Source organism: Condylostylus longicornis, unplaced genomic scaffold, assembly GCF_029603195.1.
Source record: "Condylostylus longicornis isolate FDR11 unplaced genomic scaffold, ASM2960319v2 ptg000004l, whole genome shotgun sequence".
NCBI lineage: Eukaryota > Metazoa > Arthropoda > Insecta > Diptera > Dolichopodidae > Condylostylus > Condylostylus longicornis.
The window spans coordinates 24,576,489-24,720,667 of NW_026577973.1; the positions used below are offsets into that span (position 1 = coordinate 24,576,489).

The 144,179-nt window shown below is 29.1% G+C and overlaps 5 protein-coding genes across 18 annotated transcripts; 2 read left to right on the forward strand and 3 right to left on the reverse strand.

Annotated features, from left to right (window-relative positions):
• The first annotated feature begins 4,611 nt into the window (after positions 1-4,611).
• LOC129611613 (serine/threonine-protein kinase 32A) lies at positions 4,612-103,112 on the forward strand. Of its 11 annotated transcripts, none has more exons than XM_055524829.1 (11): positions 4,612-4,995; positions 8,853-9,118; positions 62,466-62,821; positions 62,891-62,946; positions 64,801-64,966; positions 66,255-66,325; positions 66,416-66,504; positions 67,532-67,569; positions 69,240-69,365; positions 100,368-100,549; positions 100,620-103,112. In XM_055524829.1, the coding sequence occupies exons 3-11, from the start codon at positions 62,767-62,769 to the stop codon at positions 101,310-101,312; spliced, it is 1,476 nt and encodes a 491-aa protein (XP_055380804.1). In that variant the 5' UTR covers positions 4,612-4,995; positions 8,853-9,118; positions 62,466-62,766; the 3' UTR covers positions 101,313-103,112. The 11 variants fall into 11 exon arrangements, with proteins under 11 accessions (XP_055380804.1, XP_055380873.1, XP_055380812.1 ...); XM_055524898.1 differs by having other exon boundaries at positions 100,371-100,549; XM_055524837.1 differs by having other exon boundaries at positions 8,886-9,118.
• Positions 103,113-111,706: 8,594 nt separating this feature from the next.
• LOC129608069 (methenyltetrahydrofolate synthase domain-containing protein) lies at positions 111,707-115,736 on the reverse strand. Its single transcript, XM_055519389.1, has 9 exons — positions 115,460-115,736; positions 114,500-114,673; positions 113,814-114,017; positions 113,566-113,741; positions 112,888-113,078; positions 112,663-112,810; positions 112,524-112,604; positions 112,232-112,448; positions 111,707-112,172 (listed from the first exon to the last, which is right to left on the reverse strand). Exons 1-9 carry the CDS (start codon positions 115,491-115,493, stop codon positions 111,958-111,960), a joined length of 1,440 nt encoding a protein of 479 aa, XP_055375364.1. The 5' UTR covers positions 115,494-115,736; the 3' UTR covers positions 111,707-111,957.
• Positions 115,737-128,787: 13,051 nt separating this feature from the next.
• On the forward strand, positions 128,788-130,362 carry LOC129609680 (BTB/POZ domain-containing protein KCTD9). Its single transcript, XM_055521778.1, has 5 exons — positions 128,788-129,165; positions 129,222-129,613; positions 129,679-129,757; positions 129,812-130,022; positions 130,083-130,362. The coding sequence occupies exons 1-5, from the start codon at positions 129,063-129,065 to the stop codon at positions 130,237-130,239; spliced, it is 942 nt and encodes a 313-aa protein (XP_055377753.1). The 5' UTR covers positions 128,788-129,062; the 3' UTR covers positions 130,240-130,362.
• Positions 130,363-130,581: 219 nt separating this feature from the next.
• On the reverse strand, positions 130,582-132,396 carry LOC129609663 (Golgi to ER traffic protein 4 homolog). 4 transcript variants are annotated; one of them, XM_055521766.1, is made up of 5 exons: positions 132,273-132,396; positions 132,005-132,141; positions 131,704-131,900; positions 131,467-131,622; positions 130,582-131,401 (listed from the first exon to the last, which is right to left on the reverse strand). In XM_055521766.1, exons 3-5 carry the CDS (start codon positions 131,890-131,892, stop codon positions 130,733-130,735), a joined length of 1,014 nt encoding a protein of 337 aa, XP_055377741.1. In that variant the 5' UTR covers positions 131,893-131,900; positions 132,005-132,141; positions 132,273-132,396; the 3' UTR covers positions 130,582-130,732. The 4 variants fall into 4 exon arrangements, with proteins under 4 accessions (XP_055377741.1, XP_055377723.1, XP_055377732.1 ...); XM_055521748.1 differs by having other exon boundaries at positions 131,704-131,937; XM_055521739.1 differs by having other exon boundaries at positions 130,583-131,401; positions 131,704-131,903.
• Positions 132,397-141,577: 9,181 nt separating this feature from the next.
• LOC129607689 (craniofacial development protein 2-like) lies at positions 141,578-142,382 on the reverse strand. Its single transcript, XM_055518850.1, has 2 exons — positions 141,685-142,382; positions 141,578-141,602 (listed from the first exon to the last, which is right to left on the reverse strand). The coding sequence occupies exons 1-2, from the start codon at positions 142,380-142,382 to the stop codon at positions 141,578-141,580; spliced, it is 723 nt and encodes a 240-aa protein (XP_055374825.1).
• Positions 142,383-144,179: the final 1,797 nt, after the last annotated feature.

Sequence of the window (144,179 nt, forward strand, 5' to 3'; positions counted from 1 at the left end):
ATAAAATTTCATAAAAATCGGTTCAGTAGAACTTGAGATACACGCGTGCACACACAGACCGACAGACCGACAGGTTGCTAAAAATAGTTTATTTACACTTCCCTACTATGGAGAAGTGCATTCCCACCGAAAACTCGATATGCAAAATTTGTTGCCATCACATAACCTACCTATTGTTTACACAATACGGTCGGTAAAAATGTTTTCTTTTTCTTTTCGCACTTATTCGATTATTGTAGAATATAGTTTTTATAAAAATTATGATTAATCACAGAAGAGAACTGTTGAATATATTTTAAGTCAATATTAAATCAATATGCATTTTATCAAATTTTGACTTATAGTTCAAGTTGTAAACTATTTAACTATAATCCAAAATAAACTATAGTCCAATTAAGTGCTATAAAACAAAAAATCTGATGTGGTCAGCACATAACCGACCGCAATGTGTATTGTCTAGTTAAGTGAGAGTGTTACAGAATATTATAAAAATGTCTGTTAAATACTTCTTTCCAATTTTTAGGACATTAGTAAGCTTATAGTTAATATACTTAGAAAAATGTAAATTGGGCTTTTAGTAGAGTTTCGCTTTGTGCTACCCGAATTCGCTGTTCCAAATGCTCGCCAGTTAGTTTCGATAACAACCAAAACTCAAATATCAAATTTCAAGAAATTCCATCAATTCGTTTCGTAGATATGATGAAAAATGTAAAATCGGCCCGCAGATCAGTTTTCGAGCCCTGATCTTTCCAAAAAATTTACATGTTCATTGTTTCAATACGAAGAATTTGAATATTAAATTTCAATGAAATCAGTCGATTATTTCTCTTTATATACGCAAAAATGTATATTTGGCCCGTAGTAAACGTCCAGTTGCTGAAGCCTGATTTCTTTCAAAAGTTAGGAATTTTTATTACGGGCCAAATATACATTTTTGCGTATATAAAGAGAAATAATCAACCGATTTCATTGAAATTTATTATTTAAATTTTTCGTATTAAAACAATGAACATATAAAGTTTTTGGAAAGATCAGTGCTCGAAAACTGATTTGCGGGCCGATTTTACATTTTTCACCATATCTACGGAACGGATTAACGGATTTTCTTGAAATTTGATATTTGCGTTCTGGTTGTTCCCGAAACTAACTGGCAAGCCTTTCAGGGATTTTGGGTAGCACAAAACGAAACTCTACTAAGAGCCAAATTCACATATTTCTAGGTATGTTAACTAAAAGCTTACTAATGTGATGAAAATTGGAAAAAAGTATTTAACAGGCATTTTTATAATATTCTGTAACACTTTCACTTAACTAGACAACACACGCGGCGGTCGGTTATGTGCTGACCACATCAGATTTTTTACCGACCGTATTGTGTAAACAATAGGTAGGTTATGTGATGGCAACAAATTTTGCATATCGAGTTTTCGGTGGGAACGTACTTCTCCATAGTAGGGAAGTGTAAATAAACTATTTTTAGCAACCTGTCGGTCTGTCGGTCTGTCGGTCTGTCTGTCTGTCGGTCTGTGTGTGCACGCGTGTATCTCATGTTCGGCTGAACCGATTTTGATGAAATTTTATATGTAAGTTTGTTTCCGCCATGGCATGGATCGATCAACTTTTGGTATATATCAGGCCTCGGGAACTGCACTTTTTAGCGGGCCTGTTTTACATTTTTGAACATTTTGAAGAAAATATTCAACCGATTTACTTGAAATTTTATATATAAGCTCAGCTCGACCGTTTGCAAAAATTCGTATGTTTTGGAAGAAATCAGGCATCGGCAACTAGACGTTTACTACGGGCCAAATATACATTTTTGTGTATATAAAGAGAAATAATCAAACGATTTCATTGAAATTTAATATATAAATTCCTCGTATGAAAACTATGAACATATAAATTTTTTGGAAAGATCAGGACTCGAAAACTGATTTGCGGGCCGATTTTACATTTTTCACCATTTTGAAGAAAATATTCAACCGATTTACTTGAAATTTCATATATGAGCTTTGTTTGACCGTCCGTGAAAATTCCTAGCTTTTGGAACAAATCAGGCATCGGCAACTGGACGTTTACTACGGGCCAAATATACATTTTTGTGTATATAAAGAGAAATAATCAACCGATTTCATTGAAATTTAATATTTGAATTCCTTGTATTAAAACAATGAACATGTAAATTTTTTGGAAAGATCAGGGCTCGAAAACTGAACTGCGGGCCGATTTTACATTTTTCACCATATCTACGGAACGAATTGATGGAGTTTCTTGAAATTTGATATTTGAGTTCTGGTTGTTACCGAAACTAACTGGCGAGCATTTCAGGGAATTCGGGTGGCACAAAGAGAAACTCTACTAAGAGCCAAATTTACATTTTTCTAGGTATGTTAACTATAAGCTTACTAATGTCCTAAAAATTGGAAAGAAGTATTTAACAGACATTTTTATAATATTCTGTAACACTTTCACTTAACTAGACAATACACATTGCGGTCGGTTATGTGCTGACCACATCAGATTTTTTTGATTTGTTATCGTGCGATCGGACGGACGGATATGTCTAAATCAACATATCAAAGTTATAGAAGCATGAAGAATTACTTTTAAACCTTTATTTTACCTTTGGTTGACTTTGGAAATTTAATGAATTTAGGAAACGTAGGCTTTAAAAGCATTTTTCTATTTCTTTAAAATAGTTTTTTGTTATTAAACAAGCGAAAACACTTTAATTAAGAAGCATTACTTATTACTTCAAATTTGTAACTTATTTTTACAAAACCAGGAAACTTAAAACAAATTCCTAACTTCAACTCATTGATACAAACACATGTAACAGGTTAATCAATACTGAGTAAACTTATTCTTTCCAATTTATTCATTCATTTTATTACATACATGTGCAATAACCTAAAAATAAAGTTGTTTTAAAGCAATGGTTTGTCATGTAGCACTTTTCCTTTCAAGAATTGGAAATACTTCTTTTAAATACAATTAATGTACCTACTACAATTATAATAATTGCTTTAAATCATTTACGAAAATATTTCAAGAATTACATACATCTAGGATGAACAATTAATACAGTCTTTGAAATAAAGCAAAAAAAAAAATTTAAGAGCCGTTAACATAATGCTGAATTTTAAGCGCTAAATTCAATTCTTCAATTATAGAAATTTAAAAAGCTGGCAATTTCGGAAAGATACCAAAAATTTAAATTATTTCAGATTTCTACAACCTGAGATCTAGAAAAAAAACGACATAAAAAATTCGGAAAAAGCGGATTTTAGGTTACGGTAAATTTTAACGGCCATTTCGTTTTTTTTTTTTAATTCAAATATGGTATGTCGCTGTAGAAGAAGCCGGCCACTATATTTCTTCAATAAATAATTAAAAAATTAATTTTTAGGGTTTTGCGGGGTATAACTTTTAGAGAGGCGGGATAGTTAAAAATTTTCTTCTAAGAAACTAAGTTTCTACTAAAGATCTATATACCTATGAAAATGGAATTTATAAGATTTTGGCAATTTCATTACAGGAAATAGTCATAAAATTGGTAAAAATTTTTTTCACAACAATAAGTTTCTAGTAAAGATTTGCTGATAATAGCAAATTGAAATTATATTTCAACTTTATATCGAAAATTTTGTAAACAAACACACAAATAGAAGAAAAAATGCAACCTACTTACATAAAAATTTTAAAAGATTTTTATAGTTTGGTAATCCCCAGAGGTCAAAAGAGCCGTTAAAAAATTCATACAATTTTTGCTTAAACTTGAACTTTTATCTTATAAGTTTTCAAAGAAATGTTCAGACCATTTAAGTTGGATATTATTTTCTTAGACATACGGTAATAGCTCTATATACCTATAATAACTAAAATGTATTATATATTCTAAACAAACCATTTTATTTGGTATAACTACTACCACATCCTTATATAATTAAGTAACAGTATAAAAACTTTACTGAACTTGTATGACAGCACTAATTTTTTTTTTAAATAAAAATTCACTCAAAATATCTTTTTCTTTAATACGTCACAGATATTTTTCAAATTTCCTCGAATTCAATTAAGTAAGTTTTTATAAATGAAATTGTAAATTAAAAATCAAAATTTTATTATCAAATTACTATTATCTTGAATTATAATGAATTTTGCAGATACATATGAAAATTCTTAAAAATATTATTAAAGTGAGTACATACTATAAAAATTTAAATATTATTAAAGTGAGTAAAATTTTACATTCGTATACAGTTTAAATCCTCATACGTATTTCAAACTTAAAATACGAAAATCCTTTTAATATTAAAAAATTTCTTTCCTTTTGCACTCAAATTTATATTTTCGAAAAAGTTTACTCAAAAAAAAAAAATCAAAACTCACATCATACAACGCAGAGGGAGAGAGAAAGAAAGAAAGAGACTGTGTTATTTTTTCTCTTTAATTTATAAAAATTGGAAAATCTACAACCTAAAAACTCTCCTTTGCTTATATCAGTAAATAAAAAACTAATTCTCTTTTAGGCAAGCAACACAATATTCTATTTAATATAAAATCTTACCACATCATTCATTAACAGTCAGTCTTTGCAAATATTTCTGATAATGATGTAATTCGGAAGTAAAATTCGTTTGCCGGCATAACAATGATTTTTAAATTAAATACATTTGCATTGTTTATATTCATACATAGGACCTTTAAATAGTTCTACGTTAATAGCATGAATTCATATAAATATGTAACTAGGTAATTAATATACGTACATAGGTACGTAATGTGTATAAAATTTATATGTGTAAAGATATTTATAAAATTAAAAAAGCTGTTATAAAAAAACAATACTCATGAGGTTAATATAGTACATTAAAAAAATAAAAAAAAATTGAAACAACATCAACACAAAAAGGAAACGAAATTTTAAAGGATATTAAACGTAGACAAAATAAAATAGAATTTCAGTTTAGTTTCTTGAAGTTATTTACCTATGTATGTATATAAATTTTGTTAATATACGTTGTTAGTATATATGTATATGGATACGTACATATGTTTATGTATATTTAATTTTTTTTTACTCTTCATTTTAGTTTAAGATATATAATGATATACAGTGTATTTTATATTATTCGTTACCTATTTACAAAATTTTGTGGTTTGGTTAATGCCTCTTCTGTAAAATAATTAAAGATAATAACTTTCCTTTAGTTACATATGCGATAAAAATAATGTAAAAAAATAAGAATAATTTATATAAAATTTTATTTTATTTTTAGTGAAATTAAAAAATAAACAAATTTTTTTAATAATCACGCGATTTATATTTATCATAACGGTTAAATTACATGGGATTAATTATTGCGATACAGGATTAATCGATAAAATAAAAAATATTGTAATGTTTTTACTTAAATTGCACGCTTATAGGGCACTTAAACGCAATGTCGTAATGCTGATTCGTCAAACAAATAATCAAGTTTTAAATTACTACTTAAAATTTAAATACTTATTTTCTGATCATATTTTTTTTTGGGAAAACAGAATTTTTATTATTGCTTGATATTAAAATTGCCGACACCAAAAAATAAATTCATTGGTTTCCGACTTGTTTTTTGCTGTTTGTGTTACATGCATATATACATGTATGTACATTTTTATATCTTATATGGCGCCAAAGATTGAAGTATACAACAGTAATGAGTTTTTCTTTTTTCGATATTATTATGAAAAGCTTCTTAGTATTATAAACAACATGATAATTGTGCATGTACATGAAATGTGTAATGATTCATAAAACATTTTTCCTTTTGAACCATCCCTTAATATCAATATTGTTCCTCAATACAAATAAAAATATACTACATATTTATAAAAAAGTCTGCCATATAAATATTCCATTTATATCATTGTACAAATTAATAATAATAATTTCTATAAAATGCAAAAGGAAAACGAAATTACTGAAATGAAATAAATATGTGAAGGATATTACTTATAATCGGAAAAGCAATCATGCATGTTAGCATTGAATATGGATTTGCATGCATATTTGAAATTTTTTTAGTAAGACGAAAATCGGATATATACTGCATCTTAAATGATAGGAAATTGAAATTATTTTCATGAATTTTTTATTAAAATATTTGTAAACATATAGAAATAGTATAAATTTAAAAACTATTAATGTTATCCTTGTAATATTTAACAAAATATGTGCTTCTTTCAAATATGTTTGATCGGTTTCTCCGGTACATATATAATATATGAAAAATTTATCTTAATTTTCTATTTATTATAACAACTTTTTCTTATTATTTAACAATCAAGAGCCTAACAAAATCAATATTTACATATGTCTTCAAGCATTGTTCTCGGTAGCCCGTGTAAGGACATTGTATTTGAGACGAAAATTTCTGCAACATTCTTCACAGAATTTTTCGAATACGTTGTTTATGCAAATGTCTTATCTTTCTTAAAGTATCCGCCCATTTTTATGCTGAAATCAGTAATTCCGTGATTTGAATCATGTAATTATAAGAAATAGGTAATTTTTGCTGACCACATTGTGTATAATAAGGTACACACAATGTGGTCAGCAAAATATAATAAGGATAAGTGATACAATAAAGATAAGTGATGGCAACAAATTTTGCAAATTGAGTTTTGGTTAGGAACGCACTTCTCCGTGCTATGTGTGCCCGCCTGTATCTTAAGTTCGGCTCAACCAATTTTCATGAAATTTTTATGTGTTTGTTTTGACTATGTCACGGATTGATGAACTTTTGAGATATATCAAGCCTCGGGAACTAGACTTTTTAACGAGCCTGTTTTTGATCATTTTGAAGAAAATATTGTACAGATTTACTTGAAATTTCATATAATACAAGCTTCATTCGACCGTACGCGAAACCTCCTAACTTTTGGAAGAAATCAGATTTTAGCAACTGGACATTTACTACGGACCAAATATACATTTTTACGTATATACAGAAAAATAATCAACCAATTTCATTGAAATTTAATACTTAAATTTGGGGTGTTTTAAAACAATGAACATGTATATTTTTTGGAATGATCAGAGCTCGGAAACCGAGCTAGGAGCCGAATTTACATTTTTTATCATATCTATGGAACGAATTTATGGAATTTCTTGAAATTTGATATTTGAGTTCTGGTTGTTACCGAAACTTATTGGCGAGCATTTCAGGAAATTCGAAAATTTTTCGAATTCGGGTAGCACAAAGCGAAACTCTACTAAGAACCAAATTTACATTTTTCTAGATATGTTAACTAAAATGATACCAACGCCCTCGAAATTGGAAAGAAGTATTTAACAGGCATTTTTATAATATAACACTTTCACTTAACTAGACAAAATACATTGCGGTCGTACTGCAATGTATATTGTTGCCATAATTTTCTGTTTTAGGTAAACAGTAATTTTTTTAAATTTATAGCCGCTTCTTTTCCGAAACAATTGAGTGTGTAGTCAAACATTATTTTTTCGCTTTTAGTCAATGTCTGGTCTAAAGACTATTTTCCCGAAATTACTTTCTCCCGGTCCTGAATATCAGTATATCGAAGGATTTTTCTCTGTTCAACTTATTTTCTAAACACTTCAAAGATTTTTGAAATAATTAGATAATTTTTTTGAAAAACTATTTTTTCTTGAAGATTAAAATAATCCCTTATTTCTAAATTCGTGAATTTTTTTTCGAATTCCAATTTTTTCAAATTATCTTTGATGTTGAATATAAGTACCTATTATTAAACGATTGATATTAAAAAAAAAGGTTTTTCTTGAAATCGAAAAAAAAATTAAAGATAAAAATTAATTTCTAAAATATGCTGTATAATATAAAAAAAGTTAATTCCTTGATACAAGAAAGTAGAAGAAAATATTATAATTCCGGATATACACGCGAAATCCAATTTACTACTTACTAAAATTAAAAATATGTATGTCTTTTTTTTTTTTAACAATTACATTCTCCACATTTCTTTGTAAAATATAATTACCTTAATTTCTTAAATATTTCTAAAATATTTTTGAAATTGAAACTTTTATATGAAGTTGAATTTTCAAACCCCAATCATTGGAAAATTATTTTAATTACATATACAAACATAAATAATTATTCTACCTTCATAAGTTTTTATTCCAATATTGTATAAATTATTTTTATTTAATTATCAAAAGTTCAAAACTATAAATAAAATCTAAATTATAATAAATTAAAACTTTCATTAAATGATTTCGTAATTTGTTTATTAGAATTGGAATAAAGTTTCAAGAATTTTAAAACTTTCAATCAAAATTTAATAAGGTTTTTTTTTAGGTGTATGCAAAGAACACTTCCTTTTATTCGGAATGAAATACTTTTCATTTTTGCGTATAGCGCAGAATTTTATCAAAGCTAATTTTCTTTTCCTTTTTTTAATAAGGTTATTATTGCAAGTAATACAAAGAAATAATCAAATCTTCCCTATTCAGACTAGGGAGAATAACATGTTATACTGTTCGATTAATATATCATAGAAAATTGGTTTGACACTGGTTGACATTTTGTTTATGTATTTAAAAATTGTAAAAAAATATTTTGGTATTTTGTGTTCATATCTCTTTAAAATATTTTTGGATTTAAATTTGCTAAAAATTATTATGGGTTTAAATTTTTTGAAGTGTCCTTAAAATTTCCTTTGATTTAAAGAAAAACCCCCAAAAATAATTCTTTCACAATAGGAAAACTTGTTTCGAAAAACAGATTATTCTGGAAAATTTTGACAAATTTTCTCCATATAAAAGTTGTAGTTAAACACTATGCGTAACATGTTATTTTTTTTAGTGTGAATAGCGTATAATATAATATATTATCTAGAGGTGTATAGTCTTCGTATATAAATTTGAACTATGTATTAAAAAGAGGCAGAAAATTTACTTAAAAAAAAAGAGAAAGTGAAATTTTGTTCTAGTAAAAGAATTTAAAGCATTAAAAGTTCTGTGCAGAATATTATATTGAATATCTAGAATATTTTATAAATGTGAAGGATTGTGCAAAACTAAATGTTATTTGGAATTTCAACGCAAGAAGGAATATGATTAACTCAAAGGGTAAGTTCTATTCTTCATTGTTAATAAAAATATGTTGAAATTTTTCCAAAAATTTTTTCTTTTTTTGTTCTCTTTCTAATATTTGTTTTATTAATACAATGTAAATTCATATTGAAATCTCAAATATAATTAAGGAAAAATTTAAAAAAAATGCAATTCATACATAGTGAACATTAATAAAACAGATATTTTCTAAAAAATAAATATGGACTCAATCAATATTAACCTTACATAAAACTGTGTGAGTTTTCACAGACAGTAAATGTTAATAATTATAAAGTTTTTTATTCGGAATTTGCAAAAATATAATTATGTCATATACTATATTTCATTTAATTTTTCTTGATCAGTTTTTTTAATTATATTATAAAACAAACTGTGTTTATCAATAACAGAGCTCTTCACGGGATGAAAAAATAAACAATATCAATGACACAAATATGAAGCTCTTTGTCCCTTCATTTTCAAAACTATTTCCATAAGCTGGTTTTACGTCTTTATCTACTACTACTACTGATGACTTACATGTTTTCATTGATTAACATTATTCACAAAATTCTACAAGTACGATACCTATTTTGCAAATTACTATAATTCCGTTTTGAAACTCTATTGTGACGAGTATTTCTAGTATGCTTTTCTTTTTCGATGTGACCCACAAAAATTTATTGCTCGGTAGTCACTTTTTAATTTTTTTTTTAATTTGAAATGTTTCAATTTTAACCAACTAAGAACTATTAAACTACTAATTCCAAAAAAAATACAATTCTGAAAATTTTTTGACATAAAATTTGAAAATTCAGCATTAATTTGTAATATCGAACTCATTTCAGCCAAAAATGGATTTAGTGAATTTCCATATAGCGACGACAATATAATGTCATCAACCTTTCTCTGTGTTCCTCAAGTCCAAGCATCGAATCCAAAGATTCTAATATATAAATTAGGTTCAACTAACTAACCAAAAAGCCACTAAAAACTTTTTAAATCTTTTTTGTATATTTTTTTTGAATATATGTACAAAAAAAATAAATAACTAATTCTAATTAATATACATCCAAAAATACAAATTTCACTTTTAGAAGAAGATCATATTGCTGGAATCTGAAAATTTTACATCATCCCATCCCTTCAATAAACCCAGATATTAATTTTGCATGAATTAAATTCAGCCGAGCCTTATACAGGAGTAGACAAATCCACATTGTGGATTACGCCACTCTGCTTTTGAGCCCCTCATATATACTCGTATATAGCTACTTCTCAGGTGCCAAAAAGTACGGATACTTCTAGAAGGGCTAAAGACGTGGAAAAAAGGCACAAGGTTTTGCGTCTAGGGTTTTGGCTCTAGGGTCCCAGAAAAAGCAATAATTCCACCCACCCTTCCCCTTTACCTTCTCCCAAGATGCTTTGAGACCCCTTTTTACAAAATGGTACTACATCCTGTAGGAGTAAATTTTTTTTTAATTTTGGTGGTATAAATATTGTATGTAAATTCAAATTTGGAAGTGTGAGTTATAACAAAAAGTGAACACTTTCTTAAGAAAATTGTAAAGATTTAATAAAATCTACATTGTTTTACAACAAGTATGTACGTACGCATTTATTTATGTATTCTTTTTGCGATCAGCTGGAAAATGTTTTAATAAGCAAAACATAAGTGTACATTAAATTGCTTGACAATATATTTTTAGAACAAAATTTTATAAGAAAATGTTGTTCTATTGCATTAAACTCTTTACAAATAGGGTATTTTCAAAAAAATATTTAGAACAGAAACTCGCTGATATTGATTTGAAAGGTTAAAGCTTTTTTTAGTTTCATTTTAAAACAAATCTGATGTGGTCAGCACATAACCGACCGCAATGTGTTTTGTCTAGTTAAGTGAAAGTGTTACAGCACATAACCGACCGCAATGTGTTTTGTCTAGTTAAGTAAAAATATCACAGAATATTATAAAAATGTCTGTTAAATACTTCTTTCCAATTTTAAGGGCATTAGTAAGCTTATAATTAACACACCTAGAAAAATGTTAATTTGGTTCTTAGTAGAGTTTCGCTTTGTGCTACCCGAATTCAAAAAATTTTCGAATTTCCTGAAATGCTCGCCAATAAGTTTCGGTAACAACCAGAACTTAAATATCAAATTTCAAGAAATTCCATCAATTCCTTCCGTAGATATGGTAAAAAATATAAAATCAGCCCTTAGATTAGTTTCCGAGCCCTGATCTTTCCAAAAAATTTATATGTTCATTGTTTTAATACGAAGAATTTCAATACGCAAAAGCGTATTACGCAAAAATGTCTTTATATACGCAAAAATGTATATTTGGCCACTTGGTAGTAAACGTCCACTTGATGACGCCTGATTTCTTCCAAAAGTTAGGAGGTTTCGCGGACGGTCGAGCGAAGCTTATATATGAAAATTCAAGTAAATCTGTTGAATATTTTCATAATAATCAATAATGTAAAACAGGCCCGTTAAAAAGTGCAGTTCCCGAGGCCTGATAAATCCCAAAAGTTGATCAATCCGTGCGAAATAAACTTACATATAAAATTTCATCAAAATCGGTTCAGCCGAACTTGAGATACATGAAATACAAGCACAAACAGACCGGCAGAACGACAGGTTGCTAAAAATAGTTTACTTACACTTCCCTACTATGGAGAAGTGCATTCCCACCGAAAACTCGATATGCAAAATTTGTTGCCAACACATAACCTACCTATTGTATACACAATACGGTCGGTAAAAATAAAATTATCAACAAAAAAAAAGTTCATCCGGCAAATCGCATTTTCCAGTGTTCAAACCGGGGACTTTTTGCATAGAAATCGGATACCCTATATAGTATTAGTATAAAGTTTTAGTGTCAAATCATTATAAATTTACGCGTTTTATTCGCATGTATTATAAAATCCAAATAGTCCATGGATTTTAATAATTGATCGCTTAAAGTGCTCATTGGCAAAGGTATTTTACATTTTTATGAGACATAACTTTAAGCGGGGTTCTAAAATAAATTACTTAAAAGATATTAGATCTCAAAGGAACTGATTATTTGTTTAATTATGTACTTTTTAGCACTTTACCAAAAAATTTTTGAAAAAAAGTGCTTATTAGTTTCACTCTGTCCGTCCCGTCCGTCCGTCTGTCTGTGTCTGTTTACAAAAGTTCTACACCCTTGAAGATAGAAAGCTGAAATTTTACATGTACATAGATCTTTACTAGAAACTTATTTCCGTAGAACAAAAGTTTTACCTATCTCTCCCCCTTTAGAAGTTATACCCCCCCAAAACCCTAAAAATGGCCATTTTTAACTATTTGTTGCAATGAAACCATAAGCATTTTTCAAATTTTTCAAACGCAAAAAGGCAGTGGGTTGCTTCCCCTAGCGCGGTATACTATAGTTAAACTTTAGAAAAACAAAATGGCCGTTCAAATTTACCGTTACCTGAAGTTCTTTTTTTCCAAATTTTTGATTTCGTTTTTCTTCTAAACCCTAGCCTGTAGAAGCTTGAAATTTTAGGGGCTTTTAGACATTAACAAATAGTTCATTTCGTTAGAAGAAAATTTTTTTCCATCTCCACCCGCTCTCAACTTATCGCCTCTTGAAATTTCTAAAATTTGAATTTTTGACACCTTATATATCTGAAACCGCAAGCTTTTTCAAATTTCTATAAACACAAAAACCTAACGGTAAAATCCATGACATTAAAAAATATAATTATTTTTCTTAACTCACACAATTAACCCTTAAAATCGAGCATTATGTTAACCCCACTTTATATTAATTATTGCTTTATTTGAAGGACTGCATAAATCGTTCATCCTAAATATATACAATCCTAGAAATAATTTTGTATATGAATGAAAATAGTTTTAATAGTGTGGTAAGTATACAAAGACTGTATTTAAAAGCAGTATTTTCACTTGTTGAAGGGAAAAGTGCTACAATACAAACCATTGGTTTGACCCAATTTTATTTGTAATTATTTTTAAGAACTTTTCTTATTTTAAGTTTTATCTTATTATTTATTTTAAAAAAAGCATATCTATATGTACATTACGGATGTGTTTTTGAAGAAAAAAAGTAAACTTAAAATATCTCATCCACAGAATGGAACACAATTTCAAACCTACAGACATAATACTTGTAAGGCTTGTAATGCAAGCAAACACGACTAGTTTTTAATATAATAAGAACACGTTATAATTTTTAAAAATATAATGTCAAAAATCTATACATACATACATGTTCTATAAAAATAAGGTGAAACATTTAATATTTACGTTATACGTTATACGCAAAAATTACATTCTATAAAATATTGTTCAGACGTCACGTGTAAAAGGCCAAAAAATGTAGCTATAGGAATATCGTCTCTTCTTGTCTTTAATTTTGTTAAATCTAAGACTTACAAGTTTCTAAAATGATAAACATATCAGACCAGACAGCGAAAGGTAGAGTAATAAAATTTCATATAAAATTTATCCTTTAATCGTATATTTTTTTTTTTTTTTTTTTTTTTTTGTCTTTCCCGAGAGGAAGGGTGAAAAATCTCGAAAGACACTGCCAGACGAAAAAGCAGTAGTGTGGAACTTTAATCCACTAAAAAACACCCTCCTCAAAATACTCAAAATAAACTATAAAACTAGTCGAAAACGATTAACCATTAATTTTGCTCTAAAATTTTTGATTATTTACAAGCTTTTGATCTGGCACAATAGCGTACTAAGTACTCATTGTTCCAGATAAAAAACTCTAAACTAACTCGAGAGGTCTCGTACGTTTAAGTCTCCTAACAAAGTTTTGATTGTCAACCAATCGAGCCGCCTCGATATTGACATGATTGGATAAACGCATTTTATGATTGGCTGCTTGCTTTTTAATTTCGTCTGTTACACTTAGGATCGTGAGATCCCTGTGTATATCGGCATTACGGACATACCAAGGGGCGTTTACAATGTCCCGTAATACCCCATTTTGAAATCTTTGTATAGATTGGATATGAGTCTGCGCAGCGCAGCCCCATAACTGAATACCGTAAGCCCAGACAGGCTTAAATATTTGATTATATATCAAAACTTTGTTGTATATTGTCAATTTGGAACGCCTCCCCAAAAGAAAACTTTCTGTATTCCTCCTCTAGTTGATATCTCTTTTTCTTTATGTGCTCCTTCCATCTGAGCTTCGCGTCCAACGTCATTCCCAAATACTTCGCTGTGTTTGCGGACGGAATCAAGACGCCATTTATTCGAACCGAAAATGAATTGTCAATTTTCCTATTAGTGAAATTTACGTGTACTGATTTCACCTCGTTAAGTTTTATATTCCACTTTCTAGTCCATTTTGAGATCTCATCACTGGCCCTTTGCAATTTTTGTGTAGATTCATTTTCATTTCGTCCTATTGCGACAACTGCTGCATCGTCAGCAAATGTAGCTTTTCCTTCCGATTCAGGAATATCACACGTGTATAGCAAGTATAGTATCGGGCCCAATATACTCCTCTGTGGTACCCCCGACCTGATATCCCTAAGCGAAGAGTACTCCTCTTCCTGTTTAACTCAAAATACCCTATTAGTCAGGTAAGATTCGAGCAGGTCAACATACTGCCTTGGTAGTAATCGGTAGGAAGTTTTTTTATTAATCCACAATGCCAAACCTTATCGAAGGCGTGGGCTACGTCCAAAAATATGATAGAACATATTGTTTTTTCTTCCAGTGAATTTTCTATTAGGTCAGTTATTCTATGAATCCGATCTATGGTTGAGTGGTTGCGGCGAAAACCGAATTGATGATTCGGGATTAACCTTTTACTTTCAATTATAGGCTGGAGTCTTCTCAATAAAAGTTTCTCTAGCAGTTTTGAAATCATAGGCAACAATGAGATTGGTCTATAAGAACTCGCCTTGTCTATAGGTTTGCCAGGTTTGTGCAGCATGATTATCTCTGCAACTTTCCAAATTTCAGGCACGTCATTGAACCTTATACACGCATTTATTAGGCGCATAAGCATCGTTATACCCCTTTTGGGTAATTCTTTCAAAATATCGGCCGTTATTAGGTCAAATCCTGGGGCCTTTTTAGGTTTAAGAGTCCTGATTTCTTCTATGACCTCTCTTTCCTTGACAATCGAATAGACACGCTATCCCCAACAAAAGCAGATTCCTCATTTTCATACACACTCCGGCTGTCATGCGGGCCTAATATATCGGCCAAATGATCCGCAAACGCATTTGCCTTGTCCTTGTCAATTTTTGCCCACGTTCCATCTTTGTTTTTAATAGGAGCGAGATGTTTGATAGGTTGCTTCATTTTCTTTGTTGCCCTCCACAGTGAGTAATTGGTTTTCTCACACGCCGTCAAATTTTGAACATAATCAGCAACCGAATCCTCTTTGTATTTTCTAATACAGCGTCTTAGTTGCTGCGATTCATGATTATATCTGGTTTTATCAACAGGATCACGCGTTTGCTGCCACCTTTTTCTCGCCCGCCTGCTTCGTTTTACTTTTGCTAGTATATGTGGGGGATAGTTAATGCCCCCCCTCCTAATAACGTTAATTTTGGAACTACTCCAAGCCGCATTTTGAATAATTTTAGTAAAGTTTTCGGCCTCCTCATCTATGTGCTGGGTCGTTCTTATTCTTTTCCTTAGATCTATTTGACGTTCAATCTCTAAGCGAAATCTTGACCAATCTGTAGTTCCATTTGTCAGCGCAGGTTTCGCTCTTTTCATAACTATATTTTCCTTAAGTACAAGAATAACCACCGAATGATCGGAGTCAAGATCGTAGTCATCATGTTATCATGTGCTTGGCGTTTAAGTCACCCCCCAATATAAATCTATCGCCCAGGTCTGTCAGAACGCATTGAAACATTTCTGCCGTAATTTTAAATCTAGAGTGACAATATAATGCAGCCACTCTAAATTTCTGCTTAGTCGAAGTGATCTGAACCGCTGTCATTTGCATTCCCTCGGTTTGCATCTGGTGCAGATCGCAATGCACCACATTTTCCTTTATTATTATCGTCTTTCCGCCCTTCGCTATATTTCCAGGATGGTTCGAGTTGTAAATTCTATAACCTGGAAACCGAATCCTGCTTCTTAAGGTCATATGTGTTTCAGTTACGACGTCTATATTCTGTGTATGCAGAAAAACTTCAAGCATGTCCTTTTTGTTTGCAATACCATTGCAATTCCATGTTGCTATTTTAAAATTACCTCGTGCCATCATTTACCAGGTCTTTTGGTATTCGATTTTTTCCCTTCGCTTTCTAAAATACTCAATCTCTGAGAGATTTTGTCCATCATATCTAGCATGTTCTGCATCATATTTAGCATTTTATACAAAACATTCACTATTGGCCCTTGTTTTATTGCTCGTGCCACCGTCATCAGTTTTCGTTTGGAGAACGTCCCTGTATGTTACATCTTTTGAGACTATTCATAAATTTTTTTCATCTCTTCTTCATTTGAGAATATTAGCATAAACAGCGGTAGAGGCACCATAATGTTTTTCCCATTTTCTTTCATTTTTTTAATTTTATTGGTTATATCTAAGATCTTGTAACCCATAGAGCTTAGGTCTTCCTTTATATCTTCCGGTTTACAACTGGGGTGAAGACCTCTTACCATGACTTTTATTGGCCTGGCCTGCTTGTTTTCATAGGTATGCCATTCTAGTCCAGATCCATTCATGGCTCTGGTAAGATTCCTATAGTCCATTTCGGAATTTACAATAAGCTTAAATTGATTGTTGTTCATCATTTTAACCTTATAATTTATGTCCTTATTTTTTAATGTTGACTCTATTTTATTATAGTCAACCACATTACTTATGACTACTGGAGGCGGCCTAGAGTTTTTCGTGACATTGCCTCGACTTTTAGAATCAGGAACATCCGCTTTCTCAGCGTTGGTTGTCACCTGAACCACTTCCGGAGACGATTCCGCTTTTCTTTTTTTACTGGACCTCTTTTGTTTTAGGATCCAATCCGTTTCTCTGGCGAGTTCCTCCTCATCTGTTGAGTAGGCGTCTAAGACTGACTTCACCTGCTTTGCTCGTGGTGCAGCCTCTTTTTCTTTATGACATTAGACTTATTGTTTGTAATTTGCGTATGCTTCTCTTTCTTTAGTTTCTCATTTTCAGCCCTCAGTTGAAGCCACACAGAGCTGTTTCAGTTGGCTAATCCTTTTGTGTATGTCAGCATTCTGATCATCACTTTCTTTGTCTTGAGCTTTACTCATGTTTATCACTTATTGGTCTGTGGAGCTTGAATGTTCGGTAGTCCACCTTCTCTATTTCCATTCTTTTCTAAAATCCGCACATCAGATGTAGGTGGTGAACGCCGGTGGCTCTCCCCAGAATCCGTAGAGCCGACCTCCGAAGAGGGTGGATTCTCCAACGTAGTTGAATTACCACCTGGGGTACTAAATCCTTTTGTTTTATCCATTGCAAAAATGATTAAATTCTGCATTTTATAACTACTGCCAGGATTCAAAAACTGCCGTCCCTCAGGGATCAGACGCAGACCAGGGAGCCGCCTATTCTCGCTTACTCCCGCTCTCGTCAGCCTTACTAAGTAAGTTGCCCAGGAGACACCCGGCAGATAACTATGTAACCTACCTTCTAGGAGGTGAGAGTCGGATTTGTTGGCAGAGCTGATGTTTTCAGAGGGAATTTCCTAGCATTTTCAGCCTCACATGTTAGGAAAATGCGAGACTGACTAGGGCCCATGCCAACTTTTGTCCCCCTAATAATCGTATATAATACTTATTTATATCGGACATGGTTCACTAAATATAAATAATATAACTCTAGTTAATTTCTTTTAATATTTATTTGAATACTTTCCATTTTATAATGAAGATGAAATAATAAACAGTATTTTTTAAATTTCAAGTCATAAATGTATATTTAACCATTATTGTATACGGAAAATATGAACTACTTTTATAATTAAAAATTAATAAGAATAATTCATCATCAAGGTAATAAGTTTGAATATTCTTCAAAAAGCATCAAGGTAATAAGTTTAAATATTCCATATAAGTTATATATCCTCAAAGTCCTAAAAGTTGTTTTTGACAACTATTGTAACGAAATTGCAAATATTTTGAAATTTTAATTTTCGGCTCTTTATTTTTACGAAACTATTTTCTTTATCAAGTTTCTGTAAAAGCCAAAAAACTATAACTTTAAATATAATCTCATCCATCAAAGCACGTTTTCATATACGTAGTTATTTATTTTAACTCACTTAATGAGTCGCCGAATTCGCCTATTACGAGTACGTTAAAGTTTTTCATAAATTTTGTTCCCATTCGAAAAATATGCAATGATTAACTTTGATATAAGTATTATCAAAATATTTTAAGAATATTATTTCTCCTTTTTTAAACAAAAGAAAAATGTGGCGCCTTACTAGCCCTTATTGAGTCGAATTTATTTTGTCTCGGTTTGTACTTATATTCTGGCAGTATATAGTAAATAATCTCTTAGTTATATGAAACCCTCTTTTTTTTTGCTCATTATTATCGTAATTTTATATACAACAATTATTTTATCCATTATTTGATCAGCCAATTTACTGTAAATCAATAATTTTTGGGTTTTTACGCATACATATTACATGCAAATCTATATCATTATTGTCTGCATGAAAAAAACTTATCAATTTCAAAAATAATAATTTTACACATTCTTCATTTATTTTGACATTGATTTATTCAGTTTTAATTGAAGTTCCTCCAAAGTTCTTAACAAATTTTTCATTCATATTCATACATATATGTAACGTATGCATATGTTTCGGTAATTATATTTTTATGTAGGCAGTCATCTACCCAATTTTATAATATATAAAATTGGGTACAGTATATAACAAACTTTACACACATTTGTATTAGAGTTATTAAATTATGAATTAATTTGTAAATTATAATTACATAATCATGTAAACTCAGAATGAACATGATTACATTCCTAATAAATTCATACTGAAGCACTTTTCAAAACAAAATTCTGTTGCTTTCTTTCAAGTTAGAAACGATTTTCTATAGTATTATATTGTTCTTTTCACGTCGTATTAGTATGACATCGCAATTGCGTAGTTTTAGGATAAACAGAAATTGATAGAATTATACGTTTAGATAAAATATTTAGTTTTGTGGACAAACGCACGGGCGTACGATATTGATTAAAAATTTAGGATACTTTTAAAATAATTTTCTTTAAGAATATCAATATTTGTTACATTAGGAATATCAGAATGAATATACAAAATTAATTAAATAGAGATCATCTTCCATATCACAAACCTGTCTAAGACGCGATCTCTTAACACTAACTCTAAATTCATTGACTCAAGTCAGTTTTTGTATAAATACCTATTATATTAATACCTTTATAATATCTTAAAAATAAAAAATTTATTAAATTAAAAATCAAATTCACACTGATTAGAAATTAGACTTTTAGACACATTACATATTCCCTCGAAAAAATTTATGAATTGTATGTGTAAGTATCTTTACAAAATAGTTAGTGGCTTATAATATATGTACTTATAATTTGATTTCGTTATCTTAAACTACATAATATACTCTTTTAGACATTGTAGACAAATCAAGTGAATATTTAAACAAGTTAGCAAAAAAAATTTTACATCTAATCTGTCTCCTCTTATCACAATAAAGTTATGGTAATTTTGTAAATAATAATTAAAAGATGTACGGAAAATTCCATTTTTTTTTTCCAATTTTCGAAATTAGTTAATAAAACTCTTAATAGTTCATATTTGTATAGTATTTTTTATTGCATTTTTTTTAGCACTTTTGCAAAAAATTTTTGAAAAAAAGTGCTTATTAGTTTCACTCTGTCCATCCATCCGTGAACATGTTTATGAAACTTTTACACCTTTACTTTTGGTTAATGATCACCAATTGTTTACATTATAGTTAATTTGTAATTAACATAACTAACCAATTATTCCAAAAATTTTCCTGACAAAAGTTGATCAAACCAAATAACAATGTACATATGAGCGGTTCAGAAACAATAGTTTAACCATCAATTCAAAAATTTTCGTTTTTTTTATAAATGTCTATAAAAATAAGTCAAAAGTCGTATGGTATAGATAATGAATCCAAATTTCGCTTGCAATTGCCAAATTTTTTTTTGGCTAAACGAAAAATTTTGGTGTTAGATTAATGAAACTTGGCACTCATGTGTCCAATTATAGGTCACACATATTCTTAAAGTTTTTACTGTATGACTTAAACAGGTTCAAATAACTGCCATACAATCATGAAAACTAATTTTAAATTTCAAAAACAAGTCTTGAAAACATGCTCAGATTGTCAAGGTTCAGGGTATAATTCTGTCGTTTTAGGTCGATTAAACGTTTTTTTTTGTTTTTGTTTCATACAGAAATACAGAATTCAAGATATTTTGTATTCTTACACCAAACATAATTTTGGTATAGTTTTTTAAGCATTCGTGCTTTAGGAATGATTGATTTCATTTCAATCCATTTTTGTCCTTATTATTGCTTATGTTATAGAAAAAAAAAACAATCATATACTTATGTGTACTTAAATATACAAATATTTATTGAAAACTTTTTTATAAAATTGTATTCAAAATAAATATTTTCTTAGCATTGTCTATGCTTTTATTTTCCGTAAGATCCTAAAAAGTTAAATCCTTTAAGGGAATATACTTAAAATCATCACAATGTTTAAGAAAAGCATTATTTTTTTATGCTATAAATAATACATGAACCGTTAGAAATACAAGAACAATATCAAACTTTTTGTTCTATTAATGTTTAATGTTTGCATTATCATAAGTAGTTATGGTAAGCAAAGGTAATTCTAATGAGCTAATAATTTGAAATTTTACAAAACATATACATCTTTACGTATCTCAGAAGTAAAAGTTTTGTTTCTGGCACTTTTCCAAAAAAAATTTAAAAAAAGTACTTATTAGTTTCTCTTTGTGCGTATGTTTGTTTACATCCTTTAAGGTAGAAATCTGAAATGTTATAAATATATGTTTACTTGAAAATTAATTCGATAAAATTTTCGAAATAAAATTTACCTACATCTCCCCCTTCTAAAAATCCCAAAAATGTAATTTTCTGAATATTTATTTTAAGGAACAACAAAAACTTATTAAATTCTGCAAAAAATTAGAATGCTAAAGGGGTCTCTTTTACCATGGAATAGCGTAGGTGAGATATTAAAGACCGTTAAAATTGACCGTTATTTAAAATTAGTTTTTTTTCGAATTTGTAATATTATTTTTCTTCTGGACGCATGTAAAAGACAGCTTTTAGATACTAATAAATAGTTTATTTCGTTAGAAAAAATTTTTTTCCTACGTGCATTCCCTCTCAACTTATCAACTCTCGAAATTTGTAAAATTTGAATTTTCCGTTCCTTTTATTTCAAAAACTCCAAGCTTTTTAAAATTTTCATAAACTTTGGAAGCTAACAGTAAATTTCGTGACATTAAAAATAATTATGGTCTAACTTAGCTCACGAAAATAACCTTTGATTTCACTGTTATTTTAACTTTAAATTTTTTTGTCTCATCCTAAATGTAATATCTCATATAATAGTTCAAGTTATTACTACTATTGTGACTACAAATACATATACTTACACCTGTATGTATTCTTATAATTAAAAATTAAAAATTTATTTAATACCAAATAACATATAGGTAAAATTATAGAGTTTTTTGTACATGTTTTAAATCTTAATAAAAATTTATTATTTAAATTGATGAAAAAGTAAAAACAAACTCTATAAGATGAAGTTTGAATTTACCTCAAAAACAAAGTAGCCTTAAGCAATAAGCTTTTCTTTTTTGGAATACCCATACGTATATACTCGTGATTCAAACGTCTACCTTTATAAACCTACCCACAAAAATCATCTATGTAAATCCTATATACCTCTTAATTAAGCAGACCCTCTAAATTAAAATTTTTAAACCCCTTTAATTAAAAATTTTCCATCCCAAAATTAAAGTTAAATATAGTAAATTTCTACAATCTAGATTCTACGTTGTGCGATCCCTTTATATTTACAAGATTACATTGAAAGTATAGTGACATTAAGAGGAAGTACACCTGCATTATTATAAATACTTGAAATTTTTATACTATATTTTTATATCAAATCTACAAGAATTGAGAGAAAGAAAAATTTTTAAATATTGAAATTGACACAATAAATTGGCCTTTTTCTTATAACTTATTTTTATGTACAGTAACTATTATTCCCTTTAGTAGTGGAATATGATCAATTAGCCGTAATTTTTTCTAATACGAAAACAAACGCATTTGTATATTTCTCTGGGTTTTGAATTATTTAATGAAAACGCGACTAATTTTTTATTACATGAGCATTAAAACATTTATTAGGTACGCATACATACAAGTACATTAACATACTAATGATTATACAGTTAAACGACATAAAAATGTTCAGATGTTAGGAGTAACCCTAAAGTAACTCGAAAAAAATCTTTTTTCATAATTGAAGAAAATTAAAATTGCTCTATTCTTCAATATCTTCTTAAATATCTGGAATCTCCATTCATTCATTGATTCCCATTAATAATTAATTGAAGAGATACACCATTTTAACTCCACCCTAATTTATTATTACATTCACCATATGTAACAACTTTGTAAATAAATTATTTTTTGTTATAGAGAACAAAAATCATGCTACATAAACAATACGAGTAAAACGGGTCCAGCTATCTGAAGCCTTTCAAAGAACCAATAAATCAATAAAAGAAAATTGATTTTTAAATAAATTTATGTCAACTTGCTCATTTCTCTTGAACAAGTGGAAACACATTTTTTAAGACACAATTATCTTCTTAAATCATTTTCGTAGATAAACGAAACTAAAATATAATAGAAACTAAAATATTTATTTTCGTAGATAAACGAAGATAAACTAAAATTTCGACGACTAATTGACAGACTAATGTTAATGTCTTTATATCTAAATCTAACAAGTCCCAATACTCAATTTTTTTTCCGAAATATTACGAATTTTTGGCTTCGTTCCTGTTGTTTTCTTTAAATGATTGTGTCATATTTCTTATTATTTTTTTCTTTTTTTTACGTAAAAAAGAGTTTAATATTTTAAAAAATCTCAGGATATTATACACATTTTTTAAAAAGCTTCCCATTTAAATTCTATTGCACGAAAAAGAAAGAAACGTAAGAGGAAAGAAAAAATGAAAAAAAAATTTAAATTCATATTTCAGTATGGTTTCAAATGTTAATGAGGAAGGATGTATGATTTTTCACGCACATTTTGTATTTCCAAATAAGGTATGTTAAGTTGAGTAGTGTCGGCTAGCAAAAATGTTAATAAAAGTAATATAGGTTGACACATTTCAACAATTTGAATTATCTCATTTCGGTTATTTATACGTTACTTATAAAATTGTTTCAAATAATTTCAGCTAGTTTTTAAGTTATTAAAAATAAATATGTGTGTACCTACTTCCAATAAATTTTTTTTAAATAATTATTTTAAAACTATTTCAAACATGTTATATTGAGTGCTTCAAAAATTTTGTTTTGCACTTCTTTCATATTTTATTAGCAGGTAAACAAGAGCAATCTATTTATAAAATGGTGCTGCCTGTGTATGAATCTTAATAGTAAACGCAAACGGACAAAAATTTACATCAGTACCTACTACCTGTCATTTTACAATCGGAGTTTTTGAGTCATTTGCTAAGATAATATTTATTTCAAAAATAAAAAAAATATTCGAATCCGGTCATAAAAATATATTATTGTCTTTTCCAAAACCTTTTAAATATTTTTTTACTTAGGTAATATATTAAGTTTTAAAAATTTTTCTCACAAATAGAGGTAAAATTTAGAGGTGTATACAAAATTTGTATTTAAAAAATAATATTCGATTGTATTTTAAATATTATTTTCAAATTTTTTTCTTTACTACGTATTTATATCAATATTCAATAATTTTTTCCTTTGTTCACTCCTAGAAGGAGCATAGGGCTAGTGCATGATTTCTCATGCACTAGTTTCATAGCGTCATAGAGTTTAACTAGGTAGGTGACTAACCTGCCGTAGTTTTATTTATATTAATTATTTGAGGTTATTAATATTAACTGTTTATTTTTCTTAGTTTTTTTTTTTTAATATGGAATATTACGAATATTTGAAAATTACTTGTATAATATTTATTAGTATCTATATTATATTTTACAAGATTTTTCCAGTTCATGAACAGGTATACATATAATCTAATAAATAACAAAAACAAAAAAATGAAAATAGCAAAAGAGAATACTGGGGAGATGCATTACTCAATTGATTATACATACTGTAAAACAAAAACAAAAAATGAAAAGCGAAAAGCGAAAAGCGAAAGAGAATAAAAAAAGAGTAATAATATTTTTACCGACCGTATTGTGTAAACAATAGGTAGGTTATGTGATGGCAACAAATTTTGCATATCGAGTTTTCGGTGGGAACGTACTTCTCCGTAGTAGGGAAGTGTAAATAAACTATTTTTAGCAACCTGTCGGTCTGCCGGTCTGTCGGTCTGTCCGTCTGTCGGTCTGTCGGTCTGTCGGTCTGTCGCTCTGTGTGTGCACGCGTGTATCTCAAGTTCGGCTGAACCGATTTTGATGAATTTTTATATGTAAGTTTGTTTCAACCATGGCACGGATCGATCAACTTTTGGTATATATCAGGCCTCGGGAACTGCACTTTTTAGCGGGCCTGTTTTACATTTTTGAACATTTTGAAGAAAATATTCAACCGATTTACTTGAAATTTTATATAAGCTCAGCTCGATCATACGCAAAAATTCCTAACTTTTGGAAGAAATCAGGCATCAGCAACTGGGCGTTTACTACGGGCCAAATATACATTTTTGTGTATATAAAAAGAAAATAATCAACCGATTTCATTGAAATTTAATATATGAATTCCCCGTATTAAAACAATGAACATGTAAATTTTTTGGAAAGATCAGGGCTCGAGAACTGATTTGCGGGCCGATTTTACATTTTTCACCATATCCACAGAACAAATTGATGGAATTTCTTGAAATTTGATATTTGAGTTGTGGTTGTTACCGAAACTAACTGGCGAGCATTTCAGAGAATTCGGGTAGCACAAAGCGAAACTCTCCTAAGAGCCAAATTTACATTTTTCTAAGTATGTTAACTATAAGCTTACTAATGTCCTAAAAATTGGAAAGAAGTATTTAACAGACATTTTTATAAAATTCTGTAACGCTTTCATTTAACTAGACAATACACGATGCGGTCGGTTATGTGCTGACCACATCAGATTTTTTTTGTTTTTTTTGCTTTACTACCATAAACAAAAATAAAAAGCAAAAGGAAGCGAAATATTTTAAATGAGTTAAGTAAGAGTAAAATAATTTTTTGTTGTTGTATTTAACATGGAATGGAATTAAAAAAAATAAAACTAAAAATTGTGAGAGATATAAGAACACGAATAACGTTACGTTACGTACTAAGGCAATTATTCTTCGTGTGCTTGCGAAATTTCAATTGGGTAAGTAGCCAAGCCAGGTCTGTATAAAGAAAAGAAGCATTGATTTTTTATTAATTCACATTCACTTTGGTTTTAAAGTTTAACGTGAAAGGTACTATTTCCAATTGCGGATTCTTTTCTTTTTAAAAAATGGATAACAAACAAAACAAACGTAAAGAATATATGAAAGCATATCGTGCAGAAAATTCTAAAAAAATTAAAATTCAAATGCAATCTTATTATGCAGCAAATCGTGAAGCAATTCTTGAACGAAAAAGTCAAAATACAGAAGCGACTTCAACTCGGAAACTAACAGTGACACATATTACATCTTAAAATTTATTAAATTAAAAATATTTCCATTACTTTTATTTATCATTAGTATTCAAACCAATATGATATTTATGCATATACAAGTATATACCTGCATATGTATGCCATAATATGTACAAATTTTTCTAAACTTATTTTAAAATTGATTGCCACAATCCTGTTTTTACAACAGATAATACTGCTTATAAGCAAACCACAGGGGCCCCTAGTTGTATATTAAGTTATAATAATATTGAATATAATTTTTTTTTATAGTGACCTGACCGGGGTTTGAACCCGAGACCCTTCGGTTAAAGGACCGGTGCCATAACCACTGCACCAATGGTCAGATAATATTCAATAATTATCTTTCATTAATTATATTTAATTAAATATATTTATAAGAAAAAAAACTGTTCACTTAAAAATAACATATAAAACATATAACATATATTCAGTAACATATAAAACGTTGAAGGCGAAGGTTCTGCTTGTTGTTTTTCCGCTGTTTCAAAAATTTTAAAATAATTATAAATGAAAATATTAATATTTTTTTTGATTTTTCAAATATATTTTCTAAATTTTACCTGCTTAATAATAAATGTGAATTTCTTTTAATATTTCTTCTCAAAAAAAAAAACTTCGATTTTAAAAACCCATATAAAATAAGGTCGTGCTTTCAAGTTTCACTCTGATCATTGGGTTTTTATTAATTTCAACATCAATTTTGTCATTTTAATGCTCGCCTATTCCGAAAATCGCTATTGAGATACTTTTGTGCTTTTGTACAATAATTGTCAAGAAAATATTATTTTTGGGAATTTTAAGAGGAGAAAATTTTCTTCTGGAGAAATATAATTATTGCAAAAATTAATTTGTGTATTAAATTTCATATCCCTATCTCAAAGAATGCAAAAGTATTGCAAACAGACATAGGCGGGCGGATAGAATGAAACTAGTAACCAAATTTTTCTCCAATTTTATTGCAAATGTATTAAAAATACCACTAAATATAAAAAATACTCTATTGTTTCCTTCTTTGGTTTGAATTTTTGTTGATGGGTATACGATGTGATAAAATAATTTTCTATGTTGCATACTAGAAAACATAATAAAGTTGGGTCAAACCAATGGTTTGTATTGTAGCACTTTTCCCTTCAACAAGTGAAAATTCTGCTTTTAAATACAGTCTATGTATACCTATCAAACTATTAAAATTATTTTTATTCATATACAAAGCTATTTCTAGGATTGCATATATTTAGGATGATTGATTGCATACATGCAGTCTTTGAAATAAAGCAAAAATTAATATAAAGAGTGGTTAACATAATGCTCGATTTTATGGGTTAATTGTGTGAGTTAAGAAAAACAATTATAGTTTTTAATGTCATGGATTTTACCGTTAGCTTTTTGTGTTTACAGAAATTTGAAAAAGCTTACGGTTTCGGAAATATAAGGTGTGGAAAATTGAAATTTCACAAATTTCAACAGGCGATAATTTCAGAGGAGGTGGAGATGGGAAAAATTTTCTTTTAACGAAATGAACTATTTGTCAATGTCTAAAATCCGCTAAAATTTCAATCTCCTACAGGCTGGGGTCTAGAAGAAAAACGAAATCAAAAATTTGGAAAAAAAAAGACTTTAGATAACGGTAAATTTGAACGGTCATTTTGTTTTTCTAAAGTTTAACTATAGTATACCGCGCTTGAGGAAGCAAGCTGCTGCTTTTATGCATTTACAAAATTTCTAAAATGCTTATGGTTTCATTGCAACAAATAGTTAAAAATGGCCATTTTTAGGGTTTTGGGGGGGTATAACTTCTAAAGGGGGAGAGATAGGTAAAACTTTTGTTCTACGGAAATAAGTTTCTAGTAAAAATCTATGTGCATACAAAATTTCAGCTTCTATCTTCAAGGGTGTAGAAATTTTGTAAACAGACACACGGACAGACTGAAGGACGGACGGACAGAGTGAAACTAATAAGCGCTTTTTTGAAAAATTTTTTGGAAAAGAAACAGAAATTCTTCACAAGGAACAGAAATTCAAAAGTTTAAAATGAAAAGTAAAAGCAGAAATACATTAACGTATTTTATTTTTGCCACTATCGAATCGATGTATGAGCACAATCAGGTTTTTAATTTTTTGCAGAACTCATCCTTAGAAGTTAAGGTTTTTAATTGTCAGTTAATTTAAATAGAATTTGAAATATCAAACAATAACAGGTACAAGAACATTGTTAAACTTTCAGTAGTGAATTTTTGCTTGTATTCAAATTTATAACAATATAGTCTATTTCAGTTCAACAAATAGAGCATCTCCAAATTTTGCTTAAAGGAAGAACATAAGCAGAACAAAATATTTTATTCAATGAAAAAGTCTCAAAATTTCTTGAATCGAATATGAGCGGAATAAATTTCTAAAAATGTGAATTGAATAAACACATTATGTAGTTAATAAAACAAAAATTCAAAATTTGGAGTTTTTAACGAATCATACGTAACAAAACGATTAACGAATCATATGTAACAAAATTAATTTTTCGATAAAAGTATAATTTTTAAATAAAATCTGTACAACTTCAAATAAAAACCCCATTAAAAGTTAAAACCTTCTTTATAATCAAGAAACCTTGTTTAAACGCGTACGAACGTATGTTTGGGGGGGTATACTAAATTTGCCTTACCGTTTGTAACGCTAAGAAATAATGCTCTGAGATATAGACTGAAGTGTATGTTTTTGATCAGGGTCGAATTCTGAGTTGACTTAGCTTTGTATGTCCGTCCGTCCCAACGATAACTCTGAAACTAATTGAGCTAACTTCACCAAATTTTCACAAATGATTCATTATAGTAAATGCCAGAACCATATTTAAATTGGAGTACATATATGATCGGAGTACTGAAACTATGAAAGCTGTGATATTGAAATGTCACCCTTGAAAAAATATTAGTAGGGCTAATTGTGTTTGATAAATTCGTTGAAATTGTTTTGCTCCTTCTGGTAGTTGCCATAAAAGTTCAAAAGTTACTTGGCTTTATCTCAGAAACTATAAAAGCTGTAATATTGAAATTTCACACAAGCAAATACTTGGCTCTTTGCGATAGCAGCCATACCACTTTAATAGTTGTTTGGCTATGTCTTAGAAAATATTGAAAAGACAGTACTGAAATTTTGCATTAATTAATATGGTAATACGAAAGCTTAAAGTCATAGTCTATCCCATAGTCATCTGTAGTATATTTATGATAACAAATTCGTACGGGTGTCACAGAGTTGATATGGTAACTCTATTTTTTCTCGTTTTAAAATTATCTAATTATTTAATTATCCTTTAAATTGCATAATACTTAGAGTAGATTAAGCAATGAAATAATTATTAACAAAGAAGTAATTAGGTATGTAGCAGTAGTTTTTATATTCTAGAAGAACTTATTTAACAAAGTCACATTTTCAAAAAAGTAAAAAAAAAAGAAATTTTGTGTGAATAAAATTAATCATTTATTATATGTTACAACTCTCTTGGACAGGAGTTTCTGAAATTTAAATTAGTGGCAAAAGAAATCTGAAAATACTACATTCTAGTCGTTAGACATTAGGTTCTCCTTCCGTATGAGCAGTTTTTCCAATTATTTTTGATTTCATTTTGAATATTTTGCTTTGAAACATTCATATACACCTTAGGCAAACAACATTCAACGAACTCGATGAAAAAAGTTTATTGAAAATCATATTAAATAAATTATATAACAAAAACTGTTTTTGAGCTGTTTATATACTTATAAATACCAAATTTAAATAAAATTTTCATAATTCAAACATTTTCGTGCAAAATTTTCGTTTATAAATTTTATTAATTATACACAAATTCAAAACCAACCGTAAAATCAAAAAAATATCAACTTTTATTTGTTTCACTTTACATTTTTGCGCATTTATTTTTTCTCTGAATTACAAATTTCAAACGTTATCCTTTTCAAGAAAAAAAAAAAACAATTTACCTTAATATTAATTTCTACAATACTAACAATTTGGTAAAGAATTTTCAACTTAATAATTTAATTTCTTCCTCCAAATTTTTGTTTTTTTTTTGTGTTAGTTAAAGTCTGCTTATGAAAATGGATTTAAAAATTTTATCCGAAACTTAGTTTTGTTAAAATTTATATCGGTACAAAGGGGAGCGAAACAAAATGGAGCTTTTTACTCAAAACCTGAAGCTTCAAAAATTAGGTTTCTTTCAAAACGGGTTAAGCAAATGCGCCTTCGTGAAGGATATATTCACTTTGGTATAGAGGTTGTAACCACTTGAAGGGGTCGTCTCCGGTATGGACATATTTATATATATTCTTACTCAGCGTAAAACTCTGTGTTGATTTAGCCATGTCCGTCCGTTCGATCCCACGATAACTCAAAAACGAATAATGCATTCGGCACCAAACTTTTACAAGTTATTTCTCTTATGCAAACGACGGCTGCTATTGTAATTGAACCAATTCGGGCAACAAGTTCGGGTAGCTGTCGTAGGACTCAAAAAGGTTTTTTTTAAATATTTCGAAAACTAATAAACATATTAATGTCAAATTTTGCAAAGATGTTTCCAATTACACTCTACATATATTCTGAAAATTTTATTGAAATGGCTGCAATAGTTCGGATAGCTGTCATACAACTCCAAAAGAAAATTTTAATTATTTGGGGAAATAATAAAATTATATTCTATTAATACTAAAAAACCCTTGTGAGATCGTTATAAGAACAAAAGAGCGCAATTACTGGAGCAATTAATTCTTGTAATAAGAGGTAAGCTCCCATTAAAAGAGTTTTTAAAACATAAAACTCTCTTAACAAAACTAGTATTAGGGTTTGCGAAAACTCTCACAATCCACTTATAATTGTGTTTCTAGAAAGAAAAAGCAATACATTGTAGAGTAAATATATCGGTTTTACTTAGAACTTTATAAAAAATATATCTATTCCACTTTTAATAATTACTTTTTTAACAAAGATGAAACAAAATATACATATGTTTACGTATATAATATGTCTTCAATAAACATTTGTATTTACAAATTTAATCTACATAATATGCATATTATAATTATACAAGCCAAATCCGATGGCATAGAGTATTTTCGCTTACGAGTATATTCTTTATCTTCGGAAGAATAACATAGAAAAAGAAAACGAAAAAAAAAATAATCCTGAATTTTACCAACATTTTAGGTATGTATATCATATTATAAATTTTATACCGATTTGTTGCAGAACTTTTTTATTTTTGTGCTGTTTGTTTCAGCACAAAAATAAAAAAGAATTCTCAGTCTCATTAGGGTTAAAATTTAGATAAGGAAAAATGGCAATACTAAAATGGCCGTTCCTAACAACTAGACTTATGAGAATAAAATTCCCCTTATGAGGACAAGGGACTTCTAAACGAATAATGTTTACAGGTGTTTATATCATTATTCGTTTCCATTTGTAACACATAAAATGATTGCTTAAAACAGTGTATAATTTATAAACATAGTTTTTACGTCACTTTTTGCGTATTATATTTGTCATGTTCTGGCATTTGCTTTTAAAGCAATTCTTTTAAGAACAAAATTCTATAAGAGTTGACAACTTATAAAAACTACTTTAGGAGAATTAAAATTTTTTAAGGCTTGATAAAACTAGTTCTGCTATGATAGTAGCAGAATTTTTAACACTACAGGTGCTAAGCAGTGTTCCCACTCGGTAAAAACAAAATGCATCCAATTTCGAACAAAAAAGTATCCAAAATGTATCCAGCCTCTTAAAGTAGAATTATTATACTAAGTCGTCTATTTTATACAAATTAACTCATAAATAATATTAATTTGTTTTATTCAAAACTGTGAGTTTCGTTGAGTAAATTCTTTAAGAAATCAAACGCAATTTCTATTGCATTTCAAAAGTTATGGTCAGAAATTATATCTTCTCTAGCTGTTGAACTATGCGGTAAAAACATTTCACCATGTTAATTAGTCAGTAAATAACATTTTTTTGAAGATAAAGCAATTTCGCGATTTATTATTACCAGCACTTAAATTTTGTAACATTTATTTAGTGTTCGAGAAAGAAATGTATTCGAATTTCAGGAAAATGTTAAAATTTTGCCAATTTCTACGTTTTAGCAAATTTGAGTATCTTTGTATCCAAGCTGAATTTTAAAGCAAAAATGTATCCAAATGAATACAATTTTATCCAAGTGGGAACGCTGGTGCTAAGTCTTTATTGTACGAACCTTACAAGAGTTGCATAAAAACAAAAAAAAAACAAAAAAAAAATATGAGAGTATTCGAGTGTGGTATGAAATTTTTATGAGATTTTTTAGGGTATTACTAGGGCTGTCGTTTGGCTTCGATCGGAGCCATGAATTATGCATAGAATTTTTTCAATAGACGATAATATTGCAATTTTGACATTTTAATTGAAGTGTATTGTTGAAAACTTGAAAAATTTATTTAAAGCTCCCTTAGATTAGCGCATTGTAGTGCGAGAGTTGAACGGGTATTTTCTTCTGTTAATTTGATTAAAACTAAATTGGGAAACTCCTTTTACGTTGGAATGGTAAAATAAATTCCAAAGGATTATTTAAAAATATTGGTAAAACAACGGTAAGAAAATTTGAAGTATGGTAAATTGTTTTTTTATGAAATATAGGAATTGGCTCCACTTTTTTGAAAATGGCTCTCTTTTTTTGATATTTCTGCTCCCCGTCCAAAAAATGAAACGACAGCCCTGAGTATTACTCTTGGATATTGTTACTTGGGGTAGCTGCCATACAACTCCAAAAGCTAATTAAATATTTAGAAAAATAATAAAGTTGGATTTATGAAACTCGGCAGACGTCTGCCCAATTATAGGTCACATATATCCCTGAAGTTTTGGTGAAATAACTTGACAGATTCGGGTGGCTGCCATACAACTCAAAGTAGTTTTTTCAAATATTTTAAAAACTAATGAAGATATTAATATCAAAATTTGCAAAGATATGTCCAATTACACTCTATACATGTTCTGAAAATTTTAATGGAATGGCTGCACTGGCTTGAGTAATTGTATATAATTTGGTCTTACGGTTATAATTCGGTCCTTTGGATATATTTCGGTCTGTCGGATATATTGATGTCCTATCGATATAATATAATTCGATAAATTTCTATGAATATAATTCGGTCCAATAGATATAATTTGGCCCTACTGATGCACATTGGTCCTATGGATATAATTCGGTTCTTTGGGTATATTTCGGTCTGTCGGATATATTGCTGACCTATGGATATAATTCGGCCTTAGGGTTATAATTCGGTGCTATGGATATAAATCGGTCCTAGGGATATAATACGGCCTTATGTATATAATTCCGTCTCATAGATATAATTCGATCGTGGGCCGTCTTATAGACATGCAGTAAAAAATTTTATCTAAATTAGATGAGTCAGAACAGATACAAACTATTTCCGAAATCACGACAACCACACTTTGTAACTAATTTTGAAATAAATGTATTTCCTATCACTTTATTTTATGTTTGAATATAATTCAAAGCAGTTTTAGAAGTATAATGTTTTCGAATTAGTTATACTTTTCACACGTTTATGAAAATAAATTATCTGGTTAGAATAAAAAATATTTCTGAATGGGCTACAATAAATATAATATTATTAAATATGAAAATGTATCTCAAAAGTGTACACTTTATCTAATATTACCTTATAAATTAATTGTTACATATATTTTAGTATAAGAAGTGATATAAAAGTACAGGTCTTTACAATATTTATAATTACTTTTTTAAGATATTTAATATTTACTTGGTAGCTGTATTCCCTTTACATTTTTATATATTATGATGATATAACATATGTATGTATATATAAATCTATTTACTATTTATAGGAACCTGTGAAAACTATTTTATTGCTAATATTTACATATATGTACGTATTGGTATATTGCAACAAGTTTAGCATCATTCTCTTGGCACATCACAAATTTTTTTTTTTTCATTTACTATTTTTTTGAATACTGATAAACTTGTGTTCGTCGAAACATTTTTTATTCAGCTAAATTTTATTTTGAAAAAAAAAGTGCCATTTCCAAAAGAGCTATTATTATATCCTTATTGCAATATTTAAATATCAAAATTGGATTTTTTGTGAAATTGCTATGCATAACTATTTGATCCATATAATTGAAATAATTATAGCGCACTTGACTATAAGAAACCTTGAAATATGGTTATGTCATATAAAGATAAAAATTATTTCTACTTTGAATAAAATATTACGAGTTATGAAATATTTTATTTTTAAAGCAGAAATATGACCTTCGAGTTGGTTTATAGCCACTTTAGATACTTATGCGTTTTTTTGTCCGTGTTATATATATTTATATATATATATATATAATTCGGTCCTATGCTTTGGGTTACCACAATTCCAGCAGTTCTAAATATGAAGTGATCATCATATGGTGCATAAACCAACATGCATTTTTATGCTTTCATCAATTTCTTAAATATTCAATAAAGCGTTAAAATTTTATACAATTTATCTTAAAGTGCAAATGATATAATTATTAATAATACCCACTCTTACATTTTTCAAATGGTATTTTAGAGTTCGGATCAATGTTGTGTTCGGATAAGTATGTTGTGTTATTACTTCTATTCTAGCACATGCCAGATGTAGATGCTTTGTCTAGTTCGCATTCCTAAACACAAGCCATTTCATAAGCACTTCATGAGTATCTGGACTACATTCGGGCACACGACTGCCAAATTTCATCCAGTCGTGTGCTATACTTATTAGAGTAATATATTTATATTGTTTATTCAGAGCAATATATTTATATTGCTCTGAAAAACATAGGTTATGTTCGGTCAGTTTCTTACCACGTCAGATTTTGCTTAAATGTTTACCTTATTAGAAAAGAATTAGAAATTTTGAAATATTTGTAAAAATTTATAATACTTTAAAAAATTTTTCTGTTTTAAATTTAAGGTTCAATCTGATATCAGACGCTTTTTAAAGTTATCCGTCAACTAAATATACAGCAAACCGCATTTTCTGAAATGAAAGTTAAACATCAAATTGATTTTAAATTTCTTAATGTTTTTTTTGTTTTCAATTTTATCTTTTCCCGACAGTTAATTATTCTTTATTTTATAAAGAATAATAAACTGTCCTTATATTACTTAATCAGCGTGTAAAAAAATTGTTTTTTTATTGCGGCTCCATTATATTTTTTAGCAAGGTTTTATTTCTACTGTGTGATTATACATAACTATAACATAAAACGTACTGAAATAAACTACCACAAGAAAGGTCAAAAATATATAAATTGTTTTAGGGTTTGAGTAGCAGAACTTTGCATAAGCTGAGCAAAGGATCATTTAAAAGTCCTACTGTTAGTTTCAAAGTAATATACGCAAAACGAATCGTTGATATGATAATTGTGCAAGCTAAATTAAAAGCCTAGTTTTAATTACTTAAATTTATTTGGGTGCTTGCAATTTAAATTAAAAACGTTTAACAAATGAAATACTGCTTACATGTATAAATAAGTGTACTGCTTACATAAATAATCATTTGAAAGAAAAATCTACTATATTATCCCTTTAAATTTCGTTATATCAAAATTTGGAGATGTATGACTGCTCGGGAACTGGACCTTTTTCCGGGCCGATTTTATATTTTTGCGCATAAAAAGAAAAATAATGAGCCAAATCCTTAAAATTTAATATTTATATTCGGGATGTTAAAACAATGAACTTGAGTTTTTGGACAGATCAGGGCTTGGAAGCCGAAGTAGGAACCGAATTTACATTTTTTTACTATATCTACGAATTTTTTGAAATTTAATATTTGAGTTCTGGTTGGCATATGGCGAAACTCTACTAATATCCACACTTACACTTTTCTAGGTATGTCAACTAAAAGGTGAATAGCTTCCTCAAAATTGGAAAGAAGTGTTTAAAAGGCATTTTAATAATCTTCTGTAAAGCTTTCGCTGTATTGTCTTATCAATACGCATTGCGAGCGATTTTGTGCTGACCACATCAGATTTTTTATTCGTGAATCTATAATGTCTTAGTTAAATATTTGAATTTAATTTTTTCAAGTGTTTATTAACTGCGCTTATATATTAAACATCATTCATCAAAAATATTCTACATTTTGTAATGCTACAAAAGTAACATAACAAAAGTTGGGCATTTCACTTTTAAAGCAAAAGTAATAAACATAAAGCAAAATAATTATTATAATATACTGACAAATAATAATGGGTAAAAATTGTCAACAATTATTTGTTATGACAAAACGTTTCTTACATATAGTTACCAGACTAATTAGTGCATAAAATTATTCCGATAATTGTCTTGTCATACATTCCTTAGGAGTAGTTAGTTGGATCAAATTTTGAAAACAACTTGTAAAATTTTACATTTATTAAATTGTTTTCTATTAGAAGCCGTTTCTAAGTAGTCCTCAACTATGCTTAAAATAAAAATAATGGTATGTAATTATTTAATCAATTAATCAAACCAACATTTAAGTAATTTAATTTCAGTTAATACCGCAAAACAATTACATTCATAAGAACTCTAAAAGTATGATCTTACTATTGTTATTCCGGTAGACTGGGAAATTTCATCTCTTTCTTAAGGCATATTTATGCGAAAAAACACAAAAATATACAGCCAAACAAATTTTCCCTTCCAATTTTCAAAAAACTCTTTTACTTATGAGTAAATATTTATTTTATGTTGTTGAAGAGAAAAATTTGCATTATATTATAAATGTACTAGAGATTTAATATATATTGAACGGTGTACTTCCTTTGGCTTTTGGACAAAAGTCCATTTTCAAATCCATTAAAATTCATCAAATCAGTCTTATTTTCTAAGATAAAATATTGCAGTAAAAACATCACACAAAACAAATTTGACGTACGCTTTAATTACATTGTGATTAATATTATACATATCAACATTACACATATATTTTATGTGAAACAAGACCATTTGCACTAACCAGTGATGATCTATAATGAATTATAAGAACTAGGATTACCACATTTACATAATATACCATAATCAGCAGCACAACACATTAAACTGTTATTATTATCGCAATATGATATACCAAGACATCGCCTCCACGATGGGATTATACAATTGTAAAATATAATCTGTAGAGCTTTCAAGCACCTAAAAGGGTACTTTTAAGAGAAATATAAGAGAAATATAAAATGCCACAAAACCAAATTATGACAACTCTGTCTCGTCTCCGAGTTTATTTCGGGATTTTGGACACAACGACATCGATTTTCGATAGAGTCCTTCGACACAACGTAATCGATTTTTAGTAGTGTCCTCTTCCTCTACGTTATTTTTTATGTTTAATTTAAAAGAGTGTGGTTTATTTGGCAAAAATACATTTGGCAGATAAATTCGTATTTTTTGTCATCATTGGTACGTACAAATATATTTAAACATTTACGACGCTTCAATTTAAATAATTTTCTTTCATTTGTTGAGAATCTTCATATAGATTCAGAAAGTTATTTAACAAATTTTCAAATCAGCTTGGTACATTGCTGTTTCTTAGTCATTGTAACTAAATTATACCAATTTTAAAGCATTTTATATACATACATATGTTTACCATTTTGAAAAATTTTATTTAAATTTTTGTGAAACAAATTTTAAACTTTTTAAAATAAATTCGCATTCAAAAATTTCAGAAATTTCTTTTGGAAATGTTCGTATTATGACAATGCAAAATTGAAAGATAAAAATAAAGAAGAAGAGAGAATTTCATATTAAGTTAAAATATGTTAAATAAATGCTTTGCAAACGACAAATTATTCATCACTTCAAATCTTACGTAACAAGTGCATAACATATACATATGTATACATACTTAGGGAGTAAAGTGATTTATAAACATATACTTCGCAACTAATAATTTAATGTTGATAATGACTAGGGTTACCAACCGTTTTAAATTACTAGTTGCATCAATATTGTTTACAAGATCCTTCTTGAATGAATAAATTTATTTATCGTTTCACATCAAGAGCAGTCGCGCTTATACAGAGTTTAATAATAAAAGTAAGCTCATAATTAAAAAATAAATATTCAAAAAAGTTATTGAGACAACATTAGGAATAAAACTGAAAAAACAGAATTTGCAAAACTGAAACAAAATTTGCATTACAAATTTTCATTGGTTTCTTAATAAATTGGTAACCTTTATAATCAAATATAGCGCGTATGCCAATAAAACATTTTCATTATGCAATTTCTTACTTGCAAAGTGGCACATACATTCAACAGATAATTTAATTTCTTTAATATTGTAATGTATGCGTATGCAAAAAAATATTTAAATTGTTTATTATCCTTTTTAATATTCTTGATGTATATCACATTATTCCTCGTGTTCTCATCTCCATTTTGTACATTTAAACACATACATTTAAATTATTGGCACATTTTTCGGCAAAATTTTCTGAAAAAAATATGACAAATAATTGCACTCTTTCTATGGATCTGTACTTATGTACGTCTGTTTACTTTTAGACCGTTCAAGATAGAAAGATAAAATTTTGTACGGAAGTAAAACTAAAATTATTTCTGATTTCTAGGATTCTTTTTTTTTTATTTGGCGCCCCTTTTAAATTAACCGTTATCAGAAAAGATGTTTTCACGAATTTTCAGAAAAGTTTTTTTCCTATACGTATAATCGAATGTATCTTAAAGCTTAACAAAACATTAATGTTGAGGAATATCTTATTTTACTAGAACAAATTGTGTTTGAGGTTTTTCCCTCTCCGGATCATTACCCTCAAAACTTGTAAAGAAACTTCTATCTGTTCGGCACATAGGCAGTATGTAAATGCCAAAATATAATACTAACCGTTCTCTTTTATATTATGCAGTTAAGTCTTAACAAATTAATCTATAGTTTTCTATTTATACTCTTATGTCTACTTTTACTTTTTGATTTCTCCCAAATTTTTTGCGAAATTTATGCGAAATTTATGTTAATAAGATAACTCTCTTTAAAGCTGATTTTCAATACCAAAATCCCTAAAGTTTTATAAAAATAAAGTCCTTGCTTTATATTCTACAATATGTAATTTCGCATACACAATTTTTGTTTGGTATCTAATATTTTCGTAACAAATTATATTTTATAGCAAATAAGTACCAAGTAATACTATTTATATTTCTATATACATTTATATATTTAACACCTGATACATCTTTTAATATTTAAGTGAAAACGAAAATAATATGACAAAACAAAGAAAAGAATGTACAAAAATGATACTTACATATTTCCTTTTCGAATGTGTTCTCATATACAATTTGCATATGATACAATTTGTATTTGTTATGTACACAAAAGGCGTTTGTATTACATTTAACCTTTTTTCGACTTTATCAAAAAAGCGAAATGAAATTAAATGAAAAATAATCGAGGAAGGAATGTGAAAATATGGTTTGAAAACACAAGGGAAGTTAGTATGAGTTTGTTTTATCATAAGAATAAAATAACAACATTAAAGGAAATTTTAAAACATGTGTGTCTTTATATTGTTATTACGAATACAGTATAGTGTATACAAATCAAAAATGTTATCCCTTAAACAAGGCCGACTCTGATATACAGTGCATAATGTAAGCTTGCACAAATCGCTTAAAAATTAGGGCACCATTTAAAAGATTGAAGTTATTTATTGGATACACTAAATTTTTCTAATGTATTGCTTACATATATGAAAAAATCTAAAGCAAGTCAAAACGTTTCAGTCGGCATAAACCGATTGAATTATACCCTGCACCTTTCGTTGTTGTATAGCAATTACTCAAACCTGTGAAACCATTCTATAGAAATTTCACGGATATGTCTGGTTTATAACTGCACACACAACTGCCAAGTTTCATGAATCTGACTTTATTTTGCCAAATATTTAAACTTTTGGACTTGTATGGGAGCTACTCGTACCTGTAGAACAATTCAACCAAAACTTCAGAAATATATCTGACCTATAACTGGACACACAACTGCCAAGTTTCATAAATCTGACTATATTATTTTTACAAATATTAAAATTAGCTTCTGGAGTTGTATGGCAGGTACCCGAACCTCTCAAGCAATTCGACTAAAACTTCAGAAATATATTTGACCTATAATTGGACACATGACTGCCAAGTTTCATGAACCTGACTATATTATTTTTCCGAATATAAAAAATTTGCTGTTGGTCACCCGAACCGGTGTAGCTATCCCATTATAATTTTTAGAGCATGTGTAGAATATAATTGGACACATGTATACAAAATTTTATATTTATAGTTTTATTAGTTTTTCAAATATTTAAAATAAACTCTTTGAGTTGTATGGCAGCTACCCGAACCCGTTGTCCGAATTAGCCCAATAACAATAGGGCTCGTCCTTGGCACAAAAGAAAAAATTTGTGAAAGTTTGGTGTCGATTGCATTATTCGTTTTTGACTTATCGTGCAGGGTATAAAAATACGCCAAAGTCTGATAACTGATCACATTGAAACCATATACTGGAGTTCAAACTTAATTATCACAATTTTATAATTTTACTACGAAAATTAAAACTAAATTAAACCATTTTCTTTTTAAACCTTTTTTTTTTAAATTTGACGGAGAATACAGTAATTTTTAGCACTTTTCCAAAAATTTTTTTTAAAAAAGTGCTTATTAATTTCACTCTGTTCGTCCGTATGGGGACATTTTTTTTGTTTACAAAACTTCTACACCCTTGAAGAAAGAAAGCTGAAATTTAATATGTACATAGATTTTTACTAGAAACTTATTTCCGTAGAACAAAACTTTTACTTATCTCACCCCCTCTGAAAGTTATAACCCCCCAAAACCTTAAAAAAGGCCTTTTTTAACTATTTGTTGCAATGAAACCATAAGCATTTTTCAAATTTGCAAGCAGAAAGACAGTGGCTTGCTTCTCCCATTCTGGAACACTATAGTTAAATTTTAAAACAGCAAAATTTTAGCAGCTTTTAGATACTAATAAATAGTTTATTTTGTTAGAATAAAATTTTTTTTCCATCTCCACCCACTCCCAACTTATTGCCTCTTGAAATTTGTAAAATTTGAATTTTTATATTTCTCTTTATATTTCCGAAACTGCAAACTTTTTCAAATTTCTATAAAAGCAAAAAGCTAACGGTAAATTCTATGACATTAAAAAATATTATTTTTCTTAACTCACGCAATTAACCCTTCAAATCGAGCATTATATTAAGCACTGTTTAAATTAATTTTTGCTTTATTTCAAAGACAGCATAAATCGTTCATCCTAATGCAATCCTAGAAATAGTTTCGTTTATAAATGAAAATAATTTTAATAGTGTGGTAGATATACATAGCCTGTATTTAGAAGCAGTATTTTCACTAATTGTTGAAGGGAAAAGTGTTACAATACAAACCATTGGTTTAACCCAACTTTATTTTTATTTGTTGTCAGATAAAGTCTGATTTCAAACATTGTTCATATATACGGCATTCATAAGACTTAAATTAAATCTTAGATTTTATCAGTAACTATGACTTTAATCAAATTCATCTGCAGCTTGAATCTATATCGCTTACAAACTTTTTAATTTCAGAGATTTAAGAAACTGATTTTTAGTGTCAGAATCTTTTTTGTATTTTCATTTTGAATATTGAAACAAAGTTCTACTATAAATACGAAATGTAGATAACTTAAAAATACATTGGAAAACACATATCAAAACTTATTTCTTTAATCATTAGCAACAATAACAATTTACTGTAACTCTCCCTTTTAAGACAAACGTGCTTAAAATTTCTTCAACATAGACAATATTAAATTGAATTTAATTTGTAATATTAAATTATAAGATAAATTTTTTCAACAGAAAACTCAAACATAACGTTCTTCAGATTGAGAAACGTTGAAACTGATAAATGTACAAAGAGCCGAAGTTGAAAAGTTTCCAAAGAGAAAATTTCACTCAAAATATTTGCTTTCGCTCGTATTTATTCTCATTTTTTTATACCCTGCACTTCGTGAAGGGTATATTAACTTTGGTATGGAGTTTGTAACTACTTGAAGGAGTCATCTGCGGTATGGACATATATATATATTCTTGCTCAGCGTAAAATTCTGCGTCGATTTAGACATGTCCGTCCGTCCGTCCGTCCGTCCGTCCGTCCGTCCGTCCGATCGCACGATAACTCAAAAACGAATAATGCAATCGACACCAAACTTTCACAAGTTGCTTCTTTTGTGCCAAGGACGAACCCTATTGTTATTGGACCAATTCGGACAACGGGTTCGGGTAGCTGCCATACAACTCAAAGAGTTTATTTTAAATATTTCAAAAACTAATAAAGGTACAAATATAAGATTTTGTATACATGTGTCCAATTATATTCTACATATGCTCTAAAAATTTTAATGGAATAACTGCACCGGTTCGGGTGGCTGCCATACAACTCCAAAAGCAAATTTTTTATATTCGGCAAAATAATAAAGTCAGATTCATGAAACTTGGCAGTCATGTGTCCAATTATAGGTCAGATATATTTATGAAGTTTTAGTGGAATTGCTTGACAGGTTCGGGTACCTGCCATACAACTCCAGAAGCTAATTTTAAATATTTGGAAGAATAATCAAGTCAGATTCATGAAACTTGGCAGTCGTGTGTCCAATTATAGGTCAAAGATATTTCTGAAGTTTTGGTGGAATTGCTTGACAGGTTCCAGTAGCTCCCATACAAGTCCAAAAGCTTATTTTAAATATTTGGAAAAATAAAAGAGTTAGATTCATGAAACTTGGCAGTTGTGTGTCCAATTATAGATCAGATATATTTGCGAAGTTTTAGTGGAATTGCTTGACAGGTTCGGGTAGCTGCCATACAACTCAAAGAGTTTATTTTAAATTTTTCAAAAACTAATAAAGGTACAAATACAAAATTTTGTATACATGTGTCCAATTATATTCTACATATGCTCTAAAAATTTTTATGGGATAGCTGCACCGGTTCGAGTGGCTGCCATACAACTCCAAAAGCAAATTTTTTATATTCGGCAAAATAATCAAGTCAGATTCATGAAACTTGGCAGTCGTGTGTCCAATTATAGGTCAAAGATATTTCTGAAGTTTTGGTGGAATCGCTTGACAGGTTCGAGTGGCTCCCATACAAGCCCAAAAGCTTATTTTAAATATTTGGAAAAATAATAAAGTCAGATTCATGAAACTTGGCAGTTGTGTGTCCAGTTATAAATCAGACATATCCGTGAAGTTTCTATAGAATGATTTCACAGGTTTGAGTAATTGCCATACAACAACGAAAGGTGCAGGGTATAATTCAATCGGTTTATACCGACTGAAACGTTTTTACTTGTTAATTTTTTTATTTACATTGCTAAGACAGCGCGAAAAAGAAGCAAATAAATTTTTTGACTAAATGAAAAAAAAAACAATTTCAATATTGACGCATGTTGAATAAAAAAGTGTTTGTAATCTTAAAGATAATCCTGATTATTTTTAAGAAATAACTTCAAAAAGAACAAGTATTAATATTAACGAGAAACGAGAAAAAACAGAGTTGACCATGTCAATTCTATGATAACCGTACATATTTGTTATCCTAAATATACCATAGATGACTATGGGACAGACTATGACTTTAAGTTTTCGTAATACCATATTAATTAATGCAAAATTTCAGTACTGTCTTTTCAGTATTTTCTAAGATATAGCCAAACAACTATTGAAGCGGTACGGCTGCTATCGCAAAGAGCCAAGCATTTGCTTCTGTGAAATATCAATACCAAAGCTTTTATAGTTTCTGAGATAAAGCCAAGTAACTTTTGAACTTTTAGGGCAACTACCAGAAGGAGCCAAGCAATTTCAACGACTTTTATCAAACACATTAGCCCTACTAATATATTTGCTTGTGTGAAATTTCAATATCACAGCTTTCATAATTTCTGAGATATAGCCAAGTAACTTTTGAAGTTGTAGCTACCCGAACTAGTTCAGCTGTGTTCAGCTACCCGAACCAGTACTCCGATTGTATATGTACACCAATTTAAATATAGTTCTGGCATTTACTATAATGAATCATTTGTGAAAATTTGGTGAACTAAGCTCAATTAGTTTTAGAGTTATCGTTGATCTATATCTCCGAGCATTATTTCTTAGCGTTACAAACGGTAAGGCAAATTTAGTATACACTTCGAGTATATGTTCGTATACGACTATAAAAAGGCTTCCACTAAACTCCCTGTATAAAATCATTTAATTATCATATATTGCATGTGCATATTTTAATCATTTAATTATCAAAAGAAACCCAATAATCCTTTGTAAAAATTATTTGAGGTGAACACCAAATAAATTTCATGAAAAAAAGTTAAGAATAAGAAAATTATTTCTTCTTCACTTATAAATGCCTAAACTCTATATTGGTTCACTATTGTACCGCGTAATTTGCATGGAAAACCGCGTAATTTGCGATTTTTAAAATAAGATATTCATTTACATAAAGATTTTTTTCACGTAATATTGCGATTATCATGATAATAATATTAGCTATACTAATTAAATTTAAAGTATTCAAATCATATAACATTATTCACTACTTTTTTCTTATATTTCATTCTAATAATAATATGAAAGAAATTAAAACACAAATTAAGATGATAAGCTTAAAGCCTCTTAATTCAAATTATTGCTAAGTTTCACCACTGCTTCACACATTGAGATTAATTGTACCTTCGGCTATGAACAACTAATCTCAATTAAAAATTAACATTGTTTTTATATACTCATTGATTTTTTAAAATGTAGACAATGCTTGATTTCCGAAATTTAGGAATGTACAACTTCAGCTTATTAGTCTGATTTGCTTAAATAAGGAGTTAAAACGTATTATTGTATTTAAAAAGTAAAGGAGTGCGATATTACAATATTCAGTTTTTAAAATTTTGACTTCTCTTCTTTTTCTTTTGAAACTAAATCACCGAAAAGTAATCTCATTTGCAGATATACTTCTTATAAAAGAATCTCCTTAGAAATAATAAAAGTTATAATATAAACTTTTTAAATATAATTTTAACAAAATTCTTGTTTTATTTTATTTTTTATAACAACTTAAATAAGATAAGATTCAAATGCCTAAAATTGCTCCGTTTTGACAATTTCATAAGATGCTTTTTTAAAAAGTCATCCAAGTTTTAATTAAAAAAAAAGTAATATTCAATTAAAAATAAATTTCATTTCTTTCTGCAGTTTTTTTTTATCTAACAATAAAAATAACGAGAACAAATAGAGTTGACCGTGTTAACTCTGTGATACCCTTACGAATTTGTTATCCTATGTGCGAATATATGTATGTCATAGTTGATTATGGAACAGACTATGACTTCCATAATCAACTATGACTTTAAGTTGCCGTATTACCATATTAATTTATGCAGAATTTCAATACTGTGTTTTCAATATTTTTTAATATATGGCAAAACTACTGTTGAAGTTGTATGACAGCTACCAGAAGGAGGCAAGACAACGACTTTTATCAAACACATTGGCCTCACTGATATATTTGTTTGTGTAAAATTTCAATATCACAGCACTTGCAGTTTTTGATATATAGCTAAATAATTTTTGAAGTTGTATGTCAGCTGCCAGAAGGAGCAAAGAAAATTTCAACGACCTTTATCAAACACACCGGCTCTACTTTTATATTTGCTTGTGCGAAATTTCAATATCACAGCATTAATAGTTTTTGAGATATAGCAAAATAAATTATGAAGTAATTGTATGGCAGCTACTTGAACCAGTACCCCGATCATATCAAATTTAAAAAGCTAAGTTCTGGTGAATTTAGCTCAATTAGTTTTTGAATTATCGTTGAGACGGATGGACAGACAGACAAAGATAAATCGGCTCAGAATTCGATGCTGATCAAAAACATACAATTGAGTCTATATCTCAGACGTTATTTCTTAGTTACAAACGGTAAGGCAAATTTAGTATACCCTTCGAACATACGTTCGTACGGATATAAAAATAAGAAATTGGAAAGCTTCGTCTCTAAAAATTTTTAACTATCCAAATTCCAATTGTTTGACTGGTTCATTTATCTCGTACCATATTTTGAAGGCAACTACACATATAGTATTACAAAAAAATTTTGAAAAAAAATATTTTGATTATAAAACATTCCCAAAGCATTTAAGAAATTTGTAGCACTGCACTTTGAATGATTACGTTTTAATTATAATTGAGCCTTAAGACCTCACCTCTCAAGAATCCTTAGAATTTGTTTTGTATTTCTTATTTAATAGAGCGTTTTAATTTCAAAGTAAGTTTATTTTAAAACGAATACAAAACTGTTATGCGTATTGTTAAAAAAATTTAGTAGAACTTAGAAATTATAGAAATTTTAGTAAAATAAAATTATTCCACATAAAATTAAGAATTTTACCATTATTTTTTTGTTTGAATAATTTAAATACGTTTTAAAAATATTCATCAAAATTTAAATAATGCTTTCTAACCACTCTATAATTAGAAAGAAAACCTTTAAAGAAGTATTACTTAACATAAGGTGACAAATAATTTCAGGGATTACTTTTTGATCATTGCAGCCTGTTAAAAAAAAGATACCGGACTATTCCTGCATATAAATAAATGCTTGTAACTTCGGAACCATACAACAAACAGTTATCATAAGGAGCTTTTTTTACAGGCGATTGAAAAATTACATTTTTAGTATTTCGGAAAGCTATGCAAATTTAATATACCCTTCGAAAATACGGGTATAAAAACTGATACATGAAGAGCGCTCCACAAATTCTGTAGAAAGTTAGGCTAAGAAAAAATGGAAACAAGTAAAAACGTTTCAGTCGGTGTAAACCGACTGAATAATACCCTGCATTTTAAAAATCTGAGTCTAAAACTTTGTTTTTGATATATTTAGAAATAACTTTGATTGCTAAATGGTAATTACTTGAGCCTGTCAAACCACTTAATAGAAACTTCACGGATATTATGTCTGACCTCTAACTCGACACACGATTGCCGAATTTCATGAATCTAGCTTTATTATTTTTCTAAATATTTAAAATTAACTTTCAGAGTTGTATTCCAGCTCCCCGAGCCAGTGTAGGCGTTCCTTTAAAACTTCCAGAACTTATGTAATTTGACACAAAATTTAATATGACTAGTATGGCAGCTAGCGAACCGTTGTCCGAATTGGTTCAATTACAATAGCAGCCGTCATTGGCACAAAAGAAAAAATTTCCGAAAGTTTGGTGTGGATTGAATTATTAGTTTTTGAATTATCGTGCGATCCGACGGACGGACGGACTGGCAGACATGTCTAAGTCGACGCAGAATTTTTCGCTGATCAAGAATATATATATATATATGCCCATACCGGAGATGACTCCTTCAAGTCGTTAAAAACTCCATACCAAAGTTTATATACCCTTCACGAAGTGCATGGTAAAAGAAACACCTAAACACGCGAGTATGGCAAAAAATATAAAATCGGTCCCCACTTCGGTTTCCGAACCCTGATCTTTCCAAAAAAATAATGGATTCATTGTTTTAACAACTTCAAATATTAAAGTACAAGGATTGGTTGATTATTTTTCTACACGCAAAAATGCAAAATTGGCCCACAAAATTATCCAATTCGTGAGGTCTGATATATTCCACAAGCTGATCAATCCATATCACAACCAAGATAAACTTACATATGAAATTTCATCAAAATCGGTTCAATCGAACTTGAGATACATACGTGCACACACATACCGACAGACCAGCATCTCTCTAAAAGTAGTTTATTTACGCTTCCCTACTATATTCGATATCAAAAATTTGATGCCATCACATAGCTTGTACAGAATGTGGCCGGTAAACATATAAACGAAATAAGAACAAAAATCTTATTTTGTGTAAATATTAGAAGCCCCTATTTCGAATCGCACTAGTTTCAAATATTTTTGAAAACATTAAAACAAAATTAACACGTTGAGGTTCACGAATACAAAAATAAATAAATATAAAAAATACTTGCGTTGAGTTCCATTGTGTAACCCATGACCAAATCTTAAAGGCTTCGTAGAGTCCGTGCTCAGTTCTCACCTATATGAGAAACTTACTTTAAGTCCCTGTATCGCAGGTGTAATCGTACATTTCAGAGAAACTCAGTATATGTATAAGTAAAAAGCTACATAAAGCAAAATTTGAGTTTTTTTTTTCCGTGGAAATCAAATTTATCTCTGCGTTACTTAATTATTCGTAGTGTCACTCGGCCATACTTCGGGATGGGGAACATGCTGCTGGTCGGATCGACTATGTCTCTCCTATCATTTCATTTACGAAAAGATTTGGCACTTCAGTCCCGCAAACCTGGTGGGAGGAATATGGCGTGGATCCATTCAGTTCTACACTGATGGATCCAAACTAGATGACAGAATTAGAGCAAGATTTGCTGGCCTGCGAATGATCTCTGTAGGAGTTACTGTGACGAGGGGGAGGAGGAAACGGTGCCCCACCTTTTTTGCTAATGTCCGGCTTTGGCTGGAAGGAGGCGGAGATTACTTGGGTCATTTTTCATTTTGCGGACTACGGATCTGGCAAATGTAAATGCTAGAGGTCTTAGCCGGTTTCTGAAAAGCTCGGGCTGATTCTCGCGAGTATGTTCAGCAATGATTCAACGTATTTGTTATGTTTACCATTTTTGGCATTTTATAGATTTACTCACCGGTAATACATTGAGACTCAACATGTTAAAATATAAAAATATTAAACCTTAGACAAGGTAAGCAGTTAAGTCGCAAAATATAAAAAATTACATCCATATACTCATTATAGTCAACCAATGAATAATGATTTGAAATGAACATGAAATTAAATTTCAAATCAAAAAATTCAAAATTCACCTCTCTATGCATTGTTTGTTTGCTCTATTACCTGTAGAATAGGCATGAGTCACGTGTTTAGTATGAATATAGTAATGCACTACAAGAATAAATTGATATTGAAATGAAGCTAAACATACAGATGTCACAAAAAATTAGGTTCTATATAAAGTTAACATAATGAGTAACATAATATGTTATAATATCCCTTGCAAGCATCAAGTTGACATAACCAACAAGACATTATCTAGTTTAGCTAAAGTATTGCATATGACTACGAAAATGACTTTTAAATATTTCTCACAAACTTTACGCCAACTAAAAATCTTTTAGATGACAAACCTGGAAAAATGTAAATTTATCTCTTATAGATAAGTTTGAGGCTAACTTAATTTATTTCTTATAGATAAATTAAATGTGCCTAATATAGGATCACTTAATGCTAACCGAATTGCTTGAAAAGTTCGGTAGTTAGTTTTGATAGCAAACAGAAATTTCAAAAATTTGCATCAATTATTTCAATAGATATGATAACAAAACAAATTTCGACCCTGATTTGGTTTCCGAGCCCTGACATTCTCAAAAAACAAAATAATGTTAACACCCCGAATGTAAACATTAATTTTCATGGAAATAAGTTGATTATTTCTCTTAATACCCGCAAAAATGTGAACTTGGCCCGTACTATAAGTCCTGTTGCTAACAGCAGATTCCTTCTGCAAGAAAAGCAAAAGCAAAACTACAAGATTGTTATATTTTGTTTTGTAAAATTCAAGAATATTTAAAATCATCTACAATACTGTTGCTGGGCCGGAATGTGGACATAAATTTTTATAATTTGCGAATCAATCCGATTTAATTTTCGGCTTTCAACGTTAAATTAATTATTTGCGTGGGGTTATACAGGGTAATTCAGAAAGGTATACAGCAACATATACCATTGGTTAGAGGGTCGAAAATGGGTAAAACTTTTGTTCCAAACTAGGTGCGAAATCTCAAGGGTTTTCGAGATACAGGGATTTTAACGAATTTTCACGAAATTTCTAGTTTACTAACCTTTTTTGATTATAACTTCCGTTTCGAAAAAGATAGCGGCTTCAAACAGACAGTTTCTCAAAGTAAGTTGGTCTATAAGTAAGTTATCAAACCAGAGCTACGAAAAGTAAAATTTCATGAAGGTTCAAAATGAAAGTTTTTGGCTATATTTTTTGTGCAAAACTTGTAAATAAGATTTTTAAAATTTTTTAATTTAACATACAAAAATATCTTCACAACTAAGGTTTTTTAATACTACAGAAATTGAATATTTTGAAGTCAATATTTTTTTATGCATACATTCATAATTGTCTCATTTGTTTTTTACTTGAAAGCAATTGAATATTTAACGGGCATACAAATAGAGACCACATGCGGCCCCGAAACCGCAGGTTCTCATATGTCATAGTTTTTCTTTTTATGTCTGATTTGGTTCGAATTGAAATTGTGATCTTTTGACTTCCTGCATTTTTCTTCAATTTTACTTCAATTGATTTACCTTACATACCTTTAGGATGAGCATTATATGCATTCTTTGAAATAAAACAAAAAAAAAATTAAAGAGGAGTTGATATAATGTTCAAATTTAAGGGTTAGTTAAGTGAGTCAAGAAAAAAATTATAATTTTTAATGGCACGGAAATTATCGTTACCATCCTGCATTTATAGAAATTGGCAAAAACTTGGATTTTCGCAAATATAAAACAGTTCGAATTTTAGAAATTTCGGGAGACGATAATTTGAGAGGTGGTGGAGGTGGATTTATGCCATTCTCATGACATGATTTTCGTGAAGATTCCAGCTGAGTGTTTTGTCAATAGTGACTACGAGAGAGGTGTCGCTGGAAGGCTTGATACTTTGTTCAAAAAGTGAGAGAAGACCAACTCTTTTTCCGCTTCCTCATCTTGTGTAAATCATCCAAACAATAAAAGTAAAATAAAATGGCGCAATAATTTGTTTCACACATTTAACTCCAAAATTAAAAATGCATTTATTTTAATAAAATCTAAAAAATTTAATGAACAGTATAAAAGCTTGTACCAATGTACATGAAAAGCTTAGTTTTTAAGTCACAAATTTTAGAACGAAACTTTGATTTTCCTTAAATTTTTGAATACAAGTCGAAACTTTTTTTATACGCTGCTTCATTTCTCAGGCGTTTTGTGAAATAAAAAGCCAAATTTTATTCGTAAATTTAAAATTACGAATAAAATTTCGCTATGTGCAATCATTTAAGTATACATATATGTAAGTAAATAAATTTTTCAAAAAAAGTTCATTTGATATAATTTTCATATAAATCTGATCATAACTTCATAAAAAAACATACATTTAAATAAATTACCTAGTTTTTGAATTTATAAAACAAAAAATTGAAAGTTTAGTTCCAGACTTTAATTTTATAATTCAGCATAATAAGGTTACAAGAAAGTGCTTTATGATGCACAATATGCAATGCCTAATAAATTTTGTTCACAGTAATAAAATAGGTGAAACGGTTGAAGGGGGGCGCACTTTTTAGGAACCGCTTAGGGCGACGAATACATTAGGGCCGCACCTGCTTAAAACGAACTCAAAACTGGCAAAATAAAATAGTTATATCGTATTATAAACAGCACTCATATTTTTTACTTTTTATACCCGTACGAACGTATGTTCGAAGGGCATACTAAATTTGCCTTACCGTTTGTAACGCTAAGAAATAACGGTGTTAGATATAGACTCAAGTGTATGTTTTTGATCAGCGTCAAATTCTGAGTTGATTTAGCTTTGTCTGTCCGTCCGTCCGTCCGTCCGTCCGAACGATAACTCAAAAACTAATTGAGCTAAGTTCACCAAATTTTCACAAATGATTTATTGTAGTAAGTGCCAGAACCCTATTTAAATTGGACATGATCGGGGTACCGGTTCGGGTAGTTTCCATACAACTTCAAAATTTATTTGGCTATATCTCAGAAACTATAAAAGTTATGGTATTGAAATTTCACACAAACGAATATATTAGAAGGGTCAATATGCCACATAAAAGTCGTTGAAATTACTTGGCTCCTTCTGGTACCTGCCATACAACTTCAAAAATTATTTGGCTATGTTTCAGAAACTATTAAAGCTATGGTATTCAAATGTCACACAAACGAATATATTAGTAGGGTCAAGGTGTCACATAAAAGTCGTTGAAATTACTTGGCTCCTTCTGGTACCTGCCATACAACTTCAAAAATTATTTGGCTATATTTCAGAAACTATTAAAGCTATGGTATTGAAATTTCATACAAACGAATATATTAATAGGGCCAATGTGTCACATAAAAGTAGTTGAAATTACTTGGCTCCTTCTGGTACCTGCCATACAACTTCAAAAATTATTTGACTATATTTCAGAAACTATAAAAGCTGTGATATTGAGATTTCACACAAGTGAATATATTAGTAGGGCCGATGTGCTTGATAAAATTCGCTAAAATTTCTTGGCTCTTTCTGGTAGCTGCCATACAACATCAATAGTAGTTTGGCACAACCAGTATTTTGAATAACACATAGTACTGAAATTTTGCATAAATTAATATGGTAATACGGCAACTTAAAGTCATAGTCTGCCCCATAGTTAGTTATGGCACATTAGTTATTCGCACATAGGATAACAAATTCGTACGGGTATCACAGAGTTGACAAGGTCAACTCTATTTTTTTTCTCGTTTTTTATGTTTTTAATTCACCAACCGAATACGCAAGCTAAATTTCGATCGCACTCAAGATTTCAATCAAGTAAAATATGGATAGCTGCGCTGTAAAACAATACCCGATTTATGACAGATACATTCAAAGAAAATTCTGCCCGAAAGGGTGTGCCTATAAACGTGTTCGACATATCAAAAAGATGAGAAAGCAGCAACATTATCGCAAATCAATTTTCATTGTATCGATATGTAAGATGCAAAAATCGTTTTCGGAAAATTGAAAAAGGTTTCCATTGCAATCAAGTATCATGAAAAATAACAATGCACAAAAACTACAGAAAACAAAAAAAAGCAGAAAAATCTTCAATTCAAGAAAAAGCAGAAATGGTTAAGTATAGGGAAACGAAAAATTTTTGTTAAATAACTTTTTTATTAAATTTTTTTATTTTTATTTGCATTATTGTAAAATTCATTTTCTTAATTGAAAGTCATTAATTTAAAATTGTGATATTTTTATTATTACAAATAAAATATTCCGAAAATACTGTGCTATGGAATTAATAAAATATTATGATCTCATAAGTTTCTCTTCATTTTGTACAAAACTCTTTTGAAAGTTAGTAATTTGTATTTAAAATAAAAACTGTATAATGAAGTAAGTAATCAAAAACTACGCCAAAAACAATAAATATATATATATATATATATATATATATATATATATTTGATGGCTACATTTATACAATCGTCCTTAAATTGAAATAACTGGGCTTGAGCTCCCTCAAACAAAAAGAAATAAAAATGTGTCACGTTTATAGTTAATACGGGAACTTCGGAACCATACAAGATAGAGTAATCATTAGGAGCTTCTCTTAAAGCAATGATAATTATTTTGGAAATTGTTGAAACAATAAACCAAAATAATTGTGGAGTCCTTTTTGAAAAAAGTTTTTAACAAAATACTTTTTATAAGCCCTTGACTCAAATTACACTTTATAATTTCTAAGTGTATAGTGCATATAGTTATGCAAATATCGTTAATTTTTCTTAATAATTTTGTTTTATAATTTAAATAATATTTTAATTTGAATTCATGAAAGCAATAACTTTACTCATTAGCATTTCTTAATGCAGATTTGTTTGAGTTTCATAAACATAATGCTCTATTGAATTAAAAAAATAAAAAAATTACTTTGCGTCTTATGTCTCTCACATTATTTCATTCTCCTACTTTCATGTTTACCAAAATTTACTTTCATATTTACTTACTTTCATACCAAAAAAAATCTGGTGAGGTCAGCACATAACCGACCGCATAGTGTATTGTCTAGTTAAGTGAAAGTGTTACAGGATATTATGAAAATGCCTGTTCAATACTTCTTTCAAATTTTTAGCTTATAGTTAACATACCTAAGAAAATGTAAATTTGGCTCTTAGTAGAGTTTCGCTTTGTGCTACCCGAATTTACTGAAATGCTCGCCAATTAGTTTCGGTAACAACCAGAACTCAAATATCAAGTTTCAAAAAATTCCATCAATTCGTTCCGTAGTTATGGTGAAAAATGTGAAATCGGCCCGCAGATCAGTTTTCGAGCCCTGATCTTTCCAAAAACTTTATATGTTCATTTTTTTAATACGAAGAATTTAAATATTAAATTTCAATGAAGTCTGTCGATTATTTCTCTTTATATACGCAAAAATGTATATTTGGCCCGTAGTAAACGTCCAAGTGCTGACGCCTGATTTCTTCCAAAAGGTAGGAGGTTTCGCGGACGGTCGAGCTGAGTTTATATATAAAATTTCAAGTAAATCAGTTGAATATTTTCTTCAAATGTTCAAAAAAGTAAAACAGGCTCACTAAAAAGTGCAGTTCCCGAGGCCTGATATCCCAAAAGTTGATCAATCCGTGCCATGATGGAAATAAACTTACATATAAAATTTCGTCAAAATCGGTTCAGCCGAACTTGAGACACACGCGTGCACACACAGACCAACAGACCGAAAGGTTGCTAAAAATAGTTTATTTACACTTCCCTACTATGGAGAAGTGCATTCCCACTGAAAACTCAATATACATATAACCTACCTATTGTTTACACAATACGGTCGGTAAAAATTCATGACTTTCATTCATTGTTGACTTGGTACAAAATTAAATTTTTTTTTTTTCTACTAGGTGAAAAAATCTCGAAAGCGAAGAAGTACGGCTCTATCTCCCTTTTTCCTCCGACAGTGGGGGAGCGTGACTTCTACCCTAAAAAATCACCTAAATTCTGAACGGATAAAACTGGTCCTATAGACCAACTATTATCTCCGCGCTAACTTGGTTTTTCCGTGCAGGAGTTAAATGCCTTCCATAAGGAAATTAGTATTTCGTGTTAAATCGAATGGTCTTGTTCGTTTAAGTCTTTCTGTCATAATGCCATTGTCTAGCAGCCGAGCTGCTTCCATATTTACATGCTGTTCTAGACGAGCCCTATGCTTTATAGCACAACTCCTAATTTCATCCACAACCAAAGGAATTCCTAAGTCCCTGTGGATATCACTGTTACGTATATACCATGGCGCATTTACCATGCCCCGTAGAACTTTATTCTGGAAGGTTTGAATTTTGTTAATGTGAGTCTTCTTGGCACAACCCCACAGCTGAATGCCATATCGCCATATTGGTTTAATGATTTGATTATAAATTAATATCTTATTATCAATTGTCAAATTGGACTTACGACCTAGGAGCCAATAATTTTCTCTATATTTATTTTCTAATTCTATGTGTTTCTTCTTTATATGCTCTTTCCACCTTAGCTTGACATCTAAAGTCATTCCTAGGTATTTTGCTGAGTTATGGATCGCCACGTTCGTTCCATTTACGTTAATTTGTGGTGGATTCACTATTTTCCGATTGGTGAAGTTTATGTGAACCGATTTTGCTTCATTCAACTTCACCCTCCAATCTCTAGTCCACTGGCTTATTTTGTTAATTGCCTCCTGTAATTTTTTGTCAAATCGTCAATTCCAATATTGCAATATCGTCAGCAAAAGTGGCTATCGTAACATTTTCTATTTGTGGCAAATCACTCGTGTAAAGCGGTACAACGTTGGGCCCAATATACTGCCTTGAGGCACACCTGCCTTTATTTCTCTTAGCGTGGAGTATTCAGCATCTTATTTAATTCTAAATAATCTATCAGCTAAGTAAGATTTCAAAATTTCTACAAATGACGATGGTAACATTTGCCCTAACTTAAGTATAGGGCCCCTGTGCCACACCTTGTCGAATGCCTGTGCTACGTCTAGAAACATAGAAGAGCAGATTTCCTTATTTTCCAAGCTTTTTTCGATAATATTAATTATTCTATGGACCTGGTCTATTGTAGAATGGTTTCTTGTAAAACCAAATTGATGGTTCGGTATTAGGCCCCTATTTTCTATAATTAGCTTCAATCTCCTAAATAGCAGCTTTTCAAAAAGATTAGACATCATTGGTAACAGTTAAATGGGCCTGTAAGACTTTGTTTCCCTCAAGGATTTCCCGGGTTTCGGCACCATAATTACCTCCGCGACTTTCCATGCACAAGGAACATACCTTAAATCCATAGCTGCATTCATGATTTTCGTCAGATGTTCCCATGCCTCGTCTGGTAGCTCTCGCAGTACTTCCGCAGTAATAAGATCAAAACCTGGCGACTTTTTCAACTTCAGGGATCTTATCTCTTCCGTAACCTCTAATTGAGTAAGTGGAGCTATGCTGCCTGCTTCATTTGCGATAGATTCTATCAAACCCACATCTGAGATTATTCCGTTTGGCGTGAATATGTTTTCCAAGTGATCAGCAAACAATTCGGCCTTCTCTATATTGCTCCTCGCTCAACTGCCATTTGCTTTCATCAGTGGCGGAGCGTGCCTAACCGGTCTCTTTTTGCTCCTTGCCGCCTTCCATATGGAATAATTCGTTTCCCTCGTAGCTGACAAGTTCTTTATATAATTTTCGTATATTGCCGATTTAAATTCATGGATTTTTCTTTTAAGCAACTGGGAAAATCTGTTTAAAACAGTTTTATCATCAGGGTGACGCGAACGTTGCCATCTACGTCTGGCCCTTCTCTTTTCACCTACTAAATCAGTTATTTCTCGAGGGTAGCTATTTGCTATCGGTTTGTACTTTGGCATTTTCGTATTGTTCCATGCAGCTCTTTGTATGATTTTAATAAATCCTTCTAACTCCACATCTAATTGCTCTCTTGATTGTATATTAATATTTACGTCAATATTGTTTATTATTTCGTATCTAAAGCTCACCCAATCTGTAGTGCTATTTGTTAAGCTGGGCCTAAATAATGTTTTAGTTATTTTTTCACTTAGTTTTAATATGACAGCAGAGTGATCAGAGTACAAAATTAAATGAGAGTTTATTAATATTGCCAAAGAACCGTAATGTATTGGCTTCATGCCGATGAAACAATCAGAAATAGTACTGTCGCAAACAAAAATGATATTCTCTATGAAAGCCTATTACTGTGGGCTTTATAATAGGAAACAGTATTTGCATTTGTTATTGATTATTTCAAACGCAAATTGAAAAAGGGGCAGCAATATTAGCACAATGATATAGCACATATTTCGTACCATAAAAAAGCGCGAAATTTAGACCCTCAAAGAATATCAGCAAATGTTTTATTTGCCTTCTTTTCTTATATGTAATTTCTTATATCACAGGTGGAGTAAGTATGTGCAAATTTTTTAAATAAAAAAAATGTTTTACCTTTAGGGCTGTAGATATATATGTGTATGTATGAGCCCATGACTTGTGAGTTTGAGGCTTGAAACTTAAAAAATAATTTACTGATAGCATGTTTATGTAATATTTTAATTAAGTTCTTCAAAGGTTTTTAAAGATAAACGATTTAATTTGCAACTTTCAATCTACTCTTTTCATTGATTCGATTTCAACTATTTTTTTCTGTCCTATATTTTTTATTTTGCATTTTAATAAAAGAAGCATTTGTTTTAAGCCCGTAAAAATTTAATTAAATGTAGGTATTAACAATTTGCATTTAGGTAAAACATTTTATTTTGAAAAAGAAACTTTGAATCTACTCTTTTCATTGATTCGAATTCAACTATTTTTTTCTGTCCTATATTTTTTATTTTGCATTTTAATAAAAGAAGCATTTGTTTTAAGCCCGTAAAAATTTAATTAAATATAGGTATTAACAATTTGCATTTAGGTAAAACATTTTATTTTGAAAAATTAGAGAATTTGAAACAACAACCTGTCAACTTTTATACCATACACCTTAGTGAAGCATATATTTACTTTAATATGGAATTCGCAACTATTTGTAATTAAATTAGCGGGCTTCCTAAAATTTAATATCCAGTGTCTAATTAAAGCTCAAATATATTCTAGAAGTTTTGAAAGGATACAAACTTAGGAACTAATTTTAAATATTCGAAAAACTATTAAAACTAGTTTCATGGAATTTTACAGCCATGTGTCCAATTATATAGCTCAAATATATCTTAGAAGTTTTAGTGGAACATTTTGACAGTTTCAGACAGCTGATCCTCATTTTTAAAAAAACTCTTTTCAAATATTTCAAAATCTTATTAAGGTAGCTCCTTAGAATTTAAAGAAATCGCCGATTTATAGTTCATACACCTCTCGAAAATTGTGTTCATCTTGCTCATTATAGGTTTTAGTTTTATAATCACTAATTAAGTTGTCCTGATGCAAAGTATAATTAAGTCAGCTGAGGTCGACTAAAACATTTTTACTTGTTTTTGTTTTAAAATTCTAATTTGAGATTATCTATAATTTTTATTATATACATAACTGCAAATTCTTGTTTAACCCCGTGAAATCAAATGATTTAAAAAGAAATTTATTTCATTGACGTTGTCCGAAAATAATATTTTATAACGAAACAAAAAACAAAAGTGAAAAAATCAATAACGTACAATTTATAAAATACATATAATCATAGCACGATCAAATGTTACTAACCCATACCACTCCGTCCACTACATCACTTTCTTCTAGTTGAATCTACTGTTCAATTGAATATAATCTGTTTTCTGCTTTCTTATCCACTGCCTATTTTATTGAAAAACAGAATAGAAAAACAAAAGGACTACCAAAAAATATTAACCCACAACAATCGGAGCAAGAACATTTTGTTTCTGAAAAGTTTCGCATTTTAACGAAATAAATATTCGACTAAAAATTAATTTAATAATACTTTTCTGCTAACCACCTTCCCTTCCAATTTTTTTTTGTTTTTCTTCTTTCATTATTTCTACATTAATTAAAGGACCAAAAAATTGAACTCAAAATTTTTGTAATCATATATAGGCAAGAGATTTTTCTATACCCGCATAAACGTACGTTCGAAGCTATACTAAATATACCTTAGCGTTTGTAACGCTGAGATATAATGGTCTGAGATATAAACTCAAGTATATATTAAGTATTTTTTGATTAGCGACCGGCCTTCTCAACTATAACTCAAGACCTAATTTAGCTAAGTTCCCCAAATTTTGACAAATCATTTATTATAGTAAATGCCAGAACCCTATTTAAAATATGTATGATCGAGGTTCTGGTTCAGGTAGCTGCCATACAACTTTTAAAACTAATTTCGAATATTTAGAAAAATAATAAATAGGTCACATATATTCCTGAAGTTTTAATGGAATGACTTGACAGGGTTGGACAGCTGACATACAACTCCAAAAGGTAATTTAAAATATTCGGAAAAATAATAAACTCAGATTCATGAAACTTGGCAGTGATGTGTCTCATTATAGATCCCATATATTCCTAAAGTTTTCTTGGAATAACTGGACAGATTCGGGTAGCTGCCATTCAACTCCAAAAGCTAATTTAAAATATCGGAAAAAATAATAAAGTTAGGTTGGGGAAACTTGGCAGTTGTGTTTCCAATTATAGGTGAGATACATCCGTGCAATTTTTATAAAGTAGCTTGGCAGGTTCGAGTACTTGGTATACAACAATGAAAGCTAGTTCTAGATTTCAAAAACAAATTTTAAACTCAGATTCCATGGTATAATTCGGCCGTTTTATACCTACTGAAACGCTTTTACTTGTTGTTATTTTCTTTATTTCTAAAAAAACATTTTATATAATATTTTCAAAAACTTAGTAAACCCATTATTTTTAATTATTATACGAGTATCCATTGTAAAAAGATTCATTTATTATTGGAAAACTTTTTTTTAAAGCAATACACACGAACTGAAATTCGGATTACTTTAACTTTAAGATCGTATTCAATAAAGTAAAATTCAAAAAAGGTCTCATAATGTTCATAAAGTAATAATGTAACATAAAATCAAAAATTGTTTCAAACTTTACAAGCCCTTTAATAATTTCGGTTTACGAGTATTATGGAAGAAAATTTAAAATTCTGTAGGAAATTTAAATTATGAAGGAAAACTATATACGCATAAATTAAATGACTTAAATAAATACAAACAAGATTTCCAACTTTTTTCCCTGGTTTTTTTCTTAAGATTAAAAAGAATTTCAGATTGTTCAATTTATACTTTGATTTTGTTATTTTATTACTTCCAGATAAATTTTCCTATAGAAAGAAGAAAATGTTTTTCTTTATTTCTCATGTTGCATATTATTGCAATATGCAATATGAATATATTCATAATTCACATATTCATTGCATAATATTGCAATGTTAAATAAATAATAATTTGAGTAATATTTTTTATTTGAAATATGAGTGTAACTTTCTCATATTGTGTGAAGTTCCTTTTAAGCAGTTAATATTAAAAAATTCTATTAATGCCGTATATAATATCTATTAAGCCACCAAGCTCAGAGAGTAAATCAAAAATCCTTTCCAAAATTGTATGAAAAACGCAAAAAGTGTTGGAAATTATTGGTGTGAAGGAAATTGATTTATATTTTTAGCTGTATCGATTCTAATATACGCGTATATTAACTTTGGCACGGAATTTGGAACCACTTAAAGGAGTCACCTGCGGTATGGACATATATATAATTTAGCTCAGCGTAAAATTTTGTGTTGATTTAAACATGTCCGTCAGTGAAAAAAAGTAGTTCGTTCAGAACGAATCACTCAAATGAACGATATTGCGCATGACTGATTGTAACCACTTGAAGGAGTCATCTGCCTTATGGACGTGTATATATATTCTTGCTCTACTTTTCTTAAAATATTTTGTATTTTAAATCGATTATTTCGATTAACGTTTCAGGCTTTAAAAAAACTGTTTTTAAATTTATATATAAAAATTTTTCACATAAAGTAGTTCTTATGAATATTTTAGACTTCTCCCTCGAGAATCCGGGCAACTTTTCTGAAAAAGCATCCCACATTGCTTCCATCGAAGGTCCACAAAAGCTGTCCCTTCTTTTATGGATCTACATTCGACACTCACTGACAAGGTGCATCAGGGTACTTTGCTTCCCTGCAGAAAGGCTTCAACCCCAAAAAACAGAAATACGAACCCTGCTTCGCCTGCATACCTGCTTCCTTGTTTATTACCACAACGTGATCCGGTTGTCCTGCCGAAACCGATCGATAATGCTTAGGCAGTCACGCACCAACCAGAAGGAAATCTGGCAAGATTCCAGAGCCCTTACGGCTGACAAAAAGAAATGATAATTCGTCCATTTTAATCTGATACAAAGAAACAATTGCTGTCCTGCCTGGTTTTAAAGAAAACTTAATTTAAGATATGGCACGTTATGAGTTGAAAATATAGAAGTTTAGTTTAAAAAATTTTTTTTTATCTTTACACATTCATAAATAGAAAAATCGCACTAATTTTTTTAACGTCCATATGTGCTACGTTTTTAGCCACTTCGATATTTCACATACAAATAGAATTTAAATGTTCATATTGTTACATGCTACAGTATTTTGAATAACAAATTTCATTTTAATAAAAAGTATACATACATTAAATAGTAAGAATTTTCATTTAAATCTATAATTTACTATAATATGATGGGAAAAAACTAAGCATATTTAGCCTATTATTTTCAAAACTCAAAAATTCGCCGTTCAAAATAATAGCTTTACCAAATCGAAATGAAAGTTTTGCTTTCAACTAAACAAAATTATTCTTTTAATTATTAATATTTTGTTCAGTTAACCTTTTTACCAATACAGACGAAAAGTGCCATTTGATCCTGCTTAACATTTAAATTGGAATAACTTCCCACGCTACTGACCTGTACACCACAATTCATTAATTTTTTCTGTTCTTTTTAACTGCAAAATTCTTAATGTCAGCTCAAAAATTTTCAACGAGAATAAAGCCAGGAGACTGAGAAAGCTACCTTATAACTTTAACTGTTTGTAGAAAAGCGCTCTTTCGTCAATTTTCTGTTAACCTTTTGGGGGGTTATCCTACTGATAAACCTAGTATAAGAGCATATCTTATTCAGCATATCGCAACACTGTTACACTCATTATGCATACTGCTTAACTTCAAAAGAAGCTGTGATCCAAAAACCAATACGATTGTATAATAGAAAACTCAAACATAGATTTTTATACCTTATCTTAGGTTAAATTCAACAAATCTAGATCAGGAAAAGAAACCTAAATATTTTTGTCATTTATTCTGTGTATTAATTGTGAAAATAATGTTTAATAATAAATAATCCAAAAAAATAATTAATACAATTATTTTATTTTTAATTTTTTAATTTCAGGGCGATTAAAAACATTGAACGCAATATTATATGTATAAATTAGTTTCACCTTGGTAAAATGTTCAATTATTTCTTTAAGTACTTTTTATAATTTATCAAATAATTCAACTTTATTCAATTTTAATATCATAATTCAATTTTATCAATAATGTGATTGAAATAAATTGGAAAAGTTAGAACTAAAGGCAAAAAAAACACGAAGGAATTTAGATACCGAGATTCATTTATGCCGAAAGTATTACCGAGAATATAGCAGTCTATTAAAGAAGTAAGCTGGCTGACATTTTATTCCACATGCATAATGGGAGCAAATTCTTCTACTCGAACAGATCCAAATATTTTGTCAGATGATGATGGTAAGTTTTTTGACTTTTTTTCTGTTTTTTATTGAATTTCATAAAAAGTATTTTGAATTTTGTTTTTAGTGAACTTTGATCATTTTCAAATTCTAAGAGCTATTGGAAAGGGTAGTTTTGGAAAGGTAAGAAAATAAGCACCAAATAAAAACAGAAAACAAATTTTTTTAGCGGGATGTGAGTCTTTTATCTCTTGTTTTCTCTTATTTTGTTATTATGAATACCTTGTAGAAAATTCGGGTAGCTCTAGATGAACTAGAAACTTGAAGCACATTTCACTCTCCACCAAACCCTAAATAGGGCTTTCATTGTTGTAATATTTTCAGTTTGAAATAGCCGTAAAAGCTTTGTTTGGAAATAGTTAAAAAACATACATATTAGTTTAACAGCATATATATGTACATAAAAGTTTAACAAAATACATAACACGCTCAGCGCATTAGTTGCCTATCCAACATTTTTGCAAAAATGGCTTATTATGTTCAATAAAGTTGTAATGGTCTAAGGAATTGTTTAATATTTTCAAAATATTTAGTTTACTCCTCCTTTCACTCTACTTTAACATAAGTTTGTTTTTGCCTTTTCAAAATTTTCTTAAAAATTAAATATTCAACATTTCAATCACAATTTACTCAAAATGTTATTTTTCAAGTGGATCACTAATGCGGTGAGCGCCTCATATGTAGGAAATACCGGTGGAGGGGTCATGAAAATCTATTCAAATGTTACATTACCGAATTAACCTTCAAATTAACTGTCAAGCAGATTTTTCCTTATCTTTGAAGTAAATTTTCTTCTCGGATTAAAGTTCGATTCTAACAAGCTATAAATTCCGATATATGATGTTATTTTATTACAGAAATTACTTTGTACCACCTGCCCGTCCCGAATTATTAACACTAAAAAATTTGCAAAGTGCCTATTTTCGATCCCCGATATTTTCGAAGCTGTAAACTAAAGACGTAACTTTATAAGCAATCCAATTCAATTCTTATGGAAATATAACTTTAAGAAAATAATTATTTTAAAATTCATCTTTGGGTAATTAGAGGGGATTATTTTATTTAAAACTAAAATTATTAAAATTTTGGGTTTAAATAATAAAAATTTTAGATTTAAATAATATTTTATATATAAAATAATTTATTTAATTATAACAAATTGAGATGATATATCAGAATTGAATTAATATATTTTATACATAATAATATACCACTGGTATAACATTGGTGTACATATATTTTAAAATCTTTTCATTGAACAACAAAAATTTTAAATTTAACTGTTTTTTTATTAAATAAATCAATGCTTCTTCCCAAACGTCATTGAATTTCTCCATATCTACCCTTTACTACATTATCGGGGCACCAGTATATGTACTGAAAATTTTGTTCCATTGAACTAAAACAATTGTAAACATTCATTAAAACTTTGTGTTGAAAAATTTTCTGAATTTTCAAAAGAATGAAAAAGTGGTAATGAAAATTTAAATTGATGAGATCAAAACAATGCCTCTCAAGACAAGCACATAGATTATAACAGTTAATATAAATAATTATAATACTATTTATTGGAAGAAATATTGCCATTAGTTTTCTGCTTTAAAAGAAAATTGAAATAACTTTCACTTCGCAAAAAAAATAAGATTCAAAATTTACGAAATTGAAGCAAAATTTTAAAATTCATACAGATTGAAAAAATTGCATTATTTAATTCTTTAAACTCTAATGGATAAATTATATTAAAATTTTGTAAAAAACTGATTCTAAATATGTCCTTTTAGTATTAAGCATATCGTTTTACTTAATTAAGAATAGATCCACCCTTTTTATGATAAAATAGTTTGAAGAACTATAATAAAAGTAACGTACATTAATTGTGTATATAAAGTATGCAGTATAAACGATTGTTTATTTTTTTATCGCATTTTATATTTAATTATGCATATGATTTTAACTTATATTCAAAAACATTTACAGGTCTGTATTGTTCAGAAACGCGACACCGGAAGATTATTTGCAATGAAGTACGTTAGTCGTGGGGCTTGTGAAAGTCGAGGAGCCTTAGGTGGTGTACTTAAAGAAGTTGAATTACTCGCAACATTAGAACATCCATTTTTAGTTAATTTATGGTTTTCATTTCAAGGTAAGAATTATTTTTCTTGTAATTATTGTATTTATTATGTACATAAATACATGCATATGCATAAAAAATTTCTATACATATGCATTAAAAATTTCTTAATGATATAAATATTACCAAAATTCTAAACAAATGTAGAAATAAAAGTTTAGTACCAAAGAAACAGTTCAATGAATTTTAAATTTAATCAAAATTAGAATTCAAAAAAATTTAATCATTTAAATTTAATCAAAATTTTAAATTGAAGCATAAAATAAAAAAATTAAAAACTAAAAATAACTGAAATTTAATACTTTTATTTATCAGTACTTGACTGCATGGAATTTGCAATATATTTTCCTAGGAAATAAAATTTAGCTATTTTCTGCTTTATTGTTAATCCATTTTCTCTCAGAGTACCAATATTAACATAAAAATTTTGAGATTGCATTAAACTAAATCACTACAAAAATCAATTAAAAATGATTATGGGTAATAACTAAAGTAAATCTTTAAATTAACTTCCTAAAATTATTTTTAAACTTCCTCAAACTTTATTTTTGTGAATGTTTTTAAGAATTTATTCCTTTATTTTAATTTTTTAATAAAGTTTTTTTTCGAGACTGAAATATTAACAGCTTTTAGACATAAATAAATAGCTAATTCCGTTAGAAGAAATTTTTTTTTCAACCCCACATCAAGTTGCCACCTCTTAATATTTGCCAAATTTCAATTTTTGATATCTTATAATTCCGAAACTGCAAACTTTTGCAAATTTATGTAAATGCAGAAGTCTAATGAAAAATTCCATGCCATTAAAAATATAATTATTTTGCTTAACTCACACAATTAACCATTAAATGAAAGCGTTATGTTAACACCTCTTTAAACCTTTTTTTTTGTTTTATTTCAAAGATTACATACATTGCTCATACTAAATACGAGTATGTATATGCAATTTTTGAAATATAGTCGTATGTATATGAATAAAAGTAATTTTAATAATGTACATTATGTAGATTGCTTTTAAAAAGAAGTATTTTCGCTAGTTGAAGGAAAAGTGCCACATTACAAACCATTGGTTTGATTCAACTTTATTAATTCTAACGTTTATAAAAACTCTTTCTGTTTTTTTAAAAAATTCATATTTAATAATGAAACTAGCGCGACGTCAATATTTTTTTTTTAAATAAATGTCTAAATTAAGTTATGGAATAAAGCACTTAATAAAAGAAAAAAAAAAGAAAAATGTACTTGAATTTTTATTATTAATTCTTTTCTTTTCCCCCACTTTCTCTGTTTTTAATTGTAGATGAAGAAGACTTATTTATGGTTTGTGACCTTTTAACAGGCGGTGATTTAAGATATCATCTTCAACAAAGAGTAAGTATCCAGTTTCATAAATAGTTACAATATTGTATATAAAATCTAAAAAAGTAAGGAAAAATCTTCCTTTTTCTTTTTTTAAAACAGGTTGAGTTCGGTGAAGACAGTGTTGCCTTATTAATCTGTGAATTGGGATCAGCTTTGGATTATTTACAGTCACAAAGAGTTGTCCATAGGTAAATATTCATACACTTATAAGTAAAATTTAAGTACTTTATAAAAATTTATTAAAGAGAAAGTTAATAGTATTTGAATAAAGTTATTGAACAATGTCGGAGTTTTTGTGTAAACGTAATGTCGGAGTTTTTGTAGGTCTCATAATAGCCCGCCTCGCTTAAGCAATTATTCTCCACGTCTGTCTAAATCAAACCTCATTTCGAAATTTATTGAACTTCGATTAAGGAGCAAATATTAATAAAATATTAATAAAATGTTTGGCAGGTAGTCTTATGCCACTGAAATTTTAAGGTCAATAAAGCGTAATCTTATATAATAACTTTACAAAAATATTATATCACACGAAATTAAAGATTTACTGACGATTCCATTTTATGGGTACTGATTGTCACGATCCCTTTATAGAAAGCATTTATAATCAAATTACAAGCGGCGATGTACCGATCCCATTCAATTTAGAAACGTAGATATCACAACTCTACATCACACGTATTGTGAATCTCACTCCTAGAATTCTACGAATTTCAATTTAGAAACGTAGATATCACAACTCTACATCACACGTATTGTGAATCTCACTCCTAGAATTCTACGAATTTCAAGACTTTTAAGTAATTAATATTAAAAATCTCACTCGCAGAGATTACGAATCTACAATGACAAAAGACAATTTAAGTATTTCGAAATTCACAATATGAAATTCGTAATTTCTCCAATCTCAGTGCTACGAGTGAGATTTACAATAAGAGTGAATATTTCAGTTATAATTTCGATATTGTGTGTTTATTTTCTTATTAAATAAGAAAATTTCAGAAAGAAGTTTTCTGTCATTATTTGAATTTATTTTAATTATCTTTTTATAACTATTGTTAACGAGAATAATTTTCAAAAATATTTTCAAGATATTCGACTTATGTATATTGGTAAAGCTCGTATTTTGCTTAAAGTTTTTTAATTTTTTAATAAAGCAAATTAGCTATATATCAGTAAAAGTATGTATTTACTGTGTATTTTTCTATTTTCCAGAGACATCAAACCTGACAATATACTTTTAGATGACGATGGTAAGTTACCTGTTAAAATTTTAAAATTAATTAGCCATGTAATATTTTTTTTTTTAAATTCTGTAAAATGTAACTGATTGTAAATAAATATTAACTGTTAATTCTTATACTATGTTTAGTTTAAATCAAAAATAATACAGAATTATTATTATGAGAAGATGACGAATATTTTAGTTACCTTCGTCTATATCGTTCTATATATAGTACATGCAGACATGTCCACCTCTGGAATTTAGATTAAAACCAAAGCAAACTAATTTTTTTTCTACTTGATTTTCAAATATTAAAAATTATTTCAATCCTTAACTTAAAATATGAACTTTTGCATGCATAAGTTAATTTCAACCTGTTTCAAAATTTTATGCATAGCATGCTTCGCAATATAACCTACGAAATATGTTAAATGTACGAATAATAATTATAATAACAACATTATTTTCGCAAAATTTTGAACATTTTTATCAAAAACACAGATTTCTTATGAACCCCATATGCATATGTATTTGCTTGTATATACCTGTAGAACATTCTTAGAAACAAATGTATTTTAATTTATTAAGAGTAAAAAAATCAAGTAAAACATTTCGTACAGAGTACATAAGTGCGTACTGTTAAATGCATTTTTATATATCATTGTATAGATCCTTAAGAGTATAAAAAAGACTTTTGTATGGGAAAAATGTTCACAACTCAACCTCGACCAATTTTTTTATGGCAGACTCTTTTTTTTTTGGAAAATGAACTTTAATTTTTTTTTACATACATATTTCTTCTTAGAAAAAGGCAAAAAATATTTTAGCCACTGCAAACTTAAAACTAAGATACGTTCACAAAAACTAGGAGAATAGAAAAAAGGAAGTCCTTTTCAGGGCTATACAAATTTATAAAGGTAGAATAAATTAAAAAGCTCAAAGTTTTTAAAAGCATAAGCTTATATTTACATAAAATAAAAATAAAATTTAAATTTGATAAAAATAAAAATAAATTTCTTTGATAAAATCATAAAGTTTTAAATCATACTACATGCTTACTTATTTTACAAAATTGAAGGTAGAAATACAGCTACTGAAATAAATAAAAATATAATATTATATTAATATATGTTTATTACGTATCCATATGAGCATAACATATCTTACCATAGTGCTAAATTTTAAATATTGAAAGCAAAATTAGGAAAATTAATTTAAATCTCCTGTCTTTAGCCAGAAACAAATAAAATTGCTCATTTGACTAACATGAGGCGCTCAGCGCATTAGTGACCTATTCAACATTTTTGAAAAAATGAGTTATTATGTTCAATAGAGCTGCAATGGTTTAAAGAATTGTTCTATATTTTCAAAATACTTAGTTTACTCCTCCTTTCACTCTACTTTAACATAAGCATTTTCAAAATTTTCTTGAAAATTAAATATGTATTTAACATTTCAATCGCAATTTACTCGAAATGTCATTTTTGTAAGTAGGCCACCAATATGTATAATACAAAAAATGTAAACAAAATTTTAAAAAATTCATGCATAAAAATTATTTTAGAATAAATTTTCAGTTTGAGCAAAAAGTAGGAATAAAGTGTAAAGAAAATTAATTTCAACAAACTAATTTCCAACTTTTAATATTATTTGAATAATAATAAGACCCTTTTTTGCGATTTCTGTATTTAAAAACAGGTCATGCACATTTAACAGATTTTAATATCGCTACTAGATTACAAAAGGATGGATTAGCATGTAGTATGTCTGGTACAAAACCATATATGGCGCCGGAAGTATTTATGTGTGCTTTAGATGAAGTAGGTAAATATACAACTTTTTTATTTTAAATCAAAGTGCATTAATTTAAGAGCGTTGTATACAGAGTGTTTTGCGTAAGGTGACAAATAATTTCAGGAATGATTGTTTAATCAATTTCCTGTAAAAAATTGTAAATTGCAGCAGAAATTATTTGCCACCTTGTGTGAAAGACCTTGCATACGTATGGAGCAAAGGCACATATATTAATTTAATAAGCGTATCAACATTATACATATAAAACATAAATTAAGGATGTTTGCAAAAAAATTTCATAAACGTAGTTGCTTGTTTTATATAAGCACACAGCTATTTTTAGAGTGTATTTCATATCATTTTTTCTATAAGAATAATAAACAAAAATTAAAAATTTCATTACATTGCCTAGGACATTCTCTTCATTAAACATGTAGGTATGATGTTTCTCACAAATTTTGAACAAACAACTTTTATATTTTGAAAAATTTTTGTATAAAACCTTTTTTGCCGATAATATAAAATATTACATCAATAATTATACATGTATATACATATATGACATAAAGAATAAATAAAATACAAAAAAAAATTGGTCATGATTATGTACTTATAATATTGATTATTGATATTGATATTTAAACAGAAACAGCACTTCCCAGATAAATTGATTGCATAATACGTTTTTTAAGATACAAATTTTTTAAATTTTCTTTCAACAACACAAAACAAAAAAATCTGATGTCATCAGCATTTAACCGACGGCAATGTGTATTTATTAGTTAAGTGAAAATGTTACAGAATACTATAAAAATGCGTTTTAAATACTTCTTTACAATTTTTAGGGCGTAAGTAAGCTTTTATTGAACATATCTAGAAAAATGTGAATTTGGCTCTTAGCAGAGTTTCGCTTTGTGCCATCCGAATTCCCTGAAAGGCTTACCAATTACTTTTAGTAATAACCAGAACCAAATATCAAATTTCAATAAATTCCATCAAATAGTTCCATATGATAAAAAACGTAAATTCGGCCCCTAGTTTGGTTTCCGAGCCCTGATTGTTCCAAAAAATTTGTATGTTCATTGTTTCATTACTCCCAATTTAAATATTAAATTTGAAATTGATTGATTCTGACAGATCGACAGGTTGCTAAAAATAGTTTGTTTACACTTCTCTACCATGGAGAAGTGCGTTCCCACGAATGAACGACTGAAAATATTGAATAAGAATTTTGCGTAATCTCACAAAATTATATGCAACAGCCACCAACACAATAGTAAGCTATAATTTTAAATGAAGTTTGATCTCAAAAAACTAGTCATCTTGTAATTCATGAAACTTTTTGATACTACTAGTGGTATGACAGTTTCTGATACTTGGCTTTTGTTTTTCAAAATCAATTACATAGTATATTTGTTCTTTAGGCTCAATTGGACTCTTTAGGCTTAATTCATTTTATAACATAAGTTTTGTAACAAAATTTTTCTGTTTGGTTAGGTTTGATTTTGAGTTGTTACACTGAAATTTTCTTTTCTCTTTTTTTAAAGGTGTTCCCTTATCATAATTATGTCATATACATATGCATATGTAATATAATTATGTTATATATGGAATGTAAGAAATATGCACTTTTCGGATATTTTTCAAACATATTTAACAAGTTTTACTGGAAAAACTATGAGAGATAGAGGAAAATGCTATTAGTAAAAAAGAAAAAATAATAAAAATTTTCGAAAAATTTCGAGTTTTTCAAACAATAATTCTGATTTTGGCGAATTCGTTATCTCAAATTCAAATTTATTGTAAGACCGAAAATAAAGAGCAATAAATTGCCTGTAAAACAACCTCTGGCTGGCTGCTCTATATCGCATTATTCAGAAGGTATACAAACACTTACTTATATGAAGGAAAAACCTGATACCCTTTTCTTCAACATGCTGCAGCTAGAAAGCGAAGTTGGCCGCACACCCTCTCCCCCCACCCATTTTTTTTTCATATTTTTGCTGGAAATTATTTGCCACCTTATGCGAAACCCCCTGTATAATGAAAGTATTCGTAAGAGCATGTACATCAAGTAACTAATGGTTGGATTTTTTTTTCATCAATAATTGAATCCGCTTTGAAAAACATCAACCAATTCACATTAGCAAAATAAAAGCTTAACAGTTTTAAACTGTTGCATCGATGGCATAATTGTCAAATTGATGGGGTTCTAGGAAAAAAACTATAAAAAATTACTAATTAGTAAAAAAATTTTTTATTACTTTTATACTCAGGTTGCATTTAAGTGAGCGTCACCTTGTCGCCTATTATCTCATCGTCGTGAAAACGTCAATTTTTGTTTTTTAAAGTAAGAATTGTTCAAAAATACAAATAGTTCATATTTCTAATCGAAATAGTTACACAAACAAGAACTTCAAAATATTTAGATCCTTTTTAGTACATTTGAAACAAAATTAAAAAAAACATTGCAAGGAGCATATTTCCTTGAAAAAGTTTTCTATCTTTAAAGCCTCTCAAAGATCCAAAACACAAATATGTGTTTAACCATTCAAGATCTTTAGACTACACTAAGCCAAAAAAAATTTATAAAAATAGCCCGCACATCTCTTCACAATAAAAAATAATTCCCTTAAATTAATGTACATCACTTCACAAGAAAAAGTATAGAGAAGAAAATGAACTAGGACATTAATTAAATTAATATGGAATATAGGGTTACTTACATATTTATTCTTGATATGAATTCGAAAATCATATCGCGAATGAGCTTCCTAATTAATTCAGTTAAACGGTTCATTGAAACTTTTATAAATAAAGTTAGGCCAAACCAATGGTCAATAAAACAACACTTTCCCCTTAAACTAGTGAAGCTAATGTTCTTGAAATCAATTTGAATTACATTTTAATTTATCTTTAGTGATATACCAAAATATTTAGAATGATCGTATACATATTTATAGGATGAAACAAAAAGAAAATGGAAGAAGGTATTAACATAATAGTCGAATTCAAGGGCTAATTGCGTGATTTAAGATAAATAATTATATTCTTTTATGGTATGGTATGTGTCGCCTTCTTCTTCTGAAAAGAAAATAAGTTTTCTTCTTCTTCTGAAAAGAATGCGAAAATGAAAAATTAAATTAGGTATTAAAAAAAACGAAATTGTAAATTCTTCAATATACACATCTTTAATATACTACTAGCACATTAATTTTTTTGTTCAAGGCAGATCGACTAAAATTAATAATAAAATTTTTATTTTCACACCATAGTTAGTTTTTATATTGAAATAATTTATGTACTTACATTTCTTTCTAAGTTCTAAATAAACTGAAAACCTTAAACAGGTTAACCTTTAAATTCTGAGTGGCCATACCTATAAATATAGGAGTTTAAACCAAACATTAAACCAAACATTAAACCAAAAATGTTCCCATTAAAACTTAATTTATGATGTATTTATTTAGAGTTATGTACCTTCAATTTATGATGTATACGGGTTATGTACCCTCATACCTATTTTAATTCATGTAATTTCAAAAATAAAAAAGTAATAAAAAGCGTTTAAAAGTGCTAACACATTACGTCAAAAAAATACACTTAATCACGTAGAAACTGTAAAAATAGCTAAACTATATTTATATCTGCCATAAGAGTAATGTAGACAAACAGAGATTGCACAATTTTTAATGAATTGATATTCAATGACAAGAAAATATAATACATATACATATATGACATAATTATGATAAGGGAATATCTTTAAAAAAAGAGAAAACCAAATTTCCGTGTCAAACTCAAAATCAAGCATAACCAAACATTAGAATTTCGTTACAAAACTTAAGTTATAAGAAATTTAGCCAATCCATTAATGATTTGTATTGTAGCATTTTTCCCTTCAACAAGTGAAAATACTGCTTTGAAAAACAACTTATGTACCTATTTCTTGCATATTTGCAAGGATTGCATATATTTAGGATGAATTGTTTATGCAATTTTTGAAATAAAGCAAAAATTAATTTTAAAACGGGTTAACATAATGCTCGATTTTAAGGGAATTAATAAAATAATTATTCTGAATTAAGAAAAATAATTATATTTTTTAATAGCATGGAATTTACCGTTACCTTCCTGCGTTTATAGAAACTTGAAAAAGCTTGCAGTTTTGCTAATATGCAAGTAAGGTGCCAAATATTCAAATTTTATAAATTTCAAGGGGCGATAACTTGGAAGGGAGTGGAGGTGGCAGAAAATTTTTTTTCTAACGAAATGAACTATTAATTATTATCTGAAAGCTGTTAAAAGCTGAAAAATTTGGAAAAAAAGGATTTATTAAAGTTTAAATATAGTATGCCGCCATAGGAGAGTAAGCCACTGTCTTTCTGCGTTTGCAAAATTTGAAAAATGCATATGGTTCTACTACGAGTGTAGAAGTTTTGTATACAGACACACGGATAGACGGATGGACGAACAAACGGACAGAGTGAAACTAATTAACACTTTTTTCAAAATTTTTTTGGAAAAGTGCTAAAAATGAAACGAGTCCGATTGAGCCTATAAAAAGAATATACTATGTAATTCATTTGGAAAAACAAAGTATCAGAAACTGTAATGCCACTGACTTCATCTAAAATTATAGCTTACATATGTATTGGTGCATAGCTACAATTTTGTGAAATTATTTTTCACAAAATTTTTCTTTCGTTCATTCATAAAAGCTCATTTGTTTTTTTTTTTTGTATTGTTGAAAGCTAATTTCAAAAATTTTTATCTTAAAAGAAATAATATGCAATCAATTTATCTGAGAAGTACTGTTTCTGTTTCTGTTTATACATCAATATCAATAATCAATATTATGATTATACAATACATTAATGTCAATAATAATATCAAATCAATTCCGCAATGCAAGAGATGTCAGAGATTTGAACACACAAATGTTTTGCCAAAGAGAGGCTAAATGTGTAAAATGTGCTGGTAATCATATGACAGCAGAGTGCAACAAGAAGGATAATTTTCAACCCAAATGTGCGAACTGCAGTGAGGCACACCCTGCTGGCTATCGAGGTTGTTTGGTGTCAAAATAATTGCAAAAACGAAGATTAAAAAAGAATAAAACCAAGCAAAATCAAGTTAAATTTAATGAGTAAAGAGCTCCAAAAATAGCTAGAATAACGACACCTAGCAAGGTGTTAAAGGGAGTATCGTATTCACAAGCGCTTCAAAGCAAAACAGAATATAAAAAAAATACGGAACCTGAGAACAAAACCCCACAAATAAAAAGAACTGACGCAGACATTATGCAAATGATGCATAGTATGTTGATTAGAATTGACGAGATCTCTAAATGATTATTAAAAATAGAAAATAGATACAATGAGGTGTATACGAGAACACCAAAGAAATTAAGAAAAGATGTACGTAAAGTGTAAATGAGGTACGTATAGTAACTTGGAATGCTAATGGTGTTCTTAATAAGGAACAAGAATTGGAGATTTTTCTCAAAACGAGAAATCCAGATATTTGTTTGCTGTCGGAGGCTCATTTGACATATTATACGGGCCTTAAAATAAAAGGCTATGGTTGCTGTAAAGCGGTAAATCCCAGCAATCACCCAAGAGGAGGTAGTAAAATACTAATAAAAGAAAGTATAGAACATAATGAAGAATTCAAGATAGAAACAGCTGAAATTTAGCTTGTTTCGATAAAAATTTCGACAAAACCGGACTTTAGTGTTGGTGCTGTATACTGTCCACCAAATTGCAGCATTAAGAAAAATACTTTTAAAGATCTCCTGTACAAACATGGACACAAATATCTAATAGGAGGTGACTATAATGCCAAACATACAGATTGGGGTTCTAGAATCACCTCAACTAGAGGAAGAGAGCTAAGAAAAGCTATTCAAGAACTAGGTTGTTGCTATCAGTCCACAGACGCTCCTACTTATTGGCCTACTAACACTAACAAGATTCCTGAAGTTATTGACTTTTTTATAACCAAAAAAATATCGAAAAACTTTTTAAGTTTTGAAGATAATTATGCTTTTAATTCAGATCACTCTGCTGTCATATTAAAACTAAGTAAGAAAATAACTAAAACATTATTTAAACCTACTTTGACAAATAGCGCTACAGATTGGGCGAGCTTTAAATACGAAATAATAAACAATATTGACGTAAATATTCATATACAATCAAGAGAACAATTAGATCTTGAATTAGAGGAATTTATTGAAATCATACAAAGAGCTGCATGGAACAATACAAAAATGTCAAAGTACAAACCGACAGGAAATAGTTATCCTAAAGAAATAACTGATTTACGTATCAGACATAAATGGCAACGTTCGCGTCACCCTGATGATAAAACTGTTTTAAACAGACTTTCCCAGGTGTTTAAAAGAAAAATCCAAGAACTTAAATCGGCAACATACGAAAATTATATAAAGAACTTGTCAGCTCCGAAGGAAACGAATTATTTCTTATGAAAGGCGGGAGGGAGCAAAAAGAGACCGATTAAGCATGCTCCGCCACTAATGAAAGCAAATGTCAGTTGGGCGAGGAGCAATATAGAGAAAGCCGAATTGTTTGCTGATCACTTAGAAAGCATATTCACACCAAATGGAATAACACCAGATGTAAGTTTGGTAGAATCTATCGAAAATAAAGCAGGCAAAATAGCTCCACTTACTCAATCAGAAATTGCGGAAGAGATAGCATCCCTGAAGTTGACAAAATCACCAGGTTTTGATCTTATTACTGCGGAAGTACTGAGAGATCTACCAGACGAGGCATTGGAACATTTGACAAAAATCATGAATGCAGCTATTTAGGTAATTATGGTGGCCAAACCCGGGAAATCCTTAGAGGAAACAAAGTCTTATCGGCCCCTTTCACTGTTACCAATTATATCTAAGCTTTTTGGAAAGCTGCTATTAAGGAGATTAAAGCCAATAATAGAAAATAGGGGCCTCACACAGAGCCATCAATTTGGTTTTAGAAGAAACCATTCTATAATAGACCAGGTTCATAGAATAACGAATATTCTAGAAAGGACCTTGAAAAATAAGGAAATCTGCTCTTCTATATTTCTAGACGTAGCACAGGCATTCGACAAGGTATGGCACACGGGCCTTATATTTAAGTTAGGACAAATGTAACCATCGCCATTTGTAATAATTTTGGAATCTTACTTAGCTGATAGATTATTTCGAATTAAACAAGACACTGCATACTTCACGCTAAGAGAAATAAAAGCAAGTGTGCCTCAAGGCAGTACATTGGGTCCAACGTTTTACCTACTTTACACGAGTGATTTTCCACGAACAGAAAATGCTACGGTAGCCACTTTTGCTGACGATATTGCAATATTGGCAGTAGGAGCGAACATTGACGATTCGACAAAAAAAAATTACAGGAGGCCTACTGGCTTACAAATAAGCCAGGGGACTAGGGATTGGAAAATGAGGTTGAATGAAGCAAAATCGGTTCACATTAACTTCACCAATCGGAAAATAGTGAATCCACCACAAATTAACTTAAATGGAATGAACGTAGCGATCCATAACTCAGCAAAATACCTAGGAATGACTTTAGTTGTCAAGCTAAGGTGGAAAGAGTATATAAAGAAGAAACACATAGAATTAGAAAATAAATATAGAGAAAATTATTGACTCCTAGGGCGTAACTCCAGTTTGGCAATGGATAATAAGATATTAATTTATAGCCAAGTCATTAAACGAATGTGGCTATATGGCATTCAACTGTGGGGTTGTGCCAGGAAACTCACATTAAGAAAATTCAAACCTTCCAGAACAAAGTTATACGGGGTATGGTAAATGCGCCATGGTATATACGTAAAGGTGACATCCACAGGGACCTAGGGATAAACAAACAAGACCTTTCGATTTAACACGAAATACCAATTTCCTTATGGAAGGTATTTAATTCCTGTACGGAAAAAGCAAGTTAGCGCGGAGGTAACAGTTGGATTATAGGACCAGTTTTATTCGTTCAAAGTATAAGTGATTTTTTAGAGTAGGAGTCAGGCTCCTCCACTGTCGGAGCAAAAAAGGAGATAGCAGTTTGTTTGTTCAAAATTTTTGAGAAACATCATACCTACACGTTTAATGAAGAGAATGCCCTATCGAATGGAATAAAATTTTTAATTACCGACCGTATTGTGTATACAATAGGTAGGTCATGTAATGGCAACAAATTTTGCATATTAAGTTTTCGGTAAGAACGCACTTTTCCATAGTAGGGAAGTGTAAGTAAACTATTTCTGTCACCCTGTCGGTCTGTCGGTCTCTCTGTCTGTGTGTGCACGCGTGTATCACAAGTTTGGCTGAACCGATTTTTATGAAATTTTATATGTAAGTTTATTTTGACTACGGCACGGATTGATTTTGACTTTTGGGAATGTCAGGCTTCGGAAACTGCACTTTTTAGCGGGCCTATTTTACATTTTTGATCATTATGAAAATATTCAACAGATTAACTAGAATTTTCATATATAAGCTTCGCTCGATCGTCCGCGAAACCTGCTAACTTTTAGAAGAAATCAAGCGTCAGCAAGTGGACGTTTACTACGGGCCAAATATACATTTCATTGAAATTTAAAATTTAAATCCTTCGTATTAAAACAATGAACATATAAATTTTTTGGAAAGATCAGGGCTCGGAAACTGATCTAAGGGCCGAGTTTATATTTTTACCATATCTACGGAACGAATTTATGGAATTTCTTGAAATTTGATATTTGAGTTTTGGTTGTTACCGAAACTAACTGGCGAGCATCTCAGGGAATTCGGGTAGCACAAAGCGAAACCCTACTAAGAGTCCGAAGTAACAATTTTTATCTCATAAGACTCTTGTAGAGCTATATTGAGAATTGTTAACGAATATTACTCTTATAATTTTAGTCTTGCAGAACACTAAAAGACTCTAGTGAGATCTTTATAAGAACAAAAGAGCGCAATTACTAGAGTTATTAATTCTTGTAATGAGAGTTAAGCTCCCATTAAAAAAGTTTTAAAGCACATAACTCTCATACTAAAACTAGTATGAGAGTTACGAAAACTCTCCCAAGCCATTTATAATAGTGTTACTAGAAAGAGAAAGCAGTTTATTGTAGAATAAATATATTGATCTTCCTTCGAACTTTATAAAAAATGTACCTATTCCGCTTTTAATAATTATTTTTTTAACAGAAATGAAACAAAATATACATATATATGTTTCTGTATATGATATGAAGATAGTAGAATCAAAACCCATACATTTGCAGATTCATAAATTTTGAGTAAAATGGAAAAAACGTTTTGTGGGTAATTCAGCACTCATATTTCAAATTATATTATTTATACTCGTTAAAAAAATGAGCTTAAGCCTTTCTATAAAGAAATATTAAAGATAAGCAAGACATTTTGAACAAAAAACGTAATTTAAGAAAGCAAATGTGGGGTTTTGTTGCAATTATATACAAGTGTAGGGTTTTGTTGCAATTAAGTTGCAAATAATGGCTTTTGTTGCAATAATTTTGATCAGAAACAAGAGCAAAAATATTTTAAAGATCAATTTTATTCAATTTTATTTAAATTAAACAATAATATAAATTAAATTTTGGTTATGGTATATCATCATCATCATCATCATATGGTGCTACAGCCCGGGGTGGGCCTTGACCTGTTGTACAATCATCCTCCAAAGATTTCTGTCAGCTGCACAGCTTCTCCAGTTGGTAACGCCAACTTTTCTCAAGTCCTGTTCTATATTATCTTTCCATCTGAGCCTAGGTCTGCCTCTGCTGCGCGTATTCATTGGTGTAGCCCTCATTATTGATTTTGGCAGTCTTTCTTCCGGCATTCTATACACATGCCCGGCCCACTTGATTCTTTGACTTTTGACGAAGCGTACAATATCTTCACCCCTAATTAGATTAAGTAGTTCTGCGTTTGATCTCATGTAGTAGTTTCCAGTATCATCCTGCTTGGGTCCATAAATTTTTCTTAGAATTTTTCTTTCAAATATACGTAACATATTCTCATCTGCCACGGTGAGCGTCCATACCTCGCCACCATAAGTTACGACCGGCCTAATCAATGTTTTGTACATTTGAAGTTTGCAGGTTCTGGTAAGTAGTTTGGATTTAAACAATTTCTCATAAGCGTAGTAGCATTTATTTCCTGCTAATATTCTACTTTGGATGCATCTATTTGTGTCGTTCATATTATTTATTTGAGCACCCAGATACGAAAACTCGCTTACGCCTTCAAAATTATATCTCCCAATAACAATATTTTCTACGGTTCTTCTACTATTCGATCGCGATACTTTAAGATATTTTGTTTTATTTTCGTTTATTGTTAGACCAATATTTAAACAAGATTCTTCCAACTCCGTGAAGATTTCTTTTAGGTCTTGTAATCGCTTCGCCATTATAATTATATCATCTGCATATGCGCCTATTTGAGTTGATCTATATATTATATTTCCATCTCTGTACAAATGTCGAATCGCATAATGTAGTACCAAATTAAAAATAGTCGGTGAAAGAGTATCACCTTGTTTGACGCCAGCGCCAAACGTAAAAACCTCTGAAACTTCATTCTGCACCATTACTCGGGCTTTGGTTCCATCTAGTGTCATCATGACTAGTCTAATCAATTTTGATGGAATACCAAGACTCGACAGAGCCGTTATAATTGTATTCCTTTTGATACTATCAAATGCTTGTTTAAAATCTAAAAATAGCAGATGAACATCCTGGTTATATTCGTATAGTTTCTCCATACTTTGCTTCACCACAAAAATTTGATCTATAGTCGATCTGCCTTCCCTGAAACCGCATTGGTATTCATACAAAATGCCTTCTGCAAATGTTTTTAATCTTTTCGAAATGATACTAGCCAGTATCTTATATGCAGCATTCAAGAGAGTAATTCCCCTATAATTTTCACATATCGTTTTATCCCCTTTTTTCAAAATGGGTACAATAATACCGACGTTCCAGTTTTCGGGCATTATTTCCTCACTCCAAATTCTGCGTACTAGCCCATGAACAGATTCATGAAACCGACTGCCTGCGTTTTTTATCATCTCTGTTGTTATTGAATCTTCTCCGGGTGATTTGTGTGTCTTTAGAGAATCAATGGAGTTGAGCACTTCATCCATAGAAGGCTCATCGACACGTTCCTCCTGATCCCCCGCTGCCACCCATTGTGTTGTTTCTTCCCTTAATTCTGTATTCAATAACTCTTGAAAATATTGCTTCCATCTGTTAAGTATTTGCATTTTTTCAGTTAATATAATACCGTCCTTGTCTTTAACATTTATTAATTTTGGTTGGAAGCCAGCTTTTTCATGTTTTAATTTAGCATAGAATTTTCTTATGCTCTTGCTATTATGCGCTGAATTGATTTCTTCTACTCTTTTTTTTATGGCTGTACGCTTTTTTCTTTTACATATTTTGTCGGCAATTTTTCTCTTATTTTTGTAGTTTTCCTCGTTTCTTCTCGTCATTCTTTGCAGCATGATTTCCCTAGCCATATTTTTTTCTTTTATAGCATTGGCACATTCTTCGTCATACCACTCTTGATTTCTCCGCATTTGCTTCCTTCCTACCGTTTCCATTGTGCAAGTTACTAATGTTTTACTCAAATTTTCCCATTCCTGATTGATACTGTTATTGGCCTGCGCTGTTTGTTGGATGTTGTTGAACTGCTCTTCAATTTTATTTCTATATCTTGTGAGTGTGTTCTCGTCTTTTAATTTATCTGTGTCGTATTTAATTCTTTTTTGACCCCTATTCTTTCCAACGTTTGAGATCCTTTGTCTGATTTTAATTCGGATCATGTAGTGATCGCTATCACAGTTTGCAGCTCGGCAGGCCCTTACGTCTAGTATTGATGACATCCACCTTTTAGATACTAGTACATGGTCTATTTGGTTCACAGTACTGCTTCCTGGTACCTTCCATGTACCCTTATGTATATTTTTATGCGGAAAATGTGTGCTAACTATATATGTCGATGTACCCGAAGCAAGATGGCAAAGTCTTTCCCCATTTGGTGATGTTGTATCATGAAGGGAGTGTTGGCCAGCAACTTCCCTGGCAAAGACCTCCTTGCCTATCTTGGCATTGAAGTCGCCCAGTATTAAAACTGTATCATGTCCGCTTACATTGTTACATATCTCTTCCAATTTATCATAAAAATAATCTTTTTCCGTTTCGTGGGAATCTTCGGTAGGAGCATGTGCCGAAATTACAGTTATGTTATTGAATTTCCCTTTGATTCTTAAAGAGCATAATCTTTCATTTGTTGGTGTAAAGCCCAATACGCATTTTGATAATTTTTTCATAACCATAAAACCTGTACCATATTGCCCGGTTCTATTTTTACTGCAGCTATAGTAAACTATGTAGTCTTTCTTTTTTATTATTCCATTATCTTTCCATCTGATTTCCTGAAGGGCTGCTAAATCTATTTTGAATCTGTCCATCTCATCTGCAATTTCTCTCATTTTCCCAGGTTTCATCATTGTTCTGATATTCCATTGTGCAAATTTCAAATCATTAGTCCTATTTCTTTCCAAGGGTCTTGTACCGTTGTTCTCAATCCTTATCCGAGGCAATTGTAAACTTCTCGTAACAATTATTTTTTTACAAGGTGGGTTGTTAGCCCAACGCTAAACCTTCCAACCGAAGGCGCATAGATGGTGCTGGCATTTGACGTCCTCAGCACTCGCACTTATCAATTGGCAAGTCTTTTCCTGATGGAATCGACCAGTACCCGGTGGCCACCGCGAGGAGGTTTGATAAGCACTTGGTGAGCTTCATAGTTACAGCACTGGGTTTCACCAAGCTGAAACCAATCAGATGCCTACCCTAATTCACTGCACCCAGCCACCGGTTATGGTATATAAAAAAATTTAAAAAATTGTAACTTTTCTAGTTTCAAGAAATTATAAATTTGTCCTGAATTTGTTTTATAAGAAAGAAAGTTAAGTACAACTAATTTATTTTAAATGTCGGTATAGCTTTATTTGGTTAAGTATAGCAGAATTATAAATGAGTAAGTTTTCTGTTGTAAACTGAGCTTAATACGTAGTTTATTTTAAAGCATAATCTTTGAACAACTTTTGAAAGTACTATACCGTTACATGAAAAATATAATTTTGTAAGTGTTTTTAAGTCTACAGGCTTTGGGAACTGGATCATTGAGTAATTAGTAATTTTAGAGAATTCAGCAGAAAGCTGATAAGAGCTTCAAGGAAAATGTTCAATAAAAAATTTGAAACCGTACATGGTACTCTATTTCATATTTTAGGTACTTTTATAAAATATTTAGGTATTTTTCGTAAAAAAATCAAAATACTTCGAAAACTGAACTCGGCCGATTTTACGAGTTACTCGTACATTTTTTCACATCTAAGAAACTAATTTAACGCAAATAGAATGTAAATTGAACAATGTTCATTCTGATTCCATTTTGATTCAAGATTTAGTTAAGATTTTACGGTTAGTAAAAGGGCTTCAAAAATATTAAACGCATTTTTATACCAATCGTTTTTTTCATGCTAAAATTCTAAAATAATCTAAATTTCATAATAGAGAAGGATCATTTGCAAAATCAATCGGTAAAGCAGCGTTATTTGAATTGCTGAATAAAATTAGAATTTTTTCCTTGAGTTTGCCTTAGCTGTCTTTCTATATCTTTTTTTATCAGATAAGCCCTTTAAAATTAAGCATTTAGTTTTCAATTTCATAATTATTATGAGTTAATTTTAATGCTGCAAAATTCATACCATTACCAAAAACTATCGAACATTTCTTAATTATCAAAAATTTTACGTTTAATCACAATCAATCAATTAATCACAAATTCGAAGGCTTTTCAAAATATTAATTTATCTTGCAGACCTTGCAAATAATTGCTAAATTTTCTGACTGCTAATAATTGCTTAATTATTATATAACATTTAAAACATTTGAACTTATAACATTTGAAAGTTATTTTATTAATTTCCTAAAGCCACAACATGTATATAGAATAAATTAGATACTCTCAAAAGTCTTACCGATCTTTGGAATGTGTCAATTAACAACATGTTTCATGACAAAAATATATTATGTCAAGTTTTAAATTTACAAATAATGTATTTTGAAACAACATTTTACGGCTACTAATACTACAATCCAAGTAAACATGGGATTTTGTTACAAAAATTTTTTGTATTGCAAATAAAGGGTTTTGATACATTTAATTACATTCATGATTTTGACTACTACGACTTTTTAATTGGTTTTTTTTTAGTGAAAAAGCAAAGTTTAGCAACATGTTTATGATAGCAAACTGTGTATTTTCACAAGAAAAATAAAACCTTATCATTAGTTTAATTTTTTAAAATTTTGAAAATATATGGGTTTTGATTCTACTATCATCATATGTAAACAATAATATTTGTATTCAAAAATTTAATATTATAAAATTATAAATATGGAAAATTAAAATAATTTTTTTGCTTTGATTATAAATCAAAAAGTTGCTGTCATTAAAATTTTATTGATAAAAGTTGATATTGTACTTCGAAGAAAAGCAACGCCAACAATATTAAATATAATTAAAATTTAAAAAATTTTTTAACCCAATAATATCTTATTCCTTTTTTTTTGCATAAATTTTAAAATTTAAGAATTGTCAAGTTTATCTTAATGGAAATTTCTTCATGCAACTTATTGATTCCGCAACTATGATGTTGTATTAGTAAAATTCATAATATAATTGTCAAGTCTTTATTATAAGAACCTTATGAGAGTTGCATAAAAACAAAAAAAAGAAAAAAAATTATGAGAGTATTCGAGTGTGGTATGAGAGTTTAATCAGATTTTTGGTAAATTTTTTAGAGTATTACTCTTGGAAATTGTTACTTGTGGTCAAATTTACATTTTTCTAGGTATGTTAACTGAAAGCTTACTAATGCCCTAAAAATTTTAAAGAAGTATTTTTTTTTTTTTTACCGAGAGGAAGGGTAAAAAATCTCGAAAGACACTGCCAGACAAAAAGCAGTAGTGTGAAACTTTAATCCACTAAAAAACACCCTCCTCAAAATAAACTATAAAACTAGTCGAAAACGACTAACCATTAATTTTGCTCTAACCTTTTTGATTATTTACAAGCTTTTGATCTGGCACAATAGCGTACTAAGTACTCATTGTTCCAGATAAAAAACTCTAAACTAACTCGAGAGGTCTCGTACGTTTAAGTCTCCTAACAAAGTTTTGATTGTCAACCAATCGAGCCGCCTCGATATTGACATGATTGGATAAACGCATTTTATGATTGGCTGCTTGCTTTTTAATTTCGTCTGTGACACTTAGGATCGTGAAATCCCTGTGTATATCGGCATTACGGACATACCAAGGGGCGTTTACAATGTCCCGTAATACTCTATTTTGAAATCTTTGTATTGATTGGATATGAGTCTGCGCAGCGCAGCCCCATAACTGAATACCGTAAGCCCAGACAGGCTTAAATATTTGATTATATATCAAAACTTTGTTGAATATTGTCAATTTGGAACGCCTCCCCAAAAGCCATTCAAACTTTCTGTATTCCTCCTCTAGTTGAGATCCTTTTTCTTTATGTGCTCCTTCCATCTGAGCTTCGCGTCCAACGTCATTCCCAAATACTTCGCTGTGTTTGCGAACTGAATCAAGACGCCATTTATTCGAACCGAAAATGAATTGTCAATTTTCCTATTAGTGAAATTTACGTGTACTGATTTCACCTCGTTAAGTTTTATATTCCACTTTCTAGTCCATTTTGAGATCTCATCACTGGCCCTTTGCAATTTTTGTGTAGATTTATTTTCATTTCGTCCTATTGCGATAACTGCTGTATCGTCAGCAAATGTAGCTGTTATCACTCCTTCCGAATCAGGAATATCACACGTGTATAGCAAGTATAGTATCGGGCCCAATATACTCCCCTGTGGTACCCCCGACCTGATATCCCTAAGCGAAGAGTACTCCTCTTCCTGTTTAACTCGAAATACCCTATTAGTCAGGTAAGATTCGAGAAGGTCAACATACTGCCTTGGTAGTAATCGCTCAAGTTTTTTTATTAATCCACAATGCAAAACCTCATCGAAGGCCTGGGCTACGTCCAAAAATATGATAGAACATATTGTTTTTTCTTCCAGTGAATTTTCTATTAGGCCAGTTATTCTATGAATCTAATCTATGGTTGAGTGGTTGCGGCGAAAACCAAATTGATGATTCGGGATTAACCTTTTACTTTCAATTATAGGCTGAAGTCTTCTCAATAAAAGTTTCTCTGGCAGTTTTGAAATCATAGGCAACAATGAGATTGGTCTATAAGAACTCGCCTTGTCTATAGGTTTGCCAGGTTTGTGCAGCATGATTATCTCTGCAACTTTCCAAATTTCAGGCACGTAATTGAACCTTATACACGCATTTATTAGGTAATTCTTTCAAAATATCGGCCCTTATTAGGTCAAATCCTGGGGCCTTTTTAGGTTTAAGAGTCCTGATTTCTTCTATGACCTCTCTTTCCTTGACAATTGGAATAGTCACGCTATCCCCAACAAAAGTATATTCCTCATTATCATCCACGCCCTGGCTGTCATGCGGCCAGAATATATTGGCCAAATGATCCGCAAACGCATTTGCCTTGTCCTTGTCAGTTTTTGCCAACGTTCCATCCTTGTTTTTGATAGGAGCGAGATGTTTGATAGGTTGCCTCATTTACTTTGTTGCCCTCCACAGTGAGTAATTGGTTTTCTCACACGCTGTCAAATTTTGAACATAATTAGCAACCGAATCCTCTTTGTGTTTTCTAATACAGCGTCTTAGTTGCTGCGATTCACGATTATATCTGGTTTTATAAGTAGGATCACGCGTTTGCTGCCACCTCTTTCTTGCCCGCCTGCTTCGGCTTACTTTTGCTAGTATATGTGGGGGATAGGTAATGCCCCCCCTTCTAATAGCACTAATTTTGGAACTACTCCAAGCCGCATTTTGAATAATTTTAGTAAAGTTTTCGGCCTCCTCATCTATGTGCTGGGTTGCTCTTATTCTTTTCCTTAGATCTATTTGTCGTTCAATCTCTAAGCGAAATCTTGACCAATCTGTAGTTCCATTTGTCAGCGCAGATTTCGCTCTTTTCGTAACTATATTTTCCTTAAGTTCAAGAATAACCACCGAGTAATCGGAGTCAAGATCATAATTATCATGTACCTTGATGAAATTTTTCGCAATCCGTTTTGTTACGAAGAAATCTATTAAATCTGGACACTTATTAACATCGGTTGGCCAATACGTTGGCTTCGCAGTAGAGTGAAAAAGGCACCCCGTGCCGCCAATTGCTGTCCTAAGTTCTCTTCCTCTAGTTAAGGTATGCCTTGAACCCCAATCAGTGTGCTTGGCGTTAAAGTCACCCTCTAATATAAATATATCACCTAGGTCTGTCAGAACGCCTTGAAACATTTCTGCCGTAATTTTAAATCTGGGGTGACAATACAATGCAGCCACTCTAAATTTTTGTTTAGTCGAAGTGATCTGAACCGCGGTCATTTGCATTCCTCTGGTGCAGATCGAAATGCAGCACATTTTTCTTTTGGTACTCGATTTTTTCCCTTCGCTCTCTAAAATGCTCAATCTCTGAGAGATTTTTTCCATCATATCTAGCATGTTCTGCATCATATTTTGCATTTTATACAAAACATTCACGTCACTGGCCCTTGCTTTATTGCTCGTGCCACCGTCATCAGTTTTCGTTTGGAGAACGTCCTTATATGTTACATCTTTTGAGACTATTCTCGAGGTGAATTGCCTCGGTGGCCGTTCAGAATTCTTCAAGTTGTCGTTGTTGTTCTTATTTCTACGTTTTTGTAGTTCCTTAGCTACAAGGCATCCCCTATAGTTTGCTGGGTGGGCCTCCAAGCAATTTGAACACTTTGCTGCAGCACTCTTTGGCTTACTACAATCTGATGTTAAGTGCCTGCCGGCACATTTAACACAATTCGGTTCTCTCTGGCAAAATTTTTGTGTATGCCCATACCTTTGACACCTTTTACACTGCGGAATGGTCCTATCCTTTCGAAGTGCCTCTATCCTAACTTTCATCCTGTTTATGTGATCGATTTCCTAAATTTTTTTCATCTCCTCTTCATTTGAGAATGTTAACATAAACAGCGGTAGAGGCACCATAATGTTTTTCCCATTTTCTTTTATTTTTTTAATTTTATTGGTTACATCTAAGATCTTGTAACCCCTAGAGCTTAGGTCTTCTTTTAAGTCTTCCGGTTTACAACTGGGGTGAAGATTTCTTACCATGACTTTTATTGGTCTGGCCTGCTTGTTCTCATAGGTATGCCATTCTAGTCCAGATCCATTCATGGCCCTGGTAAGATTCCTGTAGTCCATTTCGGAATTCATAATAAGCTTAAATTGATTGTTGTTCATCATTTTAACCTTATAATTGATGTCCTTATTTTTTAATGTTGACTCTATTTTATTGTATTACTTATAACTACTGGAGGCGACCTAGAGTTTTTCGTGACATTACCTGGACTTTTAGAATCAGGAACATCCGCTTTCTCAGCGTTGGTTGTCACCTGAACCACTTCCAGAGATGATTCCGCTTTTCTTTTTTTACTGGACCTCTTTTGCTTTAGGATTCAATCCGTTTCTCTAGCGAGTTCCTCCTCATCTGTTGAGTAGGCGTCCAAGACTGACCTCACCTGCTTTGCTCGTAGTGCAGCGTCTTTTTCTTTATGACTGCCCACATTAGACTTATTGTTTGTAATTTGCGTATGCTTCTCTTTCTTTAGCTTCTCATTTTCAACCCTCAGTTGAAGAACCTCGCTTTTCAAAGCCACACAGAGCTGTTCCAGTTGGCTAATCCTTTTGTGTATGTCAGCATTCTGATCATCACTTTCTTTGTCTTGAGCTTTACTCATGTTTATATCCTTATTGGTCTGTGGAGCTTGAATGTTCGGTAGTCCACCTTCTATATTTCTATTCTTTCCTAAAATCCGCACATCAGATGTAGGTGGTGAACGCCGGGTTTTCGCGTTCCTCCTGAACGGGTCAATCAAATGCAATAAATGGCTCTCCCCAGAATCCGTAGAGCCAACCTCCGAAGAGGGTGGGTTCTCCAACGTAGTTCAATTACCACCTGGGGTACTAAATTCTTTTGTTTTGTCCATTGCACAAATGATTAAATTCTGCATTTTATACCTACTGCCAGGATTCAAAAACTGCCGTCCCTCAGGGATCAGACGCAGACCAGGTAGCCGCCTATTCTAACCAACGATACCCGGATTAAGCGCCGAGTACTCGCTTTCACCCGCTCTCGTCAGCCTTACTAAGTAAGTTGCCCAGGAGACACCCGGCAGATAACTATGTTACCTACCTTCTGGGAGGTGAGAGTCGGATTTGTTGGCAGAGCTGATGTTTTCAGAGGGCATTTCCTAGCATTTTCAGTTTCACATGTTACGAAAATGTGAGACTGACTAGGACCCATGCCAACTTTTGTCCCCCAGAAAGAAGTATTTAACAGACATTTTTATAATATTCTGTAACTCTTTTACTTAACTAGACAATACACATTGTTTATTATTCTTATAGAAAAAATTATACGAAATACGCTCTAAAAATAGATGTGTGGTTATATAAAACATGCAACTGCATTTCTGAAATTTTTTTGCAAACATCCTAAATTTATGTTGTATAAGTATAATGTTGATACGCTTATCGAATTATATAATAATATAATATGTTTAATGCGTGTACAGGGTGTTTCGAATAAGGTAGCAAATAATTTCAGGGATGATTCTTTGATCAATTTCCAGAAAAAATTGTATGGGTGGAGGGTATAGGGCAGATATTTTCGTTTTCGAGCTACAGCCTGTTGAAAAAAATTACCAGGTGTTTTCTACATATGAATAAAAGCTTAACCAGCAGAAGCTTATTTTACAGGCGATTTATTGCTCTTTATTTTCGGTCTTACAATCAATTTGATTGCGAGATAATGTTCGTTAAAATCAGAATTTTTGTTTTTTTTTTTTTGAAATTTTTAGAAAAATCTAAAATTCTCGAAAATTTTTATTTTTTTTTTGTATTTCGATGCGCTACAACAAGAAAGTTAACCCATATAACACTTTGACAGTAAAACGTTATAAATTTGTTGGTAAAATATGCGAATTAAGAAAATTTTAAATGAATACGAATAGTGTATTAAATTATTAATTAAATACGAAAATTTCAAATTTCATACATTGAAACTGTGTTACATTTATGCTTCGTTTGAGAGTTTTCTACTGTGCGAAAATATAGTAATACATATTTATAATTCTAATCAAAAGAAGAGAATCGGCCAGAACTCTATTTTAGAATAATTAATCAATATTTACAATTAAGAATATGTATTTTTACAGCTACAAATATTTAATTAACATTTTTCAAGAAATAATTAATTTCTTAATAAATTCATTCATTTTCAAAATTTAATTTTGGACTTTCAGAAAATATCAGCCATATATTCAAGTACACCATAATCTTCGGAAGTATCTGTATGATATGTCTTTCTTTTCTTCGTTTCGGTTTTCAATCGTTTTATCAACTTGTAAACGAAATTTTTTAAATCTGCAGTAGAAAATATTTGTTGTTTTAAAAGAGCGTTTTCGTTACTAAGTTGAAGGCATTGTTTACCATAGAAATGAAAATTTATTTTATTACTAGAAAAAACTATAATTCGCTATGCTTCTGGCATATTAGTATATTTTGCGAATGTGATTAATTATAACTGCTTGAAGGCACATGAGTGAAATATTTCCATCTATAATAAAGTAATTGGGAAGTTGAGTTTTTGTAACATTTTTATAATATAATGCAATAAAGGCATTTTCTTTATTTAGACAACGCTACTTTATTGTAAAATTTTTTACCCCAATCCGTCGTTTGGGATTCAATTCCCACAAACTACCAACCAGTATAATTCACGTTAAGTAATCGATATAATAATGCTCACATCAAAGAATCAACTCTATAACTAAGCACCAACTACTATAACTCACGTTAAGCAATTGATATAATATTGACCATACCGATTACTATCTAAAATAAAAACAGAAAAATGCATTTTAACCAACAAAGACTGCATGTGAAAGCACCGAATTTCCGGACTCTTCATTAATCCATACAAATCATAGTGCTGTAGAAGGCAGTTCGGACCTAATACCACATTAGAAAATAAAACCGTAGCTTATCAAGAATCCGGATTCAATACAGAAACTTATATACAAATGCTCCAAATAAGTATACCGTGACCCCTTTATCCAGTGTTCCATTTTTAGGTATGAAAAATTTATACGATTTTCACATTTCCGCCAGACCTATCTATCGAGCTAATTTATGTTAGACAGCAAAATAAAAATAATAGGAAAGCGCAAAAGAAAAAAATCTGATGTGGTCAGCACATAACCGACCGCATTGTATATTTTCTAGTTAAGCGAAAATGTTACAGAATATTATAAAAATGTCTGTTAAATACTTCTTTCCAATTTTCGAGGCATTAGTAAGCTTATAGTTAACATACCTAGAAAATGTAAATTTGGCTGTTAGTAGAGTTTCGTTTTGTGCTACCCGAATTTCCTGAAATGCTCGCCAGTTAGTTCCGGTAACAATCAGAACTCAAATATCAAATTTCAAGAAATTCCATAATTTGTTCAGTAGATATGGTGAAAAATGTAAAATTGGCCCGCAGATCAGTTTTCGAGCCCTGATCTTTCCAAAAAATTTATATGTTCATTGTTTTAATACGAGCAATTCAAATATTAAATTTCAATGAAATCGGTTGATTACTTCTCTTTATTTACGCAAAAATGTGTATTCGGCCCGTAGTAAACGTCCAGTTGTTGGCACCTGAGTTCTTCCAAAAGTTAGGTAGTTTCGCGGATAGTCGAGCAAGGCTTATATATAAAATTTCAAGTAAATCGGTCGAATATTTTCTTCAAAATGGTCAAAAATGTACAGCAGGCCCGCTAAAAAGTGCAGTTCCCGAGGCCACAAAATACATGTGTATTTCGACTGTGGCACGGATTTAAAAATACACTTGTACACATAATTTTTATTGTCTTATATGTATAAGGTCAACACTCATGCGTACACATATAATTATATCACAAAGCGAGATTTTTATTATAATGAGTGAGCGCTCTTTGAACACTTGTTCGTACACATTATATTTAAGTTGTTTCATATACGTAAAATTTTATTTATCCTGAGTTTTCGCCCACTCACCAAACAAAAAGACACATTATTATAATGTATTACTTTTTCTGCATGCTATTGCATTAGTAAAAAACAAGAACAAAAAAAAACAAAAATGTAGAATGAAAATAGAAAGAAAATAGCGAGAGAAATGAGAACAATATTCTTGCATAATAAAATCTTGGCATTAGAAAAAATCAAGGCCTGAATAAAGCGTTCCCACTTGGATACAATTGTATCCATTTGGATACATTTTTGCTTTAAATTTGAGCTTGACTACAAAAATACTCAAATCTGCTAAAATGCCGAAATTTGCTACATTTGAAAATTTTGGTGAAATACGGATACATTTATTTCTCAAACACTAAATGAATATTACAAAACAGGTAAAATACTGCTAATATTAAATCGTGAATTTTCTCTATCTTCAAAAAATGTTATTTGCTGGCAAATAACAAAAAATGTTATTTGTTATTTGTGGAAACTAAGGAAGTTTCCGAATTTTTTAGAAGGAAGCAAGATAGATACTCTATTAAATAAGTACTGCTTCTTCCAGTATTCAAATCTAGAACATTTAGACAAGAACGTGCCAGAAATATTTTGGTGTAAACTAATTGTAACGGAAAATGTATTGACTGTACATATTTTGTAAAATTTGTCCGTTTTCACGACGAATCGTCTTTACAGCATAGTTCAACAACAACAGAACATATACATATGTATTTTCTGACCTTAATGTTTACAATAAAGTTGGGTCAAACCAACGGTTTGTATTATAGCACTTTTCCCTTCAACAAGTAAAAATTCTGTTTTAAATACAGCCTATGTATACCTATCACACTATTGAAATTATTTTCATTCATACACAAAACTATTTCTAGGATTGCATATATTTAGGATGATGCATATATGCAGCCTTTGAAATAAAGCAAAAATTAATATAAAGTGGAGTTAACATAATGCTCAATTCTTAGGTTTAATTGTGTGAGTTAAGAAAAATAATTATATTTTTTAATGTCATCGAATTTACCGTTAACTTTTTGCTTTTATAGAAATTTGAAAAAGCTTGCGGTTTCGGAAATATAAGATGTCGAAAATTCAAATTTTACAAATTTCAAAAGGCAATATTTTGAGAGGGGGTGGAGATGGAAAAAAATTTTCATCTAACGAAATGAACTACTGGTTAATGTCTAAAAGCCCCAAAGCCCATTTCAAGCTTCTACAGGCTAGGGTGTAGAAGAAAAACGACATCAAAAATTTGGAAAAAAAGGACTTCAGATAACGATAAATTTGCACGGCCATTTTGTTTTTCGAAAGTTTAACTATAGTATATCGCGCTAGGAGAACCGCTGGTCTTTATGCGTTTGCGAAATTTCAAAAATGCTTATGGTTTCATTGCAACAAATAGTTAAAAAAGGCCATTTTTAGGGTTTGGCTGGGGTATAACTTCTAGAGGGGGGGAGATAGGTAAAAATTTTGTTCTACGGAAATAAGTTTCTAGCAAAGATCTATGTACGTATTAAATTTCAGCTTTCTATCTTCAAGGGTATAGAAGTTTTGTAAATAAAAAAGGGTCCACGGACGGACAGAGTGAAACTAATAAGCACTTTTTTTCAAAAAATTTTTGGAAAAGTGCTAAAAATAAAACTCATATTGTGGGATAAAGCAAGTTAATATTAATTATGGGTTTATTTGTACAGAATAGGACGACTTAGTATAATAATTCTATTTTAAAAGGTTGGATACATTTTGGACACATTTTTTTCTCGAAATTGGATTTGGATACATTTTATTTTTAGCGAATGGGAACACTGCCTGGATCCTGCTTTTTGGTGAATGTATTTGTGAAATTGCATATGTATTTTTGGCAAAATGACATTTCAGAAAAATCATTTTTTTTTGTTGTTTTTTTGGAAAATTGATGATTTTTGCCCATTTTCGTTTCAAGTTTTCGATACGAAAAGTTGACAAGAACCTCAAAATTTTTATACTAAAATGAAATTTGGAGTTTTTTAAACAACATGTCAAAAATTCAAATTTCAACTCAAAATTTGAACTATAATTTTGATTGAATATATTTTCTAGTTTTTTTCCACATTTTTTTGTCCATGTCAGACAACATATCTGAGAGAATTGAGAGTAAAAAATGATAATACAGTGAATAAAAAAAAAATTGGTGCTATATTTTTTAGTCTATGATACACGACTTAAAATAAAGTTAATACAACTTTTATTACATTTTCATTTAAGTTTGTAACTATTTGATTTTAAGTTTTGTAATTATGATAGTCCTTTTAAAATTTTATATATAACATAATAAAATAATTATAAAGAAACTTGCACAAGTTTTAAAGTTTCTGATGCGGTAGTTTAGGTAAATCAGTGAATTAGCCTTACTAACACTAATTAGCCTTAATGCTAACACTAACACTAATTTTCACATTTAAGGCTAACTAATTAGCTACCTATACACTTACACTAATACTAAGTTACAGTAGTTAGCTACACTAACACTAATTTTCACATTCAAGGCTAACTAATTAACCTATTAAACAATCGTGAAGAACGCATTATTAACCGAGAAATTAAAAATAACCTTAAAACAAGTGCTGCTAGTTAGCGGAAATAGTAAACACTCAACTTTCAAAATGTAAGGCAAGAAACAGTTCGATGGACTATTAGAAATCAAGCTTGCAATAGTAGAGTTGCGAGGAAAGCCCTTTTCATAATAAGAAAAACAGAATGAAGCGCTTAGAATTTGCAAGCCAGCACAAAGAACAAGACTTTGAGTTTTAAAAGCACGTAATTTTTACCAACAAAAAAAATTTAATGTTTTTGATTCTGATGGCAGACAATTGTTTGGAGAAAATCTAATTCAGAACTTTTGACTATGAATTTATAACCAACTGTAATACATGGTGGAGGTTCAGTGATGGTGTAGGGGTGTTTTTAACACCTGGAATAAGAAACTTGGCTATAATAGAAGATCATTATGAAATAAGATAAATATATTGATATCTTAAAGATAAATTTAAAAGAAAGCGCTTAGCGCTCGGGAATCGAAGAAAGTTTCAAACTTTATTTAGATAATGATCCCAAGCACACTGCTTATAAAACCCGATCACGGTTACTTTTAATTTTCTGAAAGTTGTACTGACACCTCCCAAGTCTCCGGATATTGATCCGATTGAAAATTTATGGCAACATTTAGACAACCGAGTTCGAAAACATCAAATATCGAGTGTAAACATGTTAAAAACCAAGTTAGTAGAAAAATAGGCCCAAATTTCAGCTGGCATCACAAAAAAATTTGTTAAGTCAATGCCAAATCGATCAAAAGATGTCATTCAGAATAAGGATTATGCAACAGAGTACTAGACTTAGGATTAGATTAAGTTTGTGCTTTTAATAATATAATTAATGTAATGCTATACAAATACGACTGTGATTTGAATTTGTTCAAAAGAATTTTTTTTTTTTTTTTTTTTTTTTTTTATTTTAAACTTTATTTTATCCTTAAAACAATTATACTTGACTTAGCCTAGAAAAGTTTACAAAAACGGCTCTATAGCTTGTATTTTTTTTAACAACATCTAAATTGAAAACTAAATTTTTATGTTGATGTACTTATGGTAATCCTATTTTTATTACGCTATTTTGGTATTAATTTTTTATTTTTTTTTTTGTTCAAATGACTTTATTGGAAAATCCGGGAATAAAAAACCAATAATTATTTTGTAAAGAAAAATAAAACTTAACCTACCCTAACCTAACTTACATCCTAATTAAAACTATTTGTACTACTACACAGTACTTGCTTATCACTAACTATTGTCCAACCACCAATATTTTTTATGTATACATTTGTCCCTATCTGAAGTTGACATTTCATATTTTAAATTTTCCCTGTTTATGTCATCTGGGTTATATTCAATGGCCTTGCACGTAGCCCGTCTATTATAGTGATATAACAGGGGGACGTGCCCTTGGCCCTGAATATAGCCATGTTGATCTAAAAAGACAAAATGCTCAGGGGCTATGAATCCTGTGAGCAACGTCTTTCTAATGTACTCCCCATTGTGGTATGTTCAAAAGAATTTGTTCAATGAATTGAAAAAAATTTTTCATTCATTGAAATAAAATCATTCATTGAAAAATATTTTTCATTCACAATTTTGTTTGTTAAATGTGATTTAATTTTTATTTTTGTTTACCACTATTATTAAATAATAAAACTTGATTAAAATATTTACAAAATAAATTTCACATTTTCTGTTTTACTAAATAGAATTAAAATACGATTGCTGTACGAATACGAATGAGAGTCTCTGTACATATAAAGCTTAGTTTATAAGCCACAAATTTTAGACGAAAACTTTAATTTTTCCTAACTTTAAAATACAAGTCGCAACTTCTTTTATACACTGTTTCATTTCTCAGACAATTTTTGAAATAAAAAGCCAAACTTTATTCGTTAATTTAAAATTACGAATAAAATTTCGCTATGTACAATCATTTAAGTACATAAATAAATAAATTTTTACTTTTTGCACTTTTCCAAAAAAATTTTGAAAAAAAGTGCTTATTAGTTTCACTCGGTCCGTCCGTCCGTCCGGCCGTGTGCCTGTTTACAAAACTTCTAGATCCTTGAAGATAGAAACCTGAAATTTTATATGTACATAGATCTTTACCAGAAACTGATTTCCGTAGAACATAATTTTTAGATATCTCCCCCCTTTTAAAAGTTATACCCCCCAAAAATTTAAAAATGTTTCAACTATTTACTGTAGTAAACCATATGCATTTTTCAAATTTTACAAACTCAGAAACACAATGGGTTGCTTCTTCTATCGCGGTATACTATAGTTAAACTTCTAGTAATATAAAGTATATTACTAGAAGGGTATACTATAGAAAAAACAAAATGGCCGTTCAAATTCACCGTTATTTAAAATCCGCTTTTTTTGCAAATTTTTTATGTTGTTTTTCTTCTAAACCTCAGGTTGTGGGAGCTTGAAATTTTAGTAGCTTTTAGGCACTAATAAACAGTTTATTTCGTTGGAAGACAATTTGTTTCCCATTTCCACCCCCTCTCAAGTTATCGCCTCTTGAAATTTGTAAAATTTTAATTTTGGGCGCCTTATATTTCCGAACCCGTAAGGTTTTTCAAATTTCTATAAACGCAAAAAGCTTTGTGAATTTTCAAATAATATTTCCAAATAAATTTCATAACATTAAAAAATTTAATTATTTTTTTTAACTCACGCAACTAACTCTTAAAATCGAGCATTATGTTAACCCCTCTTTAAATAAATTTTTGCTTTATTTCAAAGGCTTTATAAATCGTTCATCCTAAATATATGCAATCTTAGAAATAGTTTCATATATAAATGAAAATAATTTTAATAGTGTGGTAGGTATACGTAGATTGTTTTTCAAAACAGTATTTTCACTTGTTGAAGGGAAAAGTGCTGCAACACAAACCATTGGTTTGACCCAACTTTATTTTTTATTCAAATAAGCTTTGAAAAAGAATCATTTATTGATATTATTTTTTTAGAACCGTTTATAATTTAATTTCACTTACGCCAAAAAGTGAATTTTTGGTTATTAAAATCAAAAAATCAAGTTTAAATGATTGAAATAAATCTGATCATACCTACTTAAAACATAGTTAATTAAATTACCTTGTTGTTGAATTTATAAAACAAAAAGCGAAAAGTTTAGTTCCAAGCTTTAATTCTATAATTGATCCTGCATTCAGCATGATAAGATTACAAGAGAATAATTTATGATGCACAATGTGCAATGCTAATTACATTTTGTTCACAATAAAAAGAAGAATTATTATATAAAATATATATAATATTTTATTCACAATATAAGGGGGTGGGGGGGGGGGGCAATCGCTTAGGACCGTGCCTGATTACATAAGTTTATTATATATATGTATGTACATAGATCAGAATAAAAATGAATCAACGCTTACAAAAATCACGAGAAATATAATTAAATGTGCCTGTTTAGATATATTTTTATTCGTTTTGACGTTCAATATTCTAATCCCAATACTTTCATAAATTTGGCTTTTTGTAATGTATGTATAAACATATTTACATACTTACATTTAAAAAAACAATAATACTTATTCTTATATCAAGTCCATAAAATATTAAAGTGATTCTTCGCAATGTTATTTCGAAATTATATTTTATGATATTAATAATATTTTAGATATGTACATACTTTTTCATTCCCCATAATGTGAAGTAAACGGCAATCACATTAATATAAATTAAATTAAAAATATCTTTTACTTTTGCTGAGATATTTATTATAAAAGAGAGAAACCGCGTGAAACATATAGCGAAAAAATTGCAAATTTAATTATGTCATTTTTATATTATTTTTATCTGGAACAATGAGTACTTAGTACGCTATTGTGCCAGATAAAAAAACTTGTAAATAATCAAAAAGGCTAGAGCAAAATTAATGGTTAGTCGTTTTCGACTAGTTTTATAGTTTATTTTGAGAAGGGTGTTTTTTAGTGGATTAAAGTTCCACACTACTGCTTTTCCTCTGGCAGTGTCTTTCGAGATTTTTCACCCTTCCTCTCGGTAAAAAAAAAGAGAAAAAAAAAAATTTTTATATTAGATAAAAAATCCTTTTGATTAAATACATAAAAACGTAAGAAACAAAACTTATTTACAAATAATATTGAAATATTTTAATATATGTATGTTGAATATTGAAATATTTAATGTGTACTATGTATATACGCAAATTAATACAATATAAACATAATATTACATTCCTATACACTAATCCCTCGCTTAACGGAAGCTCTTTATACGGAATTTTGATTTTACGGAATACAAAAAATGCAAATGCAAACCAAAATCTCTTTTTACAGAAAAAAAAATCGATTCAAAAAACCAAGTTAGCGCAGAGGTAGGACCAGTTGATTTGTACGACCAGTTCTATCTGTTCAGAGCTAAGGTGATTTTTTTTTGGGTAGGAGTCACGGAGGAAAGAGGCAGGTAGCGCCGTCTTTCTTCGTCTTTCGAGATTTTTTCATCTAGTAAGAAAGAAGTGATATTCTTTTGATCCGTTTTATTTCTGTTCTGCGTTTCTATTGTTAAATTAGTTATAAGATTTTGATTATTTATTATACATATTTAAAATATAGTTTTCCTTCTTCTTATCTGTTATGGCAAATATGTCATTTATGTATCAGTACCAGATTCTTGGAAATTTTCAGCGATAGCATGAAAAGGGTTTATCATGTTCTTTTCATATTTTTGTGTATGAAATTCATGAAACTCAGTGGTTCATGAATTTCATACACAATTTTGTAGCATTTAATGGCTTTTTTGTCACTAATATCACTATTGTAGTTAAACTTATTATTTACGTTAAATACTACTTTAATTGGAATATTAGGGTATAAGATTTTTATTCCAATGAGTTTTTAATACGTAAATTTGGTGGTGCTACTATTTTTGTAAAAACCTGTATTAACCATTTGATAATTTTTTGTGTAGCAAAATTTACTTTAGAAACTATGTGGCGAATTTTTATTCGAGATTTATTATTTTGTTTTTAAACCTTAATGTTTTGGTACTGTAGATTTCGAGTGGATTTTAATGTAAAATATGTACCATTTTAAAAATTTAAATATCAAAGAAATTCTTTACATACAATTTTTTGTGCCCTTTATGGTTTTTCGTAAAAGACTTTTCTATAATTTGTTAAAATTACCTTCTTCTATTATTATTTTCGTACCATACGTTCATGATAATCTTACAATTATCAACTTTTGTATGAACAGATCTTTCGATTTTAAAATTTTTATTATTTCTGCGTCCTTGTTGTTACACTTAGATTTAAGTTTATTTTTGTTGCAAACTTCGTTGTTGAGATTACGTTTTACTTAATTTCTAATTTTACCTTTTTATGTCGTCTAATTGTTTTTTTATTCCTGTTATTGAACATGCATTTTTGATTTTGATTTTGAAACACATTTCAATCTTTTATTCAACAAATTGAGTTAGTTGTTTATAGTTTCGTCTGATAAGTTCATAATATAGTCAAGCATTAATTTTTTTTTTACATACATATCATAATTTAGGCGATAATTATTTCCTTTCAATAACTAAATTGATAAAATTGACATCGTTCATAATGTTATAGACTATAACTCTCATGTTAGATTTTTTTCTTTTTATAATCTTTTTATAACACAAAATGTTTACAAATTTTGCTTCAACTAAACTACTGGACGACGCGAAAGATAATTGAACTTTCGTATGCTGTAACAATTTCTTATACCGCGTTATATGTTCAGAACGTTATTTAAGGACAATTTCATCCCTAAATTTCTTAAAATCTATTAGACCCGGCTTGAACATAGTAAAATAATATTATATTACCTGCAAATACAACAAACATAATAAAACAAAATCATAAATTTTTGTTCAAAAACGGAGAAGCTTCATTTTGAAGAAAGTCCCAAGAAAGCATGAAATTCAAAATATCACGAAAATCCGATGTTGAATTTGAAATATATCAAAAATTGAGAACATTTAGATTGTTAACATTAGGATATTTTGTATTTATTATTTACATATATATACTATAGACACATTTATATATATATATACATACATATATATATTTATTATTCAGTATTTTGATACTTCGTTTATTTTTTTTTATCTAATTTAGCAGGTTACAGTTTTCCAGTAGATTGGTGGTCCCTAGGTGTAGTTGCATATGAAATGCATGCTGGTACAAGGCCTTTTATTATACATTCCAATACACCCCTAACTGAAGTTAAAACAATTTTGAATTCATCAGTACATTACCCCAGATATTGGAGTAGTGATTTTGTAGATCTTTTAAATAAGGTACAATTTTTATTAATAATAAGTGTAAAAAATGAATCAAATAAACCTTAATTGTTGTCACTCTTTTTAGCTTTTAAATGTTTTACCAGGAGCTCGTTTAAGTTCGCAAAATGAATTGAAGAAAACACCTTTATTACGTAATATTGATTTTAGAACGGTTTTAAAAAAACGTATTCGACCCCCTTTTAAACCGCCACAAGATCATTTAAATTGTGATCCTTGCTTAGAATTAGAAGAAATGATAGTTGAAACAAAACCATTGCATAAAAAAAAGAAACGTTTAGCCAAACAAAGATCACAGCAACGTGATGGTGGTGGTACTGTTGATCCAGAAAGTAATTTTATAAAAGAATTTTTAGTTTATAACCGTTATAAAGAAATGAAAAGACGTGCAATGGAAAGAAAAGAAAATGAGTGGCAAAAAGAATTAGATTTAGCGATGGCCAATTCCGTTGTCAATTGTTTAGCACCTATTAAAGAAAAACGTGAAATAATCAAAGTAATTAATCCCAGTAATGGAAATAGCAGCTCTAGTAATAATGATGGCATTACAATTGGTGCTACTGGTATCAGCGAAGGATTAAATTCTGCAATTGATAGCTTATGTATTAGTAGTAAAGGTCCAATAATTAGTTTAGGCAAAGAATCAACAACACCACCCCAAACAACAACTTCAGCAGCTAAAAAAGAAAATGAATCTATTGAATATATTGATCGAACACCATCACCTCGATCATCCACAGCAAACAACCCAACATCTTAAAATTAAATGTAACAACAAAAGGGGAAATAGAATAGCATTTTTTTAGAATTAAGAAAAAAATTATTTCTTCTTATTTTTATATCATAATCTTGTTCAAAGTATACAACTTAAATTGATGCTCAAGAAAAGACTCGTCTTTATTATCAAAAAATTTCGATGCTATAAGCGATAGTTAAAATTTATAAATATCAATTTATTTTAGCAAAATCAACTGATAGGTATAAAAATTTTATTTATTTGAGAAACACCAAAAACCTTTAAACAATTTCTTTGTTTTATTAAATCTTAAAATCCTTATGAACCTGAGTTTGTTTTCTAATAAAGTTAGGTCAAATAAATGGTTTGTATGTAACACTTTTCAGTTCAACAATTGAAAATACTGCTTTTAAATACAGTCATGTATACCTACCGCACTATTAAAATTATTTTCATTCATAAACGAAACTACTTCTAGGATTGCACATATTTAGGATGAACGATTTATGTAGTTTTTGAAATAAAGCAAAAATTAATCTAAAAAGGGCTTAACATTTGCGTGAGTTAAGAAAAATAATATATTTATATTTTTTGATGTCATGGAATTTATCGTTAACTTTTTGCGTTTATAGAAATTTTTAGCTTGCGGTTTCGGAAATATAAGGCGTCAAAAATTTAAATTTTAGAAATTTCAAGAGGTGATAACTTGAGAGGGAAGGGGAGTCAAAAATTTGGAAAAAGCGGATTTTAGATAACAATAAATTTGAACGGGCATTTTGCTTTTTCAAAATTTAACTATATTATGCCGCGAGAGGAGAAGCAAGCCGCTGCCATTCTGTGTTTGCAAAATTTGAAAAATGCTTAGAATTTCACTGCAACAAAAAGTTAAAAAATACCATTTTTAGGGTTTTTAGTAAAGATCTATTTACATATTGAATTTCAGCTTTCTATCATCAAGGGTGTGGAAGTTTTGTAAACATGTCCACGGATGGACGGACAGAGTGAAACTAATAAGCACTTTATTTCAAATTTTGTTTTTGGAAAAGTGCTTAAAACTAAACATGTCCAAATTCTGAATTTTTATCAAATCATTTCATTTATTGAACTTGTTCTATACCCTTAAAGATCTATTCAATATGCAATTACAAAAGTAATAGTAATTTTTTGAATTTGAAAACTTGATTTTATATTAATTTTTTTTTCCCGGGTAGAAAATTTTGAATAATAAAATTATCATATTTTAAATAGATTTTAATTTTATCAACAATTATCTATAGCAGCCTATACTAACATAATTGTGCGATGAAAGGCGATAAATGATTTTGATAACCAGCTCATTTATTTTTTCGTGAACTACTTATGTAGCGTGTGCTAGAAACAATTGATAATAAGGAAGAATGAATATGTATTATATAAAAATTAAATATTTAAATTATAGCACTTTAATTTTAAAATTAATTTACTAAAAAAATAGGTATCACTCACATTCTTGAGAAATCATAAAAACCAATCGTTGAATATTTTGAAGTAATAATTGCATTTAAATAATATATGTATGTACATATATTAGACGTAAGATAATTTTTTATTTATTAGAAATTAAAACTGGTAATTTAAGCTAATAAATTTATTTTAAATACATAATTTTAATAATATTTAGATATTTAGGATTCAATTACATTATATAATAAATTTTAAGTAAAAAAACAAATAACAGCACCAACACCCTAGCACAAAATATAGGTTTCTATTATACTTATAGCAACATAAAACTTTAAATACATTTAATTAATATTGGAAAAAAAAATTAACAAAAAAAATCAGATTCTGTATAAGACAAGAAAATAATATAAGTATTTAATTATTAAAGACTTTAAAAAACATATTCAAAACAAAAAATCTTTAAATTAAGAAAAATAAGATTTTCTTATTGCTCTATACTTTTTTCACCTATACCCTAGAAATTATAACAAATTGCCAAAAATGTCAATGTTGTAGAGGAGTTTCAGATAAAGTGGCAAATAACGTCAGGCATTTTTCCTGTATATAAGTAAATGCTATAGCTTCGGAACCATGCGACATAGAGATTGGGTAGCGGCTTTGCAGGTTCTATGTTATATGTTCTATTGAAATAATGTTTTAGTTTAAAAAAAACAATAAAGACATCCCTTTTGCTTACTTAATTTTTTTTATTTTGGTTATTATAAGAGAAATAAGCAATTAAAGGCATTTAATTGTTCCTTTTTTTGTTTATAACTGAAGCTTTTAACTGAAATCTTAAAATTATTATTTTCTTTTTTTCGTAATTTAACTCAATAGTCACTACCCTTTGTAATGGCAATGAAGAAGTCTGATTGTTCTTCAATCAATAAACAACAAAGGTCTGTATCGATTGAATTTCTATAAATTTTAGGATTTAACATAATTTGACATTTAACAATTAATCAGCTCACAATATGCCACTTTGACATGAAAATTTTCAGGAATGCCAGGAATAGAAAAATTAAATAAAAAAAAAAATCTTATCTAACAATATTTACATGCAGTTGTGCTTTAACTATGGTTACTTTTAACAGAGTCTTGCATTTACCCGCATCGCATATACACTAGTAAATATTGTAGAGTACTACATGTTCAAAAAGTGGGGCTAAATTTTTGATTCCTTTTGCATGTTGCTTATGCGCGTTCAACTGTTCTTAGTTTATTTTCCAATTTAAAATTTTTCTTTGCCTTGTTATCTTAAAATGTAGGTACATACATTATTATCTATATCATTACTATCTGTAATCAGCTCAATATTATTAGATAATTATTATATCTAATAATCAGCTAATTTTATAATACATACTTATACCTTTATTGAAATTAAACAAATTATAGGATTCTTTTCAAATTATACATACATACATACATATATTGAATTCTTTTCGTGCATGTAGTGGAAAGTTTTATTATTGAAAATTTTTATTACATCACGTTTTTTTTATCGTTTATGTATATACATATATATACATATACACCTATTGAGTTTTCTACCAAATCTCTAACCGTTAACACATTAACAGTTAGTGTATGATATCTCATCAATTACATTTAAATTTTTTTATAGAGGTGACTTTTTCAATAGTTTGTTAAGAAACCTATAAACAAAAATAGATTATACACTACTTTTTATGCCTATAAATAAAGACTTCAAAAAACATAAATTTAAGATTAAATTAGCTATTGAATTTATGATTATTATTAAAATATTTATTATGAATTTAATGTCATTCATGCAATTTTCAACAATACCACCAATCATGAATTTTATTTAAATAAAATGGAAAAATTTCATTTGTAAATTACAAGTGTAAACTAGAAATAAATTTTTATTTGTACATACATACATACGTAGATAATATAAAACCGTGCATTGTGAAATTTTATTTTTTTAGTAATAAATTCAATTAGCATAACATTTTAATCATAATTTTAATCGAAATTTTCTATTTAGTATACATACATTATAAAAAGGAATTGGAACTTCATGGAAAATACAATGTTTGTTAATTACAAAAAATAAACATATATACGAGTACATATGAATGTACATACATATACATACATATGTAAGTAATTTAGTAACTTTTGTTCAATACTTTAATATTAGGTCTGCCTGGGATAAGATAATTTTTAAAAACTTTATAAATTTTTTGCATGCAAACTGTCTGGGATAATACTTTTTGAACAAAAATGAAAGAAAATGATGACATTCTCATTTTCTCGATGTTTAAAGTTTTTTCAAGTTTTGTAAAGTAAAATACAGTGTCTTAAAAACTTTTCTGATCTTACAGCTGTCAAATCATATGTTTTTCTTGGTCATGTCTGAAGGTTTTATTTCAAAACATTTCAATTAAAAATAAATCAAAATAACTAAAAAGGTTTCACAAATGGTTTTTTCTAACTTTAACACTTTTATAATCCAAAATCAAAATTTTCGGATTTTAGTATAACCATAAAATATTTGTTTATGCTTGATAACTACTTTGAAATTTGACGTTTATCACTTATTTATAAAGTTTTCAAAAGTTTTTCCAAGTTTTCTGTCTAGTTTATTTTTTTTTAAGTGAGTTTTTTTTTTAACAGAAATTTCGCCATTGTCTCTCTTTTTAAAGTTTTTGCAAGTTTTATCCCAGACATAATAGGTCTATTATGAAAATGTAAAGTACATTTGCTTTATTCCTTTGATTCTTTATAGCAGTAATTGCTTACTAACAATTTTATTGTAGTTACAAGCCATTTGTAAACTAAATTGTACATACATACATATGTACATATTTTATGTAAAACTTATTATTAATATAAGACACAATTCCCTTTTCGAAATTATTAAAATTGCTTTCTACTTTTAATTCTAAGGGCAGACCAATGAATACATTTTTTTAATGATGAATACATTTTTTTAACGTGAAATGTATTATTTTTTAATTTATGTATATACATATATACATACATAGTTATGACTATGTGCTTTATGCACGTATTTTCTATTATATGTACATATGTATGTATTTATTTAAATGTTTATGATATTTATCCTTCACGATTTTCTTCCATTTTCATATTTGGATTCTGCATAAGTAAAAGTAATAAAAAGTTAATTTTCACTAAATTTATGTACATATGTACATATTATGTACATTATGTAAGTATGTATGTATGTATATGTAAGCATGTATATCAAAGAAATTTAAAACAACTTTATCAATCTTCACAAAATTTTATAGAAACTCAAAAATTTTTATAGAATTAAACAAAGATGATCAAAAATAAAGCAATAAAATTGCATTTTTGATTTTGAAATTATGTTAAGAATATTATGATGACTAAAATTGGAGACAGACACGTGCATATACGTCTATGTATACATAATGCATCTCCTCCCTCCCCTTCACCCCCTCCCAACCTCGTCATCCTTATAATTTGTATATGAGTCGAAAATTTTTAGGTTAAGTGAAATTAAGTTTTATGAGGCTTCTGGCTAGAAAATAAACTAAATTATGTTTGAAGTTAATTTAATACTATCTTTCTGTTATGGAGGCCTGACAATCATAATCACATCATTATTTTCAGAATAGATTTATTAACCTAATCTGCCTTCAAATTTAGCTTTATATATACACACATATATACATACATATGTAGGTTGTGATGATTTAAGTATTTCTATAATTTTTTATTTTAATTTCTATTAATATTAAGTAGCTGATTTTTTGAGACACCATTCAAAAAGTTATGAGGTTTAATTATATGTAAGTTTAATTCGACTATGGCACGGTTTAATCAACTTTTAGGATATACCAGGCCTCGGGAAGTAACCTTTTAGCGAGCCTGTTTTACATTTTTCACCATATCTACGGAACGAATTGATGGAATTTCTTGAAATTTGATATTTGAGTTCTGGTTGTTACCGAAACTTACTAGCGAGCATTTCAGAAAATTCCGGTAGCACAAAGCGAAACTCAACTATGAGCCAAATTTACATTTTTCTATGTATGTTAACCATAAGCTTACTAATGTCCTAAAAATTGGAAAGAAGTATTTAACAGACATTTTTATAATATTCTGTAACACTTTCACTTAACTAGACAATACACATTGCGATTGGTTATGTGCTGACCAAATCAGTAAAACAAAAATATAATCTTAAAACATAAAACAAACCTTTTGATTTTTCTATTAACTTCAGTTTGTAGGATTAAGTATGTACATAAGTATGTATGTATGTATATCATAATAATATATCCCAGTCACTTTTAGTCACAGAAGAAGCAAGACTTAAAAGTTTTTGATGTTAAATGTTAGAAAATAAATTGGTGACAGAAAAAAGTATAAATAACAAATTATAATTTAGAGTAGGAAAGATGTCTTCGTACTTTATTTGGTTTTTGGGTAAAAGCAGAGTAAAGAAGAAAATTAAGAAAATTAATTTTCCATCACTTGATTAAAATTTGAAGTTGCTGAGGATTGGTAATTTTTACACTGAATTAATAAAATTGCTCAATATTGCTATTAAAATATCTAATTATACTTACATCTTCTTTTTTTTTAATTTTAATTTTCAGCAACTTTTATATCTCTGCCGACAACAAAATATACGCGGCAAAATCTAACAAAAAAATGTGAAAATAGTGAAACGCGCGTTCAGTAGAATAGCAAATCTGTCACCTCACACATTTTAATGTGCGACGCGTGTAGAATTATCTATACAATATTATTTATAGAAAGATAGATGAAATATAGGCGAATACTTAAAAACGGCCCAAAAAAAACTTAGAAATAAAAAAAATAATATTTGAAAATTTTGTAAATGAACTTTCTGACGTGCCCAAAAAGGTTTTTACCAATTCGTAATTTAAAAAAAAAAGAATAACTTTTAAGGTGGATTCACTGGTCGAAGAGCTGATGTATTTTGTATGAAAATTTGAATTTTTGACATTCCCATTCAGTATTCTTTCTCTCTCTGAAAAAGTTGATCGAATTCAACTTTAGTGCAGAGTTTTGTTAAAGGTAGATTCAAAAGTGGCATAAAGTTGCAATTTAAATTTGAACTTTGAAGCAGAAACAACTATAGATATGGAATTTTAAAAAATTTTTTTAAAATTTAATCTGTGGCGCGAAAAACGTTCTAAATTACAAAATTTCGAATGTTATATTTTGATAAAAAAAATGTTCGTTATCCCATTCTCTACATTTCTCTGAAACATGATAACGGTCCGTCACACTTCTAAAGCATTGTTTTTGACTTTCAAAGTTGGCAGTTTGTGGCAAAGTATATTTATAATGAAAGTATATCTATAAACAAGTAATTCGACTCTCCGTTTACACCACACTAATGCAATCACTCACCAATATTTGTATACAAAAAATTCACTTAGCTAAAAGAGTTAAGCAGTATACCTTCTTATTTTCATTTTTATACATAAGAATTTTTGGGAGACAAAAAAGTACGCAATAGATGTCTACCTCAGGACTTCTTAAACTGTGGGTCGCGACCCCCCAGAGGTGGCGAGACTACTGAAAGGGGGTCAAAAATTGTTACAAAAGTTTATTTTTTTTATTGTTGAATATATATATAGTTTTATGTCATTCTATTTATTGTGTTTTATTACGACCGATATCCCATCAACGTTTCCAATTATATATGTATATGTGAAATTAATGGGTACGTAATTACGTATTCTTTAATCCTTATTTTATTTACATTGTAAAATAGTGCGATAATACATCTACATCTACGGTTAATGTATATTTCATTATATGGAGAAGGGGGTCGTTTAAAATTTCCTAAGCTTAAAGGGGGTCGCTATATAAAAAATTTTTAAAGCGGGAGTTTTATTTCTGGAACTTATTGCAGTTCAAAAATTCTTATCTGTGTAAAAACGAAAATAAGAGGGTATACTGCTTAACTGTTTTAGCTAAGGGAATTTTTCTATACAAATTTGGTGAGTGATTGCATTAGTGTGATGTAAACGGAGAGTCGAATTACTTATTAATAGATATATGTACATATTTTGGTTTGTGGAAAAACGTTTTAAAATAAAAATGTCATGTCCGAAAATTGTGTAGATCGCTTAGTAAAAAAAAACAATAGAGGCAAAAAACGAAAAGTAAGTGCCTCAAACGGGAAATATAAAAGGATAAGCAATAGTGGAAAAAATTATGTGGCAAAAAGAGGATAAGTGGTTTCATCAAAAAGTGCTCCTGAACAGATTCCTGGAAACCGTTCTAACTGTAATTTCTACTGTGTTACGTATTTATATTTATTATATTTAATAATTTAGTTGGCAACTTGTAAACATAAATTTAAGTGCCGCGAACTTACAATAATTAAATAAATTCTACAATATGAATCATAATTAACAAACTATGTTTATATTTTTAAATGGTGGTATATATATATGTATATGTATGTAATGCTCAACAATTGATCGAATATTTTTTTGTCTATACGTTGGAGATTTATAAAGGCTTCTTCATCTCTTAGCCTCACCTCCTGAACCAAATTATTATAAAATCCTTTGGTCGATCTTTCCTTTAAAATAGGTGTGCCCTCAAATCTTTTAGCTCCAATTGCCTTTTTTTCGGATTTTTATGTAACATTAACATAATTCCAACGGCGCCTTCATTAAATTAATTTTTGTTAACTGCATAATCATTGTATTCTTATCCGTTGTGTTTAAAAATTTCTTTACACTCCTATTATATTTTTAATTGTTTTCATAAATTTTAAAATACAATTTTTGTCAAACAAATATAAAAAAAATCAACTCAGCTTTTTTCAGACGAACCAATGAACCATTGAGAGAAAATATAGTTCGACTTTAAATTGCTCAGCTCTAAAAAGACGAACCTTTAGCCGATTATGAAAATGAGCCAGATTTTATTGTAAACATTAATGCAATAAATCGGGAAAGCCAACAACCATCGTTGACATCAAATTATAGTTCTACTGGTACCTACATATCCAAATAATACTAAAATTTAAATTGACATTATATGACGCATTCAATCCAGTATTATTTCACATTTAAATTTAATTACATTCTTCTGTGATAGAATCATAGAAAAGAAATATGTAATCAAATGTTATACTACTTAATTGCAGTCTTATCCTATTGGTACTTTTTCAAAATAATTTAAATTTACATTAGTAATATCGTAAATATATAAACAAGATACATATCTTAATAGTATAATATTTTATTTAGTAGGGTAAAATATGCAGTAATAATCCCCATTAGTTTTGAAACAATTAAGGTTAGTCGCACAGGGGATGGTAGCAGAATATACATAGGTGATTATGTATTAAATGCAATGTACAAAATCAATAACACTAGCAATAACATGGCTATGAAGTGAAAATCTGTGAAGTAAATTCCATAAAAGTATACATATACAAAAATATTTATTTACTTTCAGGACAAATTTTTCTGCTACCACCGCAGCTCTGCTTAGTTAAAGCAGAAATGTTTAAATACAACAAAAAGAATCATTTTCTTTTCATAAAAACGTAAAATGCTTTATTTTTTTTTAGTTTTTTATAAATATTATATATTTTTTTATGCAAAATTTCGTTTTATTCTTAGATATAAAGTTTAGTACAAAAATGTTTTTATTTTTAATTCAATTGTGTAGTCTCATTATATTGATATCAATTTATAAAAAAAAATTTTCAAAAATATAGTTCATTCCTTTTAATACAAAATTTGGATTTATTTTTATTTTCTTTTAATTTCTGTTAGTCAGTATTTATAAGTTATTTTTGTTTTTATCGCATGCAGCAGTTTTGGAACATAAAATTTTTATCTTAATTTTATAAGTGTTTACATCCATTATTTAACAAATGCGACTTTCATTTAAGAAAAGTTGCAGTTATTTTTTTTTTGTTTTTTTAATTATTTATAAAATATTATATTTCTTTAAAATTGTTTTATTTTTAATATTTTGCTTTATACAATCTTGTGTAGTGCTTATTGTTCGAATTTTATTAAAATCTACAGTTTATATAAAAAAATTTAATATTATTTTGGCTTCCATAAATTGTTTTCAAGAATCTTGTACGTAAAAAATAATTTTCAACAAAAAAAGTTTGATTTTTTATATAAATATTTTATATGATCTTTTATATATTCATTTCCTTTTTTAAATAAACAACAAAATCAAATGCCTGTTTAGTACAATTTGTTAACTAATCCATAAATGTACAATAATAAAATTACAGTTCAATAATTTTTTATACAAAAATATAATTCAATTCCATTTTATTCCAATTTATTTAAGAAAAAAGCAAAATACAGATCACACTTTTATTTATTTCTATATATGTAATTAGATCTGTAAAATTTTTTTTAATTTTCTCCAATTTTATTTTAAAATTTATTCATAAAAAAAATTTATGAAAAATAAACAATATAAATTATCAATATAAAAAAATTATTTGTTAAGTTTTGTAAAAACATATACGCGTAACATGCACGCGTTTTGAAAAATTAAAAAAAAAATAAAAAAAAAAGTGATTGGGACTCTGATTTATTTGATTTAAATACAATTATAAATTTAAAATAAAACATTTACATTAATAATCCAATTAAATTAATATTATGCGTAGAATAAAAAAAATTCATGCATAACTTCATTGCAACGAATTGCAAAGTATGTGCAATCTAGTTTCCATTTCTGCTTTGTTTTCTCTGACTTCTTCAGCAGAAAAGAAACATTTGTGGTTCCTTTTTACTAAAACCAACATACTTAACGAAAACAGATTATGTACAATTTCTATTTCAATAAATTTAATATAACCTTTATCTAAGGTAAACCTTCATGTAATTAAATATTTTTTCAACAATTTTTTTAAAATCTCTTAGCAATTAGTATATAAACAAAAACCTTTCTTTTTGTATCCTACATTTACATTTTTTTTTTCTTTTATTTAATTATTTTGAAAAAATTAATAATATTCCTTCATGTTTTAAAAAAATTGTTTTATTAAAATTAAGATATCCCAATCAAGAAAAAAAAGTAATATATATATATATATATGTATGCCTACATATTCATATACACATATAAATATATATATGCATATATAAACATTCATTATTTTAGGACAATAAACTAAGTCCTATTATGCAGATGTAGTATTAACTTCTTCAATTTCAACTTTTTTATTTTCATTATCATATTTCAACAATTCAACAGCCAAATTAACAGTTTTGGTTTTATCACCTGCTTGTACTTCCAATGATAAATCATTCAATGATTTTAAAACCTTTTCAATTTCTTCTTCTTTTTCGGTACCTTTACGCTTTGGAAAGTGTAAAACACATCTTCCATATGCTCCTGAAATTAAAATTTTACCATTTTATAATTTTTGGAAGAACTTTTTTTTCTGTTCTCACCTTTCCATGAAATATGGACAGGAATACATTCACGCTTCCTTAATTCAGCTTTCAGATCTCGAATACGAGTACCTTGGGAAATATTTGAAACTTTCACACTAAAACCTCTATTTCCTGGTCGTTGTCGTCTTTTTCCTCTATTATAAGCGGCTCCACCACCCCCGCGATGTTGACTCGTATTTTCTTTGTTGTCAGCAGACGATTGCTCACCTTCGGACTTTATAAAAAGAAAACAAAATTTAAAAGAAAAATTTATATATATTTTGTATTAAAAATAACGCAATGTTCTTACTTTGGTGGTTGCACGGCGTCTTCTGCTGTTATAATGACGATATCTTCCACGAAAGCGTTGTCTCTCATTATTGTTTTCTTTCTATATATAAAATAAAACATTTAAAATTTACCTTGAGTCTAACAACTAAAAAATTTACGTTTTCCTCGTTACTAGTGTTATTGGTAGAACGCTTTCTATTACCCCCACCATATCTGTAAAATCGACCTCTCTGCCTTGGACGTTGTTGGCGAGCATTAGTTTCCACATCAGTATCTTCAGATTTCAAAGTAATTATTTTCCCGGCTCTAAAGAAGGGTTAAGGAAAATAAAACGATGAATAAGATCATATTAATGGAAGCATTTAATAAGTTGAATTACTTACTTCTCTTCGTTTTCTTTTATCTTTTGTAGAACAGGTACAATTTTCAGACGACGCTCGGATAATATTTCCCATGTTAAACCCACTGGTCTTGCTAAACGTTTCGATACACGAATAATTTCAGTTGGCGTAGCAATTATGTCAACTGGTGTATCATGCTTTTTAAAAAGATGTGTAGGCAAACTGTCCACAACCTAAATAAATTTTTAAAATAGCTCAATTTTATTAATCAAAATTAGAATTTATTTTTTGTCAATCTCAACTAATTATGTTAACAAATTGAAATAAGAACAGATCGAATTTGGTCTAATATTAAGGCTCAATGTATGATAGAAAAATGCATAGAAAATCTATTTGCATTCTTTCTTCAATAAAAATATTCTATATTCAGGAAATGAATGACGTTCTTTAGAAAGCGCTGAGCCAAGAAAAAAATAAAAATCATAACTCATCATAAAAAGAAGAGAACTCATTATTTTCTGAAAAATATTCATTAAAATATACATATAGAATACATATGAATACATATAGAATATAGAAGCTTATACTCAAAAACATTTTTCTGAAAGGCTCATAAACATATTGATCTAAAAATAGATTTAATCTTTTCTAATTTTCTTTTATTAAAAATGTTAGCGCAAAGAGAAAAATGAAACAAAATAGAAATAATAATAATACTACCTGATTGTCGTGAACAATTGTAACAATTAAAGTTTCGGGAGTGATCGCTCCTGTATGAATTAAAAGCCCAATATCCAAATCAACAAAACCATTTCCCCTTCCAAGACGGTATCCATCACGCGACACTACCACCGATCCAATAACGATCATATCCAATTTAAGATTATCTTCAAGATCTATGTATTTGAAAAATTTAAGTTTATAATAAGTCGTATAAAATATGCTATTTAAATCGAAATGTAGCTTACTAATTTCTTGACGATTTTCTTTTAAAGTTGAAGTTTTTATAATTTTTTTTTTTGTGTCTTCATCAGCGTCACTTGGGCAATTTATAATTTTTGTGCATAAGGCACTTGACTCATTAGGAGGAGGCAAATACAAAGTTTTTCCAGCTGATAATACGTGAATCTTAACAGGATCCTGAGATCGGCCAATACTTACTTTGATGTTATCTATAAAAAAAACATGTAAATAAAAAATACAGTAGTTTTAAAAAATCATATTTGTACCTCCTCTCTTTCCACTACCTACACATGATAGATAAAAAATTAAAGTAGATACCGCCCTTAAATCTCATTTAATAAGATAAAAGGTATTATAAAAGAAACACATTGAAACGCTTATCAAAACAGCACTAATAGACAAATGTTTTTATTTATAGGAATTACTAAATTTTCCAATCACAAATTTTTGAAGAGGTGTTTATCACATTTTTAAGTCAATACAAGTTTCTTTTATTAGTTAGTGATAAAACGGTACTAATGATAAGCATACCTTCAAAAAATTTAAAGAAAATTTATTTACTCAATCCTCATTTGATGTTTTTTTTTTATTTTTCTACATGTAAAGGATTATGGATGGGTAAGTAGATAAGTGAAGATAATACATATTATCTGGTTTTTTATTCCTTTTTTTATTTGACATATATACTTACTGGCTTTTTTAAATTCTTCCGTTTCAGCCAGTAAATTGGCAGCCTTCTCACTTCCAATAAAATGTGGGATTCTATTAAATATGCTGTTGTATCCAATGCAACATTTTTCTTGGTGTAATTTCTTCCATGTTTGTACACAAAGTAATCTTTTCGTGACAATTTCTTCACCTGGAGCTAAAATTTTACAATTATGCATTCATATATCAGAATGTGTACCTACATATGTATGTATTTCAGTATATATAGAAATGTGAAACGTGAACACTTATTATAAACATTGCAAAATGTATTAGGTACGAATATGTACATGTGTTTAAGTATAACCTAATCGTAAATCTACTTTTTTTCATAAAAAAATGTATGCATAGAGTATTCATGCACACAGTTATATACATACATATGTACATATGTATGTACAGCTACTTATGAAGTCACGCGTTATTTTATTAACACTGTTCTTTTCTGATTTGAGGTTATATTTTTTTTTCTAACGGTAATATTTTTTTGTACAAAATTAACCTCCTACATGTACAAAAATGGATGTAATATTTAAAAAAAAAAAAAATTATACTTGCACATATTAATTGCTTACTCTTATACACATGTATACAGAATACAAATTTTAGCGCGTGATTCATGGGCAAATACTCCAAATTAATACATATACATGTGTATGTACATACATTTTATTTCCCAATTTATAAACTTCCAGTATTAAAATACATAAAAAAAAAAAATTGCTATTAAAAAATTTTTGACCATGTCCTATTGTAAATTAAGCACCAACTACATACATTATTAACAAATCACTTAAGAGTAATGAAATATTTAAAATCCAAAAAAAAAAACACATCACTTCAAAGAAAAAAAAGATCTAACATCATTAGTGATAAAAACAGAAATGATGTAAACCTTCAAAAACGTGGTTAGCAATGGAAGATTTCATTTTTTATTACTTACTTGTAGAAGAAGCTTCGGCTTTTTCACCTTCCATATTTTTACGAAAATTTGCTTATTCACTCTTTAAGAATCTCAATTTAAGGGTATTTAAAAAGTTCTGAAATTCTTTTTTTTTTTTTATTTTCGCTTTAAAAAATTCGACACGAATTTTTAAGGACCGTATTAATGTTCAATTATCCCCGCGTCTTTTTTTTCGTAAAAATATTAAAACAATTTTTCTACTGCCTAATAATTTTCCGCTGCTTTTGCTTCGTTTTCAGTTTAGCAACTGAAACATTTTTCTACGCTTCCGTCATTTAAAAATGAATTAGTTAAGGGACATGAAAAATTAAAAAATGTATCAAAATAACTGAAACATTATTTTCAAAGTAGTCGAGTGATGAAGCAATCGTCGAGGATATTATTAAACGGATATATTTAAAGTTGATAAATCATTTCAAATATTTCAATTTTAGTTAGTATACTTAAACAAGAAATAAGAAGTGGAAAATAAAATTTATTCAAAATTTTACGCACAAATAGAAACTAGCCATGTGTTGTTCGCGAATAAACTAATCTTAAAAAAGAACGAATCACTTCACTGAACTTAACTGATTAGTTCACTTCTTCACAAATGAATCGTTCATCGTTCACTAGGAATTCCAATTTTTTTTTAGTTAATAAAGAAAATTACTGTAGATCTTCACATTACAAAAAATCAAGGCCTGGATCTTGCTTTTTTCATGAATGTACATATGTATTTGTAAAATTGCATGTGTATTTTGGGCCAAATGACATTTTTTAAGAATCATTTTTGTTTTTTTTTGAAGAATGATGATTTTTGCCTATTTTCATTTCGAGTTTTCTATATGAAAAGTTTACGAAAGCCTAAAAATTTTTATAGTTCAATGAAACCGGACAATTTTGAGAGTAAAAAATGTTTCAAATAATAAAAGTCCATATAATAATTCTTATTATATGGACTTTTATTACGAGTATAAAAAGAATTCATATATACAATAACTTTTATGAATTATGACGCACATGAGAATTATACAGATATTTATATGTCGTTATATAAGAAGTATGCATTTTGGGATATCATACAAAATTAGCAAACTTGTTAATTTCAAATGTACATTTTCTCAAATTTGAAAAAAATAAAACAAAATCAACTAAATACTTCGAAAAAAAAAATTGCACTATTTTTTTTCTTGTAGTGTAGCATTTATTGAAACCTTACAAAAATGAATAGAACCTGAAAAGTTTTTTTAAACCAATTTATTAATGTTTTAATAACGCAAAACTTTAGGAATGTAAGCATTAGAAAAGTAGAAAAAGATTAAATTTTACTTTTTCCAATTAAAAATTTGAAAAAAGTTGATCTTGTGGGAAATTTATGATGTTAAAAAGGGCCCCCTATAGATCCCATAAGAATACGGGTAAATTCGTCAGCTGTAAACTGTGAACCTCTTAGGGTCTAGGCCTGTATTTCTGTCAACCGTCCTATATACACAAAAGTGTGTATTGATATATTGTTTTAGAACTGAATCAGTTACCTTCCCAACATAATATACAATACAAATAAAAGTATTGTATAAAAAGAGACATAAATTAAATCCAATGCAAATAAAATTGAACAATATACTAAATAACCTATGGTTATATGCAATACAAAGAAAAACGAATAAGACAAATCAAATATAAATAAAATACAATACAAATACAAATAAAATTGACCTGACCGATTTACGTCATACTTGCTATTGCCTGATATTAATGCAATACAAATAAAATTGAAAGATTATGGACTAGTTGATTCAAATTGAAAGCTACCTGTATGAAATAAAAAAAACGAAGCATTGAACTGGGCTACCCTTCAATTTTATGCATAAAATGGTTTGAAATTTTTATTTCTTGAAATTTAAGAAATTATTTATAATTTAACTGTTTTATAATTTAACAATTTTTAAGTAAAAGTTTTCAAGTAAATATTTTAAATTTTTTTCTACTTTTTAAACTTTTTGATTCAAGTAATTAGAGACACTTTGTGGTTCAAAACTTATTACTAATTTACAAAAACTTCTTTAAAACTTACCATAAAGTATAATATTACATATTCTTTTCTTTAATATTTACCATAAATACGAATAACCATATAATTATAACCAAAAAACATGCAATTATGTATGTATACAGAAGAGAAGTGAATGAAATGAACGATTGAACGAGATTTTATAATCGGTCAGTGAAAAAGAGTAGTTCGTTCAGAACGAATCACTGAAATGAACGATATTGCTCATGACTAATGGAAATTGATAATGGAATATTCTATATGCGGTTCACTATTGATTTTCGTCCCTTAACATGTTGAAAACATAGTAAATTTTCAACACGTTGGATGGCTCTGTTCACATTTTTCTTCTTTCTTCACTAAAATTTTTATTTTTGAGTTTGCTTAGGTGCACATTGTTCGTAAAAAAGTGAATTCTGTTTTGCATATATATGTATTTGAAACAAAATTTTAAAGAAAGAAGAATATAAAATAAAAGCGAAATACATGGTTCAATCGATAATTTGAAAAAAAAATGAGTAATCTTACTGGAAAAGTGAAACATCATTAGAAAATACTAAGGATTCTGACTTGAAAGTAAATAAAAAAGCGAGATAAACGATCAGACTGTTAATTTCTTTGTTACAAACCACTCTAAATCTTTTTTAACCAAATCAGTAAAATTTTTTTGCTTATTAGGATCACCGTCGCTTACTTTTCTGGGGAAAAAATATTTGACATTAAAATGTCAATTTTAATGTGACATTGCTCATTAATGTGACATTGCATCTTTCTTTTTATCTTGCTTACACTCCCTAAAAAAAAGTATCTTGAAAAAAATATAATGAAGGGAAAAACTTCAGATATGTCTCTTTCTTTGCTCTGAGCTTTGTCAAACTTGAATTAACTTAAATGCCAAGTGTTGTTGTTTTTTTTTTCTTAGAAAATTACACGCCGCTATATAAAAAGTAAACAAAGAAGATTTTGTTATTCTATTTACAAAATTAGTATAGTCTATAAATAAAAAATTATAAAATATTTAATAATAAGTGTTAAAAAAAGAATTTTATTTTATAAAAACTTATAAAAAAATTAAAATCCAGAAAGATAAAAAGGTATATAGTTCTAAATTGTTATTCCCATTTGCAAAAACAAATAGTTTTTTTATACCATATACATATGAATTTTATTCATTTCAATAATTAAAAGAAATATTCATTAGTGCTCCATAATTTCTAATCTATGATAAATTCATAATTTGTAATCTTATTATGTTTTTAATTTTGCAAAGAAAACATTTGTTTTTGTTTTGTTTTAAATTAAAATTACTTCGGATAATATACTTTTACCAGAATCGGATTTTTTTTTAAGCAAAATGAGTTTGTGTTTGATAGAATGTAGTATACAAACAAATATTTTAAATGATGTTTTTGTGTATAATTACAGTTTTCCTAAAAGAGATGAAATGAAATATACTTCCCTTTATAGAGTGAAAATTTGGTTATAAAAAAATGTATGATGCCGTTGAATTCAGTAAAAAAAATAAAATATTAGCGTGAATTATTCAAAAAATATTTTATTTTAGAATGAATTAGTATATGAAACTTAATTAATGAATTAGAAAGAATACGACAACATAACATATACTTCAATTAGTAATAACCATCATATTAATTAAAATTTGTTAAAAATTATACTGTTTTAGAGTCATTAAAATATATATGTATTTATATTTATTGTTATTATTATTGCTTAGAGTTGTTCAGTGAAATTGTCAAACAAAACTGATAATATAAGAAATTTTTCAACAAAATATGTTCATATTCGAGGGTAATGAAATATGGTGATATTAAAATACTTATAGTTATTCGCAATTTACAAAATAAATTTATTCAAAGAGCAAAAAAAAATAATGAGTTTTTTTTTAATTTGTTTTTTTTCTACAGATACCTAAAATAAAAAAATCTTAGTTTTTATTTTAAAAAAAAATTTAACTTATCCTTCTTACAAATTACACATATTTTATAGCAGAGGACAGACAAGAAAATAAAATAAAAACACTACTATTACGACTTTGGCAATGCTCGGAGCAAAGAAAGAGACAACTAGAAAAAATTTGGCTTCATTGTTTTTTCAACATGCTCCTTCCTTTCTTATTTTATAAGTACTTCTTATTGTATTTCTAATTCGTTGGTTTAATCACAAAAAGGCGGTGCGTTGTGAAAAATGTTACAGTAAACTCAAATATCAATGTAGAAAATATTATTAATATAGAAAAGTTTTATTTTGTTCACTGTTCATCAAAAATTTGGGGCGATATTGAATGCAGAATTTTTAGCTTAGATAAGAGATCGAATTACAAAAAAATTTGTTTGAATAAAATTTTAGTAGTATTTCAGGAGTATCCATATGCCAAATCAATAAGGGACATGTGCGAAATTTTGTGTCAGTAACTATATGTACTGATGCAGCAATACATTCTGGAATTGTTGAATGAAAATTTTGTGTGACAATAATAAAATTTTTTTGAAGTGAATGACTTTAGATATAACCATAAGAGATGAAAATAATTTTTTTTATTTTAAAATTGCTTATGGTATACCAATGTGATGCATTTAACTGGCTGATGCAATATTATTTTGACTTTTTGGACACTTTCTAAATCACATATTTTTTAGCGCTTATTTTGGAAAGGTTTTGTATAAAAGTATTAAAATTATTAACAACTGAAACTCCATTAAAAAATTTTTTTAATAGACTGATACTAGAAGAATAGTTATTTATTCTATCTTTAAGTAAATTTTTTTATCAAAATTACTTGATAGTGATACTAAATTGTTCTTTTTTTTTTAAATATAAATACTAGGAAATTTGAATAATACAATTAACAGAATTCAATAGAAAATTGCCAAACATTAACTTGTATTCCTATCAGTGTTGTAATTACTATAATTGTAGTTTTTTACTACATTTTGGCATTCTATACTACAATACTATCATTTTTACTAATTTTTTGTATTTATAGTAGGGTATTTATAGTCAAAGTTTATCTACTAATAAGTAGTTCGACTCTCCGTTGTATACAAAAAATTCACTTAGATAAAAGAGTTAAGCAGTATACCTTCTTATTTTCATTTTTATACACATAAGAATTTTTTGGGGAGCGAAAGAGTACGCAATAGATGTCTACCTGTTTTTTTATAATGTATTTTTAAAAGGGGGAGTTATTTATTTTTCATTATATAAAGTATAGGAAAAAATATTAAGAATTTTAAAGGCGGGAGTTTTATTTTTGTAACTTATTCCAGTACAAGGTGGCAAAAAAGGTGTATTCATATTATAAAAGCGAAGCGGAAAAAAGTGTTTAAAAAGTCATTATAATTTATGGAATATAATTTTGAAAAATAATAAAAATAAATTTTAAAAAGACGTATAATATTAAAAAAAACTTTAAATAGTTGTGAAAAAAAATATTTTACAGTTTTTTATAAACCATCCAAGAAGTTCATGTATAATTTAAAGATTTTAGAAAATACTTTTATTAAACTTTTTAATGATATTTGTACAGAAAAAAATTTAGATTGTAAAATATTTGAACACTTAAAAAATAATTTCAACTATGAATGTTGTGAGAAGTCCGACAAAACATATTTCATTAAACTGTATATTAGAATTAGAATTTACAACATAATAAAAAGTTTTAATAAAACTATAAAACAATTTGATATAAAACAAAAAAAATTTAGTGTTAAACATTTGTAATTAATAATTATTAATAAATAAAATAAATAAATTATCTTTAAATTTTTTATTTTTATTTCAATCACAATAAATTTAGATCATATTTCACATGAATTATTAATAATTATATTTCATAAAGTTATCAGTATGCGTACACCTTGTTTTCTTTATAAATTACTTTATTTCTATGTCACTATTATTATCAATTATATTATTATTATCATTATTATCAAAATAAAAATAACAAAATTTTTCCCTAGCTTAATTTAATATTATTTCAGTTCAATGTTTTTGATACACTCCTTTGCTAACAATATTTTGTTTCTTTCTTGCCTACACAACTCTTATTACCATTTATTTCCAAAAAAAATGGAATATTTTAAGAATTTGGGAGCAAGATGCAAACGAAAACTAACGGAATAGAACGAGTCGAATTACTTATTAGTAGATATATTTTGGATCAAACTTAGATTTGGAATTTAATCTTGGAATTTTATTGTAATTGATAATTCAAAATTTTAATAAAATTAGTTTGAACATAAAAATTAAAGTTAATTTGTGCTATAAAAATTAGATTATATTATAAAATAAAACCTGTGTTATAAATGCATTTTTTAATTTGAAATAAAAATTACTTTTTATTTTTATTATGTGGAAATTAATATACGAATAAACTGATACAATTGAATCAAAAATATTTAAAGAATTGAAGAATAAAATAATGTATTGCAACGAAACCAATATTTAATATAGGTTTTATTAAGAGAAGCCAAAATACTTGTGATGAAAACAGAAGTGGCAAAGTTGGCCTATAATACTCTGGAATTGATATTCTGCCGAAAATGCATTCACACTTTTTTTACTACATTTGTATAAAAGATAAAAGGTCTTACTAAAAAACGTGTTGATCAAAAATTGACACATCCTCTTCGAACTCAGTTTTGTTTAAAATTGGTTTCAAATCAAATTTCGTTTATGAAGACAATAATTTTAATTTTAAGGACAACAAGTTTGGAACAGAATTTTCTGATGAATTAACAAAAGAAAAAATAGAATTAGTGATAAGAATATATGTATTGAGAAAGCTAGAATATAAAAAGTATAGAATAAAAAAAATATATTTAATAATTAAAAATTAACTGCTGTACATATTTGTTACATTTTTGAGCTTTGAAAACACTTTTTTTACGATTTTACGGAATTACATTCGCTTTCAAAATTTCGCAAAGAAAAAACAAGGTTCTAAATTTAATTTTTTTTGTTTTATTTACATTTTACAGCTCCCGGCGGATTGGGCCGCGAAATATCCGCGGCAAGGTATGCTTGTGGTAAGAGTAAACTAAAATCCAAATAGAAATACAGACGCAACGGACTCACAGTGAGCGGCTCTCTGGTCTGCGACTGATGCCTGAGGGACGGGAGAAATTATATGTGCTGCCTTACACGAGGGAATTCGAGAATAATGGAATTAGAGAGTCTTTGTAGGGTGCTACAAAACGAGATTTGCAATTTACAGGCAGAGAATGTAAATTTAAAAAATCAAATAATATCTGCATCAACAGAAAAGAAAAACAAAGATGCGGAAGTTATTGTATATGGCTAGAGAAACTGACTGGATCCTAAAACAGAATAATGCAAAGAAGCGAAAAATGGAAAAGTTTCCTGAAATAAATTCAAAGAGGACAGTTAAAAAAAATAATCAAATCAGCCCTAAAATGAAGGCTGAAAATCCAAAAAAGCACAAGCCTCCTCCGGTTATATTGAGCAACATTAAAAACTACTTCCACATAGTTAAGATATTAAAAGAAAAAAGAATAAACGTTAGGGTGAATATGATGAATAATGATCAATTAAAAATAATCTAGGTTCTAGAATCAACTAGAGGAAGAGAGCTAAGAAAAGCTATTCAAGAACTAGGTTGTTGCTATCACTCCACTGGCACTCCTACTTATTGGTCTACAGATACTAACAAGATTCCTGAAGTTATTGCCTTTTTTATAACCAAAAAAATATCAGAAAACTTTCTAAGTTTTGAAGATAATTATGCTTTTAATTCAGATCACTGTGCTGTCACATTAAAACTTAGTGAGAAAATAGCTAAAACATTATTTAAACCTACTTTGACAAATAGCACTACAGATTGGGCGAGCTTTAAATACGAAATAATAAACAATATTGACGCAAATATTAATATACAATTTAGAGAACAATTAGATCTTGAGTTAGAAGGATTTATTAAAGTCATACAAAAAGCTGCATGGAACAATACAAAAATGTCAAAGTACAAACCGATAGCAAATAGCTATCCTGGAGAAATAACTGATTTAGTAGGTGAAAAGAGAAGGGCCAGACGTAGATGGCAACGTTCGCATCACCCTGATGATAAAACTGTTTTAAACAGACTTTCCAAAAGGCCCATTTCACTGTTACCAATTATGTCTAAGCTTTTTCGAAAGCTGCTATTAAGGAGATTGAAGCCAATAATAGAAAATATGGGCCTAATCAAACCATCAGTCTGCTTTTAACAGAGGCCATTCTACAATAGACCAGGTTCATAGAATAACGAATTTTATAGAAAAAAGCTTGGGAAATAGAGAAATCTGCTCTTCTACATTTCTAGACGTAGCACAGGCATTCGACAAGTAAGGATTCGACAAAGGCCTTATATTTAAATTAGGACAAATGTTATCATCGCCATTTGTAGTAATTTTGGAATCTTACTTAGCTGATAAAAAAAAAAAACAAGACGCTGAATACTTCACGCTAAGAGAAATAAGAGCAGGTGTGCCTCAAGGCAGTATATTGGGCACAACGTTGTAACTGCTTTACACGAGTGATTTGCCACAAATAGAAAATGCTACGGCAGCCACTTTTGCTGACGATACTGCAATATTGACAGTAGGAGCGAACATTGACGATTGGACAAAAAAATTACAGGCGGCAAGTAACAAAATAAGCCAGCAGACTAGGGATTGGAAAGTGAAGTTGAATGAAGCAAAATCGCTTAACATAAACTTCACCAATCAGAAAATAGTGAATTCACCACAAATTAACTTAAATGGAACGAACGTAACGATTTATAACTCAGCAAAATACCTAGGAATGACTTTAAATGTCAAGCTAAGGTGGAAAGAGCATATAAAGAAGAAACACATAGAATTAGAAAATAAATAAAGAGAAAATTATTGACTCCTAGGTTGTAACTCCAGTTTGGCAATTGATAATAAGATATTGATTTATGGCCAAATCATTAAACCAATGTATATGGCTTTTAACTGTGGGGTTGTGCCAAGAAGACTCACATTAACAAAATTCGAACCTTCCAAAATAAAGTTCTACAGGGAATGGTAAATGGGCCATGGTATATACGTAACGGTGATATCCAAAGGGACTTAAGAATTTATTTAGGGACTTAAGAATTCCTTTAGTTGTGGATGAAATTAGGAGTTGTGCTACAAAGCATAGGACTCGTCTAGCACAGCATGTAAATATGGAAGCAGCTCGGCTGCTAGACAATAGCCTAGACATAAAGACTTAAACGAACAAGACCATTCGATTTAACACGAAATACCAATTTCCTTATGGAATTTATTTAACTCTTGTACGGAAAAACCAAGATAGCGCAGAGGTAGGACCAGTTGGTCTGTAGGACCACCTTTATCTGTTCAGAGTTCAGGTGATTTTGTTGGGTAGGAGTCACGCTCCCCTACTGTCGGAGGAAAAAGGCAGACTTTCTTCGTCTTTTGAGATTTTTTCTCCTAGTAAAAAAAAAAATTACATTTTACAAGTGGTTTTTGTAACAATACGAATGGAATTTTCATAAACAAATGTAAATAATGACATTTTCTAGTATAAAGGTAAAAAAGTAGTAAAAATTGCTTTGCAGTAATATAGTAGTATAGAATACCAAAATGTAGTAAAATACTACAATTGTAGTAAAATTAACTACACTCGAACTACTACTAAAACCAACCGAAAAAAGTGAACATTAAATCTCCTAGCTAAATTATAAAAATCTTCTCCGATATCGAAAATCGCATTACGACCAGTCTTTTTTAATATTTCATCTACGACCTATCACTACCCAAATTTTTTCATTTTTTTCTTTACGACCTAACACTACCCAATAGTATTTGTGTTACCCAAATTTTTTTAATAAATTGGTACTATAATATTATCCATTCTTACATCTGTCAATGTCCAACCTAATCTCATACTATATATTTTTATAGACTCTGTGAAGTCTGGCAACATAGGGGTGCTTTTTTACTTTAATTCTTAACATATTTCTGCTCTTAATTTTAGAAAGTAATTACGGTCTCATCCACGATTTCAAAAATTTAGTTCCACCCCTATGCACATTTGTATACTTTTATTATGATCGGCGGAGCGGATGGCTAAGCGACTCGAATGGACAAGGTGAATCGAATGATTCGCCTGATCCAAATTGTTGCTACCGCATTCATCATTTGCCAGAACCAAATTGTTGCTACCGCAAGACATCAGAAAACCTATCGAAAGTAATAAGAATAACATCACACATATGTACATTATTTTTGCTTTTTTTGTAAAAGCTAATGTCTTTATATCTAACAAGTCCCAATGCTCAGAGAGAAACTTGAAAGCACGACCTTATTTTATATGGGTTTTTTTAAATCGAAGTGGCTATTTTTTGAGAAGAAATATTAAAATAAATTCACACTTATTATAAAGCAAGTAAAATTTAGAAAATATATTTGAAAAATCAGAAAAATATATTAATATTTTCATTGACAATTATTTTAAAATTATAAAAAAAGCGGAAAAATAACAAGCACATCCTTCGGCTTCAACGTTTTATATGTTACTGAAAGCATTTCATTATTTTTAAGTGATCAGCTTTTTTTCTCATAGGGTAAGTTAACTCAAGATATGGGAAGCAACTTTGGTGTCAAGTTGAAAATATAATTAATGAAAGATAATTCTTAAATATTGATATAAATACGTAGTAAAGAAAAAATTTGAAGAGGGAATTAGAAAATAATATCTAAAATACAATCAAATATTATTTGTTAAATACAAATTTTATATAAACTTCAAAATTTTACCTCTATTTTTATTTGAAAAAATATTAAAAACTTACTATCATTTATATCAATTTCCTAAGAAAAAAAATATTTAAAATGTTTGGAAAAAACAATCATATATTTTTATGACCGGATTTGAATATTTTTTTATTTTTGAAATAAATGGTATTTTACCAAATGACTCAAAAATTCCGACTGTAAAATAACAGGTATTTTAAAATTTTTGTTCTTTATGTAATATTCTTTCACATGCAGGGACATTTTATAAATAGATTGCTCTTGTTTACCTGCTAATAAAATATGAAAAAAGAGAACAGCAAAATTTTTGAAGCACTCAATATAACATGTTTTAAATAGTTTTAAAATAATTATTTAAAAAAAAATTTATTGGAAGTAGGTACATACATATTTATTTTTAATAACTTAAAAACTAACTGAAATTATTTGAAACAATTTTATAAGTAACGTATAAATAACCGAAATGAGATAATTCAAATTGTTGAAATGTGTCAACCTATATTACTTTTATTAACTTTTTTGTTAGCCGACACTACTCAACTTACCTTATTGGGAAATACAAAATATGCATGAAAAATCATACATCCTTCCTCATTAACATTTGAAACCATACTGAAATATGAATTTAAAATTTTTTTTCATTTTTTCTTTCCACCTACCTTTCTTTCCTTTTCGTGCAATAGAATTTAAATGGGAAGCTTTTTAAAAAATGTGTATAATATCTTGAGATTTTTTAAAATATTAAACTCTTTTTTACGTAAAAAAAAGAAAAAAATAATAAGAAATATGACACGATCAGTAGCATTTAAAGAAAAAAACAGGAACGAAGCCAAAAAATTCGTAATATTTCGTAAAAAAAATTGAGTATTGGGACGTGTTAGATATAAAGACATTAGTAAAAGCAATTGAATGTTTCCGTCATTTGGTAATTATGGGGTTGTTATCTATTCATATATTTAAATGCGTGAATTGCTTTTCGGTTCATTTTTTTCACGTTTAAAATAATACTAAACAATCAATATTTTTTACAATAATTTGTAGAATTTTATGAGCTTGCTTTACAGACAGTTCAGATTTTTCCATTATATCACTATAAATGCTATAATATCCAATAAAAAAAACACTTATGTATTTATTTGATTTTTTGTTTCATTGGCCAAACTTTTCAGACAGAATTTTCATTCGACAGATTTGACAATTCATTTTCCTAAAATTTAGGTAAATTCGCTTATCATAATACCAAAAATTCATATTCGCCAAAAATTTCATTCGTTTCGCCAATCATAATAAGGGCCTTAAAGAATGAGAGGGTGACGAAACATCTAGCTGTAGTTTATTAAGAAAAATATCAAATGCCAAAGAAGGGCCACCACACAAAAACTTCACTCCAATTCTCTAAGATAAGCAGATTTTGTAAAGAAACGTAATTAATGTTTACAATTAAGTTATAAGTTGAACGTGAACCCCTGTTAATAGAATATCTCAAATTTTGAACAATCATATATTGATGAGTTATATGAAGCCGAAAATTCCACTAACAAACTTGTCTTTACAATGTCTATGCAATCTAATACAAATATAATCGAAGAGTAATAGGTACAACGCGTCGGTTGATGCAAGATAACTTATTTGTTAAGAAAAAAGGAGGCCGCGGGGCTAGTTTTAAAATAACTTGATTGAAGAATAATTGATTTTTTTTTTGACAACGTCAAAGCATGTATGTGAATGAATACAAGGTGTAAAAAAAATTAAATAATAGGTCTGTCTAGTTACTAGTATGACAAAATTTTTAAAAACTTTTAAAAACTTTATAAAGTTTTTGCATGAAAAGCGTCTGGGATAATACTTTTTGAACAAAAATGAGAGAAAATTATGACATTCTCATTTCCTCAATATTTAAAGTTTTTTCAAGTTTTGTAAAGTAAAAATTTGTGTTTTAAAAACTTTTAAAATCTTACAACTGTCGAAACATGTTTTTCTTGGTTAAGTCTGAAGGTTTTATTTTTGAAAAAATTTTCATCAACAATAACTTTTTGTTCAAAACTTTTCAATTAAATATAAAGTAAAATAACCAAAATGGGTTCACAAATGGTTTTTTCTTAAGTTTCTCACTTTTATAATCCAAAATCAAAAATTTCGGTTTTTTGGCAACCAAAAAATATTTGTGTATATTTGATAAATATTTGGATATTTGAGGTTTATCGCATATTTATCAAGTTTTCAAAATTTTTTCCAGTTTTTCGTCTGGTTAATTTTTTTTTTAAATGAGAACTTTTTTTCTTTTTAGGAGAAATTTACTCATTGTTTCTCTTTTTAAAGTTTTTCCAAGTTTTATCCCAGACAAACCTCGTCTTTCAATTTTCAATAGGAGTATATATGAAGTACTTTTATTTCAAATTTCGACAACATTTCACAATAATTTAATTTGCTACGTTGATTGAGGCGAAAAGGCATTTATACTCGCTTTCGTTGCATCCGACATGAGATTTTGAGAACAGCCAAATTTCCTTCTGAAAATTGTACTCAATCTGTCAAATCAATTTTTTTGATGATTATTGTTTTTTGTTATTTCAACTCTTCAGTTCTAAAATCACAAAAATTTTGTTTCAGAATCAACAATAGCTAAAAAGAATTGTATTCTCAACACAAACACACTACCTGTTAATTTTAAAGTAGGTCAACAGTAAAGAAAAAAATTAAAAGACTTTAATTCTTTAAAAAATGATGTGCCGCAAAAATTAAAAAAATGTCAGAAAACTTAAAAAAAAGCAAATTTCCATCAAAATGGATAAAACTTAATGTAGGGGGAAAACTTTATGTTACTACTTTATCTACATTGATAAATAAAGGTATACCACAAACTAAACTAGTGTTATAATTTTTAAATTTGTTATTTTGCTTTTAGAGCCAAATAGTATGTTATCAAGAATGTTTTCACAAGGAGGTATGAATCCAAGTGATCTGGATGAAGAAGGTGCTTACTTGATTGATAGGAGTCCTCACTATTTTGAACCTATAATAAATTATTTACGTCATGGACAACTAATTTATGATTCTCATTTGAATACCGAAGGCATACTTGAAGAAGCAAAATTTTTTGGAATAGAATCGCTGATTCCTCAATTAGAAGCTCAATTGGCCGCAAATAATATTTCTTCTGACAATATTCCATTGACAAGGCGTGAAGTTATTCGAGCATTAATCCAAACATCATATATATCAGAACTACGATTTCAAGGTATTAATCTTGCTGGCGCTGATTTAAGAAAGTTGGATTTTAGAAATATTAATTTTAAAGTACATACTTGTTAATGAAAACAAAGCAATATTTTCATTTTTCAAATAATTTTATAATCTTTCAGTATGCGTGTCTTGCTAAATGCAATTTATCACATGCAAATTTGACTCATTGTTGTTTAGAAAGAACTGATCTTTCCTATGGTAATTGAAATGAAGATAAGTACCTAGATTACTATTACAATTATTTTTTTTTAGCTAATATGGAATGTGCTCAGTTAGTTTCTGTCAGAGGACTTTGTGCTAATATGGAAGGTGCTAATCTTCAAGGTTGCAATTTTGAGGACCCTACAGGATTCAGAACAAATTTGGAAGGTGTTAACTTGAAAGGAGCATGTTTAGAGGGTTCCAATATGGCTGGAGTTAACTTAAGAGTCGCAAATCTAAAGGATGCTAATATGAAGAATTGGTGACTTCACTACTAAAACCAATTCGCAACGAAAAAATTTTTAAAATTGATATCTTTTAGTGTTCTTAGAGCAGCTGTTTTAGCAGGAGCCGATTTAGAGAGGTGCAATTTGTCTGGAAGTGATTTGCAAGAAGCTAATTTAAGAGGAGCAAATCTGAAAGACGCTGAGTTAGAATTGATGGTAACACCACTACATATGTCTCAAGCGATTCGCTAAATACATTTACACTTTTTTTGTGATAGTATGTTAAAAAGTTTTTTCATAAAATTATTTATAATCACGTTTACAATACAATTACATTTTAGTATCAAAATTTATTATATTTGTATGACAAAAAAAAAAAATCTTAATAAATTAAATATGAAAGGAAATTTGTTATAAAATATTTTCTAATATTTTGTCAATTGAAATAAAAAACAATCGGCACAGCATCTTGCCTGATCAATTAAGCAAACATTGATTCTAGATCCGGGAAATGAAAGTATAGTTTTTAACAAATTTTAAACAGTTCATGAAACAAGAACTTTTACAAATTTCAAATAAATTTGTTTTCATGTTATTAGTTTCATCGTTTATTTTTTTTAAAAAAGCAAAATAATATAATATTAACACTCAATCGATTGCTGTATCATAAATTACATTCTACTGATATTACTTTTAGTTAAATTTTAATATATTGTGTGTATTTATAAGAAACTTATCAATATTGCTAATCTAGCTCGACCGGACTGGTGTTATTTGCGTTATTTCTATTGATGCCTCGACTGGTATTGGTGGAGTTCCTTTCATCGTCATCATCATTATCGTCCTCATCTTCAAGTCCGCGAAACAGTCTAAACAAATCACCAAACATACCTCCCATTAAGCCGCCAGTTGGTTGAGTTGATGGAACACCGAAGAATATTACCCCAATTTTTTGTAAATACTTTTCATATGATGGATCACGTTCAATTGATGGTTTATATAAATCACATAATGACTTGAAAGCGATTAAACGACCGCCAGCTTCAATAGTTTTCAATAGGAAAAATATAAAATTTAGTAATGGCAATATGAATGGCGGTTCACTAGACGCAATTTTTGGATGATACTTTGTGTATGTCTCAAAAGTTTGTAATGCTGTATCAGTTTCTTTTAAACATAATTGTTGCAATACAACTTGTGCTATAAATAAATCGATCTCGCTTTCATATCCTTTGCTTTGACTTAATTTAACTAACATTTGCCCACAACTTAAACCATCACGTGATAATAAATAGTGATGTCTTGCTTGTTCCATATTATTTTCAGCCCACATTATTTGAGCAATTACCTTATGCATTTGCGGATTCCCTAAATTGTTTTTTGAAACTTCACCACTCCAGCGTACAGCACGATTCTTCAGAAATAGAAAATAAAGCAGATAACTTAAAATCTCCAAAAGATTTATATTTAAAGACTTACAATTATAGCTTCCCGTTCAACTGTAGTAGGAGTTATTTTTCTTATAAGCACACCTAGCCTTTGTATCCATAAATCGATGTCCTCACCAATTTCAGTCCCTTTCTTTTCAAGAGTTTCAATAACTAATAAAGCCAAGTCTGCTCCACTAGAATATTGCTATAGCCAACGGAATTAAATTGTAAGAGTAAATAAGTATATGTATTGGAAATCACTTTATTATGATGTTAATTTAAATACCTCTTTATTTACTAAAGTGAGTGATCCTCTGTAAAGCAAATCTAAGCATTCGTCATATTTTTTTTGTGCATTATATCTGAAATATAAAGTCCTATACATCTGATGTGCTTCATAATAATTGCCAGCAGCAATAGATGCCTCTAATTTGGACAAGACCCGGCTGACTCCACGATTAGTCTTATCAGTCATTATAGGTGCTACTATAAAAAGAAATTGTTACAAATTTCTTTCATGCTGTAGTTAATTGATTTTTTAAAGATAAAATATTATTAATGAGCTATTAATTAATGAACATACTAACTTGTATATCGAACCTATGAAACTTAAAATTTTTCTTCCAATATCGAATAAAAAATCAAAATTAATTGGATATTTCTAAAATCTATTTCAGAAGCTCCTGCGTATTTTAACGTGGCTTTTAAAAAAAATCCAACTTTTCTAGAACGCATGAAAAAAAAAAACTATATAAAACAAGCACTTGAGGAGTGGGCAGAATAATTTAAAGTTGCCCTCTTAATTTAAGACGTTAATTTGCATATTTAAATTAAATTAAAGTTTTTTTTACTTACATGCAAATTATCTATATATAAAATTTTTTAATTTAAAGATCACCTCAAAATTTAAATTAAAATAAAAATTTATCCAATATAATTTCTTCAATTTGTTTTTTTTTTTAATTGTCAAAAACTGTCAAGTGATACGTATAAAATAAAAATGGAATGTAAATGGAACTGTATTATTCAGAAAAAGCTTACTAGGCTCTCAAATGCATAGTGACTCCATTATTTCACAATTTTTTGGGTTGAGGGTCACTTTTCACAAAATTATTAATAAGTATATTAAAATCAAATTGGCTGAATGATAATTTTTGATAACTTGATTGGCTGAATGATAACCTTAACAAGACCGCTACGAATTGGGAGCAAAATTAAATATAACACGATGTTTTTAGTTCATACTCTTGTATATGTGAAAAATATATATAAAAATAAGTGTATATTTCGAGAGATGCCGGTGACTTCCCAAAAATTGTCATTCAACCAATTTGATTTTAATCAATTCATTAATTTTGCGTTAAAGGAATCGTTAATCCAAAACAAGTAGTACTTCCAAGAAAAATAATTATTTGTACAAATTGTTAAAACTAAAATGTGTCAAAACAAAAACATATGTATGTTAAATGGCACAATTCACAATATGTAAGTTTTTGGCATTGACAAGATCTAAAAATTTTGACAATTTAATGTCAACTACATATTCCGCAAAATAAATTACTCGTTTCAACATTTTGACTTGCATTTGCGTTGTATTGTATTCCTTTATTAGTTTGTTCTTTCAAGTATTTGGTGCGGTTAAATTTCACGATAGAATTCATTTTAAATATAATCAGAAAACTGATAAATGTTTATTTGAATTAAAATTTCGAAAACAATTTGTTTATCATTTCATTGATACTTAGAAAAAATTAATTCAATTTTTTCAATAAAATTAAAGTAAAATTTCGAATAAACTACATAAATTCTTTTCTCTACTACTTGAAGATGGCCTTTGGATTTTATTAGAAGAGCCAATGGGCTGAATACAAGAATAAGAAAAACAACTACTTTTATCCTTTTCTTTCCTTTTAAATTTCATATATATGTTTTGCATTGCATTTAAATAAAAAAGATAAAAAAAAAACAAAAACAACGAGTGGGTAGTGAATCAACTTTTCCAAAAAATGTAAGATTTCACATTGCAATAATATTTTAGTTTTATCAAATTATAAATTTATATTATTGATAGAAGTGATATATGTATATGGAAGTGCGATATTTAAATGAATATTAGTTTTTTAAATAAGATTTTGCTTTTAAATACATATATGTATATAATATATATAAGTATAAGAATTATATACAATACATATGTACATATGTATGCACGTATTAAATGTGTGAGAAAAGGATTTAAGTGTACAGAATGAAATTGGTTATTTATTCAATTTCAACAGAAGTAGTAAAAAATATTGATTAAAAACATAGTGCTCGAACAATAATCATAATATCGGCTACATATGTACACATATGAAATCAATAACTTGACTAGTGTATTCACAGCCATTTAGTCAGCCACCTTACGTTTTATCAATTTTATTATGTGCATGTAATATATTTTAACCATTGGTTTGCAATTTGAAGAGTGTTTAACGACTATACTGTCGTATATGAATCGTATGTGCATACTGTGAGTGTCAAAAGAAACCGCTCACTAAAAATTATTTTATGTAGTGTTTAATATATTTTGTTTTAATTGTCCAAGTCACAAACTAATTTATAAATAATAAAGTACATTCAATTACCAACAAAATTAATTAAAAAAATTTTCATAAGAGTAACAAAAACAAAACAAAAAATAAATAAATTGAAAATTGTTGACTTTTTTACGCATCAAAACAAACCGCTCAGCTTTAGTACATACAAGGCATATTCATCTAGTTTTCTGAAAAAACTTCGGGAATCCCCCAAAAAAAATTGTTTAATGATTTTTGCAGGTTTAATTAAAGGCATATCGTCCTTTTTTCTGAATAGTTCGGACTATTTTTTCGTTTTTTTAATGAAATAAATCATTCTTTAGAAGATTTTAAAAAGTAATTTAAATATGGTGAAACAAACCACTATAGAAACGAGAGAAATTATTATTAATCTCAATAAAGCAGGTAAATCACACCGCGAAATAGGTAAACTTGTGGGCAGAGCTTATTCAACCGTAAAAACTATAATTGATAAGTATAAGAATACAAATAAAGTTAACGATCTCAGACGCTCAGGTAGGCCGAAGAGTTTAAACCCAATTCAAATTCGAGAAATTGTTAAAAATGTTAAAAAAAATCCACATACAAGTGCCGTGACGGTTGCCCAAAATATTGGAATTAAGACAGGTAAACCCGTGAGCGCAAGTACGGTACGTAGAGTACTACATGACAACGGACTATTTGGAAGAGCACCACGAACAAAACCCAGTATCTCGAAAAAAAATAAGAAAAAGAGACTTAGCTACGCAAAAAAATATAAACAAAAGGATTTTCTTTTTTGGAAAAATGTATTATTTACTGACGAAAGCAAGTTTGAGATATTTGGAGCCAAAAAACCAGTTAAAATATGGAGAGAAATTAATAAAGAGTTTGAAGACAAAAACGTTATTAAGACAATACAGCATGGTGGGGGTTCAGTTATGGTCTGGGACTGTATGGCTGCAGCTGGGGTTGGTAATTTGGTGTTTATAGAAAGCACTATGGATAAAATGGGTTATTTGAAGATTTTGTAAGATAATATTGCACCAAGTATAGAAAAATTAGGTTTATGCAATAATTGGATCTTCCAACAAGATAACGACCCTAAGCACACTGCTCTTGTTGTGAAGGAGTGGTTGCTATATAGAACCCCAAAACAATTAGACCACTCCCCCCAGTCGCCAGACCTTAACCCAATCGAACATTTATGGGACTACCTGGACAAACGTATAAGAACAAGACATATTAGTAACAAGGAAGACCTAAAAAAAGCAATTTTAGAAGAATGGGCAAAAATACCTTCCCAGTTTACAAAAAAACTTGTAGAATCCATGCCAAGGAGATTGGGTGCTGTATGTAAATCAAAAGGGCTACAAATCAAGTATTAATTTGATTATTTTTTAAAAAATTTTAATATTTTTTGTTAATGAGCGTTTTTTTTTGACGCGTAAAAATATGTGGATTTTTGAATTTCTTTATTTTTTGTTATGTTTTTGTTATTTTTTTGAAACTTATTTTTGGAATTTTGTTTGTAATTGAATGGACTTTAATATTTGTGAATTAGTTTGTAAGTTGAATAATTAAAATGAGTGTAAATAAATGTTAAACAAAATAATTTTTAGTGAGCGGTTTTTTTTGAGACTCACAGTATATTTAAATATGATGATGTCTGGATATTTTTTTATTATACACCAGAGCTTACATCAAAACTATTTTTTAAAAGCATCAAAATAGGCTTTTTAAATTTTATTAAAATATATTATCGAATATTATTTTTAAAGAAAATTTTGGGATAATTGGATATTATATTTTTTATAAAAACCAACCGGTAAGTAAAAATAAAAAAAATCGATAATTTTTGTTTATTTCTAATAAATTTATGACGCTTACAATTTTCCCATTTTTTTTAACGACAACATCCAAATGAAGAAAATTGAAAATTTTATGTTTAATTGAATAGAAGTATAACTATGTACAAGTTACTTATATATTCAATACAATGTAATTGAACCAGTAAATATAAACACTTATTTTAACTCCAAATTTAAATTAAGAAATTTGTTTCTGATTTTAAATGTGCTAACCGTACTTTTAGTCACTATTAATAAATCTTTAAACACTTCTTTTATACTTGTTGTATGTTGTCGGATTGTACTTAAAGTTTTTTTATATTTTACTTCCATTACTTTAGTTTCATGATATTTAGTTTAGTTTCACGATATGTGCATAAGTCAGATTTTTCAATTAAACAGTGCTCGAAGTGAGGCGGGATTGAGTGGGATAACATCCCAGTACTTTTAAATAATTGGAAATCCATCCCACTACTTAATAGGAGAGAAAAATGCGTTCCGGAACATGTTTTTTAAAATTTAAGAAAATTTTCTAATGAATTTTAAAAATTTTTTTAACAAAAAATTAAATACATATATGTAATTTTAAATAAGACCAATTTCAAATAGTAACGTATAATTTTTTTCTATTAATGAAATTTTCGTTACTACATAGTAGTCTATGCATTTTTTTGGTAACAATTTGCACAGTTTTTGATTCAATTTTTAGTTGATTTAATTTTGAATATAAATATTCTCGTTAGTTTACTTCCAAAGTTTGGTAAATTTTGTTTAGTTATTTTTTTTAAAAAATAACTAAAATAATACTTTTTTTTTTATTTTTTTTTTTTTACCATCCCACCACTTTGAGTATCCCACTTCGACCACTGAAAAACTAGATAATGTCAATATTTTTAAATGTACATAATATCAATTTTTTTAAATGAAAGAAATTTTTTCTAGGCAATCTTTATGTCAATCTTTTCTTAATCTATTCAGTTTATTAAATTTATTGGAGGTTGAAATGTACGTTCCCACCTATTTGTATTTATTATAGTATCTACCTATTTGTTTTCAATTGGTATGCCATATTAAAAAAATCTTTAAGGGGAGGAAGGACTAATAGATTAATTTAAAATAAGGTACCTACAACAGTATTTTTACCGACCGTATTTTGTTAACAATAGGTAGGTTATGTGATGGCAACAAATTTTGCATATCGAGTTTTCGGTGGGAATGCACTTCTCCATAGTAGGGAAGTGTAAATAAACTATTTTTAGCAACCTGTCGGTTTTGTTAACAAAATACGGTCAACCGATTTTGATGAAATTTTATATGTAAGTTTATTTCCACCATGGCACGGATTGATCAACTTTTGGTATATAACAGGCCTCGGGAACTGCACTTTTTGGCGGGCCTGTTTTACATTTTTGAATATTTTGAAGAAAATAATCAACCGATTTCATTGAAATTTAATATATGAATTCTCCGTATTAAAACAATGATCATGTAATTTTTTTGGAACGATCAGGGCTCGAAAACTGATTTGCGGGCCGATTTTATATTTTTCACCATTTTGAAGAAAATATTCAATCGATTTACTTGAAATTACATATTTGAGCTTCGCTCGACCGTCCGCGAAAATTTCTAACTTTTGGAACAAATCAGGCATCAGTAACTGGACGTTTACTACGGGCCAAATATACATTTTTATGTATATAAAGAGAAATAATCAACCGATTTTATTGAAATTTATTATTTGAATTCCTCGTATTAAAACAATGAATATGTAAATTTTTTAGAAAGATCAGAGCTCGAAAACTGATCTGCGGGGCGATTTTACATTTTTCACCATATTTACGGAACGAATTGATGGAATTTCTTGAAATTTGATATTTGAGTTCTGGTTGTTACCGAAACTAACTGGCGAGCATTTCAGGGAATTCGGGTAGCACAAAGCGAAACTCTACTAAGAGCCAAATTTACATTTTTCTAGGTATGTTAACTATAAACTTACTAATGTCCTAAAAATTGGAAAGAAGTATTTAACAGACATTTTTATAATATTCTGTAACACTTTCATTTAACTAGACAATACACATTGCGGTCGGTTATGAGCTGAACACATCAGATTTTTTTCATTCGCGTACTTTCGAAAATGCAGGCATTTCAACTTTAAAGAAATTTCAACATTTTGTTTTTTTTTTTTTAAATTTTGTTTCGGCAATTTCTTAAGAATTTTTGTCTTGGGCAATATTTATTGCTTGAATATCATATACTAAGTATACATATGTATCCTTATTTATTTTTAATTTTAGGATCCGCTAAAGTTTAAGTTTAACATAAATGTTAAGTAAAATTATGTTTTAAATTTTACTTAGATCTTATTTTTTCCTTTGTGCATTGTAACTGAATAAACAAGATTTCGTAGTTTTATTTATATTATTTCAATTTATAGAGTATATTATTATACATATTTTGAAGCGTAAACAATTAAAATTCAAAGAAAATAATATTCTTTGCTTGTAAGAATAAAAGTAGTAAGATATTCCTTTTATAATTAACAAAACTACATTTATAAAATAAGGAATTTATCAATTATTTAAAAAAGCAATCTGAATTAAGATGATTTTTAGTTAGAAAATGAAAATTTATGTGTATCTTGAAATTGTAGTTACTTTTATATATTTTATTGGTGCTTTTATAACTCAATAGATTTTTTATCATTCCATAAGTCCATCGCTTAAGTATATTTATTATTATTTGTATCTACTTATATTACTTAATTTTGTTTATTAAAATTAAAAATTTAATAAGTTAAATTCTGTAACTTTACGAAAATTTTTAGTGAATATTAAACTGAATTGATACACCATAAAATGTGATGATAATATTAGTAATTATTTTTAATAAATATTTAACCTTTTAAGTAGTACCAATTTAAATGAAATTCGATACTTATATATCACAAGGTTTCATATTAAATCTTTAATTAATAGCTGCAAACAGGAATTAAAGTAGGTAGGCATAGCTACTTACATACTTCAAAATAATTTTGCGGTTTCTAAGCATTAACTTATTTTATTAACCAAGTAAGTGTTAAATAACATTATTTAATGTAGGTATACTTGCAATTTTTTTCATTAATTAATTTAAAAGTAAGTAACAATAAAATAATAAGTACAAAAACGTAAATATACTTACTTTTTTTTTTTTTATTAACTTTATTAGTATGAATACTATATTTAAATCTAGGTACAAAATTCATATACTTAATTCATTTTTGATTCATTATTATAACAAATTTAAAAAGTTCATTCTTAGTTAATTAAATACCAATAGCTTTGGAATATTAAAGATAAAATGGAAAATTCAAAATAAATTCAATAATAAATTCAAAAAAATTCAATACAAAATTAAAAATTAGATTTCGTTAAGTGCTAAAAATTTTACAAGGCAGCTTTTAAAATTATTCAGGCTTGTTTTGTTCCTAATTTCTAATGGTAGATTATTAAATAGCTGAACACCCTTGCAAAACAGATTATTTTGAGTGTTATTTCTTCTAAATAAAGGCAATCGAAACATACTGCATGAACTTAAATTATAGGCCGTTGCTTCCCCAACATAACTCAGACATCTCTTCAGATACTGTGGCAATAAGTAAATCGTTTTTTATTTTGAAGACAAACATAATAACATTAAAATTCAACCTTTGACGAACTGACATCCATTTTAATTCACCTAACATATACTGAATATTCGTTATTCTGTTGCATTTAAGAATTACGTGCATTGCTTTATTCTGAAGAACTTGCATCTTATCTTTTTTTCCTTCGTTGCTTAAAAATAAAATAGATGCACAAAAATACAAATAAGGCAAAATTGTTGTATTATAAATTGTTACAGCACACTTTAGAGTTAGTTGACTCCTTATTCTAGGTAAGTATCCGATTTTTTGGGCTATTTTGTTGGTAATGTAATCTGCATGCTTGTCAAATGCGAGTTTATCATCTATTATAACACCTAAGTATTTGATTGAACTGACTCTTTCAACAGATGTATTACCAATCTTAACGTTAAATAAAGTTTGTGTTCTATCATTCATTACTATCATCATCATCTTGTGGCACTACAGCTCAGGGTGAGCCTTGGCCTTCTTCACTATATTCTTCCACATTTCTCTATCCTGGGCAGTCGATTTCCAGCTCATAATATTAAGTTTTCTACAATCACTTTCGATGTTGTCGGCCCACCTAGTTCTAGGTCTACCTCGTGCTCTGCTGATATAGGGCACAGTGTTGAAGATTTTATATTGTGCCCTGTTTTCACTCATCCTTACCACGTGGCCAGCCCATCGAAGCCTCTGAGCCTTTGAAAAACGTACAATATCCTCCCCTCTTAAATAATCGTTTATCTCAGCATTAGATCTAATAGCATATTCACCATTTTCAAGCCTTTTAGCACCAAGAATTTTGCGCATAACTTTTCTTTCAAAGACTCTTAAAGAATTTTCTTCCGCTGCCGTTAAGGTCCAAGCTTCACAACCATATGTAACTACTGGTCTCACAATTGTTTTGTATATAACTAGTTTCGTTTGTCTTGAAAGTAGTCTGGACTGAAATAGTTTATTGTTTGCGAAAAGGCAACGGTTACCAGCTTGAATTCGCTCTTGAATGCAGTGTTGCATGCTGTTATCATTTTTAATTATTGCACCGAGGTAAGAAAAACTGTCGACACCTTCAAAATTATAATTTCCTATAGTGATGTTCTGCGGGGCTCTCCTTCCTTCATCTCGAGATAGTTTCAGATATTTCGTTTTTTGCTCGTTTACACATAGGCTTACTTTCTTTGCTTCCTTTTCTAAATGAACGAAAGCTTGCACCAACTCTCCAAAATTCCTTGCAACTATTGCGATATCGTCTGCATACGCAATTATTTGATATCTTTTGGTGAAAATATTTCCTCCTAGGTCTAGGTTTCCAATCGCTTTTTCCAAAAACAAATTAAATAACAGCGATGATAGAGCGTCACCTTGCCTAACACCTGTTTTGATATCGAATATTTTTGAAGTTTGATTTTGAATTTGCACTTTTGCTTTTGCATTGTTCAACGTCATCATAGCTAAACGAGCCAATTTAGTTGGTATTCCTAGTTGTATCAATGAATAATGCAGTTGTTTCCTATCGACACTGTCAAATGCTTGTTTGAAGTCTATGAATAGTATGTGCAAGTCTGTGTTATATTCATACGATTTTTCCATACATTGTTTTACTAAGAACACTTGATCTGTTGTTGACCTCTGTCTCCTAAAGCCGCACTGATATTCACCTACTATCTCTTCAGCTAATGGTTTAAGCCTCTCATATAAAATATTGGCTAAAATCTTATAGGCACAATTTAGGAGCATGATTCCTCTGTAGTTGTTACATATCATCTTGTCTCCTTTTTTATGTATGGGACATATTATTCCGAGGTTCCACTTGTCAGGCATTTCTTCTTGCTCCCAGATTCTACATATTAGCTTATGTATTGTTTGGTGCAAATATTCTCCTCCTGCTTTAAACAGCTCAGCTGTTAATTTGTCATCTCCAGGGGCTTTTGAGTTCTTCATTTTATTAATAGCTTCTGTAACTTCTTCATTTTTGAAAGCCAGTGTTCAAAATAGGCTGCTCAAAGGTTTGTTTATTTAGCAGCTCATTGAAGTATTCTCTCCATCTTTCGATAACATCTGCGTCGTTATCTAAAATCTCTCCAGTTTTGCTTTTACAAATGTTCAATCTTGGTTGGAAAGCACTATTCTGAAATTTTATATTTTTGTAAAACTTTCTTATTTCATTTTGGTTATGTTGTTGTTGTATTTGCCTTATTTTATTTTCTAACATTTTCTTCTTCTTCTTTCGACAAAGTTTCGTGGCAGCTATTCTTTTAGATTTGTATGATTCCTGACTTGATCTCGTATTTCTTTGTATCATTTTCATTCTTTCACCTCTGCAACTTCGTACACTCATTACCGAAGAGGCCCATCTAGCCGAAATGAGTACATGATCGATTTGGTTAGAGACACTGCTTCCCGGGATTTTCCATGTCCCCTTGTGTATGTTTTTCCGCTCAAAAGAGGTGCTTTTTATCTTGAGACATGTTTCCTCAGCAAACTGGCACAATCTGTGTCCGTTGGGGCTTGTTGTTTCATGTAATGAAAATTTACCAGCAATATTCCGTACATATTCTTCTTTACCGATCTTTGCGTTAAAATCACCTAGTACTATTACAGAATCATGGCTAGAAACTTCGTTAAGTGTTTTACCGAGAGAGTCATAGAAATCATCTTTCACATCATCATCCGCATCTTCAGTTGGGGCATACGCCGATATAAAGGTCAAATTATTAAATAAACAGAATTTACCCCTCAATCTTATACAACAAATTCTATCACTTACAGGCTTAAAACCAATTACGAAATTTTTCAGGTTCTTGGAGATAATGAACCCAGTACCATATAAGCCAGACCTATTGCTGCTACCACTGTAGTACATTGAAAATTTTGTTTTATTAATTATTCCTTTGTCTTTCCATCTCATTTCTTATAGGGCTATCATATCAAGTTTATATTTAAACATTTCATTAGCAATTTCTTGCATTTTACCCGCATTCATCATAGTTCTTACATTCCATGTTGCAAATTTCAAATCATTGTCCTTTAAACGTTTCCTTGGTCGATTCCAGTTTAGATCAGTTTGTATCCGAGGCATAGTTGAAGATTGCATAACATTAAAGTTTTCCGATGTGTGGTTGTTAGCCATACGATCAACCCCCCACCAGGAGGACCAGCTCTCACTATTATAACCTCTGAGAGAGAAGGCGAAGGGATTTACTGTAGATATGCATTTGCCGTTACTACATACCGTTTGTTGCACTCATTATTTAGCCAGAGCAAACTCCGTTGCCCAGTGGTCACCGCGAGGAAGTATAATGAGCACTTGATAGAAGCCGCACAGTTACAACGCTGGAATGTCCCGAAAGGGGCAAACGATCAGCGTCTACCCTGTCGCTTGCCATCCGACCACCATTCATTCATTACTATACATTTCGTTTTATCAAAATTTAAATACAATTTGTTCATACATAGCCAGGCAAATAAGTAATCTAAATCAACATTCATTTTACTACAACATTCTTCAACATTACGTTCAACAATATAAATAAGGGCATCATCGACAAACAGGACTGTTTTACAAGACTGGACATTCCATTTAATATCATTTATATACAACAAAAAACTTAATACACCTAATATTGCACCTTTTGGGACTCCATCATTGATAAAAATACTATCTGAATAGTTATAGTTAATTGAAGTTTTTTGCTTTCTGTTTTCGAGAAAACTTTTCCAATTTTTTAACTAATCTTAAAATCTAAAAAAACAGCTAAAATGACTAGATTATTTTCTTTGGCTCTTTTCCAATCGTATACCACCATGTTTAATGCCGATTCGCATGAATGTAGAACGAAAACCATTTTGCTCATCATCATTCCTTGTAACTATATTTAACTTATTTAACAAATTAAACTTGAAAATCTTAAAATAAAAACAACTAATGTTTATTTCGAGGCATAATTTTTTTCTTACTTATAATATCGTTTCGGTCAGTGACATCTAATTCTGACATGACCAAATTATCTTAGCTCTATCTTAGTAGGTACCTATATAATCTTAGCATAGGTGGATAGATCTACCTACGTAATATAAAACAATAAAAAAGTAAATGTTTGTTTATTTGCCTATTATATTACTAACGTACCGCGTTTACCACTTTAAAATAATAAATATTTTATTATTATTTTGGTTTTCGTACATTGGGCGTCTTTCGGAACAATCACTGAAAAATGCTCTTCTTGAATAAAAAAATAAAACAAAAAGTACTCAATGATTTGAGTTCTCAAAGTTCGAAACTTATGTTTTAAATAAGATAATGTAAGAGTCAATTATGAATTTATATTTGTACTAAACCGAAATATGTATTTCATTTGTAAAGTATGAACAAGATATTATAGTGAGCACTGACTGAATTTTTTATTAGAAATATAAAATTTCGGAATGTATAATCTTCTACATACGCACATACTTCAAATTTTGTTTTGAAGTTTGTACCCTTTGGTCGGTCGTAATCTGCGATTGAAATACGTATTTTGATTTAAGTAGAACAAACAGAAAATTTGTTTCAATTTTTTTTTCAAAATAATATATGCATATTTTTACACAAATTAAGCTAAACTATTTTTTTTAAGATTTTAAATAAATTGCGAACTCATACATAAAATTTAGTTTTTTATTTCTTCCTAAATGTAAGCTGCTAGGAATTTATTAAAAATAATAT

Coding starts and splice junctions, on each gene's coding strand:
- LOC129607689 (XM_055518850.1), bottom strand. CDS start 142,382: ATGAGATGGAAAGACAAAGGAATAATTAATAAAACAAAATTTTCAATG. Junction 141,603..141,684: donor CGAAAGAAGAAGAAGAAAAT/GTTAGAAAATAA, acceptor ATAAAATTTCAG/AATAGTGCTTTCCAACCAAG.
- LOC129609680 (XM_055521778.1), top strand. CDS start 129,063: ATGTCAGAAAACTTAAAAAAAAGCAAATTTCCATCAAAATGGATAAAA. Junction 129,614..129,678: donor TTAGAAATATTAATTTTAAA/GTACATACTTGT, acceptor ATAATCTTTCAG/TATGCGTGTCTTGCTAAATG. Junction 130,023..130,082: donor GATGCTAATATGAAGAATTG/GTGACTTCACTA, acceptor GATATCTTTTAG/TGTTCTTAGAGCAGCTGTTT.
- LOC129608069 (XM_055519389.1), bottom strand. CDS start 115,493: ATGGAAGGTGAAAAAGCCGAAGCTTCTTCTACAA. Junction 114,674..115,459: donor AGCCGAAGCTTCTTCTACAA/GTAAGTAATAAA, acceptor GTAAAATTTTAG/CTCCAGGTGAAGAAATTGTC. Junction 112,811..112,887: donor ATAAAAGAAAACGAAGAGAA/GTAAGTAATTCA, acceptor ACCCTTCTTTAG/AGCCGGGAAAATAATTACTT.
- LOC129609663 (XM_055521766.1), bottom strand. CDS start 131,892: ATGACTGATAAGACTAATCGTGGAGTCAGCCGGGTCTTGTCCAAATTA. Junction 131,623..131,703: donor TCACTTTAGTAAATAAAGAG/GTATTTAAATTA, acceptor CGTTGGCTATAG/CAATATTCTAGTGGAGCAGA. Junction 131,402..131,466: donor TTGAACGGGAAGCTATAATT/GTAAGTCTTTAA, acceptor CTATTTCTGAAG/AATCGTGCTGTACGCTGGAG.
- LOC129611613 (XM_055524829.1), top strand. CDS start 62,767: ATGGGAGCAAATTCTTCTACTCGAACAGATCCAAATATTTTGTCAGAT. Junction 66,505..67,531: donor TCACAAAGAGTTGTCCATAG/GTAAATATTCAT, acceptor TCTATTTTCCAG/AGACATCAAACCTGACAATA. Junction 67,570..69,239: donor TATACTTTTAGATGACGATG/GTAAGTTACCTG, acceptor ATTTAAAAACAG/GTCATGCACATTTAACAGAT.